The sequence below is a fragment of the Lutra lutra genome, chromosome 2 (genome assembly GCF_902655055.1).
Source record: "Lutra lutra chromosome 2, mLutLut1.2, whole genome shotgun sequence".
Classification (NCBI taxonomy): domain Eukaryota; kingdom Metazoa; phylum Chordata; class Mammalia; order Carnivora; family Mustelidae; genus Lutra; species Lutra lutra.
The window spans coordinates 42292073-42436251 of NC_062279.1; the positions used below are offsets into that span (position 1 = coordinate 42292073).

The following is a 144179-nucleotide window of genomic DNA, read 5'->3' on the forward strand; positions in this document are numbered from 1 at the left end:
GAGGTGACCTCAGCGCCGGAAGTTCGGGCCGGCCATGCCCGGAGTGCCTAACCCGAACCCTAGGGTGTTTCCTGAGATTGCTTCCCGTGTGGCCTGGCCCGAGAGTCCTCAGTTCGAAGACTCCTTCTTAAAAACGCAGGACTGTGGGTGCCACCCACGTGGAAACTGTGCCATTGGACCCTGGGCAGGACCCACGTGGCGGAAAAAACCTGCCTTTCCCGAAAAGCCACCCAAACCTTGCTCGGACCCCCACACCACAATCCCGGAGACTGATCGTCTACCAGTGCTACGCCCTCAACAGAGGCCTGTGGAGAGCGTGATTCGGCACTGACCAATCAGGTCTGCCATTCTCCTGAGCCACACCGGAGCCCCAGGGTGGGTGTTCAGGCTCTGGACCCAGGAGGCCTGACACCGAGTACCTCCCGTGGATGGTTGCATCAGACTGTCGGAAGGCCTCAGCCCCTAGGCCAGGAACCAACCCGGCTATTCAATACCCTCTGAGACAGAGAAACCGGTATGTTCCCCGGAGGCAATTCCAGCTCTCTTTGCCCTGCCTGGCCAAAAACTCAGGGCCTCAGGGACCTCCTGAATCACACCCTCCCTCAGGCCTTGGATGAACCCATATCTGTACTGCAGATCACTCCTACCTGGTCCCCAAGACATAGCCCTACCCCTAACATAACCCTCACGCGAAGCCCAGGTCGGCTGCCCAGGCTTCCGTCCTCAGAGGCCTGGTTCCCAAACTCTCCCCATGGGGGAACCCTGAGCTGCACTGCACGATTGCTCTTGGTTCCAATAGGAACGTGTCTCCTTTCGAAAAGAGGTGTACCCGGAGAGCAGGAGAAAGCTGCATGCATTCCTTGGGCCACAGCCACGTTAGGCGTCCACCAGGACCACGACGCAGGTGTCTGGGCTTCCTTCACTCAGCCCTAGGGAGAGGCCACCTCATGGCCGGCAGATCGGGCCGGCCATGCCCCGAGAGCCTCACCCTAACGTAGGGTGTTTACTGAGACTTCCTTCCCGGGTGGCCTGGCCAGAGAGTACTCCAATTCGAGGACTCCTTCGACACCACGCAGTACTGTGGGTGCCTCCCACGTGGAAAACGTGCCTTTTGACCCTGGGTAGGACCCACATGGCGGAAAAACCTGCCTTTCCCGAAGAGCCACCCAAACCTTGCTCGGACCCCCTCACCACAATCCCGGAGCCTGATGGTCTGCCAGTGCTACGCCCTCAACAGAGGCCTGTGGAGAGCCTGACTCGGCACTGACCAATCAGGTCTGCCATTCTCCCAGAGCCACACCGAAACCCTAGGGTGGGTGTTCAGGCTCTGGACCCCAGAGGCCTGACGCCCAGTATCTCCCATGGATGGGAGCATCAGAATGTCGGAAGGACTCGGCCTCTTGGCCAGGAACAAACCTTTTCATTGCGGGCGATTCAAGAGCTTCTGAGACAGAGAAACCGGCATGGTCCCCGGAGGCCATTCCCGCTCTCTTTGCCCGGCCAGGCCAAAAACTCAGGGCCTCAGGATGCTCCTGAATCCCGCCCTCCCTTAGCCCTTGGAGGAACTCATATCTGTACTGCCAGATCACTCCTACCTGGACCCCAAGACATAACGCTACCCCTAACAAAACCCTCACACGAAGCCCAGGTCGGGTGCCCAGGCTTCCAGCCTCAGAGGCCTGGTTCCCAAACTCTCCCGATGGGGGAACCCTGAGCTGCACTGCACAATTGCTCCTGGTTCCAATAGGAAAGGTTGTCCTTTCGAAATGAGCTGTACCCGGAGAGAAGGAGAAACCTGCATGCATTCCTTGCGCCACAGGCACTTTAGGCTTCCACAAGGATCACGAAATAGGCGTCTGAGGATCCTGCAGACAGAAGCCCTCCACTCAGCCCTAGGGAGAGGTGACCTCAGCGCCGGAAGTTCGGGCCGGCCATGCCCGGAGTGCCTAACCCTAACCCTAGGGTGTTTCCTGAGATTGCTTCCCGTGTGGCCTGGCCCGAGAGTCCTCAGTTCGAAGACTCCTTCTTAAAAACGCAGGACTGTGGGTGCCACCCACGTGGAAACTGTGCCATTGGACCCTGGGCAGGACCCACATGGCGGAAAAACCTGCCTTTCCCGAAGAGCCACCCAAACCTTGCTCGGACCCCCTCACCACAATCCCGGAGCCTGATGGTCTGCCAGTGCTACGCCCTCAACAGAGGCCTGTGGAGAGCCTGACTCGGCACTGACCAATCAGGTCTGCCATTCTCCCAGAGCCACACCGAAACCCTAGGGTGGGTGTTCAGGCTCTGGACCCCAGAGGCCTGACGCCCAGTATCTCCCATGGATGGGAGCATCAGAATGTCGGAAGGACTCGGCCTCTTGGCCAGGAACAAACCTTTTCATTGCGGGCGATTCAAGAGCTTCTGAGACAGAGAAACCGGCATGGTCCCCTGAGGCCATTCCCGCTCTCTTTGCCCGGCCAGGCCAAAAACTCAGGGCCTCAGGATGCTCCTGAATCCCGCCCTCCCTTAGCCCTTGGAGGAACTCATATCTGTACTGCCAGATCACTCCTACCTGGACCCCAAGACATAACGCTACCCCTAACAAAACCCTCACACGAAGCCCAGGTCGGGTGCCCAGGCTTCCAGCCTCAGAGGCCTGGTTCCCAAACTCTCCCGATGGGGGAACCCTGAGCTGCACTGCACAATTGCTCCTGGTTCCAATAGGAAAGGTTGTCCTTTCGAAATGAGCTGTACCCGGAGAGAAGGAGAAACCTGCATGCATTCCTTGCGCCACAGGCACTTTAGGCTTCCACAAGGATCACGAAATAGGCGTCTGAGGATCCTGCAGACAGAAGCCCTCCACTCAGCCCTAGGGAGAGGTGACCTCAGCGCCGGAAGTTCGGGCCGGCCATGCCCGGAGTGCCTAACCCTAACCCTAGGGTGTTTCCTGAGATTGCTTCCCGTGTGGCCTGGCCCGAGAGTCCTCAGTTCGAAGACTCCTTCTTAAAAACGCAGGACTGTGGGTGCCACCCACGTGGAAACTGTGCCATTGGACCCTGGGCAGGACCCACGTGGCGGAAAAAACCTGCCTTTCCCGAAAAGCCACCCAAACCTTGCTCGGACCCCCACACCACAATCCCGGAGACTGATCGTCTACCAGTGCTACGCCCTCAACAGAGGCCTGTGGAGAGCGTGATTCGGCACTGACCAATCAGGTCTGCCATTCTCCTGAGCCACACCGGAGCCCCAGGGTGGGTGTTCAGGCTCTGGACCCAGGAGGCCTGACACCGAGTACCTCCCGTGGATGGTTGCATCAGACTGTCGGAAGGCCTCAGCCCCTAGGCCAGGAACCAACCCGGCTATTCAATACCCTCTGAGACAGAGAAACCGGTATGTTCCCCGGAGGCAATTCCAGCTCTCTTTGCCCTGCCTGGCCAAAAACTCAGGGCCTCAGGGACCTCCTGAATCACACCCTCCCTCAGGCCTTGGATGAACCCATATCTGTACTGCAGATCACTCCTACCTGGTCCCCAAGACATAGCCCTACCCCTAACATAACCCTCACGCGAAGCCCAGGTCGGCTGCCCAGGCTTCCGTCCTCAGAGGCCTGGTTCCCAAACTCTCCCCATGGGGGAACCCTGAGCTGCACTGCACGATTGCTCTTGGTTCCAATAGGAACGTGTCTCCTTTCGAAAAGAGGTGTACCCGGAGAGCAGGAGAAAGCTGCATGCATTCCTTGGGCCACAGCCACGTTAGGCGTCCACCAGGACCACGACGCAGGTGTCTGGGCTTCCTTCACTCAGCCCTAGGGAGAGGCCACCTCATGGCCGGCAGATCGGGCCGGCCATGCCCCGAGAGCCTCACCCTAACGTAGGGTGTTTACTGAGACTTCCTTCCCGGGTGGCCTGGCCAGAGAGTACTCCAATTCGAGGACTCCTTCGACACCACGCAGTACTGTGGGTGCCTCCCACGTGGAAAACGTGCCTTTTGACCCTGGGTAGGACCCACATGGCGGAAAAACCTGCCTTTCCCGAAGAGCCACCCAAACCTTGCTCGGACCCCCTCACCACAATCCCGGAGCCTGATGGTCTGCCAGTGCTACGCCCTCAACAGAGGCCTGTGGAGAGCCTGACTCGGCACTGACCAATCAGGTCTGCCATTCTCCCAGAGCCACACCGAAACCCTAGGGTGGGTGTTCAGGCTCTGGACCCCAGAGGCCTGACGCCCAGTATCTCCCATGGATGGGAGCATCAGAATGTCGGAAGGACTCGGCCTCTTGGCCAGGAACAAACCTTTTCATTGCGGGCGATTCAAGAGCTTCTGAGACAGAGAAACCGGCATGGTCCCCGGAGGCCATTCCCGCTCTCTTTGCCCGGCCAGGCCAAAAACTCAGGGCCTCAGGATGCTCCTGAATCCCGCCCTCCCTTAGCCCTTGGAGGAACTCATATCTGTACTGCCAGATCACTCCTACCTGGACCCCAAGACATAACGCTACCCCTAACAAAACCCTCACACGAAGCCCAGGTCGGGTGCCCAGGCTTCCAGCCTCAGAGGCCTGGTTCCCAAACTCTCCCGATGGGGGAACCCTGAGCTGCACTGCACAATTGCTCCTGGTTCCAATAGGAAAGGTTGTCCTTTCGAAATGAGCTGTACCCGGAGAGAAGGAGAAACCTGCATGCATTCCTTGCGCCACAGGCACTTTAGGCTTCCACAAGGATCACGAAATAGGCGTCTGAGGATCCTGCAGACAGAAGCCCTCCACTCAGCCCTAGGGAGAGGTGACCTCAGCGCCGGAAGTTCGGGCCGGCCATGCCCGGAGTGCCTAACCCTAACCCTAGGGTGTTTCCTGAGATTGCTTCCCGTGTGGCCTGGCCCGAGAGTCCTCAGTTCGAAGACTCCTTCTTAAAAACGCAGGACTGTGGGTGCCACCCACGTGGAAACTGTGCCATTGGACCCTGGGCAGGACCCACGTGGCGGAAAAAACCTGCCTTTCCCGAAAAGCCACCCAAACCTTGCTCGGACCCCCACACCACAATCCCGGAGACTGATCGTCTACCAGTGCTACGCCCTCAACAGAGGCCTGTGGAGAGCGTGATTCGGCACTGACCAATCAGGTCTGCCATTCTCCTGAGCCACACCGGAGCCCCAGGGTGGGTGTTCAGGCTCTGGACCCAGGAGGCCTGACACCGAGTACCTCCCGTGGATGGTTGCATCAGACTGTCGGAAGGCCTCAGCCCCTAGGCCAGGAACCAACCCGGCTATTCAATACCCTCTGAGACAGAGAAACCGGTATGTTCCCCGGAGGCAATTCCAGCTCTCTTTGCCCTGCCTGGCCAAAAACTCAGGGCCTCAGGGACCTCCTGAATCACACCCTCCCTCAGGCCTTGGATGAACCCATATCTGTACTGCAGATCACTCCTACCTGGTCCCCAAGACATAGCCCTACCCCTAACATAACCCTCACGCGAAGCCCAGGTCGGCTGCCCAGGCTTCCGTCCTCAGAGGCCTGGTTCCCAAACTCTCCCCATGGGGGAACCCTGAGCTGCACTGCACGATTGCTCTTGGTTCCAATAGGAACGTGTCTCCTTTCGAAAAGAGGTGTACCCGGAGAGCAGGAGAAAGCTGCATGCATTCCTTGGGCCACAGCCACGTTAGGCGTCCACCAGGACCACGACGCAGGTGTCTGGGCTTCCTTCACTCAGCCCTAGGGAGAGGCCACCTCATGGCCGGCAGATCGGGCCGGCCATGCCCCGAGAGCCTCACCCTAACGTAGGGTGTTTACTGAGACTTCCTTCCCGGGTGGCCTGGCCAGAGAGTACTCCAATTCGAGGACTCCTTCGACACCACGCAGGACTGTGGGTGCCTCCCACGTGGAAAACGTGCCTTTTGACCCTGGGTAGGACCCACATGGCGGAAAAACCTGCCTTTCCCGAAGAGCCACCCAAACCTTGCTCGGACCCCCTCACCACAATCCCGGAGCCTGATGGTCTGCCAGTGCTACGCCCTCAACAGAGGCCTGTGGAGAGCCTGACTCGGCACTGACCAATCAGGTCTGCCATTCTCCCAGAGCCACACCGAAACCCTAGGGTGGGTGTTCAGGCTCTGGACCCCAGAGGCCTGACGCCCAGTATCTCCCATGGATGGGAGCATCAGAATGTCGGAAGGACTCGGCCTCTTGGCCAGGAACAAACCTTTTCATTGCGGGCGATTCAAGAGCTTCTGAGACAGAGAAACCGGCATGGTCCCCTGAGGCCATTCCCGCTCTCTTTGCCCGGCCAGGCCAAAAACTCAGGGCCTCAGGATGCTCCTGAATCCCGCCCTCCCTTAGCCCTTGGAGGAACTCATATCTGTACTGCCAGATCACTCCTACCTGGACCCCAAGACATAACGCTACCCCTAACAAAACCCTCACACGAAGCCCAGGTCGGGTGCCCAGGCTTCCAGCCTCAGAGGCCTGGTTCCCAAACTCTCCCGATGGGGGAACCCTGAGCTGCACTGCACAATTGCTCCTGGTTCCAATAGGAAAGGTTGTCCTTTCGAAATGAGCTGTACCCGGAGAGAAGGAGAAACCTGCATGCATTCCTTGCGCCACAGGCACTTTAGGCTTCCACAAGGATCACGAAATAGGCGTCTGAGGATCCTGCAGACAGAAGCCCTCCACTCAGCCCTAGGGAGAGGTGACCTCAGCGCCGGAAGTTCGGGCCGGCCATGCCCGGAGTGCCTAACCCTAACCCTAGGGTGTTTCCTGAGATTGCTTCCCGTGTGGCCTGGCCCGAGAGTCCTCAGTTCGAAGACTCCTTCTTAAAAACGCAGGACTGTGGGTGCCACCCACGTGGAAACTGTGCCATTGGACCCTGGGCAGGACCCACGTGGCGGAAAAAACCTGCCTTTCCCGAAAAGCCACCCAAACCTTGCTCGGACCCCCACACCACAATCCCGGAGACTGATCGTCTACCAGTGCTACGCCCTCAACAGAGGCCTGTGGAGAGCGTGATTCGGCACTGACCAATCAGGTCTGCCATTCTCCTGAGCCACACCGGAGCCCCAGGGTGGGTGTTCAGGCTCTGGACCCAGGAGGCCTGACACCGAGTACCTCCCGTGGATGGTTGCATCAGACTGTCGGAAGGCCTCAGCCCCTAGGCCAGGAACCAACCCGGCTATTCAATACCCTCTGAGACAGAGAAACCGGTATGTTCCCCGGAGGCAATTCCAGCTCTCTTTGCCCTGCCTGGCCAAAAACTCAGGGCCTCAGGGACCTCCTGAATCACACCCTCCCTCAGGCCTTGGATGAACCCATATCTGTACTGCAGATCACTCCTACCTGGTCCCCAAGACATAGCCCTACCCCTAACATAACCCTCACGCGAAGCCCAGGTCGGCTGCCCAGGCTTCCGTCCTCAGAGGCCTGGTTCCCAAACTCTCCCCATGGGGGAACCCTGAGCTGCACTGCACGATTGCTCTTGGTTCCAATAGGAACGTGTCTCCTTTCGAAAAGAGGTGTACCCGGAGAGCAGGAGAAAGCTGCATGCATTCCTTGGGCCACAGCCACGTTAGGCGTCCACCAGGACCACGACGCAGGTGTCTGGGCTTCCTTCACTCAGCCCTAGGGAGAGGCCACCTCATGGCCGGCAGATCGGGCCGGCCATGCCCCGAGAGCCTCACCCTAACGTAGGGTGTTTACTGAGACTTCCTTCCCGGGTGGCCTGGCCAGAGAGTACTCCAATTCGAGGACTCCTTCGACACCACGCAGTACTGTGGGTGCCTCCCACGTGGAAAACGTGCCTTTTGACCCTGGGTAGGACCCACATGGCGGAAAAACCTGCCTTTCCCGAAGAGCCACCCAAACCTTGCTCGGACCCCCTCACCACAATCCCGGAGCCTGATGGTCTGCCAGTGCTACGCCCTCAACAGAGGCCTGTGGAGAGCCTGACTCGGCACTGACCAATCAGGTCTGCCATTCTCCCAGAGCCACACCGAAACCCTAGGGTGGGTGTTCAGGCTCTGGACCCCAGAGGCCTGACGCCCAGTATCTCCCATGGATGGGAGCATCAGAATGTCGGAAGGACTCGGCCTCTTGGCCAGGAACAAACCTTTTCATTGTGGGCTATTCAATACCCTCTGAGACAGAGAAACTGGCATGGTCCCTGGAGTCCATTCCCACCCTCTTTGCCCGGCCAGGCCAAAACCTCAGGGCCTCAGGAGTCTCCTGAATCCCGCCCTCCCTCAGTCCTTGAATGGACTCTTATCTGTATTGCCAGGTCACTCCTACCTGGTCCCCAAGACATAACCCTACCCCTAACATATTCATTAAACTTACAGTATTGTTCTACACCATTTATATAGCATTCTTTTTTAAAAGTTGGGTTAGTGCAATAGTATAGCATAGCTCAGTGCAATGGTGACCTGCAGGCTCCAGAGTTAGACTTCCTTGGTTCAGATTTAACTATTCCTCTTAACAGATTTTATACAAGTTACCTATTCTCTGAGATTCCTTCTCCTGCTTGAGTAGGAGTAATTAATAGCATACTCTGAGAATGATATGAGATGAAATGAGTTAATATATGTTAAGTTTTTCAAACACCAATTGAGAACATAGCAAGTACTTAATGAATTCTACTTGTTGTTAGAAAACACCATCTAACATATAACATGGTATGTGGTACCTCTTAATACTCAGTGGCTCCATTTACTTATTAAAATTTGGCTATCCTAACTAATTTCATTTTTTATGTCAGAGTAATATTTCAATGTATAGATATAGCACATCTTCTTTATCCACTCAGCTACAGTGGATAGTGTTGCCATAAACATTGGTGTTTGTGTGCCCCTTTATATTTCTTTTTTCTGTATCCTTTGGTTAAATACTTAATAGTTTAATTGCTGAGACATATAAGAGACTCTTAACTACAGAGAACAAACTGAGGGTTGCTGGAGGGGCGGAGAGAGAAGGGATGGGGTAATTGGGTAATGGACATTAAGGAGGTGACATGACATAATGAGCATTGGGTGTTATATGCAACTGATGAATCACTAAATTATACTGCAGATTTAATAATACACTTTATGTTAACAAACTTGAAATTAAATAAAACAAAAATTTTTAAAGTATACAGACATTTTAACAATGTTTATTTTTCCAATCCTTGAGCATGGAATGGTCTTCCATCTTTTTGTGTCTTCTTTGATTTCTTTCATGAGTGTTCTATAGTTCCTCGAGTACAGATCCTTTACCTCTTTGGTTAGATTTATTCCCAGGTTATGGTTCTTGGTACTATAGTAAATGCAATCGATTCTTTAACTTCCCTTTCTGTGTTTTCATTGTTAGTGTATAAGAAAGCAAATGATTTCTGTACATTGACTTTGTATCCTGCCACATTACTAAATTGCTGTATGAGTTCTAGTAGTTTGGGGGTAGAGTCTTTTGGATTTTCCATATAAAGTATCCTGTCATCTGCAAAGAGAGAGAGTTTGACTTCTTCATTGCCAATTTGGATACCTTTTATTTCTCTTTGTTTTCTGATTGCTATTGCTAGGACTTTGTTGAACAAGAGTGGTGAGAGTGGACATCCTTGTCGTGTTCCTGATCTCAAGGGGAAGGCTGTCAGCTTTTTCCCATTGAGGATGATATTTGCTGTGGGTTTTTCATAGATAGATTTTATGAAGCTGAGGAATATTCCCTCTATCCCTATACTTTAAGGCGTTTTAATCGGGAATGAATACTGGATTTTGTCAAATGCTCTTTCTGCATCAATTGAGAGGACCATGTGGTTCTTCCCTCTTCTCTTATTGATTTGTTCTATCACATTGATTGATTTGTGAATGTTGAATCACCCTTGCAACCTAGGGATGAATCCCACCTGGTCAGGGTGGATAACCTTTTTAATATACTGTTGTATCATATTAGATAGGATCTTGTTGAGAACCTTAGCATCCATATTCATCAGGGATATTGGTCTGAAATTCTCCTTTTGGGTGGGTTCATTGCCTGGTTTGGGGACCAGGGTAATAATGGCTTCACAAAAAGAGTCTGGAAATTTTCCTTCTGCATCAATGTTTTGAAACAGCTTCAGGAGAATAGGTATTATTTCTTCTTTGAAAGTTTGGTAGAATTCTCCAGGGAATCTATCAGGTCCCAGGCTCTTGTTTTTTTTTTTTTTTGGGGGGATGTTTTTGATCACTGCTTCAATCTCATTACTAGATACTGGTCTAATAATGTTGTCAGTTTCTTCCTGATTGAGTTTTGGAAGTTTGTAGGTTTCCAAGAATGCATCCATTTCTTCCAGGTTGCTTAACATATTGGCATATAGCTGTTGATAATTTCTGATGACTTTTTCTATTTCTTTGGTGTTAGTCATGATCCCTCCCCTTTCATTCATAATTTATTAATTGGGATCCTCTTTCTTTTCTTTTGGATTAGTTTGGCCAGTGTTTTATAGGTCTTAAAATTCTTTTGAAGAACCAGCTTCTGGTTTCATTGATGTGTTCTACTATATCTCTAGTTTCTATCTCATTGATCTCTGCTCTAATCTTGATTATTTCCCTTCTTATGCACAAGGTTGACTTAATTTGTTGTTGATTCTCCAGTTCTTCAAAGTATAAAGAGAGCTGGTGTATTCTGGATTTTTTGAATTTTTTGATGGAGGCTAAGATAGCTATGTATTTCCCCCTTAGGACCGCCTTTGCTGAATCCAATTGGTTTTGGACCAAAGTGTCTTTATTCTCATTGATTTCCATGAATTGTTTAAGCTCTTCTTTGATTTCCTAGTTGATCCAAACATTCTTGAGCAGTATGGTCTTTAGCTTCCAAGTGTTTGAATTCCTTCCAAACTTTTTCTTGTGGTTGAATTCCACTTGCAAAGCACTGTGGTCTAAGAATATGCCAGGAATAATCTCAATGTTTTGGTGTTGGTTGAGCCCTGATTTGTGACCCAGTATGTGATCTATTCTGGAGAAAGTTCCATGCACGGTTGAGAAGAATGAATATTCTGTTGTTTTACGTGGAATGTTCTGTATATATCTATGAAGTCCATGTGGTCAAGTGTATCATTCATTGCTCTTGTTTCTTTTTTAGATTTTCTGCTTAGATGACCAGTCTATTGCTGAAAGTGGCCTATTAAGATCCCCTACAATTAATGTATTCATATCAATATGACTCTTTATTTTGATTAACAGTTGGCTTATGTAGTTGGCTGCTACCATGTTGGGGGCATAAATATTTAAAATTGTTAGATCTTCTTGGTGGATAGACCCTTTAAGAATGATGCAGTGTCCTTCTGTATCTCTCACTACAGTCTTTAGCTTAAAATCTAATTTATCTCATATGAAAATCACTACCCCAGCTTTCTTTTGAGGCCCATTGGTATGAAAGATGGTTCTCCATCACTTCACTCTAAGTCTGGATGCATCTTTAGGTTCAAAATATGTCTCTTGTAGACATCATATGGATGAATCTTATCATTTTATCCAATCTACAACCCTGTGCCAGTTTATGGGAACATTTAAGCCATTCATTTTGAGTGATTATTGAAAGATACGTTTTTATTGACATCATGTTGCTCGTGAAGTCCTTGTTTCTACACTAGAGTGTCTCTCTAAATTTCTTTTATATGTCACTCTTGGATTCTTTCTTTTTTTTTTTTTTTTTTAAATTGTAATTTTTTTATTGGAAAACAAATATACAACTTGGAATGGATTTGAGGCAAATTGTGCCATAAGCAGATTTTCTTTAAGTGGCTAAACAAAGTTTAAAAAGCAAGTAACAATAAAAGAAAATGTTTCTGGTACAGGACCAGCAGTACAAAAAAATAGTGTACGAGTACCTGGATAATACACCCGTTTTGCAATAGTGCAACTTTTAAGTACATATTGTTGACTGTCCATAGTCCACGCAGAGTTACAACTCCACACTTCACAACAACATGCTGACAGTTCCTAAAGAAAACTACTTAAAAAAAAGGCATAACCCAGATGTTCCCTCATTTGACCAACTCCATCTAAGTTTAGATGTGCAGAAGGGCTTAGATATATCCAGAGTAAGCCACATGCAACATGTTACTTGATCAATTTTCTAAAATAAGGTTTCAGGACAATGACAGTAAGATAAGGGAAGAAAACATGGAGGAATGAAGTCCTAATTACTATACATGCATATTTTTTGACAGCGGGGGGAACCTTTTACAGATAAGTTACAAACAAAGAAAAGGCAAATAAACAATTTTGTACAAGAAATTTAACACATTCTGTACAGTCTTCACTTTGCTGTCATCATTTGTACAAACTCTTCATAGTTTACTTGACCATCACCATCAATATCTGCTTCCCTGATCATTTCATCAACCTCTTCATCTGTTAACTTCTCTCCCAGGTTTGTCATCACATGGCGAAGCTCTGCTGCACTAATATAGCCATTGCCATCCTTATCAAACACACGGAATGCTTCTCTAATTTCTTCTTCACTGTCTGTGTCTTTCATTTTTCTTGCCATCATTGTCAGAAATTCCGGGAAGTCAATTGTGCCATTACCATCAGCATCTACTTCATTAATCATGTCCTGTAACTCTGCTTCTGTGGGATTCTGCCCAAGAGACCTCATTACAGTTCCCAATTCCTTTGTTGTTATAGTTCCATCACCATCCTTGTCAAATAGTGAAAAAGCTTCTTTGAATTCTGCAATCTGCTCTTCAGTCAGTTGGTCAGCCATGCTGCAAGCGCTACCGGTCTCCGGATTCTTTCTTCTTTTATAGAAACCCCGACCTTAATATTTCTTGTTGTGCAGGCCTGGTGGTTACATAGTCTTTTAAACCTTGCCAGTCTTGGAAGCTCTTTATCTCTCCATCCATTAAAATATTCTTGACTGCATGTTCTTCTCATATGGTGCCCTGAATATGTCTTGCCAGCCCTTTCTGGCTTGTCAGGTTTCTGTGTAGATGTCTGATGTTATTATTTTTTTTTTTAAAGATTATTTATTTATTTATTTATTTGACAGAGAGAGATCACAAATAGGCTGAGAGGCAGACAGAGAGAGGAAGAAGCAGGCTCCTTGCAAAAACAGAGAGCCCAATGAGGGACTCAATCCCAGGACCCTGAGATCATGATCTGAGCCGAAGGCAGAGGCTTAACCCACTGAGCATCCAGGCGCTCCTAGGTCTGATGTTATTCTGATGTCCCTCCCTTTGTACGTAAGGAATCTCTTCTCCCTAGCTGCTCTTAAGACATCTTCTCTGGATATATGACTTGTGAATTGCACAATTAAGTGTCTGAAGGTCTTTCTATCCTCGTTGAGAAAGAGAAAAAAAAAGAAAAAAAAAAAGCCAAAATGAGCCCAAAAAAGTTAAGGTTTATAAAGGACATAGAAAAAAATGAACCAATAAAAAGACTGACAAAAGTATGGGCGCTTGGGTACCTCAGTAGGTTAGGCCTCGGCCTTCAGCTCAGGTCATAGTCTCTGGGTCCTGGGATAGAGGCCTGCATAGAGCTCTCTTCTCAGTGGGGGCCTGCTCCCCCCACTTTTTGCCTGCCTCTCTGCTTACTTGTGATCTCTCTCTATGTCAAATAAATAAATAAAATCTTTTTTTAAAGAAAGACTAACAAAAGCAAAAGAAGAGAAAAAAGGAAAAGAAAAGAAAAACCCAGCCAAAATGAACTCCATGAATAAGATTTATATAGTACAAAAACAAAGACAAATACACAGTAACACTAACAGAAGAATAAGATGGAAAGGAGGTTAGAAATGCTCCATGTGGGTGAGTAAGTTTATTTCAGTTCTTCCCTTTTAAAGATTTTATTTATTTATTTGACACAGAGAGAGAGGGAACATAAGCAGGGGGAGTGGAAGAGGGAGAAGCAGGCACCTTGCTGCGTAGGCAGCCTGATGCGGGGCTCGATCCTAGGACCCTGGGATCATGACCTGAGCTGAAGGCAAACGCTTAACTACTGAGCCACCCAGGTGCCCCTCAGTTCTTCCCTTTTATACCTTGTTATCTTTGTCAAAGGACTCAACTTTCCAGAGATATAGGGAAATTAATACTGGTTTATATATAGGAGCAGTATTGAATAGGGAAAAAGGATTACTTGAAGCTTATATCTGTATATATTAAAAAGAAAAAGAAACACAAGTATATGTATGAAAAAAATTTCACGTTAAAAAGTTATTATGTAATATGTTGTATTAAACATCTATTTATAATGGGAAGTAGGATAAAAAAAGAAAAGAAGAATTATTGTGAGAACAATTTTTTAAAAAGTTGTATCTATGAAATATACAGGTTTGGGGGCAATACCGGGAGATTAATATATTGTTTTCCCCTGATGTTGGGGTTTTACAGTTTTATGGGGACCTTGTGGTTATTGTACTCTTCTTCTTTTGGCTTGCCTTCTGGGGAAGGGACCTGCCGCATTGTTTTTCAGTCCATCTTGCTTGGACTGCATTGCCCTGGCCCCTATTAAGGGGCTTGGCTCTGTGGAAATGGGTTTTTCAGGCTCTTGTTCTCTGGAGGTTTTTGTTCTTTGGTAGTTTTTGCAGCTTTTTGGAGGGTTAATGCAAAGTAAACTGTCTGCACCCAGACCTCTGCCTCAGAGAGAAACCTCAGTCTGCTCCTCTCTGGATGGTCCAGAACACACAAACTCCCCCTCTGCAAACTCCACTGAACACTGCAACCTCCCTCAGGTGGTGTGCATTCCCAGCCACAGTCTCAGTGGTCGCCCATGGACCCCACTTTTTTCCATAACCCTGTGCCACTAAAACTCTGAGTGATATTCGTTGGGGCAAGACAATCCTGGTGGCTGCCATTGCCCGGACTGCTTTCTGGAGACCACGCCCATGCCAGGTGCATTCAGTCCTGGCAGTGGCTCAGGTTGTGGAAGGCTGCAAATCTAGGGACCTTGGGCAAGAGCCTGCACTGGGCACTCTCAGGTGCAGACAGAGGTGTGTGGCCCCAGTGGTGGTGCAAGCAACAGAAAGCCGTGAGCTCAGGGACCACTGCCAGGAGCCCCCACCAGGCTCTCTCACGCATGGATGCGTGCTGAGTGTGACCACCATGGGACCGTGGGCTTAGGTCCATGCCTGTGGCCACCCAATTCCACCACTTCCCCTTAAGATCCTATATTCTTTTTGAGAACTTTTTAAAATCTTTTTTTTTAAAGATTTTATTTATTTATTTGACAGACAGAGATCACAAGCAAGCAGAAAGGCAGGCAGAGAGAGAGAGGAGGAAGCAGGCTCCCCGCGGAGCAGAGAGCCCAATGTGGGGCTTGATCCCAGAACCCTGGGGTCATGACCTGAGCTGAAGGCAGAGGCTTTAACCCACTGAGCCACCCAGGCGCTCCTCTTTTTGAGAACTTTTAACCAGACTCCAAGTTAATGCTGGTCCCCAAGCCCAGGACACCTTCATATTGGGGTATTACTTTCCAATGGGTTGCTTCTGGTGGCTCCCTCCCCTTTCTGTTTGTCCTCTGATATGGGTCTGAGTGCTCCCACTTCACTTTACCTCTTCACTGATGATCTCCTGCCCCCCCCCCAGAGGTTCAGAAGTGTATAATCTTATATCTTGGGCTGATTTCATGGGTGCTCAGAGTGTTATGGTAGATATTTAGCTCAATTCAGGGTGTAAAGTTTTGCAGGTGAGGTAAACACAACACCAGGCGAGGTAGGCACAAGGCAAGATTTATTAAAGGCACTCTCCGATGAAGTTTCAGGGCTCAGGAGAAGGGGAACCAGGAAAGTCTCACCAGGAGGGGGTGGGCACCCTCAGGGAGGTTCTGTGACTCTGGAAAGCAGACTCAGGGAAGTTGCACTGGGAGGGAGTTGGCGGGGGTCTTTTATTGGGCCAAGGTAGGGCATGGGCTCACATCCATATATGGTAGGGTGTTCGGTGATAGGAGGGTATGGGGTGGGGGGTCCTGATACTTCTGTTTCCTGCATAGGTATTGGGTTACCTATAGAGACGTGACCTGGGCATACATCCTTTTGGCAGGAGAGTCAAGGGTTAAGAAAAGGGGGGCGGAGGAGGCTGGAAGACAGCGGCCTCCAGGGGCCATTTCTATTGTTCCTCCTGCACTCCTGGAGCCTGCTGACCCAACACAGGGGACTGGTTGAAACAGGTTCTCCTTCTTCTCCATCATCTTGCCCCTCCTTTCCCATTAATGTAAATTTAAAACACAAGCAGAAAAGAAACCACATTACATATATCACATCCATACCACATATGTGGACATGTTTCAGAAAGACTATACAGTGCCTTAAGGTGCAGTGAGTAACGAGACTAAAAGATGGGGGATAAAAAAGAAATATAGAAACTGAGGGGCCTCACAGAACTTGATGAAGAAAGGTGTCATAAACTGAGGAGAGTGGTTTAAAATTTTCATCTTCTGCCTCCTCTAGGTTAATAGATCTGTTTTTCCTGGACCCCATCAAAACTCTCACCTTCCACATTACACATAGGACATCTGGTTTTGGACTCCATAAAAGCAGAAACTCTGTCAAGCACAACCTTACAGACTGTGGCTAGGGTTCATCAGATAGTACAGCTCCCCACTCTTTTTCAATAAATGGATTTGAATAAGCTGCACACAAACACAATGTAAGGCCCAAAACTACATTTCCCAGAGATCTCTAGGTGAATTTAACTCAACTCTGGGGGCGGAGCATTTTAGAAAACCGGGAAGGGCTTTCCTGACTACTTCCTGTACTGGTGCTGGAAGTGGGAAGACTGCAGTCAGCCTGGTTCCTTGTTATTAGTTCTAGCGGAGATTGGTAAGTGACTTGTTTATGCTTTGAAATTGGGGCTTAATCCTGTCTTAAATGTGAGTCTGGAGGACTAGACATGATATTCTCCTGAATTTCAGGTCCTATGGTGGTTCAGAAAGTTTGGTTAACACATACTTTGAATCCTTATGCTATACCTACTATACAGCATATAAAATAACAGACACTTGATTTAAACTGCCTTGGTTATAGGGGTTATAGTCACAGCCACATCACAAACTAGCTGTGAGGACGTGGGCAAGTCACTCTGCATCTCTAAAAGTCAGTTGGTACATCAGTAAAATAGAGGTAACAAGAGAGTTTACTTAGGATTGTTGTGTGGATTAAAGAAGTGTATAAAATCTAATATATATAGTGACTGCTTCAGGTATTTCCCTCTTGGATAATTGAAAGAGTGATTTCCACCTCCTCTGTCCCCAACTTGCTGTGTCCCAAAGAGCTCAGCCCTATAGGCAGCAAGTTCATATTTCCTGCTCCTCCTACATTAGCTGGTCAGAAATTCTCTAATAATCCCAAATGTCCAGGAAGGCTAGGTTGCCCTGTCTGCAATGTTTAAGGGGATTCCTGAAGAAAAGCCCATCTTGTTGGAAAGAAGATTAGAGGAGAGGTTCTCAGGAGCCATAATGACAGGAATAACCTCCTTCACTGTTGGCACTGAGCACAGAGGTACAGAATTTCATAGGAGAGAGGAACCTGCTGAAGCAGACAGCCCCAGGAGCAAGGGGCCCATTGAGCTATCTACTGTGGACACTGCTTCCAGACTTTGGCATGATTTCCACAACATATCTGTTGGCTTTTTAAAAATAAGCTTCTCTTTCCCTTCACAAGGCCCTCATTTTAGTTTCTCAGTCACAAAACAGGCTGGCCCTCTCTCACTCCAAAAGAAATTAACTGTCAACTATAGGCTGCATTCTATACAGAGACTTATTTTGTTTGCCCTTTATAAGTTTAAAAAGTTCAGATCCAACTTTAAAAATAGGCAGATATGGGACGCCTGGGTGGCTCAGTTGGTTAAGCAGCTGCCTTCGGCTCAGGTCATGATCCCAGCGTCCTGGGATCGAGTCCCACATCGGGCTCCTTGCTTGGCGGGGAGCCTGCTTCTCCCTCTGCCTGCCATTCTGTCTGCCTGTGCTCGCTCGCTCTCCTCTCTCTCTCTGACAAATAAATAAAATCTTAAAAAAAAAAATAAAAATAGGCAGATTTTACCTTCAAGTCTGAATTTCTCCTCCTGAGGAGGGCAAAAGCAAAAGAAAAACAAAACTCTCAGAACTTCCTACTTCCTGGGGCTCATTCCAACTGTATTTAACTGTACCAATTGTTTTTCCTGTGTGAGGATTTCCAGTGACAGATCAAGGATGGTCTGTGGGAATGGCTTGCCTGGCAACTTCTTATTTTCCATCTGGAACATTGCTGTGCTGGCCACTTGCCCCTGGGAGTGGGTTGGGCTGTAGTGTCCTTGTGGTGGTCTTCAGAGCCAAAGCAGAATGGATAGGATGGGAAAAGAAAGGAAGGAAGAGGAAAAGAAAAGAAAAGCATATAGAAAGAAAAATCATTCAAGAGCACTCCCTAAAATTCTTCTATTCAACTCAGCAATTCTATTCCTAGGTACATATTCAAAAGAATTGAAAGCAGATACTGAAAAATGTACTTGAGCACAAGTACATAGGGGAATAATCTGAGGAACAGAGTGGCAAGAGTTTTTGTCTGAGATTATGTAGCTCATATGGGAAAGAGTGAGAATTCTGTCTCTTCACAATAATTTTCAAATTCGATTGTACTTTGAATTTACCTGGAAGCTTTTTATTTAATATTTTAAATTTTCTCTTTTACTGAAGTAAATAGACATACAATTTTATATTAGTTTCAGGTGTACAACACAGTGATTCAAAATTTATATGTACATTGTGAAATGATCACCAAGATAAACCCAGCTGCTATATGTCACCATCCAAAATTGTTACATATATTATCTATATTCCCTGTCCTGTATATTGTAATATTCCACTGTATAAATTTACATTTACTTGATCCATCATCTATTAATGGAAAGTTAGATTGCTTCTATATTTTGGCTATTATAAATAACTCTGCAATTAACTTCAACAAATTTTGAATTAATGTTTTCATTTTCTTCACATAAATACCCAGAAATGGAATTGCTGGATTGCATGGCAATTCTATTATTAATTTTTTTTAGGAACTACCATACTGTACCAAAAGTGTACAAGGGTCTCTATGCTTCACATCTTAATCTACACTTGCTTTCTTTTTTTTTAAAGTAAGCTCTATGCCCAATGTGCAGCTTGAACACATGACCCCAAGATCAAGAGTCACATGTTCTACTAACTGAGACAGCCATGTGCCCCAACACTTGCTATTTCTTGCCTTTTTTTTTTTTTGATACTAGCCATTCTGACAGGTGTGAGGTGATATCTCATTGTGGTTTTGATTTGTATTTCCCTGATGATTAGTGATGTTAAGCATCTTTACATGTGTCTGTTGACCATCTGTGTGTCTTTGTAAACGTGTCTATTCAGAGCCTCTGCCTATTTTTTAATTGGGTTGTTTGTTCATTTGTTTTTGATGATGAGCTTGTGAGTTCTTTATGTATTATATATATTAACCCCTTAGTAGCTATATCATTTGCAAATATTTTCTCCTATTCAGTAGGTTGCCTTAATTTTGTTGATAGTATTCTTTGCTGTTAAAAATTTTTGGCTGGGACGCCTGGGTGCCTCAGTTGGTTAAGCTGCTGCCTTCGGCTCAGGTCATGATCCCAGGGTGCTGGGATTGAGTCTCCCATTGGGCTCCTTGCTCGGCAGGGTGCCTGCTTCTCTTGCTGCCTCTGCCTGCCACTCTGCCTGTTTGTGTGTACTCCCTGTCTCTCTGACAAATAAATAAATAAAATCTAAAAAAAAAAAATTTTTTTTGGCTGATGTAGTCTCATTTGTTTATTTTTGCTTTTGTTGCCAATGCCTGAAGAAACAGATCAAAAAAAATATTGTGCAAACCAATGACTAAGAACTGACTGTGAATGCTTTCTTATAGTAGTTTTATGGTTTGGGTTCCCACATTTAAGTCCATTTTAAGATTATTTTTATGTATATTATAAGAAAGTGGTCCAGAATCATTCTTTTGCATGTGGCTATTATAAATAATTCTGCAGTAAACATAAGCATGTATGTATCTTTTCAATTAGTGTTTTTATTTTCTTTGGGTAAATACTGAGTAGTGGAATTACTGGATCCCATCATAATTCCATTTAAAATTTTTGAGACACCTCAAAACCTCATTGTTTTCCACAGTAGCTGTTCTAGCTTACTTTCTGACCAACAGTGCAAGAGGGTTTTTTTCTCCACATCCTTGGTAACTATCATTATTTCTAACAGGTGTTAGAATGGCTAAAATAAAAAATAAAATAAAATAAAATAAAATAAAATAAATAAAATAAAATTAAAAAAATAAAATGCTGTTTTGATCTACATTTCCCTGATACTAGTGATGTTGAGTGTCTTTTCATGTGTCTGTTGGGCATCTTTATGTCTTCTTTGGAAACATGTCTATTTAGGTCCTCTGCCTACTTTTTAACTGGATTTTTTTTCATTTGTTTTTTTTTTAAACATTTTTTTAAAATTTATTTTCAGCATAACAGTATTCATTGTTTTTGTACCACACCCAGTGCTCCATGGAATCCGTGCCCTCTCTAATACCCACCACATGGTTCCCCCAACCTCCCATCCCCCCTCCTCTTCAATTTTTTTTGATAATGAGCTTGTGAGTTCTTTATATATTTTGTACACTAACCCCTATCAGTTACTGATGTCGAAGAGCTGACTGAATTGCCATAGATTTATGTATATTAATTTTGTATATTACAACCCTACTGAATTCATTTATTAATTCTAATAGGGGTTTATTTGGTGGAGTCTGTAGAGTTTTGTGTATAAATATCATGTTTTCTGCAAATAGTAACATCTTTTTTGTTATTTCCATTTAGATTCTTTTTTTCATTTATTTTTCTTCTCTGACACTATTGCTAGAACTTACAATGCTATGTTGAATTAAAGTGGCAACTGTGGGCATCCTTGTTTTACTCCTGATCTTAGAGGAAAAGCTTTCATCTTTTCCCCATGGAGTATGATGTTAGCTGTTGCTTGGTCATACATGTTCTATATTATGTTGAGATATGTTCCTTCTATACTCAGGTTGTTGAGAGTTTTTGTCATAAATGACAGTTGAATTTTATCAAATGCTTTTTTCTGTATCTATTAAGATGAAAATATGGTTTTTATCCTTTTTTGTTAATATGGCACATTACTATGATTCATTTGTGAATGTTGAACAATCCTTTCATCTCTGGAATAAATCCTAGTCGATCATGGTGATGATCCTTTTAATGTATCATTGAGTTTGTTTTGCTGATAGTTTTTGAGGATTTTTGCATTTTTGTTCATCAGGAATACTGGCCTATAGTTTTCTGGTTTTTTTGTGGTGTCTTTCCCTGGTCTTGGGATCAGGGTAATATTGGTGTCCTTTAATGATTTTGGAAGCATTCCTCTTCATTCTTTTGGAATATTTTCATCAGGATAGGTATTGACTTTTCTTTATTTTCTTATATATATTTTTGTAAGCATTGTCTATAATTGTGTGGAACAGAATTAATAAACAAAGATATTATAAATTTCCCTTGACTAAAAAAAAAGACAAAAAAATTAATCATAATTTAGGATTAGAAGATCTCATTGTATTTCATAAAAAGAAAGAAAATCAGTAAAAATTAAGCTTTCTTAGATAAAACCAATTAAAAATTTAAAAAATTGTTTTCAAGAGAAATATTTTTGTGAATGTTTTTACTCATAGAAAATTTAGGGTCTCACCTCCAATCCTACATCAAAACAAATTTCTTTTTTGACAATTTTTTTTATTAAGTTCAATTAGCCAACATATAACACATCATTAGTTTTTGTTGTAATGTTCAGTGCTTCATCAGTTCTGTATAACACTCAGTGCTCACTCTATCACATGCCTTTTTTAATACCCATCACCCTGTTATCCCATCCACCTCCCTCCCTCTGCAACCCTCTTCTTTAAGTATTTGGTAGCATTTATCTTTGAAGCCATCTGGTCCTGAGCTTCTGTTTTTTTTTTTTTTTTTTTTTTTAATTCAATTTCATCGATAGTAATATGTCTACTCAGATTTTCCATTTCAGCTGATTCAGTCCTGGAAGAGAGGAATTCATCCATTTCTTCTAGCTTGTCCCACTGGTTGGCAGGCACTTGCTCAAAGTAGTCCCTTATTACTCTTTGTTTATTTATCAGTTGTAACTCCTCTCCCATTTCTGATTTTACTTATTTGGGCACTCTCTCTCTCTCTCTCTCCTTTTGTTAAATCTGGCTAAATGTTTGTGATTTTGTTTATCTTTTCAGTAAAACAACTCCTACTTTCATTGATTTTTAAAAATTTTTTGTCTCTATTTTATTTATTTTCTTGCTAATTTTTATTTCTTTCCTTCTATTAACTTTGGACTTTGTCCTTTTTCTAGTTCCTTCAGATGTAAGGTTGATTGTTTATTTGAGTTTTTTGTTTTTTTTTTTTTTAATCTCGGGATAGGCCTGTATTGAAATAAACTTCCCTAATAGAACTGTTTTTGCTGCATCTCAGAGGTTTTGAAATATTTTGTTCCCATTTTCATTTGTCCTGAGTTTTAATATGATTTCTTCTGACTTTTTTTTTTTTTTTTTTTTGTGGACCCATATTGTTTAACCTCACATGTTTGTATTTTTTTTTTCAAGGTTTCTTCTTGTAATTGATTTCAAGTTTCAAGTTTAAAACTCTTGTGGTTAGGAAAGATAGTTGATATGACTTCAGTCTTCTTAAACTTACTGAGAGTTGTTTGCAGCCTAAAATGCAATCTGTCCTTGTGAATGTTCTTTGTGCACTTGAAAAATATGTATTCTGCTGTTTTTGATGGAATATTTTATCTGTATCTAAGTGCTCCAGCTAATATGTCATTTAAGGCCAAAGTTTCCTTATTGATTTTCTCTCTGGATGGTTGATTCATTGATGTTAGTGAAATGTTTAAAATCTCCTGTTATTATTGCATGACTGTCAGTTCCTCACTTTATGTCTGTCAGTATTGTTTTATGTTTTTAGGTGCTTCTAATCCAGTGTGTAGATATTCATTTTATAGCCTCTTGTTGTATTGATCCCTTTATCATTATGTAATGCACTTTTTTTGGTCTCATTACACTCGTTTTAAGATCTATTTTTTCTGATATAATTATTGCTAGCCCAGTTTCCTTTTTATTTCCCTTTACATGTAATATCTTTTTATGTCCCATTACTTTTAGACTTTTTTGTTCTTCTTAAAGATTTATTTATTCATTTTAGAGAGAGAGAAAGAAAGCAGGGGGGAGGGACAAGGTGTGGGGAGAGTCTTAAGCTGATTTTATGGGGAGCCAGGAGCCTAATGTGGGGCTAGATCTCACTGCCTTGAGATCATAACATAAACTGAAACTAAGAGTTGAGTGTTTAACTGGCTGTGCCACCAAGGTGCCCATTAAATTTTTTCTAAGAATTTATTCTTTTCTTTTTTTTTAATTATATTCAGTTAGCCAACATTAGCATCATTAGTTTTTGATGTAGTGTTCACTGATTCATTAGTTCCATATAACATCCAGTGCTCATCACAACACGTGCCCTCCTTAATACCCATAACCTGGTTACCTAATCCTCCCATGCCCTTCCCCTCTGAAACCCTGAGTTTGTTTCCTGGAGTCCATAGTCTCTCATGGTTTGTCTCCCTCTCTGAATCGCCCAGCCACCTTCTGTTTTCCCTCCCTTCCCCTACGGTCGAGTGAAACCATATGATAATTGTCTTTCTCTGATTGACTTATTTCACTTGGCAGAATCCCCTCCAGTTACATCCATGTCGATGGAAATGGTGGGTATTTATCCTTTCCGGTGACTGAGAAATATTCCATTGTATATGTGTAACCCATCTTCTTTATACATTCATCTGTTGAAGGGCATCTCAGCTCCTTCCACGTTTGGCTATGGTGGAATTGCTGCTATGCATATTGGGGCTCATCTCCCCCTTCTTTTTTTTTTTTTTTTTCCTTTGAGCATCTAATGTTTATTAACCTTTCTCTCTCTTTTTTTAATTTTTTATTTTTTTCAGCATAACAATATTCATTATTTTTGCACCACACCCAGTGCTCCATGCAATCCGTGCCCTCTACAATACCCACCACCTGGTGCCCCCAACCTCCCACCCCCCACCCCTTCAAAATTCTCAGATCGTTTTTCAGAGTCCATAGTCTCTCATGGTTCACCTCCCCTTCCAATTTCCCTCAACTCCCTTCTCCTCTCCATCTCCCCTTGTCCTCCATGCTATTTGTTATGCTCCACAAATAAGTGAAACCATATGATAATTGACTCTCTCTGCTTGACTTATTTTCCCCCTTCTTTTTACTACACCTGTATCTGGGATAAATACCCAGTAGTGCAATTGCTAGGTCATAGGGAACTCTATTTTTAATTTTTTTTGAGGAATCTCCATACTGTTTTCCACAGTGGCTGTATCAGCTTGGATTCCCACCTACAATGTAAGGAGGGTGTCCCTTTCTTCTCATCCAGGCCAACATTTGTTGATTCCTGACTCATTGATTTTCGCCATTCTAACTGGCATAAGGTGATATTTCATTGTGGTTTTGATTTGTATTTCCCTGGTGGCTAATGATGATGAACATTTTTTCATGTCTGTTAGTCATTTGTATGTCTTCTTTGGAGAAGTGTCTGTTCACATCTTCTGCCCATTTCTTAACTGGATTATTTGGTTTTTTTTTGGGGTGTTAAATATGAAAAGTTCTTTATAGATCTTGGATACCAACCCTTATCTGTAATGTTATTTGCAAATATCTTCTCCCATTCCGTGGGTTGCCTCTTAGTTTTGTTGACTGCTTCCTTTGCCATGCAGAAGCTTTTTAGCTTGTTGAATCCCAAAAGTTCATTGTTGCTTTTGCTTCCCTTGCCTTTGGAAACGTGTCTTGAAAGAAGTTGCTGTGGCTGATGTTGAAGAGGTTACTGTCTATGTTCTCCTCTAGGATTATGATGGAGTCCTGTCTTACTTTGAGGTCTTTAATCCATTTTGAGTTTATCTTTGTGTATGGTGTAAGAGAGTAGTCTAGTTCCATTCTTTTGCATGTGGCCGTGCAATTTTCCTATCACCATTTATTGAAGAGATTGTTTTTTTCCATTGGATGTTCTTTTCTGCTTTGTTGACAGTTGACCAGAAAGTTGAGGATCCATTTCTATGTTCTCTACTCTGTTCCATTGGTCTATGTGTCTGTTTTCATGCCAGTACCATGCTGTCTTGGTGATCATAGCTTTGTAATAAAGCTTGAAATCAAGTAACGTGATACCCCTAGCTTTGTTTTTCTTTTTCAACATTCCCCTGGCAATTAGGGTTCTTTCTGGTTCCATACACATTTTAGGATTGTTTCAGCTCATTGAAAAATATCAGTGGTATTTTAATAGGAATGGCATTGAAAGTGTAAATTGTCCTGGAGAGCATAGACATTTTAACAATGTTTATTCTTCTGACCCATGAGCATGGAATGTTTTTCCATCTTTTTGTGTCTTCCTCAATATTTTTCATAAGGGTTCTGTAGTTTCTAGATCTTTTAGCTCTTTTGTTAGTTTTATTCCTAGGGAATCTTATGGTTTTGGTGCTGTTGTAAATGGAATCGATTCCTTAATTTCTCTTTTTACAGCTTAATTCTTACTATATAGAAAAGCAGTTGTTTTCTGTGCATTAGTTTTGTATCCTGTCACATTACTGAATTGCTATGAGTTCTAGTATTTTGGGGGTGGAGTCTTTTGTGTTTTCCACATAAAGTTTCATTTCATCTGAAGAGAGAGAGTTTGACTTCTTCTTTGCCAATTTGAATACATTTTATTTCCTTTTCTTCTCTGATATCTGTTTCTAGGACTTCCAATACTATTTTGAACAATAGTGCTGAGAGTGGGCCTCCCTGTCATGTTCTTGACCTTAAGGGAAAAGCTTTCAGTTTTTCTGCATTGAGAATGAAATTCACTGTGGGCTTTTCATAGATAGTTTTTATGATATTAAGTAATGTTCCCTCTGTCTCTATACTCTGAAGAGTTTTACTCAGGAAGGGATATGGTATTTTGTCAAATGTTTTTTCTGGATCAATTGAGAGGATCATATGGTTCTTGTCTTTTATTAATGTGATCTTTCATGTTGATTGATTTGTGAATGTTGAACCATGCTTGCTTGCCAAGAATAAATCCCACCTAGTCATGTTGGATAACCCTTTTAATGTACTATTGGATTCTATTGGCTAGGGTCTTGGTGAGTATTTTGGCACCTGTGTTCCTCAGGATTATTTGTCTGTAATTCTCCTTTTTGATGGGTCTTTGTTTTGAGATCAGGGTAATGCTGGCCTCGTAGAGACTGGAAGTTTTCTTTCTGTTTCTATTTTTTGAAGCAGCTTCAGTAGAATAGATACTATTTTTTCTTTAAATGTTTGGTAAAATTCTACTGGGAAGCCATTTGGCCCCAGACTCTTGTTTTTTGGAGGTTTTTCATTACTGCTTCAATTTCATTACTGGTTATTGTTCTATATAGATTGTGTATTTCTTCCTGTTTCAGTCTTCATAGTTTCCAGGAAGGTATCCATTTCTTCCAGGCTGCTTAATTTGTTGACATATAATTGCTGGTAATAATTTCTAATAATTGTTTCTATGTACTTGGTGTTAGTTGAGATCTCAACCCTTTCATTCATGATTTTATTAATTTGGGGTTTATTTTTCTTTTCTTTTGGGTAAGTCTGGTCAGAGGTTTATTGATCTTATAAATTCTTTCGAAGAACCAGCTTCTAGTTTCTTTGAGCTGTTCTACTATTTTTCTGGTTTCTATTTCATTGATTTCTGCTCTAATCTTTGTTATTTCTCCTCTCCTGCTTGGTTAAGGCTTTATTTGCTGTTCTTCCTCTAGGTCCTTTAAATATAAGGTTAGGTTGTGCATTTCGGATTTTTCTAGTTCTAGCTTCTAGAGAGGCTTGTATGGCTAAATATTTCCCCCTTAGGACTGCCTTTGCAGTATCCTTGGGTTTTGGACTGATGTGTTTTTGTTCTCATTGGTTTCCATTAATTAAGTTCTTCTTTGATTTTCTGGTTGACCCAATCATTCTTTAGAAGGATGGTCTTTAATTTCCAATGTTTGAATTCCTTCCATTTTGTTATTCTTGTGACTGAGTTCCAGTTTCAAAGAATTGTTGTCTGATAACATGCAGGGAATAGTCTCAATCTTTTGATATCAGTTGACACCTGATTTGTGACCCCTTATGTGATCTATTCAGGAGAAAGGACTGTGTGCACTCGAGAAGAATGATTATTCTGTTGTTTTAGGGTAGAATATTTTGTACATATTTGTGATGTCCATCTGGTCCAACGTGTCATCAAAGCTCTTGTTTCTTTATTGATCTGCTTAGATGATCTGTCCATTTTTGTGAGTGGAGTGTTGAGGTCTTCTGCTCTTAATATATTATTACCAATATGATCCTTTATTTTGGTTAACAGTTGGTTTAGGTAGTTGGCTATTCCCATGTTGGGGGCACAGATATTTAAAATTGTTAGATTTTCTTGTGGGATAGACCCTATAAATATGATCTCTCTTACTGAAGTCATTGGTTTAAAATCTAATTTGTCTGATGTGAGAATTGCTACCCCAGCTTTCTTTTGAGGTCTGTCGGCATTAAAAATTGTTCTCCATCCCTTCACTTTCAGTTTGAATGTACTTTTAGGTTCAAAATGAGTTCCTAATAGACAGCATATGCGTGGGTCCTGTCTTTTTATCCAATCTGCAACCTTGTGCCATTTCATGGGAGCTCTTAGGCCATTCATATTGATGGTAACTATTAAAGATATGAATTTAGTGCCATCATATTGCCTGTAAGGTCCCTGTTTCCATAGGTGATCTCTGTAAATTTCTGGTTTATATTACTCTTGAGGTCTTTCTTCTTTTATAGAATCCCCCTTAATATTTCTTGCAGGGTTGGCCTGGTAGTCATATATTCTTTCAGTTTCTGCCCATCCTGGAAGCTCTTTGTCTCTCTGTCCATTCTGAAAGATAGCCTTGCTGAATAAAGTATTCTTGACTGCATGTTCTTCTCGTTTAGTACCCTGAAAATGTTTTGCCAGCCCTTTCTGGCTTGCCATGTCCCTATGGATAGGTCTGAGGTTATTCTGATGTTTTTCCTAGTGTATGTGAGAAACCTCTTTCCCATAGCTGCTCTCAGGGGAGCTTCCTTGGTTCCAAGATTTGCAAGTTTTATTATTATATGCTGAGATGTTGGTCTATTTTTATTGATCTTGGGAGGAGTCCTCTCTGCCTCATAGACAGGAATGCTGTTTCCTTTCCCAGATTGGGAAAGTTCTCAACTATGATTTGCTCAAATATACCCTCTAGTCCTCTCCCTCTCTCTCTTTCTCTCTCTCTCTCTTCACCCCCTTGGGATCCTAGTAATTCTGACATTGGAGTGTTTCATTGCATCATTGATCTAAGTCTGATCTCAAGGGCTTATAGCTGTTTATCCCTGTCATCCTTAGCTTTCTTCTTTTCTATCAGCTTATCTTCTAAGTAAATTCATTCTTCTGCCTCATTTACCCTTGCTGTTAGCATATCCAGTTTAGACTATATCTCATTCATAGCATTTTTAAGTTTGGCATGATTAAATCTCACATCTGCCCTTAGAGATTCTATATTGTCACTAATAGTTTTCTCAAGCCTAGTTTTTGATGTCATATCGCTACCCAGAAGTCTATCTCTGACATCTTTCTTATATCCATATCCATTAAGTCTGTGGCAGAGGCCACTGTCTCTGGTTCTTTTCTTTGTTGAGAGTTCCTCTTAGTCATTCTTTTGAGGGATGTTTGAAGGAATTGTACAGCATCCAAAATATCAACCATGACCCAAGCAAGATGCAGCCTAGGAAAATTTGGAGTGGTCTGAAGCCATCTCTGAAGAAACAAAGCAAAAATGAAACACAAGAATATAATTTATAAAATTTAAAACAATTTGAAAAAATTAAAATTTAAAAAAAGGGGGTGAGAGGAGGAGGAGCTATAATTTCTCAGTGTGGACAAAGTGGGGTGGTTCAGTTGTTTTAGGTGTCTTTTATTCTGTTTTTTTGAGGACACTATTTCCCAAAGTTACAGGGAAATGAAAACTTGTATATATATAAAGGTAATATTGAGTAGGGAAAAAAGGACTAATTGAAGCATATATCTATTAAAAAATATAGGTGTGAAGTTATAAAAGTTAAAAAGTTACAAGTACAAGTTAAAAAGTTACTATGAAATATACATTGATATATTAAAGTTCTAGTTGAAATGAGAGAAAGGTAAAAAGAAAAAAACAGAGAAGAAGCACAAGACAAAGAATAAAAAGAAAATGAGAGTTGTAGCTGAAAAATAAACAAGCTGTGAGACAACGACGTGAGCTCAATATACTATTTTCTCCTGGTGTTGGGATTTTACAGTTTTATGGGGACCATAGGGTTGTCTTCCTCTTGTTCTTCCAAACTGTTTTCTGAGGGAGGGTCCTGCCACACTGTGGCACTGTGGTACTGTGACAATGCCCAAGCAGAGTTGCCCTGCCCCCTGTGGGGGAGGGGATGGTCTCCGTGGAAACCAGTTTTTTTGAGCTTTTGTTCTCTGATGGGTTTTTGTGCCTCTTTTGAGGGTTAGAGCAAAAAATGGCTGGAACAAAATCTCTGTCCCAGAACAGAGAAATCTCAGTCTGTTCCCTTCAATAAACCCTCCAGGACACAGACTCCTTTTCTGTATGCTCTTGTAAAAACCGCCACCTCCCAAGATGTGCAGAGACTCTCTCAGAGACTCTCTCAGAGGTCATCCCAGACCCAGGCATGTCCCTGCCCTTTGTGCTTCTAAAATCACAAGAAGCCATAGCTTCTGGGTCCTGTCTGAGCACTGCTCTAAAGCTCTTTCCCAGCTGCTACTGTTCTGTGAATTTTTGCCTGGTCCCCAGTGCAGGACGCTTTTGCTCTCCAGTGTTACATCACTTTCCAGGAGCCAGCTTATGGAGGCTCCCTCTTCCTTGTTTATCTTCAGATATCTCCCTGAAGATTCACAACTCTGCCCTTTCTACCTCATGACAGCTGGTGTTTTTCTGCTTGTAAAGATCCAGATGTATATTCTTACAACTCAGGCTGATTTCATGGGTGTTCAGAATGGTTTGGTAGATATCCAGCTAAATTGAGGGGAACAATTGAAATGGGGTCCCCTACTCCTCTGCCATCTTCTTTTAAGTATGTCTTTGTGTTTTTATATCAAAGAGAGTCTCTCATATAAAGTATGTATATGTGTCTTGTTATTTTTATTCATATAGCCATCCTGTGTATTTTGTTTTTGTTTTTGTTTTTTTAAGATTTTATTTATTTATTTGACAGACAGAGATCACAAGTAGGCAGAGAAGCAGGCAGAGAGAGAGGAAGGGAAGCAGGCTCCCTGCTGAGCAGAGACCCCAATGCGGGGCTCCATCCCAGGACCCTGAGACCATGACTTGAGCAGAAGGCAGAGGCTTAACCCACTGAGCCACCCAGGCGCCCCTATCCTGTGTATTTTGATTGAGCATTTTCTTCACTTACATTTAAAGTAGTTATTGACAAGTATGTACTTGTTGCCATTTTATTTATTGTTTTCTGGTTGTTTTTGTAGTTCTTTGTTCTTTTTTTCTTCTCTTGGTCTCTTCTCTTCTAGTTGCTGGCTTTCCCCAGTACTATGTTTGCCTTTATTTCTCTTTTGTGTATCTTTTATAGATATTTGGTTTTGTGGTAACCATGAGGTTTATATGTATATATATATAACAGACTATTTAAAATTTTAAATTGATGGTTGCTTAAGTTCAACTGCATCCTAAAAGTACATTTTACTACCACCTACATTTTATGTTTTTAATATCATATTCTACATGTTATTATTTTGTTATTATTATTAATTTTGTTATTGTTTTATTTTACTAATTATTACATCTCTAGATTATTTTATTTTGTCTTTTAGATTACATGATAGCAATGTACATGGCTAGTCCATTAACTTTACTATATATTTATCTTTAGCAGGGAATTTTTTTTTCTTTTATGATCTTTTTCTTTAAATTTATGTACGACCTTTTCTTTTTTTCTTAACATTGCTTGCAAGGTTTGTTTGATATTGAACTCCTTTAGCTTTTGCTTGTCTGGGTAATCTTTCTTTCTTTTTCCTGGTTGGTAATTTCTTGTCTCTTCTTTAATTCGAAGTGATAACTTTGCCAAGGAGAGTATTATTGGTTGTAAGTTTTGTTGGTCAGTCCTTTGAATATATTGTATAGTTCCCTCTGGCCTGCATTTCCTGCTGAAAAATCAGCTAATATTCTTATGAAACTTTCCCTTGTACATAGCTAGTTATTTTTCTCTTCCTGGTTTTAAGATTCTCTCTTTAACTGTTGACACTTTGGTTATAATGTATCTTGATAAATATCCCTTTGGGTCATCTCACTTTGGACTCTCTACAATTCCTGGACTTGGAAGTCTGTTTTGTTTGCCATGTTAGGGAAGTTTATAGCCATTATTTTTTTCAAATAGGATTTCTGTCTCCCCCCACCCCCTTTTTTTCTATTCTCCTTTTGGAACTTTTGTAATGTGTATGTTCACATGCTTGGTTTTGTTCTAGAGTCCATAAAATATCCTTGTTTTTTGTTCCTTTTTCTTTTTGCTATTCCATTTGTGTGATTTCCACTAAACCACATTTTCTTTACCCATTCATCTGCCAATGGACATCTGGACTCTTTCCATAGTTTGGCTACTATGGACATTGCTGTTATAAACATGGGGGTGCATGTGCCCCTTCGAACCACTATGTTTGTATCCTTTGGAAAAATACCTATTAGTGTAATTGCTGGGTGGGGCAGATCTACTGCTAATTTTTTGAGGAATCTCCATCTTGTTTTCCAGAGTGAGAACACAAGTTTGCATTCCCACCAACAGTGTAAGAGGGTTCCCCTTTCACAAAATCCTCACCAACATGTGTTGTTTCTTGACTTGTTAATTTTAGTCATTCTTTTTTTTTTTAAAAGATTTTATTTATTTAACAGATAGAGACCACAAGTAGGCAGAGAGAGAGAGAGAGAGGAGGAAGCAGGCTCCCCACTGAGCAGAGAGCCCGATGTGGGGCTCGATCCCAGGACCCTGGGATCATGACCTGAGCCGAAGGCAGAGGCTTAACCCACTGAGCCACCCAGGTGCCCCTAATTTTAGTCATTCTTATTGGTGCAAGGTGGTATTTCATTATAGTTTTTATTTGTATTTCCCTGATGCCAAGTGATGTTGAGCAATTTTTCATGTGTCTGTATGTCTTATTTGTTCTAATATCTGTTCATGTCTTCTTCCCATTCTTGACCAGATTATTTGTTTTTTGGATGCTGAATTAGAGGAGTTCTTTATACATTTTGGACACCAGCCCTTTATATGTAATGTCATTTGCAAGTATCTTCTCCCATTCTGTAGATTGCCTTTTAGTTTTGTTGATTGTTTCCTTTGCTGTGCAAAAACTTTTTTATCTCAATGAAGTCCCAATAGTTCATTTTTGCTTTTGTTTCCCTTGTCTTTGGAGAACTTTCTAGCAAGAAGTTGTTGTGGCCAAGGTCAAAGATGTTGCTGCTTGTGTTCTCCTCTAAGTTTTGATGGTTTCCCATCTCATGTTTAGGTCTTTAAACCATTTTGAGTTTATTTATGTATATGGTGTAAGAAAGTGGTCTAGTTTCATTTTGTGCATGTGGCTTTCCAATTTTCCCAACACCATTTGTTGAAGAAATTTCCTTTTTTCCATTGGATAGTCTTTCCTGCTTTGTTGAAGATTAGTTGACCATAGAGTTGTGGGTCCATTTCTGGGGTCTCTATTCTGTCCTATTGACTTATGTGTCTGTGTTTGTACCAGTACCATACTGTTTTGATGATTACAACTTTGTAATAGAGCTTGAAATCTGGAGTTGTGATGTCACCAGTTTTGGTTTTCTTTTTCAACATTCCTTTGGCTATTCAGGTTCTTTTCTGGTTCCATAAATATTTTAGGATTGTTTGTCCCACCTCTATAAAAAATGCTGACAGTTTTCATAGGGATTACACTGAGTGTGTAGATTGCTTTGGGTAACAGATATTTTAATGATATTTTTTCCTCTTATCCGTGAGTATGGAATGTTTTTCCACTCCTTTGTGTCTTCCTTAATTTCCTTCATAAGTGTTATATAGTTTTCAGAACACAGATATCTTACCTCTTTGGCTAGGTATATTCCTAGATATCTTAAGTTTTTTGGAGCAACTGTAAATGGGATCAATTCCTTGACTTTTCTTTCTTCTACCTCATTTGTAATGAACAGAGGTACTACTGACTTCTGTGCATTGATTTTTTTTTTTTAATCCTGCAAATTTGCTATTTCCTTTATCAGTTCTAGCAATTTTTTGGTATTTTGGGAGGGGGGATTCTAAATAGAGTATTATGTCATCTAGCAAGAGTGAAAATATGACTTCTTCTTTGCCAGTTTGGATGTCTTTTTTTTTTTTTTTTTTTTTGATTGCTGAGGCTAGGACCTCTAGTACTACCTTTAACAACAATAGTGAGAGTGGACATCCCTGTCAGTTTCCTGAACTTAAGGGAAATCTTTCAATTTTTCCCTGATGAAGATAATATTCACTATGGGTTTTCATATATGGCTTTTATGATATTGAGGTATATTCCTGCTATCCCTACATTGCAGAGAGTTTTCATCAAGAAAGGATGGTGTATATTGTCAAATACTTTTTCTGCATCTATTGAGAAGACCATAAGTTTCTTGTCCTTTCTTTTATTAATGTGGTGTATCACACTGATTGATTTGCACATGTTGAACCAGACTTGCACCATGTCAAAATGGAATTTATTTTTGGTCATGGTTAATAATCCTTTTAATGCACTATTGGATACTATTAGCTAGTATCTTGGTGAGAATTTTTGCATCAATACTCACAAGGATATTGGTCTGTAATTTTCCTTTTTAGTGGGGTCTTTGTCTGGCATTGAGAGCAAGACAGTACTGGCCATATTGAATTTGGAAGTTGTCCTTTCTTAATGCTTTTTGAAGGAGTTTCAGAAGAAAAAGTATTAATTCTTCTTTAAATATTTGGGAAAATTCCCCTAGGAAGCCATCTGGCACTGGACTTTTGTTTGTTGAGAGATTTTTGATTACTGCTTCAATTTCTTTTCAGGTTATGGGTCTTTCTACATTTCTGTTTCTTCTGGTTTTAGTTTCAGTAGTTTATATATTTCTAAGAAGGCATCCAGTTCTTCCAATTGCCTAATAGGTTGGCATAAAATTGTTTATAATATACTCACAATGGTTTGTATTTCTGTAGTATTTGTTCTGATCTTTTCTCTTTCACTTATTTGGGTCCTATCTCTTTTCTTTTGATAAGTTTATTTAGGGGTTTATTGATTTTAATTGATAGTTTCAAAGAACCAGATCCTACTTTTGTTGATCTGGGTTACTGTTTTCTTTTTTTTTTAATTTCTATATCATTGATTTCTACTCTAATCTTTATTAATCTCTCTTCTCCTGCGGAGTTTAAGCTTTATTTACTGTTATTTTTCCAGCTCCTTTAAGAGTAAGGTTAGGCTATATATTTGAGAATTTTATTATTTTTGGAGAAAGCCCTATATTGTATATACTTCCCTCTTAGGATCATCTTTGCTGAATCCCAAAGGTTCTGAACTGTTGTGTTTTCATTTTCATTTGTTTCCATGAAAATTTTAAAATTCTTCTTTAATTTCCTGGTTGACCCATTCAATCTTTAGTTCCAGCTGCTCTCTCTCTCTCTTTTTTTAAATTTATTTTCAGTGTTCCAGAATTCATTGTTTATGCACCACATCCAGTGCTCCATGCAATATGTGCCCTCCATAATACCCACAACCAGGCTCACAGAACCCCCTACTGCCTCCCCACAAAAACCCTCAGTTTGTTTTTCAGAGTCCACAGTCTCTCATGGTTCATCTCCCCTTCCAGTTTCTGCCAACTCATTTCTCTCCATCTCCCCATGTCCTCTGTGTTATTCCTTATGCTCTGTAAGTAAGTGAAACCACATTATAATTAACTCAGCATAATCTCCTCTAGTCCCATCCATGTTGATACAAAAGTTGGGAATTCAACCTTTCTGATGGAGGCATAATATTCCATTGTATGTATGGACCATATCTTCTTTATCCATTCATCTGTTGAAGGGCATCTTGGCTCTCTCCACAGTTTGGCGATTTTAGCCATTGCTTCTATGAACATTGGGGTATGGTTGGCCCTTCTTTTCACTACATCGGTATCTTTGGGGTAAATAACTAGTAGTGCAACTGCAGGGTCATAGGGTAGCTCTATTTCTTAATTTCTTAAGGAATCTCCACACTGTATTCCAAAGTAGCTGCACCAACTCACATTCCCACCAACAGTGTTAGAGGGTTCCCCTTTCTCCACAATCTCTCCAACACATGTTGTTTACCATCTTGTTAATTTTGGCCATCTCACATCTCAATCTCAAATTGTTTTTGATTTGAATCTCCCTGATGGCTAATGATGATGAACATTTTTTCAGTTGTCTGTTAGCCATTTGTATGTCTTCACTAGAGAATTGTCTCTTAATATCTTCTGCCCATTTTTTTGACGTGATTATCTGTTTTGTGTGTGTTGAGTTTGAGAAGTTCTTTATAGATCTTGGATATCAGCCTTTTGTCTGTATTGTCATTTGCTAATATCTTCTCCTAATCCGTGGGTTGCTTCTTTGTTTCATTGACTTCTTCCTTTGCTGTGCAGAAGCTTTTGATCTTGATGAAGTCCCAAAAGTTCATTTTCACTTTCGTTTCATTTGCCTTTGGAGACATATCTTGAAAGAAGTTGCCGTGGCTGGCGTTGAAGAGCTTACTGCCTATGTGTTCCTCTCAGATTCTGATGCATTCTTGCCTCACGTTGAGGTCTTTCATTCATTTCGAGTTTATCTTTGTATATGGTGTAAGAGAGTGGTCAAGTTTCATTCTTCTACACATAGCTGTCCAATTTTCCCAGCACGATTTATTGAAAGACTGTCTTTTTTCCACTGCATATTTTATTACTGCTTTGTCGAAGATTATTTGACCATAGAGTTGAGGGTCCATATCTGGGCTCTCTACTCTGTTCCACTGGTCTATGTGTCTGTTTTGGTGCCAGTACCATGCTGTCTTGGTTATCACAGCTTTGTAGTAAAGCTTAAAATCAGACAATGTGATGCCCCCAGTTTTTTCTTTTTCAATATTTCCTTAGCAACTTGGGGTCTTTTCTGGTTCCATATAAATTTTTGGATTCTTTGTTCCAGCGCTTTGAAAAATGCTTGTGGAATTCTGATCAGAATGGCATTGAAAGTATAGATTGCTCTAGGCAGTATAGACATTTTAAACAATGTTTATTTTTCTGATCAATAAGCATGGAATGGTCTACCATATTTTTGTGTCTTCTTCGATTTCTTTTATGAGTGTTCTGTAGTTCCTCAAGTACAGATCCTTTACCTTTTTGGTTAGGTTTAATCCCAGGTATATTTTGGCTCTTGGAGCTATAGTAAATGGAATCAATTCTCTAATTTCCCTTTCTACTGTTTCATTGTTAGTGTATAAGAAAGCCACTGATTTCTGTGCATTGATTTTATATCCTGCCACATTACTGAATTGCTGTATGATTTCTAGTAGTTTGGGGGTGGAGTCTTTTGGTTTTTCCACATAAAGTATCATGTCATCTGTGAAGAGAGAGAGTTTGACTTCTTCTTTGTGAATTTGAATACATTTTATTTCTCTTTGTTGTCTGATTGCTTTTGCTAGGACTTCTAGTACTATGTTGAACAACAGTGGCAATAGTGGACAACCTTGTTGTGTTCCTATCTTCAAGGGGAAGGCTGTCAGCTTTTCCCCATTGAGAAAAATATTCACTGTGGGTTTTTCATAGATAGATTTTATGAAGTTGAGGCATGTTCCCTCTATCCTTATACTTTGAAGTATTTTAATCAGGAACAGATGCTGTATCTTGTCGGATGCTTTTTCTGCATCAGTTGAAAGGACTATGTGGTTCTTCTCTCTCTTCTCTTATTGATTTGTTTTGTCAGTTTGATGATTTGGGAATGTTGAACAACACTTGCATCCCAGGGATAATTCCCACCTCGTCATGATAGATACACAGTTGGATCCTATTAGCTAGGATCTTGTTGAGAATCTTAACATCCATATTCATCATGGATATTGTTCTGAAATTCTCCTTTTTGAGGGAGTCTTTGCCTGATTTGGGGATCAAGGTAATTCTGGCGTCCTAGAAAGTGTCTGGAAGTTTTTCTTCTGTTTCTATTTTTTGACACAGCTTGAGGAGAATAGATATATTTTTAAAAGATTTTATTTATTTATTTGACAGAGAGAGATCACAAGCAGACAGAGAGGCAGGCAGAGAGAGAGAGAGAGAGGGAAGCAGGCTTCCCGCTGAGCGGAGAGCCCGATGTGGGACTCGATCCCAGGACCCTGAGATCATGACCTGAGCCGAAGGCAGCGGCTTAACCCACTGAGCCACCCAGGCGCCCCAGGACAATAGATATTATTTCTTCTTTAAATGTTCGGTCTAATTCCCAAGGAATCAGTCAGGTCCTGGACTCTTGTGTTTTGGGAGGATTTTGATCACTGCTTCAGTCTCGTTACTAGATATTGGTTTATTCAGGTTGTCAGTTTCTTCCTCTTTGGAAGTTTATGGGTTTCCAGGAATGTATTCATTTCTTCCAGATTTCTTAACTTATTGACATATAACTGTTGATAGTAATTTCTGATGACTGTTTCTATTTCCCTGGTGTTAGTCATGAACTCTCCCTTTTCATTTATAACTTTATTAATTTGGGTCCCCTCTCTTTCCTTTTTGAATTAGTTTGGCCAGTGGTTTATCAATCTTATTGATTATTTCAAAATACCAGCTTCTAGTTTCTTTGACGTGTTCTACTGCATCTCTACTTTCTAATTCATTGGTCTCTGCTCTAATCATGATTATTTCCCTTCTTGTGCATGGAGTTGGCTTCATTTGTTGTTGATTTTCCAGTTTTTTTTTCTTTTTTTAAAAGATTTTATTTATTTGATGGAGAGTGATAACAAGTAGGCAGAGAGGCAAGCAGAGAGAGAGAGAGAGAGAGAGAGAGAGGAGGAAGCAGGCTCCCTGCCTAGCAGACAGCCCGATGCGGGACTCGATCCAATTGATCTGATATAAGGATTGCACCTCCTGCTTTCTTCTGATGTCCATTAGCATGGTAAATTCTTTTCCACCCCCTCACTTTAAACCTGGAGGTGTCTTTGGGTGTAAGATGAGTTTCTTGTAGGCAACATATAGATGGTTTTTGTTTTTTTATCCATTCTGATACCCTGTGTCTTTTGATTGGGGCATTTAGCCCATTAACATTCAGGGTAAGTATTGAGAGATATGAATTTAGTGCCATTGTATTGCCTGTAAGGTGACTGTTATTGTATATTGTCTCTGTTTCTTTCTGATCTACTACTTTGAGGGTCTCTCTTTGCTTAGAGGACCCCTTTCAATATTTCCTGTAGAGCTGGTTTGGTATTTGCAAATTCTTTCAGTTTTTGTTTGTCCTGGAAGCTTTTAATCTCTCCTTCTATTTTCAATGATAGCCTAGCTGGATATAGTATTCTTGGCTGCATGTTTTTCTCATTTAGTACTCTGAATATATCATGCCAGCTCTTTCTGGCCTGCCAGGTCTCTGTAGATAAGTCTGCTGCCAATTTAATATTTTTACCATTATACGTTACAGACTTCTTTTCCCGGGCTGCTTTCAGGATCTTTTCTTTGTCACTAAGACTTGTCAATTTTACTATTAGGTGACGGGGTGTGGACCTATTCTTATTGATTTTGAGGGGGTTTCTCTGAACCTCTTGAATTTTGATGCTTGTTCCCTTTGCCATATTGGGGAAATTCTCTCCAATAATTCTCTCCAATATACCTTCTGCTCCCCTCTCTGTTTCCTCTTCTTCTGGAATCCCAATTATTCTAATGTTGTTTCGTCTTATGGTGTCACTTATCTCTCGAATTCTCCCCTCATGGTCCAGTAGCTGTTTGTCCCTCTTTTGCTCAGCTTCTTTATTCTGTGTCATTTGGTCTTCTATATCGCTAATTCTTTCTTCTGCCTCATTTATCCTAGCAGTGGGAGCCTCCATTTTTGATTGCACCTCATTAATAGCTTTTTTGATTTCAACTTGGTTAGATTTTAGTTCTTTTATTTCTCCAGAAAGGGCTTTTATATCTCCCAAGAGGGTTGCTTTAATATCTTCCATGCCTTTTTCAAGCCCGGCTAGAACCTTGAGAATCGTCATTCTGAACTCTATATCTGACATGTTACCAATGTCTGTATTGATTAGGTCCCTAGCCTTTGGTACTGCTTCTTGTTCTTTTTTTTGTTGTGAATTTTTCCGCCTTGTCATTTTGTCCAGATAAGAGTATATGAAGGAGCAAGTAAAATACTAAAAGGGTGTCAATAACCCCAGGAAAATATGCTTTAGCCAAATCAGAAGAGATCCCAAATCGTGAGGGGGGAGAAAGGGGATAAAAAGGGGTTCAAAAAGAAAAAAAAAAAGAAACTATTTAAAAAAAGAAAGCCAATAAAGAAAAAATATAAAAAGAGGAAAATATATATATATATATATATATTAGATAAACTAGTTAAAAAACGTTAAAAAAGAAAACGGTAAAAGTTAAAAAAAATTTAGCAGAAGAAGAGAAAAAGAAAAAAAAATTGAAAAAGAAAAAAAAAATTAACTGCAAGGCTAAAAAATCATGGGGAGAAAGCCATGAGTTCCGTGCTTTGCTTTCTTCTCTGGAATTCTGCCGCTCTCCTTGGTATTGAAACAGCACTCCTCGGTAGGTGAACTTGGTCCTGGCTGGGTTTCCTGTTGATCATCTGGGGGAGGGGCCTGTTGTAGTGATTCTCAAGCGTCTTTGCCCCAGGCGGAGTTGCACCGCCCTTACCCGGGGCCGCGCTGAGTAGCTGAGTAATCCGCTCAGGTTTGCTTTCGGGAGCTTTTGTTCCCTGAGCGCTTTCCGTAGAGTCCTGGAGGACGGGAATGAGGATGGCGGCCTCCCGGTCTCCGGCCCGGAGGAGCCGAGAGCCCGGGGCCCCACTCCTCAGTGCGCCCCCAGAGAACAGCACCCAGTTACTCCCGTCTCCCTGGCCTCCGGCCGCGCTCCGAGCTGACCGAGCCTGCGACCGGTTCAAGGCAACCCCGAGCTGAGAGTCACTCCTCAGCTCTGTCTCTGCAGCCGGCATCCCTGTTCTAATACCGGTAAGCTCTGCGACACTCAGACACCCCCAATCCTTCTGCGACCCTGCGGGACCTGAGGCCACGCTGACCCCGCCTGGGCTTCCAGTTAAGCCTCTGGAGCGATGTCCCTCAGCGGAACAGACTTTTAAAAGTCCTGATTTTGCTCTGTTGCTCCGCCGCTCGCCGGGAGTCGGCCCCTCCCCCCGCGATCTATCTTCCCGTCGCTTTGGATTCACTTCTCCGCCAGTCCTACCTTTCAGATAGTGGTTGATTTTATGTTTCTAGAATTGCTGTTCTTCTTCTCTTCAATCTCCCGTTGGATTTGTAGGTGTTTGCAATCTTTAGATAAGCTATTTAGCTGATCTCCCACTACCCGAAGTAGTCTCAGCCTGCTACTTCTCCGCCATCTTGACTTCTCCCTTCTTGAGTGCTTTTAACCAGATTCCAAGTTAATGCTGGGGCTCCGAGCACAGGGCACTTGCACGTTGGGGTATTACTTTCCAATGGGTTGCGTCTGGTGGCTCTGTCTCCCTTCTTTTTATTCTCTGATATGAGTCCAAGTGCATCCTCTCCATTGTACCTCTCCACTGACGTTCTGCCCCCATAGAGATCCAGAGGTGTATAATCTTACATCTCAGACTGACTTCATGGCTGTTCAGAGTGTTCTGGTAGATATTTAGTTCAATTCAGGGGACTGGTAGAAAGAGAGTCTCCTACTTCTCTGCCATCTTGCCCTTCCTCCCCTAGTTTTTTTGATATAATGTTTAATGCTTCATTAGTTGTGTATAACACCCAGTGCTCATTACATTGCTTGGTGATGGGCAATAAAGAGGGCATATGATGCCTCCTGAATTTGTATGCCTGTTTCCTTCTCCAGTTTAAAGAGGTTCTCAGCTATAATTTGTTCAAATAAAACTTCTATCCATCTCTTCCTCTCTTCATCTTCTGGGTTACCTAATATTCAAACACTATTTTGCTTTAAGGAATCACTGAGTTCTATTAGTTTCCCTTAGTTAACTGGTATTTGTATTTCTCTCCTCTTATCAGCTTCCATGTCATCCATCATTTTTTTTTTTTTAATATCACTGACTCTTCTGCCTTGTTTATACTTGTTTTTAGAGCCTCCATTTGGGAATGCATCTTGATAATAACATTTTTAATTTTTGCGTAAGTAGATTTTAGTTCTTTTATTTCCATGGTAAAGGGTGCCCTAGGGACTTCTATGCTCTTTTCAAGCCCAGATTTTATCCTTATAAACTGTGTGGCCTTCCTTTGGAGTGAATTTCTCCATATCTTCATTTTTGTTTAGAAAATAGTAGAAGAAGGAGAGGTAAAGAATAACCACAATAATAACAGAAATAAAAACAAAGAAAAAAATAAAAAGAAAAGAAAATAACAAACAAGAAACAGAACAAAACAGAAAACTAGATTCTGTGTGTATGTTTGGTCTGCTTATTTAAAGAAACTGAATCCCAAAATAAGAAAGAAAGGAAAACTTAAGTATATACTATAATTAAAAATATATAATGAGTTTATCTTTGTATATGGATGAAAGACGTCAATGTGAGACCGGTATCTGTCAAAAGCTTAGAGGAGAACATAGGCAGTAACATCTTTGACATCAGCCACAGCAACTTCTTTCAAGACACATCTCAAAAGGCAAGGGAAACAAAAGCAAAAATGAACTTTTGGGACTTCATCAAGATCAAAAGCTTCTGCACAGCAAAGGAAACAGTCAACAAAACAAAGAGGCAACCCACAGAATGGGAGAAGATATTCGCGAATGACACTACAATGGGCTGATATCCAAGGTCTATAAAGAACTTCTCAAACTTAACAACCAAAAAACAAATAATCGTGTCAAAAAATGGGAAGAAGACATGAACAGACACGTCTCCCAAGCAGACATGCAAATGGCTAACAGACCCATGGAAATGTTATCCATCATTAGCCATCAGGGAAATTCAAATCAAAACCATGTTGAGATACCATCTTATGTCAGTTAGAATGGCAAAAATTGACAAAGCAAGAGACAACAAATGTTGGAGAAGATATGGAGAAAGGGACACCCTCTTACACTGTTGATGGGAATGCAAGTTGGTACAGCCACTCTGGAAAACAGTATGGAGTTTCCTCAAAAAAAAATAAAAAATAGAGGTACCTTATGACTTAGCAATTGCACTTCCTGGGTATTTACCCCAAAGATACAGATATAGTGAGAAGAATGGCTGCATGTGCCCCAGTGTTCATAGCAGCAATGTTCACAATAACCAAACTGTGGAGAGAGTTTAATGGCATTAAATAGATGAATGGATAAAGATGTGGCACATATATACAATGGGATATAACACAGCCTTCAGAAAGGGTGAATACCCAGCTTTTGCATCGACATGGATGGGACTGGAGGAGATTATGTTAAGTGAAATAAGCCAAGCAGAGAAAGTCAGTTACCATATGGTTTCACTTACTTGTGGAACATAAGGAATAGCATGGAGGACATTAGGAGAAGGAAGGGGAAAATGAAGAGGGTGAATCAGAGGGGGAGACAAACCATGAGAAACTATGGACCCTGGGAATCAAACTGAGAGTTTTAGAATGGCAGGGGTGGGGGTATAGGTTAGCTTGGTAATGGGTATTAAGGAGGGCTTGTATTGCATGGAGCACTGGGTGTTATATGCAAACAATGAATCATGCAATATTACATCAAAAACTAAGGATGTACTACTGTATGTTGACTAACATAACATAATGAAAAAATAAATAAATAAAAATAAAAACCCAAAAAATGAAAATAAAAATAAAACACAATGAAAGGAAACAAAAAAATTTAAAAATATGTGTAAAACGTATGCATAAAAATTTTTAAAAGAATTGAAAAATAAGAATAACAAAAAATAATACTAAAAGGCTTAAGAATATTAAAAAAAAAAAAAAAACAACCTCAGATGCTATATACTGTTTTTCCCAAGAGCTGAAGCTTTCAGCTCTCTATGACAATAAAGTTGGTGTGAGTCAGATGTTCCTGCTGGTCTTCTGGGTGAAAGACCTATTGCAATGATTCTCAGGTGCCCTTGCCCTTGTGGAAGTGCACCTCCCTTACCAGAGACCTGGGCTCAGTGTAAGCAGCTTCAATTCCACTATGTGGTTCTCTTTTGCTCCCTGAAAATTTCAGCACGGATGGGTGGGATGAAAATGTTAGCACCCCAATCTCTAGCCCTGGAGCTGAAAATTCACATCCTCTACTTTTCAGTGAGCTCCCATTGAATAGCAGTCAATCAGTCTTGTCTCCCTGGTTTCTGTCCAAACTCTGTGTTCTCCCAGCCTATGACCAAGCATTTTTATCTTAGACATGTAACTGAGTTTTAAAACTCCAAATTTTGCAGACTCTTTTGGTGCAGATCCATGCTGTTCCTCCCAGGGAGAGGGTGGGGGGAGGTCTTGCCAGGCTTCTACCTTTTCCTGTATCCCTGTCAGGAGAGTGGTCGCATGACCATGCAGTGATTTACAATTAATGGCAAGAGAGAGCAGAAAGTCAGAGCCTATACTGCCTGTTCTCAGCTGGCTTCCTTGCTTCTATGCCTGGGATCTCTGCTGCACTTTAGGCACTCCATTCCTCCTGTGACCCTAGGGATCCTGATACAATACTGTGCCACCTGGGATTCTGCCCCACTTTGACACCTGACCACCTTGGACCAAGCACACCCTGTACTGTTGCAGATTTCTAAAAGTTCTAATTTTGTATTCCATTGCTTATAATACTTTGTGGTAGCCTCCTTAAGCAGCGTCCCTCCCTTCCATCATGTCCTCTGATATATCACCCCATATTCAAGTCTCCGCATCTCCACCATTCCAAAAAGGGATCACTTTTCTATTTGTAGAATTGCAGAATTCTATTTGTAGAATTTCTTTTCTCAGACCTCTGACTGATTTCACAGGTGTTCAGAATGATTTGATAACTATATATATATATTTATTTGGACTAGAGAAACTTAGGGTCCCATACTCCTCTGCCATTTTAACTCTGATTTGGGTATGAGATTTTATTTCATGGCAATAATATATTTTCAAGCTAGACTGAGGTGATAGTTTCACAAAATTGTGAATGTAATAAGTGGCACTGAATTGTTCATTTTAAAATGGTTAATTTTGTTAAGTGGATGTTATAACATTAGAAAAATCTATATAGTAATGCCAGAAATCCTGGCAGTAGGAGTTGGAGATTCCACCTCAGCCCAAAAGTTTACGTGTGCCTCCTGTAGCCTTGAGTGTGATGGCAGCATTGTTTCCTTCCCCAGGACCCTCATTTTAACTCCTCAAACATAAAGTGATGGACTTAACTCCTTCCCACAAAAGAAAACTTTTAACTCTCAATTCCCTAGCTACATCTGTCCCAGAGACTTATATTGTTTGGCCTTTGCCATCTTTGGGTGAACAGATGTTTCATTTTAGATTGACTTTCTGGTACTGTTCTATGGATGCCATGTACCTGCCTGATCTCTATAGGCATTAACTTAGGGCTGTAGCTGAGATACAGGCTTATTGACCAATGGTCTGTGAACATAGCTGGCCTAGCAACTTTTTTTTTTAATCCAGAAAGTCAAGTAGCTGTCATATACTTTTGGGAGGGAAGGCTGGATTACAGTGTCAATCCAGTGAGGTGCTATGACCTTCACTAGGACAAAGAAAAGAGAATGAAAGGGATTAGGAGGCATACAAAGAAAGAAAAATAATCCACTAACACTATTAAATTCTGTTCAGTAATGACAGAAATATAGGCATTAGGTAAAGATTCCATTTTAGTCAAATAATTTATTTGTGCTGCTTGTAGTCTTGGGAGAACAGCACCCCATGTGGTCTACCTCCAAATCAATCTATTTAAATTTTTTTTAGGCTCTTGCTTATAACTTCATTTGGGGAGAGAATAAGGATTTCTGCATTCAAAAAAATGAAAATGAATTGAAGTAACACATCACTTAAAGATAAGTCCATTCAACTATTGAATACTGACCATTAAAGAAAACAAACATCCATTTGATCTGCAGAAAAAATAAATCTCTTTTATCTGATATTCAAAGCCTTCTGGAATTTGCCTCATCCCAAGTATCCTACCTTTTCTTCACACAGCTTGCCAAAATAAACATCAAAGTAACTTAAATCAGGTTCCCAGAATCAGAGAGAGACAAGGATCCATGTGCAAGTGACATATTAAGTAAGTACTCCTGGTAGAAACCAAATTTCAGCCTGGATGCAAACTATAAGTTTGTCCAGACACAAGACAAAGTGCTGGGCTTTCAAAACCTCCCACCAATAAGTCACTGACCCAGAGAAACCCTGGTAGAATATGAATTCCCTGGCACTTGCTGCTTTCTGGTGTCCTTAAGTGTAAGAGCACAAAAGACAGACCAGGCATAACAAAAGGTAAAAGAGATCTGAAGTGATATGAATGGCTTACAGAGAGCTTTCCCCCACACCACCCTTCTAAATCCTCATCAACCCCATGTACCCTCTCTAGGTACACTAAACATGCCTTCTCTGTTCTTTAATCCCTACATGTGCTGGAGTAATAGGTTTCAATTGAGTCACATTTTTAAAAATGTTTTACAATTACTTCAGCCACAATTCTCATAATCTTTCTTCTCTTTGTTCTATAAAAAAAAAAGAGTTAATTCTGTCCAGCTTTCCTTTAATTGTGGTCTCTTACTTTTTTTTTTTTTTCCTAAATTTTGATTTACATCTTCACTAACCAATGGAAGGTAACATTTATTCAGGGTATCTCATTGTTGCATTTCTCATTTTTTTTCATGTTTGAGATTGTCTTTATTTATTTTCCCTTCATGATTCAATGAAACACTAACAGAATCATGTTTGAGGGTCATACTTTTTTTCAAAACTTTGTAAGCATAATTCCATTACTGAAGTAAGGTGAACTTGTGGACATTTCTGTGGAATATTCTGATGCCAGTGTAATGTTTTATAAATTATAAATTGTTTGTTTTCTCTACCTGATGCTTGACTAGTTAATTTTTTAAAATTTATTTTATTTTTTCAGTGTACCAGAATTCATTGTTTATCCACCACACCCAATGCTCCATGCAATACGTGCCCTCCTCAGTACCACCACCAGGCTCACCTAACTTCCCACCACCCTCCCCTCCAAAACCCTCAGATTGTTTCTCAAAGTCCACAGTCTCTCATGGTTTGTCTCCCCCTCCAATTTCCCCCAACTCACTTCTCCTCTCCATCTCCCAATGTCCTCTGTGTTATTCCTTATGCTCCACAAGTAAGTGAAACCATATGATACTTGACTCTCTCTGCTTGAATTATTTCACTCAGCATAATCTCTTCCAGTCCCATCCATGTTGATACAAAAGTTGGGTATTCATCCTTTCTGATGGAGGCATAATACTCCATAGCATATGTGGACCATATCTTCTTAATCCTTTCGTCCGTTGAAGGGCATTTTGGTTCTTTCCACAGTTTGAACACTGTGGCCATTGCTGCTATGAATATTGGGGTACAGATGGCCCTTCTTTTCACTATATCTGTATCTTTGGGGTAAATACCCAGTAGTGCAATTCCAGGGTCATAGGGTAGCTCTATTTTTTAATTTCTTAAGGAATCTCCACACTGTTTTCCAAAGTAGCTGCACCAACTTGCATTCCCACCAACAGTGTTAGAGGGTTCCCCTTTCTCCACATCCTCTCCAACACATGTTGTTTACTGTCCAGTTACATTTGGCCATTCTAACTGGTGTCAGGTGGTATCTCAGTGTGGTTTTGATTTGAATCTCCCTGATGGTTAATGATGATGAACATTTTTTCATGGTTCTATTAGCCATTTGTATGTCTTCATTGGAGAAGTGTCTGTTCATATCTTCTGCCCATTTTTTTAACGGGATTATCTGTTTTGTGTCTGTTGGGTTTGAGGAGTTCTTTATAGATCTTGGATATCAGCCTTTTGTCTGTACTGTCATTTGCAAATATCTTCCCATTCAGTGGGTTGCCTCTTTGTTTTATTGACTGTTTCCTTTACTGTGCAGAAGCTTTTGATCTTGATTAAGTCCCAAAACTTCATTTTCACTTTTGCTTCCTTTAGCTTTGGAGACATATCTTGAAAGAAGTTGCTGTGGCCAATGTCGAAGAGGTTATTGCTTATGTTCTCATCTCGGATTCTGATGGATTCCTGCCTTGCGTTGAGGTCTTTCATCCATTTCAAGTTTATCTTTGTGTATGGTATAAGAGAATGGTCGAATTTCATTCTTCTACATATAGCTGTCCAGTTTTCCTAGCACCATTTATTGAAGAGACAGTCTTTTTTCTACTAGATATTTTTTCCTGCTTTGTTGAAGATTATTTGACCATATAGTTGAGGGCCCATATCTGGTCTCTCTACTCTGTTCCACTGGTCTATGTGTCTGTTTTTATGCCAGTACCATGCTGTCTTGGTGATCACAGCTTTGTAGTAAAGCTTCAAATCAGACAAAGTGATGCCCCAGCTTTGTTTTTCTTTTTCAACATTTCCTTAGCAATTCGGGGTCTCTTCTGCTTCCATACAAATTTTTGGATTCTTTGTTCCAGCGCTTTGAAAAATGCTGGTGGAAATATGATCAGAATGACACTGAAAGTATAGATTGCTTTAGGCAGTGTAGACATTTTAACAATGTTTATTTTTCTGATCCAAGAGCATGGAATAGTCTTCCATCTTTTTGTGTCTTCTTCAATTTCTTTCATGAGTGTTCTGTAGTTCCTCGAGTACAGATCCTTTACCTCTTTGGTTAGATTTATTCCCAGGTATCTTACGGTTCTTGGTGCTATAGCAAAAGGAATCGATTCTCTAATTTCACATTCTATATTTTCATTGTTAGTGTATAAGAAAGCCACTGATTTCTGTGCATTGATTTTGTATCCTGCTACATTACTGAATTCCTATATGAGTTCTTGTAGTTTGGGGGTGGAGTCCTTTGGGTTTTCCATATTAAGTATCATGTCATCTGTGAAGAGAGAGAGTGCTACTTGTTCCTTGCCAATTTGAATACATTTATTTCCTTTTGTTGTCAGATTGTGTTGCTAGGACTTCTAGTACTCTGTTTAACAAGAGTGGTGAGAGTGGGCATCCTTGTTGTGTTCCTGATCTCAAAGGGAAGGCTGTCAGCTTTCCCCATTGAGAATGATATTGACTGTGGGTTTTTCATAGATTTTATGAAGTTGAGTAATCTTCCCTCTATCCCTACAATTTGAAGCATTTTAATCAGGAATGGATGCTGTATCTTGTCAAATGCTTTTTCTGCATCAGCTGAGAGGACCATGTGGTTATTCTTCCTTCTCTTATTTATTTGTTCTATCACATTGACTGATTTGTGAATGCTGATCCACCCCTGCATCCCATGGATAAATCCCACCTGGTCATAGTGGATAATCTTTTTAATGTACTGTTGGATCCTTTTAGCTAAGATCTTGTTGAGAATCTTAGCATCCATAGTCATCAGGGATTGCCACTTCCTGACGGTGCACCGGAGAAGAATGAGGCATAAACAAGTCAGCTGCAAGAGAAAGGGAGCAGGGGCCAACAGTAGAAAAGACTGTTGCCCCGAACAACTCTTCAGTCCCGCTTTTATTAGATATAGACAGTAATCAACAGAAGAGCCAAAGAAGGCCAAACATTAATCATATACCTTGTAGATAAAAAAGTAGGAAGGCAAAATATGTCTGGTCAAGCAGTATAAAGTTTATAGTTGAGCAAGCACATTCAAAGGACTTATCTAATTAGCCATAGGTGCTCTCAGGGGGAAAGGGGAGATAACGGAAAAATGAAGCAAGTGGCATTTCACCCTGAGTGGGCTGGACATTATCAGCTGCTCACCTTCCATGAAGCAGGCGGTGTTCCACTTTGAGCTAGCCAGGCATAGCCAGCTGCTTGGCTTCAAGGCTGTATATCGTCCTCTCCCCCAGAGGACTGTTGCCAGTATGTGTTTTTCTCAAGGCTATATTTAAACGTGCTTGGTAACTAGTAAAATTTCCCATGGCTTATATTTTAAGTAATACATTGTTCTGAGGGAGAGATACAAGGGATATTGGTCTGAAATTCTCCTTTTTGGTGGGGTCCTTGCCTGGTTTGGGGATCAGGGTAATTCTGGCTTTATAAAAAGAGTCTGGAAGTTTTCCTTCTGTTTCTCTTTTTTGAGACAGCTTCAGGAGAATAGGTATTATTTCTTCTTTGAAAGTTTGGTAGAATTCCCCAGGGAATCTGTCAGGTCCTGGGCTCTTGTTTTTTGGGAGGATTTTGATCACTGCTTCAATCTCATTACTAGATATTGGTCTCTTCAGGTTGTCAATTTCTTCCTGATTCAGTTTTGGAAGTTTATAGGTTTCCAAGAATGCATCCATTTCATCTAGGTTGCTTAACTTATTGGCATATACCTATTGATAATAATTTCTGATGATTTTTTCTATTTCCTTGGTGTTAGTCATGACCTCTCCCTTTTCATTCATAATTTTTATTAATTTGGGTTCTCTCTCTTTTCTTTTCGATTCGTTTGGCCAAGGGTTTATCGATCTTCTTGATTCTATCAAAAACCCAGCTTCTGGTTTCATTGATGTATTCTACTGTATCTCTAGTTTCTATCTCATTGATTTCTGCTCTAATCTTGATTATTTCCCTTCTTGTGTGTGGGGTTGGCTTAATTTGTTGTTGATTCTCCAGCTCTTTAAGGTGTAAAGACAGTTTGTGTATTCTGTATTTTTAAATTTTTTTTGAGGGAGGCTTGGATGGCTATGTATTTCCCCCTTAGGACTGCCTTTGCTTTATCCCATAGGTTTTGGACTGAAGTGTCTTCATTCTCATTGGTTATCATGAATTGTTCAAGTTCTTCTTTGATTTCCTGGTTGATCCAAACATTCTTAAGCAAGGTGGTCTTTAGCTTTCAAGTGTTTGAATTCCTTCCAAACTTTTTCTTGTGGTTGAGTTCTAGTTGTAAAGCATTGTGGTCTGAGAATATGCAGGGAATGATCTCAATCTTTTGTTATCAGTTGAGCCCTGATTTGTGACCCAGTATGTGATCTATTCTGGAGAAGGTTCCATGAGCGCTTGAGAAGAATGAGTATTCTGTTGTTTTAAGGTGGAATGTTCTATATGTATCTATGAGGTCCATCTTGTCTAATGTGTCATTCAATGCTCATTTCTTTCTTGATTTTCTGCTTGGATGACCTATTACTGAGAGTGGCATGTTAAGACTCCCTACTGTTAATGTATTCATATCAATATGACTTCTTCTCTTGATTAACAGTTGTCTTATGTTGAATACGGGAGCATAAATATCTACAATTGTTAGATCTTCTTGGTGGATAGGCCCTTTAAGTATGATGTAGTGTCCTTCTTTATCTCTGACTGCAGTGTTTAGTTTAAAATCTAGTTTATCTGATATGAGAATCTCTACCCCAGCCTTCTTTTGAGGCCCATTGGCATGAAAGATGCTTCTCCACCCCTTCACTTTCGGTCTGGATGTATCCTTAGGTTTAAAATGGGTCTCTTGTAGACAACATATGGATGGGTCCTGTCGTTTTATCCAATCTGCTACCATGTGCCATTTTATGGGAGCACTTAGGCTCTTCATGTTGAGAGCAATTACTGAGAGATACGTTTTTATTGACATCATGTTGCTTGTGAAGCCCTTGTTTCTATAGATTGTCTCCATTAATTTTTGTTCAATGACACTCTTGAGTTCTTTCTTCTTTTATAGAATCCCCCTTAATATTTCTTGTAGTGCCAGCTTGGTGGTCACATACTGTATTAAACCTTGCCCGTCTTGGAAGCTCTTTATCTCTCCATGCATTTTGAATGTCAACCTTGCTGGATAATGTATTCTTGGCTTCATGTTCTTCTCATTTAGTGCCTTGAATATGTCTTGCCAGCTGCTTCTGGCTTGTCAGGTTTCTGTGGACAGGTCTGATGTTATTCTGATGAGCCTTCCTCTGTATGTAAAGAATCTCATCCTATAGCTTCTCTCAAGAACTCTTGTCTAAAATTATGATTCATCATTTTCACAACCATGTGTCTCGAAGTCTCTCTAGACTCTATGATCTTCAAGGGAGACCATTCTGCCTCTAGGACATGAACGCTGGTTCCATTCCCCAAATTGGCAAAATTTTCATGGAGAATTTGTTCAACTATATCTATTAGTCTTCTTTCTTTCTCCTCCCCCTCAGGGATTCCAATAACTCTGACGTTGGAATATTTCATGGGGTCATTTATTTCCCTAATTCTGTTTTCATGGCTTCTAAGCTGTTTGTTCCAGGCCTCCACCTGATCTTTTTTCCCATCAGTTTATCTTTTATTTTATTTTATTTTATTTAAAGATTTTATTTATTATTTACTTGAGAGAGAGACAGTGAGAGAGAGCATGAGCGAGGAGAAGGTCAGAGGGAGAAGCAGACCTCCCATGGAGCTGGGAGCCCGATGCGGGACTTGATCCCAGGACCCTGGGACCATGACCCAAGCCGAAGGCAGTCGTCCAACCAACTGACCCACCCAGGCGTCCCCCTATCAGTTTATCTTTTAGATCACTAATTCTATCTTCTGCCTCAGTTACCCTAGTTTTTTGAAAATTTAGATTAGATTGGAACTCATCGATAGCATTTTTAACTTCTTCCCTGATGGCTTTCACTTATGCCATATTTGATTCCATTTTGTCATTGGATAACATAGAGTTTATGTCCATATCCAATAACTCTGATGGAGAGGGCACAGTCTCTGAATTTTTTCTCTGCTGGGTATTCCTCCTCCTAGTCATTTTGGTGAAAGATGGCTGAGGGGATGTGTAGCTGAATATATCAACCATGACCCAGGCAAGGTGCCCCTAGAATGCTTCTGAGCAATCAGAAGTCCCCACCAAAAAGAAAGAAAAAAGGAAAAAAAGAGAGAGAAAGATGGAGACAGGGAAAAAAAAGACCCAGCCTGAATGGGCCCCAATGGTACGATTTATAAAGTATACAAACAAAAACGGACAAACAAAAAGACTGATAAAAACAAATGACAAGAAAAAAAAGAACCTAGTCAAAATGAATCCCAAGTATAAGATTTATATACTACCAGAACAAAAACAAATACACAGAAACACTGACAGAAGGAAAAGATGGGTGGGTGGTTATAAATCCTCAGTGTGGGCAAGGAAGGTTATTTTGATTCTTCCTGGGTTCATCTTGGTATCTTTGTTAAAAGACTCAACTTTCCTGAGATAAAGGGGGATTAAAACTGGTTTATATATAGGGGTAGTATTCATTGGGGAAAGAGGATTACCTTGAAGCTTATCTCTATATGAATATTAAAATATATAAAAGGAAAAGGAAAACACAGATATATATATCAAAAAACTCAAGTTAAAAGGTTATTATGGAATTTGTTGTACTGAACCTCTTGTTGTGATGGTAAATGGGCTACAAATTTTTTTTTTTTAATTAAAAAGGATAAGAATAGTGGGAATGAATTAAAAATAAAAGTTGGGGGCGCCTGGGTGGCTCAGTGGGTTAAGCCACAGCCTTCGGCTCAGGTCATGATCGAGTCCTGCGTTGGGCTCTCTGCTTGGCAGGGAGCCTGCTTCCCTCTCTCTCTCTCTCTCTCTGCCTGCCTCTTTATTTGTGATTTCTCTCTGTCAAATAAATAAACAAACTCTTTAAAAAAATAAAAAATAAATAAAAATAAAAGTTGTATCTATGAAATATACAGGTTTTAGAGCAATATCGGCAGCTTAATATCTTCTTATCCCCTGATATTTGGGTTTTACAGTTTTATGGGATCACTGTGGTGGTTGTCCTCTCATATTTTATGTTGGCTTTCTGGGGGAGGGGCCTGCCACATTGTTTTTCAAGAAATCTTGCTTGGGTTGAGTCTTCCTTCCCCCTATCAATAGTCTCAGCTCTGAGGAAATAGGTTTTTCAGGCTTTTGTTCTCTGGAGGGTTTTTTTTTTTTCTTTTTTTTTTTTCTCCCTTGGCTGCTTTTGGTGGTTCTTTGGAGGTTTAGAGGAAAGCAAACTGCACCCAGACCTCTTTCTCAGAGAAGCCTCAGTCTGTTCCTCTCTGGGTGGTCCAGAGCATACAGACTCCCCCTCTGCCACCCCCCACCGGCAAAGCATGTCCCTAGCCACAGTTTGAGGGGCCGCGTGAGCTCCCACCTGTCTCTGTACCCTGGTGCTACTAAAACCATGAGCAATATTGGTCCAAGAGCCCGCTTCCAGTGGCTGCCTTTGCCTTGGCTCTCAGGGCAGGTCCAGACAGCCAGAGAGATCCCAACCAGAGATAGCATACTGAGATTTTCATGCCTGCCCAGGGTGGGAGTGTTCAGACTCTCGCTGGTCCTAGAGAGCACTGGCTAGCACCTGCACGGACCTATCTCAGGGGAGGGTGAGTGGAGGGTGCAGAGCGTGGCTCAGGCACCAGTCGTACAACATGCGTGCAAAGTGCAAAAGGCTGTGATTCTAGAGAGCTCCAACTGTCACCACCCAGACACTCTCATGACTGCCTGCATCTCAAGAGCCACAGTCTGGAGGCTTCGCCGCACTCTCTCTGGCATGGGTAGTCACCAGCAGAGGCTGTCCTGGGTTGTGGGCTTAAGCCCATGCCCATGACTATTTGATTCCACCAGTTGTCCCTTAAGATATTTTGCTCTTTTTGAGTGCTTTTAACCAGACTCCAAATTAATGCTGGTCCCCATTCATAGGGCACTCTCATATTGGGTATTACTTTCCAATGGGTCACTTCTGGTGGCTCTCTCCCCATTCTGTTTATCTTCTGATGTTGGTGCCATCATTCCCACTCTGCTTTACCTGTCCACTGGAGTCTTCTGCCCATGAAGATATCCAGAAGTGTATAATCCTATATTTAAGGCTGATTTCATGAGTGTTCAGAGTGTTCTGGTAGATAATTAGCTCACTTTAGGGGACCAGTTGAAACAGTGCCTCCTACTTCTCTGCCATCTTGCCCCCCTCACCGCCATTACTAAATTCTAATTTAAAATTATATCTTTTTTTTAAATGATTTTATTTACTTATTTATTTGTAAGAGAGAGAGAGGGAGAACACCAGCAGATAGAGCAGCAGGCAGAGGCATAGAGAGAAGCAGGCTCCCCGCTGAGCAAGGAGCCTGATGTGGGACTCGATCCCAGGACCCTGGGATCATGACCTGAGCCGAAGGTAGCGGCTTAACCAACTGAGCCACCCGGGTGTCCCTAAAATTATATCTTAAAAAAAAAAAAAGAATAGAGAAAAAAATGAAAAGGAAAACAAACACTTGAAAACAAATTATGACAATTCAAAATAAGTACAAAATAATTTTCAAGTAGAAGGAATAATGATTTAACCATGAATCAAATGGCCAAGCTAGAAACCACTTGATTCCTTTTCCGTCACCCTTCACCTCTGTTCTTTCCATACACATTTACAAATTCTGGATTAGTGTCAGAGAGGATATGGGGAGATCTGACTAAATACCAGTTGTTCTCTCTGTGACTAAAGAGTAGAGTATTACAACTTCTCTAAATATTGGGAAAGATGCTGGTGAGATGAAAGGAAGTTTAATGAATCTAATAGATTTAAAGGAAACAATATTTCAGACACCATGAACAGAGAATGTTGGAAGCATTGGCAATATGGGAGTGATAGTTGGGTTAAAAAAAGAGAAATAAGAAAATCTGAAAGAAATTATATAAGGAGAAAGAAGAGAAAATCCTTAACTTATGACTGTTAAACTCAGAGCCAGTCCCTTTGTACCATGCCATCTCAGGCTGTCCCACACTGTGAAGGGGTTAGCCTTGGTGTGTAAAATGGTTGCAATTTGAGTCTCAGTAGATTAAGATTATTGACTAAAGGGGAGGAGCTAAGGTGGCAAAGCAGGAGGACCCCAAGTTTGTCTTGTCCATCAAATACACCTAGGTAGTTATCAATTCATTCTGAACATGCAAGAAAGAAGTCAGAGATCTAAGAAAACAAATGCTGCAAGCCTACAGGTAGAAAAGAGACCACTGTTTGGAAGGTAGGAGGTTAAGGAGACTTGAATCCAGTGTGATAGAGCAGAGGATATGGCAGAGGGGAGGGATCCTACTTAAGGAGGCTACCACAAAGCATTATAAGCAGTGGAATGCAAAATCGGAACTTTGAGGAGTCTGCTACAGGAGATATGCCTGACTTAAAGGTGCCTAAGTGGTGAAGTGGGACCGAATCCCAGGTGTGATAGCATGGACTGAGAATCCCCAGGGTCATAAGAAGAACAGGTGGTCCCTCAGTGTGACAGAGTTTCCAGGCATTGGAGCAGAGAAGCTGGCTGAGAACAAGAAGTCTAGATGATAGCTTTTTCTACTCTGTGTTGTCATAAACTGTGAATCACTGCACAGTCATGAAATTGCTTTCCAGGGACAAGTCTAGCAAAAAAGCAGCTTGGCGGGTCTCTACCTCCAACCCCCTTCCCTGGGAGGAACACTGTGATCTGGGCCATGGGCCTAAAATTTAGTTTTGAAACTAAGTCAAATGCCTGAGATAAGAACGATTGTTCAAAGGCTGAGTGAACACAGAGTTCTGATGAAACCAAGGAAACAAGAGTGATTGCTTTTCTGTGACAGCTCACTGAAGAGTGGGGGGTGGCGAGGTGGAGAGCATATATTTTCAGCTCCAGGGCTAGAGAGCAGGGTGCAGCTATATTCATCCAGCCCATCAGTGCTGAAAGCCTTCAAAAAGCAAAAGATTGCCACCTAAAGGACTATGGAACCGCTCACTTTGAGCCCCGCCATTCTGTGCACTGTGCATTTACCCTAGGGCAAGTCCACCTAAGAATCAGCACAACAGACCCTTCCCACAGAAGTGTCACCAAGGGTACTGTTCATAGAAAGCTGCAAACCTTCAGTTGTTGGGGGCGCCTGGGTGGCTCAGTGGGTTAAGCCGCTGCCTTCGGCTCAGGTCATGATCTCAGGGTCCTGGGATCGAGGCCCGCATCGGGCTCTCTGCTCAGCAGGGAGCCTGCTTTCCTCTCTCTCTCTCTGCCTGCCTCTCTGTCTACTTGTGATCTCTGTCTGTCGGATGAATAAATAAAATCTTAAAAAAAAAAAAAAACCTTCAGTTGTTGGGAAAAACAGTATATAGTATTCTTTGTATTTTCATTCCTTAGAATTTTAGTATTATTTTTTCAGTAATTTTCTTACTTCTTCAATTCTTTTTTACTCTTTTTTAATTTCTAATTTTATATACACTTTTTTCTGCCATTTGAACAAAGTAGGATACATTTTTTATTTAAATTCAGTTAGCCAAGGTATAGTACATTTTATTTTTTGTTTCCTTTCATTGTATTTTATTTTATTTTAAATATATATGTTTTTCTTTCTTTCTTATATTGGAACCTAGTTTCTTTTAACAAACAGACCAAAATACATGCAGGATCTAATTTTTGTTGTTGTTGTTGTTGTTGTTATTATTGTTGTTTTTGTTGTTGTTTTTCTTTTTTTCTTTGCTGGACAAAAATAAGTGACTGAGTAAAACACCCCAGAAGAAAGAACAGAAGATAGTACTCCCAGGAATTTAATCACTAGAGATATAAGTAAGATTTCTGAACTAGATTTAAAACAAGGATTATAAAGATATTAGCTTGGCTTGAAAAAAGTATAGAACACACTAGAGAATCCCTACTGTAGAGATAAAAGAACTAAAATCTAGTCAGGTTGAAATTAAAAATGCTATTACCAAGATGCAGTCACAAGTGCAGGCCATAAAAACAACAATGAACGATGCAGAAGAGCAAATCAGTGATATAGAAGATGAAATGATGGTAAAAAAGGAAGCTGAAAAGAAGAGGGAAAGAAACTATTAAATCACAAAGGTAGACTTAAGGAACTCAGCAATTTCATACAGCAAATTAATATCCATATTATAGGAATCCCAGAAGACAAAGAGTGGGGAAAAAGAAGCAGAAGATTTATTTGAATGAATTATAAGAAAGAACTTCCCTAATTTGAGGAAAGAAACGGTTAAGTCTAAGAGGCACAGAGAACTTCTGTCAAAAGCAACAAAAATAGGTTAACACCATGACCTATAACTTCCAGATTGCAAATATAAAGAGAAAAATCCTGAAAGCAACTTTGAAGAAGAGGCCTTTAAGCTACAAATGTAGAAACATAAGGTTGGCAGCAGACCTGTCCACAGAGACCTGGAAAAGCCAGAAAAGACTGGCATGATATATTCAATAAGCTAAGTGGGAAAAATACATAAAGAATAATACTTTATCCAGCAAAGTTAACATTCACATTAGAAAAAGAGATAGAGTTTCCAAGAGAACCAACATGAAAGGCATTCATGACCACTAAACCAGCCCTGCAAGAAACATTAAAGGGGACCCTATTAAAGATGAGGGGACAAGGATTACAAAGATCAGAAAGGAACAGAGACAATTTACCAGAAAAGTGAGTTTACATGTAATAAAATGGCACTAAATTCATGTCTTTCAGTTATTACTGTGAATGTAGATGGACTAAATGTTCCAAAAGAAAAAAAAAAAAGAAAGAAAAAAGAAAAGAAAGAAATAGTGTAATGGGTTTAAAAAAAAAAAAAAAGGAACCATTGATATGCTACTTACAACAAACTCATTTTAGACCCAAATACGCCTCCAGATTGAAAGTGAAGGGGTGGAGAACCATATATCATGCTAACTGATATTTTTTTAAAAAGCGGAGTAGCCATCCTTATATTAGGCAAACTAGATTTTAAACCAAAGACTGTGGTAAGAGATGAAAAGGACACTATATCATAACAAGGGGGTATATCCAACAAGAAGATCTAACAACTGTTATAAAAGACACACAGCTAATATTCTCCATGGGGAAAACCAGAAATTTTTCGTAAGGTCAGGAGAATGACAGGGATGTCCCCTTTATCATGGTTATTCAACGTAGTACTGGAAGTTCTGGCCTCAGCAATAAAACAACAAAAAGAAATGAAAGGCTTCCAAATCAGCAAAAAGGAAGGCAAACTTTCACTCTTCACAGATGACATGATAATCTATGTTGGAAATCCAAAAGACTCCACCCAAAAATTGCTAGAAGTAATACAGAAATTCAGCAAAGTCGCAGGATGTAAGATCAACACACAGAAGTCTGTTGCACTTCTATACTCTAACAATGAAACAGCAGAAAGAAATCAAGAAATCTATTCCATTTACAATTTTACAAAAATCCATAAGATACCTAGGAATAAACCTAACCAAAGAGGTAATATATCTGTTCTCTGAAAACTACAGAACACTTATGAAAGAAATTGAGAAAGACACAAAGAAATGCAAAGACATTCCATGTTCATGGACTAGAGGAGCAAATATTGTTAAATTGTCTATTCTCCCCAAAGCAAACTATTCATTTAAAGCAATCCCTATCAAAATGTCACTAGCATTTTCAAAGCTGGAACAAACAATCCTAAAATTTGTATGAAACAAGAAAAGACCTTGAAAAACAGAAGGAATGTTAAAAAAAAAAAAAAAAAAAAGAACACCAGGGGTGTCAGGTGGCTCAGTTGGTCAAACATTTGCCTTCAGCTCAGGTTATGATCTCACAGTCCTGGGATTGAGCCTCACATCAGGCTCCCTATCCCTCTGCTGCTCTCCATGCTTATACTTTCTTTCTGTCAAATAAATAAAATATTGAAAGAAAGATTGAAAGTACAAAAGAAAGAAAAGAAAAGAAAAAAAAAAACTGAAAAGAAAAGAAGGAAGGAAAGGATAATGAAAAAACCAAAGCTGGTGACATCACAATTCTAGACTTCAAGCTGTATTACAAATCTGTAACCATCAAGACAATATGATACTGGCATGAAAACAGTCACCATGGACCAGAATAGCAAACCCAGAAATAGAACTTCAACTCTATAGGCAACTAATCTTCAACAAGGCAGGAAAGAATACCCAATGGGGAAAAAACAAAACAAAACAGTCCCTTTAACAAATTGCGTTAGGAAAACTGGACAGGCACATGTAGAAGAATGAAATTGGACCATTTTGTTACCCCATACACAAAAATAAATTCAAAATGGATGAAATTCCTAAATGTGAGACAAGTAAACCATCGAAATCCTAGTGGAGAACACAAGCGTCAACCTCTTTGACCTCATTGCTGGGAACTTCTGGCCACATACATCTTCAAGGGCAAGGGAAACAAAAGCAAAAATGAACTATCAGTACTTTGCCAAAATACAAAGCTTTTGCACAGCAAAGGAAATAGTCAACAAAACTAAAAGACAACCTACAGAATGGAAGAAGATATTCATTAATGACATAACAGGTAAAAGGTTAATATCCAAAATCTATAATGAATTTACCAAGCTCAACACCAAAAAAAAAAATAAAAAAATAAATAATAATAATAATAATCTAGTCAAGAAATGGATGGAAGACATGAACAGACATTTTTCTACAGGAAGACATGCAAATGGCCAAAAGACACATGAAAAAATGTTCACTGTCACTCAATATCAAAGAAATATAAGTAAAAAAATGATACACCACCTCACATCAGTCAGTGTGGCTAAAATAACAACTCAGGAACAACAGATGTTGGCAAAGATGTGGAGAAAGAGAAAACCTCTTAAACTGTTTGTTGAAATGCAAACTGGTGCAGCCACTCTGGAAAACTGTATGGAGGTTTTTCAAAAAGTTAAAAATAGACCTACCCTATGACCCAGTAATTACACTAGATATTATCCAAAGGATATAAACATAGTGATTCAGAGAGGCACATGCACTTCAATGTTTATGCAACAATGTCCACAAGAGCCAAAATATAGAAAGAGCCCACATGTGTATGGCAGATGAATGGACAAAGGTGTGATTGATATATATATAATGGAATGTTACTCACCCACCAAAAAAATGAAATCTTGCCATTTACAATGATGTGGATGTACCCATATGGTATTATGCTAAGAGAAATAATTTCAAAGAAAGAGAAATATATAATTTTACTCATATGTGGAATTTAAGAAAAAAAAAACAGATGAAAATAGGGGAAGGGAAGGATAAACAAAGTAAAATAAAAATAGAGAGGAAGGAAAACCATAAGAGTCTTAGCTATAGGAAAGAAACTGAGGGTTGCTGGAAGGGAGGTGGGTAGGGGTGTAAGGTAATTGGGTGGGCACTTAATGTCATGAGCACTAGGTGTTTTATGTAAGTGATGAGTCACTAAATTCTACCTCTGAAACTAATAATATAATTTATGTTAACTAAAATGAAAAGGGAAAATTCTGTTAACTAAATTTTTTTAAAGTTCAAGCATGTCCAAACCATATTTCTTTTGTGCCATATCACTGTCCTCCTTACTTACTCAAGAGTGCTTCTGGGTATAGAATCAGAGAGGGTTTGGGATGGTATGGCTCAATTACAATAGTTTCTCCATATCTGAGTGGTAGTTTTAGAGCCTGTGTACATGTTGGTAAAGGACATCAATGCAAATAAGATGAGAAGAGATTAAATAAACTTAATAGATTTAGAGAAAATAATGTTGCAGACATTAAAAAGTAAAGAAAGTTAAAACCCTAGCAAAATGGGAAGAGCTCACTAAGAAAGAAAAACACAATACAAAAGAAATAAGAATAAAAAGGACAATAGAAACACATAACTTTTCACCACTAGCCTAGGGAACAGGGCCTTTTGTATCATGTCACCTCAGACTATGTTATACTAACAATGGTAGTGCACTACTGTTAAAATTAGCATCTACATGGGATTAGGACTCTTCACCAGCAGGGGCAGAATGTTTTCTACATGGGATTTAACAAAAATAAGGAATTTTTTTTCTGCTACCTCACCTTAACAGAAAGTCAAGAGATAATTTAAAATTTGGTTCAAGTCTTTCTCTTTTTTTTTTCTCCTGCTTTTCATTCCTCAACTCCGTAAATTTTTATTGATATTATTTTTCAGCAAGTTCTCCTAGTAGCTTTGAGAAAATACCCTACCAGTTCTTAGCCCTGCAGCAGAACGTATCTGTTTAGGTTTCTGAAGTTTCCCTTCAATAGAGTCTTATTGACTTGATTTGGATAACATACCATTCATGAGGAGAGTACTGGTTCTAGAACATACATGTTTTTAATTGGTCTACCTGTGTCACCATCTATTTAGCTGAATGTATACAGCTTATTCTTCATGTAATAGCCAGAAACATCAAATTTATTTTGATACATTTTGCCTAAACTGCAACTTCCTCCACTGCCCTTCTCACTATGATTCTGATCTCGGAGTTCAAGCCAAAAGGCTAGTATTTTTTATAGGGTATGTTAGTTGTCTTATCTCAATTTACATTCTCTCCCACTCACTCTGCTTCAATCACTCTGACCTCCTATAAGTTCTCTGAGCACTCTAGGCAGGTTCTACTTTGAGACTTTTTTTTTTTTTTGGCTTTGTTTCTTCTGCCTGAATGGTATTCCCCACACATGTAGACATGGCTCCTTCTTTCACATCCTTAAGGTCGCAATGATGCTTTCTTTGATCACTTTATTCTAAATTAGTTTTCTCAGTGCATAACGTGTCTACTTTCTTTGCTTTAGTCATCCACAGGACACTTATTAGAATCTAAGAAATTTAATGTTTTATTAGTTTATCCAATTTACAAGCTATGTCATCCAACTATCACTAAAGTGTAAGATTTCTGAGGACAAGCAAGGAGATCAGTAGCAAATACATAGTAGGTATTCAGAAAATACATTGAATGGATTAATAAATCAATGCACAAATGAATATAATCTTTGAGTGGGAATATTTGGTCAGATAATTTTATGTTATCTAAAGGGGAAATTGAGTGGATCAGGTACCATGAAATCAATAGATTCCTTTATATACTTATATTTATATTAGGAACTATTTGTAAACCTTATTTTGATACCAATTTGAGCCTTGTTTTGTTCATCATGAAGAAAACCACATGTAAACTGTTTTTATAGTTTCACTCCTCACTTATGATGGATTTCCAAATTCTCATGCTTAAAATATGAAAGAAGTGATAATAGTTTTCCTACAGGGTTACTAAGTCTACTAAGTGAGTTTATATGTACAAAAGCAATTTATGCAATAAAAACAGTAAACAAAAGATTTATGATTATGGACAATTATAACCACTGACTGCATTTATATATTTATAATACATTAGTTATAATTAGGCTAATCAAGGAAATCCAGTGCAAAAGTAATGTAATTTCTGTTTTGTTGTACTTCCCTCAGGGGATCATGGACATTGAAGCTTATTTTGAAAGAATTGGTTATAGGAACTCTAGGAAGAAACTGGACTTGGAAACATTAACTGACATTCTTCAGCACCAGATCCGAACCATTCCTTTTGAGAACCTTAACATTCATTGTGGGGAAGCCATGGAATTGGGCTTGGAGGCCATTTTTGATCAACTTGTGAGGAGGAACCGTGGTGGGTGGTGTCTCCAGGTCAATCATCTTCTATATTGGGCTCTGACCACAATTGGTTTTGAGACCACAATGTTGGGAGGGTATGTTTACAGTACTCCAGCCAACAAATATAGCAATGCTATGATTCACCTTCTGCTGAAGGTGACTACTGATGGCAGGAATTACATAGTGGATGCTGGGTTTGGACGCTCTTACCAGATGTGGCAGCCTCTGGAGTTAATTTCTGGAAAGGATCAGCCTCAGGTGCCTTGCATTTTCCACTTGACAGAAGACAAAGGAATCTGGTACTTGGACCAAATCAGAAGAGAACAGTACATTTCAAATCAAGAATTTCTTAATTCTGATCTTCTGGAAAAGAACAAATACCGAAAAATATACTCCTTTACTCTTGAACCTCGAACAATTGAAGATTTTGAGTCTGTGAATGCATACCTTCAGATATCTCCAACATCTGTGTTTACAAGCAAGTCATTCTGTTCCTTGCAGACCTCTGAAGGGGTTCACTGTTTAGTGGGCTGCACCCTTTCCTATAGGAAATTCAATTTTAAAGACAATATGGATTTGATAGAGTTTAAGATACTGAATGAGGAAGAAGTAGAAAAAAAGCTTAAAAATATATTTAATATTTCCTTGGAGAGAAAGCTTGTGCCCAAACATGGTGATCAGTTTTTTACCATTTAGTATAAGGAGTAAAAATGGCCTTTGGTATTACTTCATGTCCTGAAACTTTTTATTATAAAAAGTTTTAAACATATACTAGAGAAAATAAAATAATAAATGTCTGTATCACCCAATTTATCAATTACTAACTACAATATTTCTTCAATGTTCACACATTATACCAAAGAAAATTTTACCCTTAAAAATATCAGCATTTAACATTACAAATCTGTAGTCATCAAAACAGTATGGTACTGGCACAAAAACGGACACATAGATAAATGGAACAGAATAGAGAACCCAGAAATGGATCCACAACTGTACGGTCAGCTAATCTTCAATAGAGCAGGAAGGAATATCCAGTGGAAAAAAAGACAGTACCTTCAACAAATAGTGTTGGGAAAACTGGACAGCTACATGCACAAAATGAAACTGGACCATTTTCTTAAACCATACACAAAAAAAATAAATTCAAAAGACTCAGTGTGAGACAGGAAACCACCAAAATCCTAGAGAAGAACATAGGCATAAATCTCTTTGACCTGGGCTGCAGCAACTTCTTGCTAGACCCAACACCAGAGGCAAGGAAAACAAAAGCAAAAATGAACAATAGGGACTTCATCAAAATAAAAACCTTCTTCATAATGAAGGAGACAATAAGACTAAAATGCAGCCCACAGAATGGGAGAAGATATTTGCAAATGATCTTACAGATACAGGGTTAGTATCAAGATCTATAAAGAATTTATCAAACTCAATATCCCCGAAAAACAAATAATCCAATTAAGAAAAATACATGGAAGACATGAATAGACACTTCTCCAAAGAAGACATACAAATGGCTAACAGACACATCAAAAATGCTTAACATCACTCATCATCAGGGAAATAAAAATCAAAACTACAGTGGGATATCACCTCACCAATCAGAATGGTTAGTTAACAACAAAGAAAGAACAGGTGTCAACGAGGGTATGGAGAAAGGGGAACCCTCTTGCACTGTTGGTGGGAATGAAAACTGATTCACTCTGGAGAACAATTTAGAGGTTCTTCAAAAAGCTAAAAATAGAACTCCCTACAATCCAACAATTGCATTCTTAGGTACTTAACAAAAAGATACAAAAATACAGATTCAAGGGGGGTACATGCACCCCGATGTTATAGCAACATCATCAACAATAGCCAAACTATGGAGAGAGATCAAATGTCCATCAACTTATGAATGGATAAAGAAGAGGTTTTATATACATATATTTGCCACCTCTATTGCATACAATATATATAGTGGGATATTATTCAGCCATCAAAAAGAATGAAATCTTCCATTTGCAATGATGTAAACCCAACTAGAGTGTATTATGCCACATGAAATAAATCATAGAAAGACAAATACCATATGGTCTCACGCATCTGTGGAATTTAAGAAAGAAAATAGATGAACATATGGGACATGGGAAAAGAAGAAAAGGGGAGAGGGAAACAAGTCATAAGTGGACTCTTAACAATAGAGAACAAACAGGGTTGATGGAGGGACGTGGGTGGTGGATGGGCCAGATGGATGATCGGTATTAAAGAAAGCACCTTTGCCTTTAAAACCTGTGTGGTTTACTCAGTTAAGTGTCTGCCTTCAGCTCGGGTCATGATCCCAGGGTCCTGGGACCAAGTCCCACATTGGGCTCCCTGCTAAGTGGGGAGTCTCCTTCTCTCTCACCCTCTGCCCCTGCCCCTGCTCATGCTCTATCTAATTATCTATCTTTATATATATATATATATATATATATATATATATATATATATATAATCTTTAGAAGTAAAAATAAGACACTTGTGATGAGCACTGGGTGTTGTGTGTAAGTGATGAATTACTGAATTCTATTCCAGAAACCAATAATGCACTATATGTTACCTACCTAAATTAAGAAACAGGATAAAATCAGAATGTAGGGGATAAAAAACATGAAAGAGAGACAAACTGGTAGAAGAGTAGGGGACCTCATTTCATCTGGTCCCCTGAATTTAGCTAGATAACTATCAAATCACTCTGATAACCTATGAATTCAACCTGAGATACAACAAAAAAATTGCTAGAATTCTACAAATAGAAAGTGACCACTTTTTGCAAGGTAAGAGTGTGAAGTGAAATGGAGGGGATATATCAGAGGATAAACGGTGGAGGGGAGGGAGCCTCTGTAAGCCAGCTACCAGAAAGTGATAAAGCCCCAGAGCACAATATCTGAACCCTTAGAAATCTGCTCCAGTGAGAGACATCTCTGTATGAAAGGTGTTGTTTGGTGAAGTGGGGCAGAATCTTAGGTGGAACAGTGTGGTCTCCGGTTCCCTGGTGTCACAGAGAGCATGGGGATTCCTGAGCCAACAGAGTTCCCCAGCATTGGAGTGGGTAAACTGGTTACCATCTGCAATCCCAGGAGGAGGCTCTTAGCTTGGTTCACTATAAGACATGAACCCTGCAGACTCTGGCGACACCTCTAAGTGGGGGGCGGGGGGGATTGCAAAAGTCAGTTAAAGCTGTGGCCTTCTGCCTTCCCCCAGGAGGGGCAATGGGGACATGTGCACCACTGAGTGAATGCTGTCCTTGCAGGGCCCCATCAAGGATAGAGGAGGGTGACCCCCACCTTCCCCCAGTAGGGGTGGGTGAACACATGACTAGGTGAATGAGTTCTGGTTGGGGGGGGGTTGCTGAAAAAGACAGAAATGTGCTACCCTCCCTCTTCCCCCAGGAGGATCAGTGCAGGCACAAACCATAGGACGCTGTAGAGTGTGACACACACAAAGTGAAAACTGCTTATCCCTAAGGGTTTACTGAAGAAAGGGGACTACAATCTTTTGGCTTGGGGGCTATAGATCGGGGCACAGCCATTTTTACTTTCATCTAAAGAGGCCTGGAAAGCCTTTAGGGAACAAAAGCCACATAGAAAAACCAGAAACACCTTACACTGAGCCCCTCCCACACTCCACAAGTGTTGGTGCAACTCAGCCAAGACAAACACAACTGAGAATGCAGCAGGCCCCTGCCCAAGAGACCAGCTGGAAAACCAGGGAATACCAAACTTACAGAGCACACAGTGCTGCAAACTTGCAGCTCTAAGGGAAAATAGTATGTAGAATTTGAGGTTGTTCCTCATGATTCCTTTATATTTCAGTTTAAAAATTTCTTTCTTTCCTTTTTCAACGAATTTCTTATTTTATCAACTCTTTGTTTTTAAGTCTTTTTAAACTTTAATTTTTTAATATTTCATTTCTAGACATATTCTTCAGCTTTGGCTTTCTTTCACTGTATTCAATTTTATTTTTGTGTATATATAAGTTTTGCTTTCTATATGATTTTGGGATTTAGTGTCTTCTAACACAGAGACCAAAATATACCCAGGACCAAGTGGATCACCCTGTTTTGTTCACCTGGAGGATTTTATTCTATCTTCCCATTCCCCTACTTCTTTGGGGTTTCTGGCACTTCAGATTTAGCTATGCATATTTCCCTTGAGCTGGGGTTGATATTTGTGGGGTTTTTTCCCATCCATTCATCCATACCTCTTTAGGCAAAATGACTAGAAGGAGGAATTCAAAACAAAAGAAAGATCCAGAGGTAATACTCTGCCACAGATCTAATGGATGTGGATATAAGTAAAATGTCAGAGAAGGAATTTGGATAACAATTTATTAAGTTACTATCTGGGCTTTAAGAAAGCATAAAGACACTAAAGAATGTCTTATTGCAGAAATGATATCTAATCAGGCCTAAATTTAAAATGCTCTAACTGAGATGCAGTCTAAATTGGATGCTCTAATAGCCAGAAGAGGCAGAAGAGATAGAGGCAGAAGAGATGGTAAGTGACATAGAAGACAAGTTGGTGGAGAGGAAAGAAGCTGAGGAAAAGAGAAAAACAACTAATAGATGATGAAGGGAGGCTTTGAGAAATCAGTAATGCCATAAAAAAAAAAATCAGTAATATTAGGCTGCCTAAGGGAGAGAAAAGAAAGAGGGCCAGAAAGTATATTTGAGGGATCTAAGAACATCCCTAAACTGGAGAAGGAAAAAGGCATTCATGGGGAAGACACCTCCCAAAATCAATGAAAATAGATCAACACCCTGACATATACTAAGGAAGCTTGCAAATTTCAGAGATAAAGAAAAAATCCTGAAAGCACCTGGAGACAAGACGTTCTCAACCTCTGGGGTAGGAATATTAGACTGACATCAGACTTAATCCACAGAGACCTGACAGACTGGAAAAGGCTGTCATGATATACTCAGAAAAAAAAAAAAAGAGAGAGAGAGAGAGAGAGAAAAACATACAGCCAAGAATACTTTATCCAGCAAGGCTATAATTAAGAATGGAAGGAGAGATAAAGAGCTTCCAGGACAGGCAGAAATTTAAAAATATGTGACCACCAAGACAGCACCACAAGAAATATTAAGGGGATCCTGTAAGCAAAGAGAGACTAAGATTAACATAAAACAGAAGGAAACAGAGATGATCCACAGAAAAAAGAACTTAAAGATATTACAATGGCACTAAATTCATATCTTTTAATGGTTACTCTGAATGTAAATTGGCTAAATGCTCCAATCAAAAGACACAGGGTATCAGATTGGATAAAAAAGCAAAACCCATCCACATGCTGTCTACAAGACACTCACTTTTGACCCAAAGATGCATCCAGACTGAAAGGGGGAGGTGGAGAATTATTTATAATGCTAATGGACATAAAAGAAAGCTGAGGTAGCAATCCTTATATCAGACAAATTACATTTTAAGCCAAAGAGATAAAGAGGGACACTATATCATATACTTAAAGTGTCTATCTCCAAAAGATCTAATAATGGCAAATATGTATGCCTCTAATTTGGGAGCAACCAAATATATCAACCAAGTGATAACACAATTAAAGAAACACATTGATAACAATACGATAATAGTAAGGGACTTCAGCACCCCACTCACAGCAATGTATAGGTCAGCTAAGCAGAAGATCAACAAGGAAATGAGGGCTTTGAATGATGTACTGGATCAAATGGATGCAACAAATATACACAGAGTATTCCAACCTAAAGCAACAGAATACATATTCTTCTCGAGAGTATATGGAACTATCTTCAGAATAAATCACATACAGGTCACAAAGCAGGTCTCCACTAGTACCAAAAGACTGAGATGATTCCCTGCATGTTTTCAGACCACAAGGTTTGAAACTTGAATCACAAGAGGAAATTTGGAAGGGACTCAAATACTTGGAGGTTAATGAGCATCCTGCTAAAGAAGAAATGGGTAACCAGGAAAATAAAGATTTTAAAAATTCATGGAAGGAAATGAAAATGGAAGGAAATGAAAATTCATGGAAGGAAATGAAAATTTGTACAGCTGTACAAAATCTTTGGGATACAGCAAAGGTGGTCCTAAGAGGGAAGTACATTGCAATACAAGTCTTTCTCTTAAAACTCCAAAAATATTGAATACATAAATTAAGTTTATACCTAAACGACCTGGAGAAAGAACAGCAAATAAAGCCTAAGCCAAAGAAGAGAAGGGAAATAATAAAGATTAAGCAGAAATCAATGAAATAGAAGCCAGAAGAATAGGAAAACAGATCAATACTGATTCTTTAAAAGAATAAGAGCAATAAACCTCTGGAAGAATTATCAAAAAGAAAAAAATGACCCAAATTAAAATCATGAATGAAACAAGAGAGATCATGACCAACACCAAGGAAATACAAACAATTTTTAGAACATATTTTGAGCAACCATATGTCTACAAATTAGGCAATCTGGAAGAAATTGATGCATTCTTAGAAGCTTGCAAATTAAAACAAAAAACAAAAACAAAAACAAAAAAACACTGAAAAAGGAAGAAGTAGAAAATCTGAACAGGCCCATAACCAGAAAGGAAACTGAAGCAGTAATCCAAACTTTCACAAAAGAAAGACTAGAGTCCAGGGCTGGATGGTTACCCAGGGGAATTCTACCAAACAATTAAAGAAGAAATAATATCTATTCTACTGAAGCAGTTTCAAAAAATAAAAAAGGAAAGAAAACTTTCAAATTCATTCTATGATGCCACCATTACCTTGATCCCAGACAAAGACTCCATAAAAAGGAGAATTACAGACACATATCTCTGATGAACTTGGATGTCAAAATACTCACCAAGTACAAGCCATTGGATCCAACAATACATTAAAAGGATTATTCACCATGACCAAGTGGTGCTGGGCCGCAAGGGTGGTTCAACATTCACAAACCAATCAACGTGATAGATCACATTAATAAAAAGGAAGGACCAGAACTATATGATCCTATCAATTTCAGAAAAAGATTTTGACAAAATACAAGATTCTTTCTTGATTAAAAGTCTCAAGTGTAGGAATAGAAGGAACGTAGTACAGTATCATAAAAGCCATCCATGAAGAGCCCACAGCGAATATCATTTTCAATAGGAAAAACAGAAGTTTTCTCCTAAGGTCAGGAACACGATAGGGAGGACCACTGTCAGCATTATTGTTCAAAATAGTACTGGAAGTCCTAGTCTCAGCAATCAGACAACAAAAAGAAGCAAAGCTCATTCAAACTGGCAAAGAAGAATTCAAACTTTCTTTGCAGATGACATGATACTTTGTGTGGAAAACCCAAAAGATTCCACTCCCAAATTGCTAGAACTCATACAAGAATTCAGCAACATGGCAGGATATAAAATCAGTGCAGAGAAACCATTTGTGTTTCTATACACTAAAAATGAGCCAGAAGGAAGAGAAATTAGGGAATCTATTCCATTTACAATTGCACCAAAAACCATAAGATCCTTAGGAATAAACCTAACCCAAGAGGTAAAGGACCTGTACTCTAAAAATGACAGAACACGTATGAAAGAAATTGAAGAAGACATAAAGAAATGGGAAAACATTCCATACTCATGGATTGAAAGAATAAATATTGTTAAATTGTCTATGCTACCCAGAGCTATCTACACATTTAATGCAAAATACCATTGACAGTTTTCACAGAGCTGGAACAAGCAATCCTAAAATTTGTATAGAACCAGAAAAGACCCTGCATAGCCAAGGGGAGGCAAGATAGTAGCACAGTAGGAGACCTCATTTCATCTGATCCCTTGAATTTAACCACATGAAGTCAACCTGAGATGTAAAAGAAGTATATTTGGTCCTCTAAAAGCAGAGAAACAACTCCTTTTTGCACAGTAGGAGGTGCAGAGTTGTGAATCTGTGGGGAAATATCAGAAGACAAATGGAGGGGGGAGGGAACTTCCATAAGCCAGCTGCAGGAAAGTAATATAATACTGGAGCACGCAATCAGAACCCTTAGAAATCTGCCCCAGTGAGAGACATCCCTTTCTGAAAATAGCATAGGGGATGAACAGGGAAGAATTCTAGGTGGGTCATTTTGGTCTCAGGATCACAGAAGACTCAGAAAGAACTGGGGAGCTTGAACTGATAGAGTGCCCAAGCAGTGGAGTGGGGAAACTGGTTATGTTCAACAAGTCCAGAAGGGACTCTCAGCTCCAATTGCCATAAACTGTGAGCAGGGACAGTAGGAAATCACTCCTTGCCTGAGCACCATGAAAAGTTCAGAAACTCAGGCTGATTACCATCCCCTGGCAGGGACAAAACAACTGCGCCCATGACTGGGCAACAGCTCTTAGGCTGACAGTGGCCCTGGAAAAGACAGTAGGATGACACCTAGCCATGATCTGCAAACAGCAGAATGGGATGTGCACATGAGCCTGCAGCCACTCACAGTCACAAGGACACAGAGCTCAGTGATACTCATGGGCCCTGGAGAACTGAAAGGGGGCATGAATTGCATGATTCTCCAGAGTTTTCTGCAGACAAAGGCTGCGCTCATGACTGGGCATCAGCTCTTGGGGTGACAATACCATGGAGAAGACAGTAGGGCAGCAGGTAGTCAGGACCCGGATGCAGCAGTGTGGGCTGCACACAGGAGGCCACAACTGTTCACAGCCAAAAAGACACAGGGAACAGTGATCCTCAGGGACACCTGGAGAACCCCACTGGGGGAGTTCCAGTGGCAGCAAACCATACGAGTCTGAGGAGTTTAGTTCCACCAGAGGAAGAAATATGTTGATCAGGAGGGTGTATTCACAGAGATCCCAGAGTTCCATATATTCTCTGACTATCTGAAGAGGCTTGGAAATCCACCAAATTACACAAAGAATCCACACTGATGACCAGCACACTTTAAGCCCATCTCCCTACAGGAGTAGGGGCGACTCCACCCAGGAAAATACACATGAGAAGCCAAGCAACAGCCCCTGCCCTAGAAAACAGGAAGAACAAGTGGATGACAAGCTTATGCATCCCACAGGGCAAGAAAACTCCAGCACCAGGGGAAAATAATATATTGAGCTCCAGATGTTTCCTCATGACTTGTTTATCCTTCAGGCTAAATTTTACATTTTTTTCCCTTCTATCTTTCCTTTCTTTCTATCTTTCCTTCTTTCTTTTATTTCTTTCTTTCATTAACTTCTTTCCATTTCAAATAGATTCTTATTTTGAAACATGTTTTTAAGTTGCTTTTTAATTTTTATTTTTTTCACATCAACATTTTATAGATTTATGCCCCATTCTACTCCTTTTTTCACTCTATTCAATTTTATTTTGAAATATATATATATTCTTATTTCTTTGCAATTTTGGGATATGATGTCTTTTTAAAAAGATTTTATTTATTTATTTGACAAAGAATGAGACAGCAAGAGAGGGAACACAAGCAGGGGGACAGGGAAAGGGAGAAGTAGACTTCCCAGAAGATCAGGGAGCCTGACATGGGGCTCGATTGCAGGACCTGAGCAGAAGGCAGCAGTTTAACAACTTAGCCACCCAGGTGTCCCAATATACTATCTTCTAACATAGAGATCAAATTTCAATCAGGAACAAGCAGATCACCCTGCTTTGTCCACACTGAGAAATTATACTCCCTTATACTCCCTGCCCCCCCCCCCCCAATTTTTTTGTTTTGTTTTTTAATTGTTTAGGATCTCTTTGGCTTTACATGTCTATGGTAACTTCTGACCACTTCAGATTTATTCTAGGGTGTATTTTGCTTTGGCTGTCCTTTATATTTTGGGCTCTGTTGATTTGCTCACCCACCCTTCACTGGACAGAATTATTAGGAGGAGGAACTCACAACAAAGAAAAGAACCAGAGGTAATATCCTCTGCCACAGAGCTAATGGTTATGGATATAAGCATGTTGTCAGAGATAGAATTCAGGGTAGCAATTATAGGGATAAAAGCTAGACTTGAAAAAAGGATACATGACAACACAGAATCTCTAGCAGTGGAAATGAGATCAAATCAAGACAAACTCAAAAATGTTATGAATGTATCTTAAAAAAAATTTAAAAAAATGTTATGAATGAGATGCAATCTAAATTTGATACTCTAACAGCTACAATCAATGAACAGAAGAAAGAATAAATGATCTATAGGACAGGGAGATGGAAAGGAAGGAAGTTGAAGAAAAGAGAGATGAACAAATAACAGTGAATGAGGAGAGGCTGAGAGAATAAGAGAGACAGGGCTAGAAAGTATATTTGAGCAAATCATGGCTGAGAACTTCCTTAATCTTGGGAAAGAAACAAGCATTCACATCCCAAGAGATGGAGAAGACCCCTCCCAAAATCAATAAAAGTACATCAAGACTCTGACATGTAACAGTGAAGTTTGTAATCTTACAGCCAAAGAAACTATCCTGACAGCAGCTAGGGAGGGGATATTCCTTAGATATGGAGGGAGGAGCATCAGAATAACATCAGACCTAACCACAGAAATATGGCAAGCCAGGTTTGGGGTGGCAAGACATATTCACGGTACTAAGTGAGAAGAAAATGCAACTAAAAATACTTTATCTGAACCATGAGAGACTGTGGACTCTGAGAAACTGAGGGTTTTGGAGGGGAGGGATGTGGAATGTTGGGTGAGCCTGGTGGTGGATATTAATGGACGACACGTACTGCATGGAGCACTGGGTGTGGTGCATAAACAATGAATTCTGGAACACTAAAAAGAAATTTAAAAAATATATCTTTTCATATCTTCTGCCCATTTTTTGACATGATTATCTATTTTGTGTGTGTTGAGTTTGAGGACCTCTTTATAGATCCTTGATATCAATCTTTTGCCTGTACTGTCATTTGCAAATATCTTCTCCCATTCCATGGGTTGCCTCTTTGTTTTCTTTTCTTTTCTTTTAATATTTTATTTCTTTTTTTTAATCATTTTTTTTTATTTTCAGCATAACAGTATTCACTGTTTTTGTACCACACCCAGTGCTCCATGCAGTCCGTGCCCACTCTAATACCCACCACCTGGTTCCCCCAACCTCCCACCCCCCACCTCTTCAAACCCTTCAGATTGTTTTTCAGAGTCCATAGTCTCTCATTGTTCACCTCCCCTTCCAATTTCCCCCAAATGCCTTCTCCTAACTCCCCATGTCCTCCATGCTATTTGTTATGCTCCACAAATAAGTGAAACCATATAATTGACTTGCTCTGCTTGACTTATTTCACTCAGCATAATCTCTTCCAGTCCCGTCCATGTTGCTACAAAAGTTGGGTATTCATCCTTTCTGATGGAGGCATAATACTCCATAGTGTATATGGACCACATCTTCCTTATCCATTCATCCGTTGAAGGGCATCTTGGTTCTTTCCACAGTTTGGCGACCGTGGCCATTGGTGCTATAAACATTGGGGTACAGATGGCCCTTCTTTGCACTCCATCTGTATCTTTGGGGTAAATACCCAGTAGTGCAATTGCAGGGTCATAGGGAAGTTCTATTTTTAATTTCTTGAGGAATCTCCACACTGTTCTCCAAAGTGGCTGCACCAATTTTCATTCCCACCGACAGTGTAAGAGGGTTCCCCTTTCTCCACATCCCCTCCAACACATGTTGTTTCCTCTCTTGCTAATTTTGGCCATTCTAACTGGTGTAAGGTGGTATCTCAATGGGCTTTTAATTTGAATCTCCCTGATGGCAAACAATGATGAACATTGTTTCATGTGTCTGATAGCCATTTATATGTCTTCATTGGAGAAGTGTCTGTTCATCTTCTGCCCATTTTTTATATGATTGTCTGTTTTGTGTGTGTTGAGTTTGAGGAGTTCTTTATAGATCCTGGGTATCAACCTTTTGTCTGTACTGTCATTTACAAATATCTTCTCCCATTCCGTGGGTTGCCTCTTTGTTTTCTTAATTATTTCCTTTGCTGTGCAGAAGCTTTTGATTTTGATGAAGTCCCAAAAGTTTATTTTCGCTTTTGTTTCCTTTGCCTTTGGAGACATATCTTGAAAGAAGTTGCTGTGGTTGATATCGAAGAGGTTACTGCCTATGTTCTCCGCTAGGATTCTGATGGATTCCTGTCTCACGTTGAGGTCTTTTATCCATTTTGAGTTCATCTTTGTGTACCGCATAAGAGAATGGTCGACTTTCATTCTTCTACATATAGCTGTCTAGTTTTCCCAGCACAACTTATTGAAGAGACTGTCTTTCTTCCACTGTATATTTTTTCCTGTTTTGTCAAAGATTATTTGACCATAGAGTTGAGGGTCCATATCTGGGCTCTCTATTCTGTTCCACTGGTCTATGTGTCTGTTTTTATGCCAGTACCATGCTGTCTTGGTGAACACAGCTTTGTAGTAAAGCTTGAAATCAGGTAATGTAATGCCCCCAGTTTTATTCTTGTTTTTCAACATTTCCTTAGCGATTCGGGGTCTCTTCTGGTTCCATACAAATTTTTGGATTATTTGCTCAGCTCTTTGAAGAATACCGGTGGAATTTTGATCAGAATGGCATTAAAAGTATAGATTGCTCTAGACAGTATAGACATTTTAACAATGTTTATTCTTCCAACCCAAGAGCATGGAATGGTCTTCCACCTTTTTGTCTTCTTCAATTTCTTTCATGAGTGTTCTGTGTTCCTCGAGTACAGATCTTTTACCTCTTTGGTTAGGTTGATTCCCAGGTATCTTATAGTTCTTGGCGCTATAGTAAAGGAATCGATTCTCTAATTTCCTTTTCTGTATTTTCATTGTTAGTGTATAAGAAAGCCACTGATTTCTGTACATTGACTTTGTATCCTGCCATGTTACTGAATTGCTGTATGAGTTCTAGTACTTTGGGGGTGGAGTCTTTTGGGTTTTCCACATAAAGAATCATGTCATCTGTGAAGAGAGAGAGTTTGACGTCTTCATTGACAATTTGGATACCTTTTATTTCTCTTTGTTGTCTGATTGCTGCTGCTAGGACTTCTAATACTATGTTGAACAAGAATGGTGAGAATGGGCATCCTTGTCGTGTTCCTGATCTCAACAGGAAGGCTGCAAGCTTTTTCCCATTGAGGATGATATTTGCTGTGGGTCTTTCATAGAGAGATTTTATGAGGTTCAGGAATGTTCATACAGACATTCTTTTGTGGCAGTGTCTTACCAGGTTAGGAAAGAAGATAGAACAAGGACGGATGCAGGGCACGTTGGATACTCTGAATTAAGTGGAGGCTACGACTCTTAGGCTTCCAAAACTTATACTGGAAGAGCATGATCTGTGGTCATCTTATCCCTCTACCTCTGTCAAAAACGCTAAAACGATGTGAGGGAAGTGTGCTTTAGGACAGAATCACGAGTTTTGAGACTGTCAAAACATGGAAGCTGTAGGAACTGACTGTGTTGAAAACATGAAGAGTTGGATTCAGGGCCCTCGTCTCAGTTTATTCTGGCTGCCATAGGAAGGTCTGTGCTCACTGAAACTCCTTCAGGCAGACACCCATTCGTGGCAGTGTCTTCCCGGGTAAGGAAAGAAGATAGAACAAGGATGGCCTCAGGGCAGGATGGATACTGTGTGTTAAGTTCAGGCTACTGCTCTTAGGCTTCCAGAATGTATACTGGGAGATCATGAGCAGTGGTAATCCCAACTCTCTATTTCTATCGAAAATGCTTCAAATGTCATGACAGATATGTGCTTTAGGACAGAGTCATGACATTTTTTAGACTGTCAAAATATTGCAGCTGTGGGAAATGACTGTGTTGAAAACATGACTTGTCAAGTACAAGGCTCTCCGTAGTCTTGAATGTCCATGCTTGTGAAAATAGGAAACACAGTTTTCAGGGAAACTCCTTCAGACGGACTCCCATTCATGGAAGTGTCTTCCCAGGTGAGGAAAGAAAATAGATCAAAGACGGATTCAGGGCAGGTTGGATACTGAGTTAAGTGGAGGCTACAGCCTTAGGCTTCCAAAATGAATACTGGGAGAGCATGACGTGTGGTCATCCCAACTCACTACCTCTGTTGTAAATGCTTCAAACTTCGTGAGGATCGTTTGCCTTAGGACGGACTCGTGAGAGTTTTGAGACTGTCAAAACATGGAAGCTGTGGGAACTCAATGTGTTGAAAACATGAAGAGTCGCCTACAGGGCCAAAATCTCGGAAGTCTAGACGGTGACCATAGGAAGGTCTGTGTTCGGTGAAACTCCTTCAGGTGAACTACCATTCATGGCAGTGTCTTCCCAGGAGAGAAAATAATGTAGAACAAGGACGGACTCAGGTCTGGTTGGATTCTGTCTTTTAAGTACAGGCACTTAGGCTTCCAAAACTTATACTTGGAGAGCATGCCCAGTGTTCATGCCAACTCTTTACCTCTGTTGAAAACATGTCCAACGCTGTGAGGGAAGAGTGCTTTAGTACAGACTCGAGACAGTTTTGAGACTGTCAAAACATACAAGCCGTGGGAACTGACTATGTTGAAAACATGAAGAGGTGGGTTCAGGGCCCTAGTCTCAGAAGTCCATTCCGGTTGCCATTGTCTGTGTTCAGTGAAACTCCCTCAGGCGGACACCCATTCATGGCAGTGTCTTCCCAGGTAAAGAAAGTAGATAGAACAAGGACGTAGTCTGGGCACGTTGGATACTATGAGTATGTGGAGGCTACAGCCATTAGGTTTCCAAACCGTATACTGGGAGAGCATCAGCAGTGGTCATCCCAACTCACTACCTCTGTCAGAAAGGCTTCAAACGTTGTGAGGGACATGTGCCTTAGGACAGCCTCATGACAGTTTTGAGACTGTCAAAACATGGAAGCCGTGGGAACTGACTGTGTTGAAAACATGAAGAGTCGCCTACAGGGCCCAAATCTCGGAAGTCTATACCGGTGATAATAGGAAGTTCTGTGTTCAGTGAAACTTCTTCAGGATATCAGCCATTTGTTGCAGTGTGTTCTCAGGTGAGAAAAGAAGATAGAACAAGGACGGACTCAGGGAAGGTTGGATACTCTGTGTTAAGTACAGGGTATGGCTCGTAGGCTTCCAAAACCAATAGTGGGAGAGCATGCCCAGTGGTCATCCCAATTCTCTACCTGTGTCAAAAACACTTCAAACATCGTGAGAGAAGTGTGCTTTAGGACAGAGTCATGACAGTTTTGAGACTGTCAAAATATGGCAGCTGTGAGAACTGACTGTGTTGAAAACATGAAGTGTCACATACAGGGCCCTCCCTAGCCTCGGATGTCCATGCTTGTGACAATAGGAAACACTGTGTTCAGTAAAACTCTTTCAGATGGACAGCAATTCGTGGCAGTGTCTTCCAAGGTGTGGAAAGAAGATAGAACAAGGATGAACTCAGGGCACGTTGTGAGCTACATTCAGGCTACGGCTCTTAGACTTCCAAAAAGTGTACTGGGACAGCATGATCAGTGGTCTTCCCAACTCTCTAACTCTGTCAAAAACGCTTATAACGACGTGAGTGAAATGTGCTTTAGGACAGACTCACAGTAGTTTTGAGATTGTCAAAACATGGAAGCTGTGGGAATTAAATGCGTTGAAAACATCAAGAGTCCTCTACAGGTCCCAAGTCTCGGAAGTCTATACCGGTGACCATAGGAAGGTCTGTGTTCAGTGAAACTCCTTCAGACAGACACCCATTCATGGCAGTGTCTTCCCAGGTAAGGAAAGAAGTTAGACCAAGGTCAGACTCAGTGAAGGTTGGATACTGTGAGTTAAATACAGGCTATAGCTCTTAGGTTTCCAAAACGTATACTGGCAGAGCATGACCACTAGTCATCCCAATTCTCTACCTCTGTCGAAAACGCTTCAAACCTCGTGAGGAAAGTGTGCTTTAGGACAGACTTGCAACAGTTTGAGACTGTCAAAACATGAAAGCTGTGGGTACTGGCTGTGTTGAATACATGAAGAATCGTGTACATGGGCCTAGTCTCGGAATCCCATACCGGTGACAATAGGAAGATCTGTGTTCAGTGAAACTCCTTAAGATGGACACACATTCGTGTATGTGTCTTCCCGGGTAAGGAAAAATGATAGAACAAGGACGGACTCAGGGCAGGTTAGATACTGTGTGTTAAGTGCAGGCTACGGCTCTTAGGCTTCCAAAACATATACTGGGAAAGCATGAAGAGAGGTTATGCCAACTCTCTACCTCTGCCGAAAATGCTTCAAACGTCGAGAGAGAATTGTGCATTAGGACAGACTCGCAACTGTTTTGAGACTGTCAAAACATGGAAGCTGTGGGAACTGACAGTGTCACGTACAGGGTCCTCCCTAGTCTCGTATGTCCATGCTTGTGACCATAGGAAGGACAGTGTTCAGGGAAACTCCTTCAGATGGACACCCATTCGTTGCAGTGTCCTCCCAGGTAAGGAACGAAGATAGAAGAATGATGGAATCAAGGCAGGTTGGATACTGTTAGTTACTTGCAGGCTACGGCTCTGAGGCTTCCATAACGTGTACTGGGACAGCATGACCAGTGGTCATCGCAACTCTCTACCCCAGTCAAAAACGCTTAAATAGACGTGATTGAAGTGTGCTTTAGGACTGACTCGTGAATGTCTTGAGCCTGCAAAACATGGAAGCTGTGAGAACTGACTGAAAACATGAAGAGTCCCCTACAGGGCCCAAATCTCAGAAGTCTATACCAGTGACCATAGGAAGTTCTGTGTTCAGTGAAACTCATTCAGGCGGTCAGCCATTTGTGGCAGTGTCTTCCTGGGTAAGGAAAGAAGATAGAACAAGGACAGACGCAGGGCAGGATGGATACTCTGTGTTAAGTTCAGGCTACGGCTCTTAGGCTTCCAAAACTTATACTGGGAGAGCATGAGCAGTGATCATCCCAACTCTCTACTTCTACTGAAAACGCTTCAAAAGTACTGAGAGAAATGTTCTTTAGGACAGACTCATGAGAGATTTGAGACTGTGAAAATATGGCAGCTGAGGGAACTGCCCATGTTGAAAACATGAAGTGTCACATAGAGGGCCCTCCCTATTCTCGGATGTCCATGCTTGTGACAATAGGAAACACAGTGTTCAGTGAAACTCCTTCAGACGGACACTCATTCGTGGCAGTGTATTCCTAGGTGAAAAAAGAAGATAGAACAAAGGACTCAAGGCATGTTGGATATTGTGAGCTATGTGCAGGCTATGGCTCTTAGGCTTCCAAAACATATACTGGGACAGTATGACCAGTGGTCATCCCAACTCTCTACCTCTGTCAAAAACACTTAAATAGATGTGAGGGAAGTGTGCTTTTAGGACAGACTCACAACAGTTTTGGGACTGTCAGAACAAGGAAGCTGTGGGAAGTGAATGTGTTGAAAACATGAAGAGTCACCTACAGGGCCCAAATCTCCGAAGTCTACACCGGTGGCCATAGGAAGGTCTGTGTTCAGTGAAACTCCACCAGACGGACACCATTCATGGCAGTGTCTTCCCAGGTGAGAAAAGAAGATAGAACAAGGACGGTCTCAGGGCATGATGGATAGTGTGTGTTAAGTTCAGGCTACGGCTCCTAGGTTTCCAAAACTTAAATTGGGAGAGCATAAGCAGTGGTCATCCCAACTTTCTACTTCTATCGAAAACACTTCAAACGTTGTGAGAGAAGTGTGCTGTAGGACAGACTTGCGACAGTTTTGAGAGTGTAAAAACATGGCTGCTGTGGGGACTGACTGTGTTGAAAAAATGAAGTGTCACGTACAGGGCTCTCCCTTGTCTCGGATGTCCATGCTTGTGACAGTAGGAAACAATGTGCTCAGTGAAACTTTTTCAGACGGACTCACATACCTGGCAGTGTCTTCCCAGGTGAGGAAAGAAGTTAGAACAAGGACGGACTCAGGGTACGTTGGATACTGTGAGCTACGAGCAGGCTGCAGCTCTTAGGCTTCCAAAACATGTACTGGGACAGCATGACCAGTGATCATCCCAAATCTCTACCTCTGTCGAAAATGCTTAAGTTGACGTGAATGATATGTGCTTTAGGACGGGCTCACAACAGCTTTCAAACTGTCAAAATATGGAAGCTGTGGGAAGTGAATGTGTTGAAAACATAAAGAGTTGCATTCAGAACCCTAGTCTCGGGAGTCCATACTGGTGACCAAAGGAAGGTCTGTGTTCAGTGAAACTCCTTCATACGGACATTCTTTTGTGGCAGTGTCTTATCATGTGAGGAAGACAGATAGAACAAGGACGGAATCAGGGCAAGATGGACACTGTAAGTTAAGTGGAGGCTACGACACATAGGCTTCCAAAACGTATAATGGGAGAGCATGAGCAATGGCCATCCCAACTCACTACCTCTGTTGAAAAGCCTTCAGACGTCGTGAGGTACGTGTTCCTTAGGACAGACTTGCGACACTTTTGAGATGGTCAAAACATGGAAGCTGTGAGAACTGACTGTGTTGAAAACATTAAGAGTCGTCTACAGATCGCAAGTCTCAGAAGTCTATACCTGTGACCATAGGAAGGTCTGTGTTCAGTGAAATTCCTTCAGATGGACACCACTCGTGTCAGTGTCTTCCCAGGTAAGGAAAGAAGTTAGGCCAAGGTCAGACACACTGAAGGTTGGATACTGTGAGTTAAATACAGGCTATAGCACTTAGGCTTCCAAAACGTATACTGGCAGAGCATGCCCAGTGGTCATCCCAATTCTCTACCTCTGTCAAAATTGCTTCAAACGTCGTGAGGGAAGTGTGCTTTACCACAGACTTGCAACAGTTTTGAGAATGTCAAAACAAGGAAGCTGTGGGTACTGATTGTGTTGAACACATGAAGAATCATGTTCAGGGGCCTAGTCTCATAATTCCATACCAGTGACAATAGGACGATCTGTGTTTACTGAAACTCCTTCAGGCTGACACCCATTCATGACAGTGTCTTCCCAGGTGAGAAAAGAAGATAGAACAAGGACAGACTCAGGCTTGGGTGGATACTGTGTTTTAAGTTCAGGCTACATCTTGTAGGCTTCCAAAATTTATACTGGAAGAGCATGAGCAGTGGTCATCCAAACTCTCTACCTCTGTCAAAAACCCTTCAAACGTCGTGAGGGAAGTGTGCTTTCGGACAGACTCGCGACAATTTTGAGACTGTCAAAACATGGTTGCTGTGGGAAATGACTCAGTTGAAAACATGAAGAGTCACCTAGAAGGCTCAAAACTTGGAAATCTATACCAGTGACCATAGGAAGGTCTGTGTTACTGAAAATCCTTCAGGCGGACACCCATTCATAGCAGTGTCTTCCCAGATGAAGAAAGAAGATAGAACAAGGACGGACTCAGGGCAAGTTGGATACTGTGTGTTAAATTCAGACTATGGATCTTAGGATTCCAATACATTTACTGGGATTAGCAAGACCAGTGATCATCCCAACTGTCTACCTCTGTCAAAAATGCTTCAAACATCATGAGAAAAGTGTACTTTAGGACGGAATCATTAGAGTTTTGGGACTGTCAAAACAAGGAAGCTGTGGTACCTGACTGTGTTGAGAACAGGAAGAGTTGTGTTCAGGGCCCTAGTCTTGGAAGTCCATTCCGGTTGCCATCAGAACGTCTGTGTTCAGTGAAACTCATTCAGGCAGACACCCATTCATGGCAGTGTCTTCCTAGGTAAGGAAAGAAGATAGAACAAGGACGGACTCAGGGCAGGTTGGATACTGTGTGTTAAGTGCTGGCTACTGCTCTTAGGCTTCCTAAACGTATACTGGGGATAGCATAACCAGTGGTCATTCCAACTCTCTACCTCTCTCGAAAACGCTTCAAACCTTGTGAGAGAAGTGTGCTTTAGGACAGACTCATGACAGTTTTGAGACTATCAACATATGGAGGCTGTGGGAAATGACTGTGTTGAAAACATGATGCGTCATGAACAGGGCCCTGACTAGTCTAAGACGTCCATGCTTGTGACCATAGGAAGGACAGTGTTCAGTGAAACACCTACAGGCAGTCACCCATTTGTGGAATTGTCTTCCCAGGTGAAGCAAGAAGATAGAACAAGGACGGACTCAGTGCAGGTTGGATACTGTGAGTGCATACATGCTACGGCTGGTAGGCTTCCAAAACGTATATTGGGACAGCATGACCTGTGGTCATCCCAATCATCTACCTCTGTCAAAAACGCTTAAAACGATGTGAGGGAAGTGTGCTTTAGGACAGACTTGCAACATTTTTGAGACTGTCAAAATATGGAAGCTGTGGGAACTGACTGTATTGAAATCATGAACAGTCGCTTTCATAACCCTAGTCTCAGAAGTCCATACTGGTGACCATAGGAAAGTCTGTGTCAGTGAAACTCCTTCTGTCGGACATCCAATCATTGCAGTGTCTTCCCAGGTGAGGAAAGAAGATAGAAAAAATACAGACTCAGGGCAGGTTGGATACTGTGAGATAAGCGCAGGCTATGGCTCTTAGGCTTCCATTGCTTATACTGGTAGAGCATGATCTTTGAGCATCCCAACTCTCTACCTCTTTCATAAACGCTTAAAGGGACATGAGAAAAGCATGCTTTAGGATGGACTCACAACAGTTTTGAGACTATAAAAACATGGAAGTTGTGGGAACTGACTGTGTCGGAAAAGTGAAGTATTGCACTCATGGCCCTAGTCTCGGAATACCGTACCAGTGACCATAGGAAGGTCTGTGTTCAGTGAAACTCCTTCAGGGGAACACCCATTCCTAGCAGTGTCTTCCCAGGTAAGGAAAGAAGATAGAACAGGATGAACTCAGGGAAGGTTGGATACTGTGTGTTAAGTGCAGGCGATGGCTCTTAGGCCTCCAAAATGTATACTGGGATAGCATGACCAGTGGTCTTCCCAACTCTCTACCTCTCTCGAAAACGCCTCAAACCTCATGAGAGAAGTGTGCTTTAGGACAGACTCACGACAGTTTTGAGACTATCAACATATGGAAGTTGTGGGAAATGACTGTGTTGAAAACATGATATGTCACGAACAGGGCCCTGAGTAGTCTCAGACGTCCATGCTTGTGACCATAGGAAGGGCAGTTTCCTGTGAAACACCTTCAGGTGGTCACCCATTCTTTGCAGTGTCTTCCCAGGTCAAGAAAGAAGATAGAACAAGGACGGACTCAGGGAAGGTTGGATACTGCATGTTAAGTGCAGGCTATGGCTCTTAGTCTTCCAAAACGCATTCTGGGATAGCATTACCAGTAGTCATCCCAACTCTCTACCTCTGTCAAAAACCCTTCAAACGTCGTGAAGGAAGTGTGCTTTGGGATGGACTCGCTAGAGCTTTGGGACTGTCAAAACTTAATAGCAGTGGGACCTGACTGTGTTGACAACAGGAAGAGTTTTGTTCTGGACCCTAGTCTCGGAAGTCCATTCCGGTTGCCATCAGAAGGTCTGTGTTCAGTGAAAGTCATTCAGGTAGACACGCATTTGTGGCAGTGTCTTCCCAGGTAAGGAAAGAAGATAGAACAAGGATGGACTCAGGGCAGGTTGGATACTGTGTGTTAAGTGCAGGCGATGGCTCTTAGGCCTCCAAAATGTACACTGGGAGAGCATGACAGGTGATCTTCCCAACAAAATACCTCTGTCAAAAACGCTACAAAGGTCTTGAGGGAAGTGTGCTATAGGACGGACTTGCGACTAGTTTGAGACTGTCAAAACATGGAAGCTGGGCGCCTGGGTGGCTCAGTGGGTTAAGCCGCTGCCTTCGGCTCAGGTCATGGTCTCAGAGTCCTGGGATCGAGTCCCGCATCGGGCTCTCTGCTCCAAAGAGGAGCCTGCTTCCTCCTGTCTCTCTGCCTGCCTCTCTGCCTACTTGTGTTCACTCTCTCTCTGTCAAATAAATAAATAAAATATTAAAAAAAAAAAACATGGAAGCTGTGGGAACTTACTGTTTTGAAAACATGAAGTGTCACCTACAGGCCCCACCCTAGTCTCGGATGTCCATGCTTGTGACATTAGGAAGGACAGTGTTCAGGGAAACTCCTTCAGACGGACACCATTTTATGGCAATGTCTTCCCAGGTGAGGAAGGAAGATACAACAAGGACGGACTCAGGGGACGTTGGATATGGTGAGCTAATTGCAGGCTATGGCAATTGGCTTCCAAATCATGTACTGGAAGAGCATGACCATTGGTCATCCCAACTCTCTACCTCTGTCGAAAATGCTTAAAATGACGTTAGGGAAGTGTGCTTTAGGACGGACTCATGAAAGGTTTGAAACTGTCAAAACATGGAAGCTGTGGGAACAGATTGTTGAAAACATGAAGTGTCTTGTTCAGGGCCCTCATCTTGGATGTCCATACCAGTGACCATAGGACGGTCTGAGGAAACTGACTCTGTTGAAACATGAAGAATCGCGTTCAGGGCCCTAGTCTCGGAATTCCATACCAGTGACCATAGGAAGGTCTGTGTTCAGTGAAACTCCTTTAGGTGGACACCCATTCATGGCATTGTCCTTCCAGGTAAGGAAAGAATAAAGAACAAGGTGGACTCAGGGCATGTTGGATACCGTGAGTTAAGTTCAGGCTAAGGCTCTTAGGCTTCCATAACGTGTACTGGGAGAGCATAACCAGTGGTCATCCCAACTCTCTACCTCTGTCAAAAACGCTTAAAAGGACATGAGGGAAATGTGCTTTAGGATGGACTCACAACAGTTTTGAGACTGTCAAAACATGGAAACTGTGGGAACTGTGTTGAAAACATGAAGAATCGCATACAGGGCCCTAGTCTCGGAAGTTCAGAAGTCCATACTGACTGTGTTAAAAACATGAAGAGTCACAATCAGAGCTCTTGTCCCTGAAGTCCATACCAGTGGCCATAGGAAGGTCTGTGTCCATTGAAACTCCTTCAGACGGTCACCCATTCGTGTCACTGTCTTCCCATGTGAGGAGATAAGATGGAACAGGGACGGACTCACGTCAGGTTGGATACTGTGATTAAGTAGAGGTTACAGCTCTTAGGCTTCCAAAACGTATACTGGAAGAGCATGACCAGTGGTCATCCCAACTCTCTACCTCTGTCAAAAAGGCTTAAAACAACGTGAGAGAAGTGTGCTTTAAGACAGACTTGTGACACTTTTGAGACTGTCAAAACATGGAGGCTATGGGAACTGACTGTGTTGAAACCATGAAGTGTCACATACAGGGCCCTCCCTAGTCACGGACGTCCATGCTTGTGAGCATAGGAAGGAGAGTGTTTAGTGAAACTCCTTCAGGTAGACACCCATTTGTGGCAGTGTATTCCCAGGTGAGAAAGCAGATAGAACAAGGATGGACTCAGGGCAGTTTGGATACTGTGAGCCAAGTGCAGGCTACGGCTCTTAGGATTCCAAAACTTATAAGGGAGAGCATGAACAAAGGTCATCTTAACACTCTATCTCAGTCGAAAGTCTTAAAACGACTTAAGGAAGTGTGCTTTAGGATGGACTCACGACAGTTTTGAGACTCTCAAAACACAGAAGCTGTGGAAACTGAGTGTGTTAAAAACATGAGAGTGGCATTCACAACCCTATTCTCGGAAGTCCCTACCGGTGACCACAGGAAAGTCTGTACTCACTGAAACTCCCTCAGACATACACCCATTCATGGTAGTGTTTTCCGAGGTGAAGAAAGATGATAGAACAAGGACGGACTCAGGACAGGTTGGATACTGTGAGCTAAGTGGAGGATATGGCTCTTACACTTCCAAAACTTATACTGGAAGAGCATGATCTGTGGTTATCCCAACTCTCTATCTCTGTCAAAAACGCTTAAAACGACGTGACAGAAGAGTGCCACAGGGCGACACATATAGCAGTTAGGACTTTTAGGAAGACAGTTTAGAGACTGTCAAAACATGGAAGGTGTAGGAACTGAATGTGTTGAAAACCTAAAGAGTCGTGTTCAGGGCCCAATCTCGGAAGTCCATACAGGTGGCCATAGGATGGTCTCTTAAGTGAAACTCCTTCAGGCAGACACACATTCAGGCAGTGTCTTCCCAGATGGGGTTAGAAGATAGAACAAAGACGGACTCAGGGCAGGTTTGATACTGTGAGTCAAGTGCAGGCTACGGCTCTTAGGCTTCCAAAACTTATACTCAGAGAGCATGACCATTGGTCATCCCAACTCACTACCTCTTTGGGAAACCGCTTCAAACGTCATGAGGTTAATATGCTATAGGACGGACTCAAGACATTTTAGAGATTGTCAACACATGGAATCTGTGGGAACTGTGTTGAAATTATGAAGAACCATGTACAGGACCCTAGTCTCGGACGTCCAAGCCGGGGACCATAAAAAGGTCTGTGTTCATTGAAACATCTTCAGACAGACACCCATTCGTGGCAGTGCCTTCCCAAGTGATGAAAGAAGATAGAACTAGGATGGACTCAGGGCAGGTTGGATACTGTGAGTTAAGTGCAGGCCACTGCTCTTAGGCTTCCGAACTGTATACTGGGAGAGCATGACCAGTGGTCAACCCAACTCACTACCTCTGTCAAAAACACTTCAAACGTCATGAGGGAAGTGTGCTTTAAAACGGACTTGTGACAGTTTTGAGAAGGGTAAAATATGGAAGCTGCGGGAACTGAACGTGTTGAAAACAAAGAGTCACGTTCAGGGCCCTTGTCTATGAAGTTCTTACCGGTGGCCATAGGAATGTATGTGTTCAGAGAAACAATTTCAGGCAGATACCCATTCGTGGCAGTGTCTTCCAAGGTGAGAATTAAGATAGAACAAGGACGGATCAGGACAGGTTGGATACTGTGAGCTAAGTGCAGGCTACTGCTCTTAGGCTTCGAAACCATGTACTGGGAGAGCATGACCAGTAGTCATCCCAACTCTCTACCTCTGTCGAAAACCCTTCAGAAAACCTGAGAAAATTGTGCTTTAGGGCATACTCACGACAGTTTTGAGGCTGCCAAAATATGGAAGCACTGAGAACTGACTCTGTTGAAAACATGAAGTGTCACGTACAGGGCCCTCCTAGTCTCAGATGTCCATGCTTGTGACCACAGGAAGGATAGTGTTCAGTGAAATTACTTCAGGCGGACACCCATTCATGCCAGTGTCTTCCCAGGTGATGAAAGAAGATACAAGAATGACGGACACAGGGCAGTTTGGATACTATGAGATAAGTGGAGGTGACAGTTCTTAGGCTTCCAAAACGTATTACTTGGAGCATGACCAGTGGTCATCCCAACTCACAACCTCTGTCGAAAACGCTTCAAACGTCGTGAGGAAGTGTGCTTTAGGTCCGACTTGTGACAGTTTTGAGACCGTCAAAATATGGAAGCTGTGGGAACATACTGTGTTGGAAACATGAAGTGTCACGTACAGGGACCTCTCTAGTCTCAGAATTCCATGCTTGTGACCATAGGAAGGACAGTGTTCAGTAAAACACCTTCAGGCTGACACCCATTCGTGACAGTGCTTTCCCAAGTGATGAAAGAAGATAGAACAAGGACGGACTCAGGGCTGGTTGGATACTGTGAGCTAAGTGGAGCCTACACCTGATAGGCTTCCGAAACGTGTAATTGGGGAGCATCACCAATGGTCATCCCTACTCTCTACCTCTGTCGTAAATGCTTCAAATGACTTGAGGGAAGTGTGCTTTAGGACAGACTCGTGACAGTTCTGAGACTGTCAAAACATTGAAGCTGTGGGAACATAGTGTGTTGAAAACATGAAGAGTGGCGTTCAGAACCCTATTTTCAGAAGTCCATACCAGTGACCATAGGAAAGTCTGTGTTCAATGAAAATCCTTCAGACAGACATCCTTTCGTGGCAGTGTCTTCCCAGGTGAGGAAAGGAAATAGAATACGGATGGACTCAGGGCAGGTTGGATATTGTGATTTAAGTGCAGGCTACATCTCTTAGGGTTCCAAAACGTATACTGGAAGAACATGACCTGTGGTAATCCCAACTCTCTATCTCTGACAAAAATGCTCAAAACGACATGAGGGAAGTGTGCTTTAGGACAGACTCCTACAGTTTTGAGACTCAAAACATGGAATCTGAGGGAACTGATTCTGTTGAAAACAGCAAGAGTCGCGTTCAGGGCCCTTGTCTCGGAAGTCTATACCAGTGACCATAGGAAGGTCTGTGTTCTGTGAAACTTCTTCAGGCGGACACCCATTCATGGCAGTGTCTTCCCAGGTTAGGAAAGAAGATAGACCAAGGACGGACTTAGTGCGGGTTGCATACTGTGAGCTCAGTGCTGGCTACAGTACTTAGGCTTCCCCAACCTATACTGGAGAGCATGAACAGTGGTCATCCCAAATCTCTACCTCTGTCAAATCGCTTCAAATGTCATGAAAGAAATGTGTTTTAGTACAGACTAGCGACAGTTTTGAGGCTGTCAAAACATGGAAGCTTTAGGAACTGACTGTGTTAAAAACAAGAAGTGTCACATACAGGGCCCTCCCTAGTCTCGTACATCCATGCTTGTTGTCATAGTAAGGACACTGTTCAGTGAAACTCCTTCAGGTGGACACCCATTCGTGGCAGTGTGTACCCATGTGAGGAAGGAAGAAAGAACATGGACAGACTCAGGGCAGGATGGAATCTGTGAGCTAAGTGCAGGTTAAGGCTCTTAGGCTTCCAAAAGGTGTACTGGGAGAGCATGACCAGTGGTCTTCCCAATTCATACCTCTGTCAAAAATGCTTAAAATGTCCTTAGAGAAGTATGCTTTAGGACAGACTTGCAACAGTTTTGAGAATGTCAAAATATGGAAGATGTGGGAACTGATTCTTTGAATACCCAAAGTGTCATGTACAGGGCCGTCCCTAGTCTCGGGTCAATGCTTGTACCATAGGAATGACAGTGTTCAGTGAAACAACTTCAGGTGGACACCCATTAATGGCAGTGTCTTCCCTGGTGATGAAGGAAGATAGAACAAGGACTGACTCAGGGCTGTGAGTTAAGTACATGCTATGGCTCTAAGGCTTCCAAAACATATACTGGGAGAGCATGACCAGTGGTCATCCCATCCACTACCTCTGTCGAAAACGCTTCAAATATCGTGAGGGAAGTGTGCTTTAGGACGGGCTCACAACAGTTTTGGGTCTGTCAGACATGGAAGCTGTGTGAACTGACTGTGCTGAAACATGAAGAGTCGCGTTCAGGGCCATAGTCTCTGAAGTCCATACCATTGGCCATTGGAAAGTGTGTGTTCAGTGAAACTACTTCAGGCAGACAAACAATCGTGGCAGTGTCTTCTATAGTGAGGAAAGAAGATAGAACAAGGATGGACTCAGGGCAGGTTGAATACTGTGAACTTAGTAAGGCTATGTGTCTTAGGCTTCTAAAATGTATACTGGGAGAGCATGGCTGGCTACAGTACTTAGGCTTCCCCAACCTATACTGGAGAGCATGAACAGTGGTTATCCCAACTCTCTACCTCTGTCGAAAATGCTCCAAACGTCATGAGAGAAGTGTGCTTTGGACGGATTCGTGACAGTTTTGAGACTGTCAAAATATGGAAGCTGGGGAAGTGACTGTGTTGAAAACATGAACTGTCACATACAGGGCCCTCCATAGTCTTGGATGTCTATGCTTGTGACCAAGGAAGGACAGTGTTCAGTTAAACACCTTCTGGTGGACACTCATTCGTGGCAGTGTCTTCCCAGGTAAGGAAAGAAGATAGAACAAGGACGGACTCAGGGCGGGTTGTGTACTGGAGTTAAGTGCAGGCTACAGTTCTAAGGCTTCCAAAAGGTGTACAGGGAGAGCATGAGTTTCTGAAGTCCATACCGGTGGCCATTGGATAGTGTGTGTTCAGTGAAACTCCTTCAGGTGGACACCCATTTGTGGAAGTGTCTTCCCAGGAGAGGAAAGAAGATAGTAGAAGGACAGACTCAGGGCAGGTTGGATACTTTGAGTTAAGTGCAGGCTACAGTTCTTTGGCTTCCAAAACGTTTACTGGGAGAATTGATCAGTGGTCATCCCAACTCTCTACCTCTGTCGAAAACGTTTCAAATGTTGTGAGGGATGTGTGCTTTGGACGGACTCACGACAGTTTTGAGCTTGTCAAAATATGGAAGCTGTGGGAACGGACTGTGTTGAAAACTTGAAGTGTCACCTACAGGGCCTTCTCTAGTCTCAAACGTCTATGCTTGTGACCACAGGAAGGACAGTGTTCAGTGAAACTCCTTCATAAGGACACCCATTAAAGGCACTCTCTTCCCAGGTGAGGAAAGAAGATAAAAGAAGGACGGACTCAGTGCAGTTTGGATACTATGAGCTAAGTGCAGGCTTCTACTCTTAGGCTATCAAATGTGTACTGGAAGAGCATGAGCAGTGGTCATCCCAACTCTCTACCTCTGTTGAAAACTCTTAAAACGACATGAGGGAACTGTGCTTTAGGATGGTCTCGCATCAGTTTTGAGACTGTCAAACATGGAAGCTGTGGGAACTGACTGTGTTGAAAACATGAAGAGTCGCGTTCAGAACCCTAGCCTCGGAAGTCCATACCGGTACAATATGAAAGTTTGTGTTCAGTGAAACTCCTTCAGATGGACACCCATTCATGGCAGTGTCTTCCCAGGTGAGAAAAGAAGATTGAACAATGATTGATTCAGGGCAGGTTGCATACTGTGAGCTACGTTTAGGATATGGCTTTTAGGCTTCCAAAATGTGTACTGGGAGAGCATGATGAGTGGTCATCCAAACAATCTACTTGTGTTGAAGATGCTTAAAAAGACGTGAGGGAAGTGTGCTTTAGGACAGACTCGCAACAGTTTTGAGACTGTCAAAAATGGAAGCTGTTGGAACTGACTGTGTTGAAAACATGAAGAGTGTCGTTCAGAATCGTAGTCTCGGAAATCAATCTGGTGACCATAGGAAAGTCTTTGTTCAATGAAAGTACTTCAGACGGACATCCTTTCATGGTAGTGTCTTCTCAGGTGAGGAAAGAAGATAGAACAAGGACAGACTCAGGGCAGTTTGGATACTGTGAGTTAAGTGCAGGCTAAGGCTCTTAGGCTTCCAAAACTTATACTGGAAGAGCATGATCTGTGGTCATCTCAACTCTCTACCTCTGTCTGAAACGCTTAAAATGATGTGAGGGAAGTGTGCTCTAGGACGTACTTGGACAGGGAAATTGGAAGGGGAGGTTAACCATGAGAGACTATGGACTCTGCAAAACAAACTGAGGGTTTTTAAGGGGAGGGAGGGGAGGTTGAGGGAACCAGATGGTGGGTATTAGAGAGGGCACGGATTGAATGGAGCACTGGGTGTGGTGCAAAAACAATGAATACTGTTAAGCTGAAAAGAAAGAAAAAAAAAGACGTACTCATGACAGTTTTGACACTGTCAAAACATGGATGCTCTGGGAACAGACTGTGTTGAAAAAATGAAGAGTTGCGTTCATGGCCCTTGTCTCAGAAGTTCATACTGGTGGCCATAGGAGATTCACTGAACACAGACCTTCTTATGTTGTCTGGTATAGACTTCCAAGACTTGGGCCCTGTAGGCGAATCTTCATGTTTTGAAAACAGTGAGTTCCCACAGCTTCCATGTTTTGACAGTCTCAAAACTGTAACGAGTCCGTCCTAAAGCATATTTCCCTCATGTTGTTTTAAGCCTTTTGACAGAGGTAGAGAGTTGGGATGGATACTGGTCCTGCTCTCCCAGTATACATTTTGGAAGCTTAAGAGCCATAGCCTGCACTTTGCTCACAGTATCCAACCTGCCCTGAGTCCGTCCTTGTTCTGTCTTCTTTCCTCACTTGGGAAGACACAGCCACGAAAGGGTGTTCACCTGAGGGAGTTTCACTGAACATAGTCCTTACTATGGTCACAATAATGGACGTCCTAGACTAGGGAGGGCCCTGTACTTGACACTTCATGTTTTCCACACAGTCAGTTCCCACAGCTTCCATGTTTTGAGAGTCTCAAAATTGTCGGGAGTCCGTCCTAAAGCACACTTCCCTCATGATGTTTGAAGCATTTTTGATAGAGGTAGAGAGTTGGGATAACTACTGGTCATGTTGTCCCAGTACACGTTATGGAAGCCTAAGAGCCATAGTCTGTACTTAACACACAATATCCAACCTGCCCTGAGCCCATCTTTGTTCTATCTTCTGTCCTCACCTGGGAAGGCACTGACACGAATGGGTGTCCGCCTGAAGTTGTTTCACTGAACACAGACCTTCCTTTGGCCACCGGTTATGGACTTCAGAGACTAGGGTTCTGAAAGCGACTCTTCATGTTTTCAACAGAGTCAGTTCCCACAGATTCCATCGTTTAAGAGTCTTAAAACTGTCATGAGTACGTCCTAAAGCACACTTCTCTCACGAAGTTTGAAGCTTTTTCGACAGAGGTGGTGAGTTTGGATGACCACTGTTTGCTCTCCCACTATAATATTTGGATGCCTAAGAGTCGTAGCCTGCTCTTAACTCACAATATCCAACCTGCCCTGAGTCCATCCTTGTTCTATCTACTGTCATCACCTGGGAAGACACTGCCACAAAATCCTGTTCATCTGAAGGAGTTTCACTGAACACAGACCTTCCTATGGCCACCTGTATGGACTTCAGAGACTAGGGCCCTGAATGAGACTCTTCATGTTTTTACATGGACAGTTACCATAGCATCCATGTTTTGACAGTCTCAAAACTGTCATGAGTCTGTTCCCTCACGACATGTGAAGCATTATCAACATAGGTAGTGAGTTGGGATGACCACTAGTCATGCTCTCCCAGTATACGTTTTGGAAGCCTAAGACCATAGCCTTCACTTAACTCACAGTATCCAACCTTCACTGAGTCCGACATTGCTCTATCTTCTTTCCTTACTGGGGAGGACACAGCCACGGATAGGTGTTTGCCTGAAGGAGTATCATTGAACACAAACCTTCCTACGGCCACCTGTATGGACTTCCGAGACTAGGGCCCTGAACATGACTCTTCATGTTTTCAACACATGTTGAATGAGTTTCACATAACACTTGCCTTCCTATGGTCACAAGCGTGGAAGTCCGAGACAAGGGAGGGCCCTGTACATTACAATTCATGTTTTTAACACAGTCAGTTCCCACAGTTTCCATATTTTGACAGTCTGAAAACTGTAGCGAGTCTGTCCTATAGCACAGTTCTCTCACGAGGTTTGAAGCATTTTTGACAGAGGAAGAGAGTTGGGGTGACCACTGATCATTCTCTCCCTGTTTACAATTGGAAGCTTAAGAACCATAGACTTTACTTAACTCAGTGTATCCAACTTCCCTGAGTCCGTCCTTTTTCTATCTTCTTTCCTCTCCTGGGAAAACACTACCACGAATGGGTGTCCACCAGAGGGAGTTTCACTGAACACAGACTTTCCTATTGCCACCGGTATGGACTTCAGAGACTAAGGCCCTGAAAGCCACCCTTCATGTTTTCAACACACTCAGTTCCCACAGCTTCCATTTTTGACAGTCTCAAAACTGTCGTGAGTCCTAAAGCTCAATTTCCTCACAACGTTTGAAGCATTCTCAACAGATGTACTGAGTTGGGATGACCACTGGTCATGCTGTCCCAATACACGTTTTGGAAGCCTAAGAGCCATAGCCTGAACTGAACACACAGTACCCAACCTGCCCTGAGTCCGTCCTTGTTCTATTTTCTTTCCGTACCTGGGAAGACACTGCCAAGCATGGGTGTCCGCCTGAAGGAGTTTCACTGAACACAGAACTTTCTATGGTCATTAATATGGAAATCCGAGACAAGGGCCCTGAATGCGATTCTTCATGTTTTCAACACAGTTCCCACACCTTCCATGTTTTGACAGTCTCAAAACTGTCACAAGTCATCCTAAAGCCCACTTCCCTCACGACATTTGAAGCATTTTTGACAGAGTTAATGATATGGATGATCACGGGTCATGCTCTCCCAGTATACGTTTTGGAAACCTAAGAGCTGTAGCCAGCACTTACCTCACAGTAACCAACCTTCCCTGAGTCCGTCCTTGTTCTATCTTGTTTCCTCACCTGGGAAGACACTGACACGATCGGGTGTCTGTCTGAAGGAGTTTCACTGAAAAGATACCTTCCTATGGTCACCGGTATAGATTTCCGAGACTAAGGCCCTGTACACAACTATTCATGTTTTCACACATTCAGTTCCCACAGCTTCCATTTTTGACAGTTCAAAACTGTCATGAGTCTGTCCTAAAGCACACATCCATCACTACTTTTGAACCGTTTTCGACAGAGGTAATGAGTTGGGATGACCACGGGTCATGCTCTTTCAGTATACGTTTTGGAAGCCTAAGAGCCATAGCCTGCACTTAGCTGACCATATCCAACCTGACCTGAGTCAGTCTATCTTCTATCTTCTTTCCTCACCTGGGAAGACACTGCAATGAATGGGTATTCGCCTGAAAGAGTATCACTGAACACAGACCTACTTATGGCCACCGATATGGACTTCTGAGACTAGGACCCTGAAATCGACTCTTCATGTTTTCAACACTATCAGTTCCCACAGCTTCCATGTTTTGACAGTCTCAAAACTGTCGTGAGTCCATCCTAAAGCACACTTCCTTCATGTTTTTTAAGTGTTTTTGACAAAGGTAGAGAGTTGGGATGACAAAGATCCTGTACTTCCAGTATACGGTTTCAAAGCCTAAGAGCCGTATCCTGCGCTTAACTCACAGCATCCAACCTGCCCGGATCCGCCCTTGTTCTATCTTCTTTCCTCACCTGGGAAGACACTGCTATGAATGGGTGTCCATCTGAAGGCGTTTCACTGAACCCTGTCCTTCCTATGGTCACAAGCATGGACATCCAAGACTAGTGAAGGCCCTGTACGCAACACATCATGATTTCAACACACTCATTTCCCACAGCTTCCATGTTTTCACAGTCTCAAAACTGTCGCGAGTCCATCCTAAAGCAAATTCCCTCAAGACGTTTGAAGCGTTTTTGCAGAGGTAGAGAGTTGGGATGGCCCTTGGTCATGCTCACCCAGGACACTTTTTGGAAGCCTACGAGCCGTATCCTGCACGTAGCTCACAGTATTCAACCTGCCCTAAGTCCGTCCTTGTTCTATCTTGTTTCCTCACCTGGGAAGACACTGACACGATTGGGTGTCCGTCTGAAGGAGTTTCACTGAACAAAGTCCTTCCTATGGTCACCGGTATAGACTTCCAAGACTAGTGCCCTGTACCCTACTCTTCATGTTTTCAACATATTCAGTTCCCACAGCTTCCATGTTTTGACAGTCTCAAAACTTGAGAGTCCTTCCCAAAGCACTCTTCCCTCACGACATTTGAAGCAATTTCGACAGAGGTAGAGAGTGGGATGACCACTGGTTATGCTCTTCCAGTACACGTTTTGGAAGTCTAAGAGCTGTAGCCGGCACTTAGCTCACAGGATCCAACCTGCCCTGAGTCCATCCTTCTATCTTGTTTCCTCACCTGGGAAGACACTGCGAAGAAATGCTGTCCTTCTGAAGGAGTTTCACTGAACACTGTCCTTCCTATGGTCACAAGCATGGATATTAGAGACTAGGGAGGGCACTCTACATAGACACTTCAAGTTTTCAACACAGTCAGTTCCCACAGCTTCCATGTATTGACAGTCTCAAAATTGTCATGAGTATGTCCTAAAGCACTCTTCTCTCACGACTTTTTTTAAATTTTTTAAATTATTTTTTATTATCTTTAATTTTTTTTTTATTTTTAGCATAACAGTATTCCTTGTTTTTGCACCACAACCAGTGCTCCATGCAATCCATGCCCTCTCTAATACCCACCACCCGGTTCCCTCAACCTCCCACCCCCCGCCGCTTCAAACCCCTCAGATTGTTTTTCAGAGTCCATAGTCTCTCATGGTTTACCTCCCCTTCCAATTTTCCTCAACTCCCTTCTCCTTTCTAACTCCCCTTGTCCTCCATGTTATTTGTTATGCTCCACAAATAAGTGAAACCATATGATAATTGACTCTCTCTGCTTGACTTATTTCACTCAGCATAATCTCTTCCAGTCCACGACTTTTGAAGAATTTTCAACAGAGGTAGAGACTTGAGATGGCCATTGGTCATGCTGTCCCAGTACACGTTTTGGAAGCCTAAGAACTGTAGCCTGAACTTAACACACAGTACACAAACTGACCTGAGTCCGTCCTTGTTCTATCTTCTTTCCTTACCTAGGAAGACACTGCCACGAATGGGTGTCCACCTGAAGGAGTTTCACTGAACACAGAACTTCATATGGTAACCAATATGGAATTCTGAGACTAGGGCCCTGAATGCAATTCTTCATGTTTTCAACACAGTCATTTCCCACAGCTTCCATGTATTGACAGTATCAAAACTGTCATGAGTCCCTCCTAAAGCACACTTCCCTCAAGTCGTTTTAAGCGTTTTTGATAGAGGTAGAAAGTTGGAATGACCACTGGTCATACTGTCCCAGTACACGTTTTAGAAGCCTAAGAGCCGTAGCCTCCAGTTAACACACAGAATCAAACCTGACCTGAGTCCACCCTTGTTCTATCTTCTTTCCTAACCTGGGAAGACAATGACACAATTGGGTGTTCGTCAGAAGGAGTTTCACTGAACACAGACCTTCCTATGGTCACCGGTATAGACTTCCAAGACTAGGGCCCTGAAAGGGACTCTTCATGTTTTCAAAACTGTCAGTTCCCACAGCTTCCATGTAGTGACAGTCTCAAACCTGTTGCAGTTCTGCCCTAAAGCACACTTCTCTCACGACTTTTGAAGCATTTTTGACAGAGGTAGAAAGTTGAGATGACCACTGGTTATGCTGTTGCAGTACACGTTTTGGAAGTCTAAGAGCAGTAGCCTGAACTTAACACTCAGTACCCAACCTGTCCTGAGTCCGTCCTTGTTCTATCTTCTTTCCTTACCTGGGAAGACACTGAAATGAATGGGTGTCCGTCTGAAGGAGTTTCACTGAACCCTGTCCTTCCTATGGTCACAAGCATGGACATCCAAGACTACGTAAGGCCCTGTATGTGACACTTCATGTTTTCAACACTGAGTTCCCACAACTTTCCCTTTTTGACACTCTCAAAAATATTGTGAGTCCGTCCTAAAGCACACTTCCCTCATGACATTTGAAGCGTTTTTGACAGAGGTAGAGAGTTGGGATGACCACTGGTCATGCTCTCCCATATACGTTTTGGAAGCCCAAGAGCCGTAGCCTGCAGTTAACACACAGAATCAAACCTGCCATGAGTTCATCCTTGTTCTATCTTCTGTCCTCACCAGGGAAGACACTGACACGATTGGCGGTCCGTCTGAAGGAGTTTCACTGAACACAGAAGTTCCTATGATCAATGGTATAGACTTTGGAGACTAGGTCCCTGTACGTGACTCTTCCTGTTTTCAACACATTCAGTTCCCACAGCTTCCATGTTTTGACAGTCTCATAACTGTTGTGAGTCCGTCCTAAGGACGGACTTCTTCCGTGTTTTTAAAGTGTTTTCAACAGAGGTAGAGAGTTTGGATGACCAAGATCATGTACTTCCAGTAAAAGCTTTGGAAACCTAAGAGGCATAGCAAGCACTTAACTCACTGTATCCAAGATGCCCTTATCCACCCTAGTTCTATCTACTTCCTCACCTGGGAAAACACTGCTACAAATGGGTGTCCGTCTGAAGGAGTTTCTCTGAACCCTGTCCTTCCTATGGTCACAAGCATGGACATCCGAGACTATGTAGGGCCCTGTACATGACACTTCATGTTTTCAACACACTCAGTTCCCACAGCTTCCATGTTTTGACAGTCTCAAAACTGTCACAAGTCCGTCCTAAAGCACACTTCCTTCACAACATTGAAGCGTTTTCGACAGAGATAGTGAGTTCCGATGTCCACTGGTCATGTTCACCCAGTATACGATTTGGAAGCATAAGAGCCGTAGCCTCCACTTAACTCACAGTATACAACCTGCCCTGAGTCCGGCCTTGTTGTATATTCTTTTTTCACCTGGGAAGACACACCCACTATGGGTGTCCGCCTGATGGATATTCACTGAACACAGACTTTTCAATGAACACCAGTATGGACATCCCAGACTAGGGTTCTGAACGTGACTCTTCATGTATTTAACACAGTCAGTTCCCACAGCTTCCATGTTTTGACAGTCTCAAAACTCTCATGTGTCCTTCCTAAAGCACACTTCCCTCACATTGTTTTAAGAGTTTTCGACAGAGGTAAAGAGTTGGGATGACCACTGGTTATGCTCTTCCAGTACATGTTTTGGAAGCCTAAGAGCAGTAGCTGACACTTAGCTGACAGATCCAACCTGCCCTGAATCCGTCCTTGTTCTGTCTTCTTTCCTTACCTGGGAAGACAAAGCCACGATTGGGTGTCCGCCTGAAGGAGTATCACTGAACACAGACCTTCCTATGGTAACTGGTATGTATTCTGAGATTACGGCCATGAATGGGACTATTCATTTCTAAACACAGTAGTTCTCACAGCTTCCATGTTTTAACAATCTTAAAACTGTTGCAAGTCCTTCCTAAAGCACACTTCTTCACTTCGTTTTAAGTGTTTTCGACAGAGGTAGAGAGTGGGAAGACCACAGATCATGCTCTTCCCGTATAAGTTTTGGAAGCATAAGATCTGTAGCCGGCACATAACTCACAGTATCCAACCTAACCTGAGTCCATCCTTGTTCTATCTTCTTTCCTCACCTGGGATGACACTGCCATGAAAGGGTGTCCATCTGAAGAAGTTTCACTGAACACAGACTTTCCTATGATCACTGGTATGGACTTCCAAGACTAGGGTCCTGACCGTGACTTTTCATGTTTTCAACACAGTCAGTTCCCACAGCTTCCATGTTTTGAGAGTCTCAAAACAGTCGTGAGTCCTTCCTAAAGCTGACTTCCCTCACGTCGTTTTAAGCATTTTCGACATAGGTAGCAGAGTTGGGGTGAACACTGCTCATGCTCTTCCAGTACACGTTTTGGAAGACTAAGAGCCGTTGCCTGCACATAACACACAGTATCCAACCTGCCCTGAGTCCACTCTTCTTGTATCTTCTTTCCTCACCTGAGAAGACACAGCCACAATTGGGTGTCCTCCTGAAGGAGTTTCACTGAACACAGACCTTCCTATGGTAACTGGTATGGATTCCTAGACTAGGGTCCTGAAAGGGACTCCTTCAGGTTTTAAAACCGTCAGTTCCCACAGCTTCCATGTTTTGAGTGTCTCCAAAATATCATGAGGTCATTCTAAAGCATGCTTCCCTCACTTCATTTTAAGTGCTTTCGACAGAGGTAGAGAGTTTGGATGATCACAGTTCATGCTCTTCCAATATATGTTTTGGAACCCTAAGTTCTGTAGCCTGCACTTAACTCACAGTATCACCCTGACCTTAGTCTATCCTTGTTCTACCTTCTTTCCTCACCTGGGAAGACACTGCCATGAAAGGATGTACGTCTGAAGGAGTTTCGCTGAACACAGACTTTCCTATGATCACTGGTATGGACTTCCATGACTAGGGTTCTAAATGTGACTCTTCATGTTTTCAACACAGTCAGTTCAGAGCTTCCATGTTATGACAGTCTCAAAACTGTCACGAGTCTGTCCTAAAGCACACTTCAGTCACGACGTTTGATGCGTTTTTGACAGAGGTAGAGAGTTGGGATGACCACTGGTCAGCCTCTCCCTATATACGTTTTGGAAGACTAAAAGCCCTAGCCTGTACATAATGCACAGTATCCAACCATCCCTGAGTCCATCCTTGTTCTATCTATTTTTCCACATCTGGGAAGACACTCCACAAAAAGATGTCCGTCTGTACGAGTTTTGATGAACATAGATTTTCCTATAGTCACTGGGATGGATGTCTGAGCCTAGGGATCTGAATGCGACTCTTCATGTTTCCAACACAATCAGTTCCAACAGCTTCCATGTTTTAAAAGTCTCAAAACTGTCGTGAGTCCGTCCTAAAGCACACTTCCCTCGCATCGTTTTAAGCGTTTTCGACAGAGGTAGAGAGTTGGGATGACCACAGATCATGTTCTTCCAGTATAAGTTTTGGAAGCCTGAGATCTGTAGCCTGCACTTAACACACAGTATCCAACCTGCCCTGAGTCCATCCTTGTTCTATCTTCTTTCCTCTCCTGGGAAGACACTGCCACAAAAGGGTGTCCATCTGAAGGAGTTTCACTGAACACAGTCTTTCCTATGATCACCAGTATGGACTTCTGAGACTAGGGTTCTGAATGCGACTCTTCATGTTTTCAACACAGTGAGTTCCCACAGCTTCCATGTTTTGACAGTCTCAAAACTGTCACGAGTCCTTCCTAAAGCACCCTTCCCTAACGTCTTTTTAAGCATTTTCGACAGAGGTACAGAGTTGGTATGACCACTGCTCATGCTGTCCCAGTACATGTTTTGGAAGCCTAAGAGCCGTAGCCTGAATTTAACACAAAGTATGCAACCTGCCCTGAGTACGTCCTTGTTCTGTCTTCTTTCCTTACCTGGGAAGACCCTGCCACGAATGGGTGTCTGCCTGAAGGAGTTTCACTGAACACAGACCTTCCTATAAGCCTGAGATCTGTAGCCTGCACTTAACACACAGTATCCAACCTGCCCTGAGTCCATCCTTGTTCTATCTTCTTTCCTCTCCTGGGAAGACACTGCCACAAAAGGGTGTCCATCTGAAGGAGTTTCACTGAACACAGTCTTTCCTATGATCACCAGTATGGACTTCTGAGACTAGGGCCCTGTATGCGACACTTCATGTTTTCATCACAATCAGTTCCAACAGCTTCCATGTTTAGACAGTCTGAAAACTGTCATGACTCCATCCTAAAGCACTCTTCCCTGATGACAGTTGAAGTGTTTTCGACAGAGTGAGACAGTAGGGATGACCAGAGGTCGTGCTTAGCCAATATACGATTTGGAAACCTAAGAGTTGTAGCCTATACTTAATTCACAGTATCCAAACTGCCCAGTGTCCATCCCACTGCTATCTTCTTTCCTCAACTGGGAAGAAACTGACGTGAATGGGTGTCCACCTAAAGAAGTTTCACTGAACACACACCTTCCTGTGGTCACCAGTATGGACGTCTGTGATAGGCCCCTCCAATCGACTCTTCATGTTTTCAACACAGTCAGTTCCAACAGATTCCATATTTCAACAGTCTTAAAAATGTCATGAGTACTCCTAAAGCACACTTCTCTCACGACGTGTGAAGCACGCATGTTGAAAACGCTTGTGTCTTTCCAAAAGCAAATGTGTCTGGAAAAACAGTTTCTCTGCTGCATAATTGCTGAGTGTTGTTTCAACGTGTGGATCCTAGGTTTGCCTCCCTCGTCTACCTTGTGACATGCACCTCCTGTCCTGCATCTAGATGTTAGTCAGAAGACGCTTGGTGCACTGCCTTGTTTCTCAGAGTTTCATTCTTTGCACTGCCACATGTTTATCTGAAGTGTCCTCCATCATCAGGACATAGGCCCTTAGTTGCGAGCTCCATTCTGAACCAACAGATGTCTCTGAGTGCCTAGCCTTTGCCTTACGCTTTCCCATACACTGTGGAAAGGGAGTTTTGTTTCTGTTTCTGTTCCCCCACCGTCGTGCTTCTGATGGCACTTCTTTCTCAGTCCGCACCCACTTTGGGGGATGCACTGCCATCGTGCAGCGGAGGTGGTACAAGGTCTGTGTTCTGTCTCAGAATCCTGGGTATCACACATCACAGTAGAGCGTGCTGTACTCAGAACGGCAGAATGCGAGCTACTTCTGTAGCACTCTGCTCTCAGTGCTCTTCTCAGTTTCAAGGCTTTTGCACCCAGCAGGTGCGGGCAGTAACCTGCAGGATGTGGGATTCTGTAGGTCTCTTCAATGGAACCCTTCCAGGTGCGTGAAAGGAGAACTTAGTGGAAAGTATCTTGGTTCCCAGAGTTGAGCAGAGAGCAGTTCCCTAACACTTCCACACCGCCATTGGAGGAGGTGGATTTGCCTCTATCAAGATGTTCCTTGAAAGGTGCATTTGGGGAGACAAGATGTCGGGGAAGTAGGAGGAGGAGCCGTTTCAACTTGGACCCTAAAGTGAGCTGATTACCTACCAAAGAACTCTGATCACCCATGAAATCAGCCTGAGATCAGAATTATACACGTCTGGATCTCTATGGGGCAGAAGACACCAGTGGGCAGGTAAAGTGGAGTGGGAACGTTGGACTGATATCAGAATATAAACAAAAGGGGGAGGGAGCCACCAGAGGTGACCCATTGTAAAGTAATATCCCAATACAAGAGTGCCCTGCCTCTGGGACCAGCATTAACTTGGAGTCTGGTAGAAAGCACTCAAAAAGAGCAAAGGATCACGGGGGGGAAATTGTGGGAATCAGGGCAGCTAGGGACAGGGGCTTAAGTCCCCCGACCCAGGACAGCCACCCCTGGTGCAGAGCCAGAGAGAGTGCGGTGGAGAAACCAGGTCTTGGTCCCTGAGCCACCAGCGCGCCTGAGAGCAGGTGGGGACTGGTTCCGTGAGGGGCTGGGAGCCTCGCCAGCCAGCAGAAGCACAGCCTTTTTGCAGTCCCCACGCGAGTGCCATGCCTTGCTATCAGAGTCCGAGTGGCGCCCCGCACCCTCCCGAGAGAAGTGCGCATAGTCCCCAGCCTGGTGCTCTCGGACCCGGAAAGACCAGGACTCCCATCCCGGGACAGCGGAAAAATCTGTGTGCAACCACTGCTTGGAACCTCTCTGGCGTTCTGGAGCTGCCCAGACAGCCACCGCTGCCCTGGTTTTGGGTACAAGCAAAAAATCCTGTGTCCCCAGGGACACACTCTGCCAGCAGCCAAGGGGGAATTTATTGGGCTCTGCATCCAGACTGAGGCTTCTCTCTGAGAGGGAGGTCAGGTTGCAGTTTGCTTTCCTCTAAACCTACAAAAAACGTCAAAAGTGGTCAAGGCCAGAGAGAAAAAAAAGTGAACAAACATAAAAACCTCCAGAGAACAAAAGCCTGAAAAAAACAGCTTCTTCAGTGCCCACCCCCTTGAGGGGGGCGGGAGGACTTAACTCAGAGAACATCACTGACTGAAAACCCACATGCCAGGCCCCTCCCCCAGAAAACCAACCAGGAAAGAAAAAGAAAAAAAAAAAGACTACAAGAGAACAACGACCACTACTTCATAGGACTTTTATTTTTAATTCATTCCCACTATTCTGGCTCATTTTAAAAAAATATATAGATAATCTTTTAACCTATTTACCATCACAGTGAGATATCAAGTACATCAAATTCCATAATAACCTTCTAACCTGAACTTTTTGATACATACACCTGTGTTTTTCTTTTGCATTTCTATTTTTTTAAAGATTTTATTTATTTATTTGACAGAGAGAAATCACAAGTAAGCAGAGAGGCAGGCAGAGAGAGAGGAGGAAGCAGGCTCCCCGCTGAGCAGAAAGCCCGATGTGGGGCTCGAACCCAGGACCTGGGATCATGACCTGAGCTGAAGGCAGCGGCTTAACCCACTGAGCCACCCAGGCGCCCCTGCATTTCTATTTTTTACATTTCTTTTTTATTTTAATTTTAGTTTAGTTTAGTCTAGTGTATTCCTTTTTTATTTTTATTTTCTAATATTCATATAGAGTTAAACTTCAAGGTAATCTCCTTTCCCCAATCAATGCTACCCCTATAGGTAAACCAATTTCCCCTTTATCTTAGGAAAGTTGAGTCCTTTAACAAAGATATCAAGATACACCCAGGAAGGTTCAAAACAACCTTCCTCGCCCACACTGAGAATTTATAACCACTCTCCCATCTTTTTCTTCCACCAGTGTTTCTGTGTTTTTGTGTTTGTCCTGATAGTATATAAATCTTATACTTGGGGATATTTTGACAAGGTTCTTCCTTTATTTGCTCATATATATATATATATATATATATATATATATATATATATATTTTATGTATATATATTATATACATATAATTTTATTTTCTCTTGTCATATACTTTTATCAGTCTTTTTGTTTGTCTGTTTTTTGTTTGTATACTTCATAAATCTTACCTTGGGGCCCATTAGGGCTGAAACTTCTCTTTTATCTTCCTTTTCTTTCTTGTCTCTCTCTCTCTTTTTCTTTTTCTTTTCTTTTTTCTCTCATTTGGGTGGGGAATCCTGATTGCTCAGAAGCGTTTCAGGGTGCACCTTGACTGCAACACGGTCAATACATCCAGCTACATCCGTTCAGCCATCTCTCAACAAAATAACTAGGAGGAGGAATGCCCAACAGAAGAAAAATACAGAGCATGGGCCTTCTGCAACAGAGCTAATGACTATCAACACAGACAATATGTCAGAAAGAGAATTCAGGCTAACAATTATCCAGGCAATAGCTAGGTTGGAGAAAGCCATGGATGACCAAATGGAATAGATTAGGGCTGAACTGAAAGCGACCAGAGATGATGTTCACAATGTTAGGGCAGAGATGAAAGCTACCAGGGATGAGGTTCACAATGGTCTCAATGAGTTCCAATCTAATCTAAATTCTCTCAAAGCTAGGGTAACTGAGACAGAAGATAGAATTAGTGATCTGGAGGACAAACAGATAGAGAGAAAGGATCAGGAGGAAGCCTGGAACAAACAGCTTAGAAGCAATGAAAGAATCAGGGAAATAAATGATGCCATGAAACATTCCAACGTCAGAATTATTGGAATCCCTGAAGGGGAGGAGAAAGAAAGAAGTCTAGAAGATATAGTGGAACAAGTTCTTCATGAAAATTTTCCCAATCTCGCGAATGGAACCAGTGTTCATGTACTAGAGGCCGAACGGTCTCCACCCAAGATTATAGATTCCAGAAAAACATCAAGGCACCTGATAGTCAAATTGAGAAATCATAATTGTAGATATAATCTCTTGAAAGCTGCTAGTACAAAGAGGCTCCTTACTTACAGAGGAAAGCCCATCAGAATAATGTCAGACCTGTCCACAGAGACCTGGCAATCCAGAAAGGGCTGGCACGATATATTCAGGGCACTAAATGAGAAGAAGATGCAGCCAAGAATACTTTATCCAACAAGACTGCCATTCAAAATGGATGGAGAGATAAAGAGTTTCCAAGACTGGCAAGGCTTAAAAGACTATGCAACCATCAAGCTGACACTGCAGGAAATATTAAGGGGGGTTCTATAAAAATGGAAAAATCCTAAGAATAGCATTGAACAGAAATATAGAGACAATCTACAGAAAGAAAGACTTCAAAGGTAACATGATGTCAATAAAAGCGTATCTATCAATAATCACTCTCAATGTGAATGGCCTAAATGGGCCCATAAATGGCACAGGGTTGCAGATTGGAAAAAATGACAGGACCCATCCATATGTTGTTGATAAGAGACCCATTTTGAACCTAAAAATACATGCAGACTGAAAGTGAAGTGATGGAGAAGCATCTTTCATGCCAATGGGCCTCAAAAAAAGGCTGGGGTAGCGATTCTCATATCAGAAATATTAGATTTTAAACTAAAGACTGTAGTCAGAGATACAGAAGGACACTACATAATTCTTAATGGGACGATCCGCCAAGATGATCTAACAATTGTAAATATCTATGCCCCCAATATGGGAGCAGCCAATTACATAAGAAAACTGTTAATCAAGATAAAGAGTCATATTGATATGAATACATTAATAGTAGGAGATCTTAACATGCATCTCTCAGAAATAGATCATCGAAGCAGAAAATCAATAAATAAACAAGAGCATTGGATGACACATTGGACCAGACGGACCTCATAGATATATACAGAACATTCCACCCTAAAACAACAGAATACTCATTCTCCTCAAGTGCACATGGAAGCTTCTCAAGAATAGACCACATACTAGGTCACAAATCAGGACTCAACTGATACCAAAAGACTGAGATTATTCCCTGCATATTCTCAGATCACAATGCTTTGAAACTGGAGCTCAATCACAAGGAAAAGCTCAGAAGGAACTCAAACCCCTGGAAGCTATAGACCACTTGCTTAAGAATGCTTGGATCAACCAGGAAATCAAAAAAAGAACTGAAACAATTCATGGAAAACAATGAGAATGAAGACACTTCGGCCCAAAACCTATGCGATACAGTAAAGGTGGTCCTAAGGAGGAAATACATAGCCATCCAAGACTCCCTCAAAAAAATTGAAAAATCCAGAACACACCAGCTGTCTCTACACCTTAAAGAACTGGAGAATCAATAACAAATCAAACCAACTCCACACATAAGAAGGGAAATAATCCATATTAGAGCAGAGATCAATGAGGTAGAAACCAGAGATACAGTGGAACGTATCAATGAAAGTAGAAGCTGGTTTTTTGAAAGAATCAAAAGATAGATAAACCATTGGCCACACTGATCCAAAAGAAAAGAGAGAAAGCCCAAATTAATAAAATTATGAATGAAAAAGGAGAGATCACAACTAACACCAAGGCAGTAGAAACAACAGAAGTTATTATCAACAGTTAAATGCCAATAAGCTAAGCAACCTAGATGAAATGGATGCATTCCTGAAAAGCTATAAACTCCCCAAATTGAACTAGGAAGAAATCGACAACCTGAATAGACCGATATCTAGTAACAAGATTGAAGCAGTGATCAAAAACCTCCCAAAAAACAAGAGCCCAGGACCTGATGGATTCCCTGGGGAATTCTACCAAACTTTCAAAGAAGAAATAACACCTATTCTCCTGAAGCTGTTTCAAAGAAATCGAAGCAGAAGGAAAACCTCCAGACTCTTTCTATGAAGCCAGCATTACCCTGATCCCCAAACCAGGCAAAGACCCTACCAGAAAGGAGAATTTCAGACCAATATCACTGATGAATGTGGATGCTAAGATTCTCAACAAGATCCTAGCAAACAGGATCCAACAGCACATTAAAAAGATTATCCACCATGACCAGGTGGGATTCATCCCTGGGCTACAAGGATGGTTCAACCTTCACAAATCAATCAATGTGATAGAACAAATTAAAAGGAGAAGAGAGAAGAACCACATGGTCCTCTCAATTGATGCAGAAAAAGCGTTTGACTAAATCAAGCATCCGTTCCTGATTAAAATGCTTCAAAGTATAGGAATAGAGGGAACATTCCTGAACTTCATAACATCTCTCTATGAAAGACCCACAACAAATATTATCCTCAATGGGAAAAAGCTTGCAGCCTTCCTCTTGAGATCAGGAACACGACAAAGATGCCCACTCTCACCACGCTTGTTCAAAATAGTATTAGAAGTCCTAGCCACAGCAATGGGACAGCAAATAGAAATAAAAGGTATCCAAACTGGCAAGGAAGTAGTCAAACTCTCTCTCTTCACAGATGACATGATTCTTTATATGGAAAACCCAAAAGACTCCACCCCCAAACTACTAGAACTCATACAGCAATTAAGCAACGTGGCAGTATACAAAGTCAAGGTGCAGAAATCAGTGGCTTTCTTATACACTAACAATGAAAATACAGAAAGGGAAATTAGAGAATCGATTCCATTTACTATAGCACCAAGAACCATAAGATACCTGGGAATCAACTTAACCAAAGATGTAAAGGATCTGTACTCGAGGAACTACAGAACACTCATGAAAGAAATTGAAGAAGACACGAAAAGATGGAAGACCATTCCATGCTCTTGGGTTGGAAGAATAAACATTGTTAAAATGTCTCTACTGCCTAGAGCAATCAATACTTTTAATGCCATTCCGATCAAAATCCCACCGGTATTTTTCAAAGAGCTGGAGCAAATAATCCAGAAATTTGTATGGAATCAGAAGTGATCCCGAATCGCTAAGGAAGTATTGAAAAACAAAAATAAAACTGGGGGCATCATGTTACCTGATTTCAAGCTTTACTACAAAGATGTGATCACCAAGACAGCATGGTACTGGCATAAAAGCAGACACATGGACCAGTGAAACAGAGTAGAGAGGCCAGATATGGACCCTCAACTCTATGGGCAAATAATCTTCGACAAAACAGGAAAAAATATACAGTGGAAAAAAGACAGTCTCTTCAATAAATGGTGCTGGGAGAACTGGACAGCTATATGTAGAAGAATGAAACTCAACCATTCTCTTACACCGTACACAAAGATAAACTCAAAATGGATAAAAGACCTCAACGTGAGACAGGAATCCATCAGAATCCTAATGGAGAACATAGGCAGTAACCTCTTCGATATCAGCCACAGCAACTTCTTTCAAGATATGTCTCCAAAGGCAAAGGAAACAAAAGCGAAAATAAACTTTTGGGACTTCATCAAAATCAAAAGCTTCTGCACAGCAAAGGAAATAATTAAGAAAACAAAGAGGCAACCCACGGAATGGGAGAAGATATTTGCAAATGACAGTACAGACAAAAGGTTGATACCCAGGATCTATAAAGAACTCCTCAAACTCAACACACACAAAACAGACAATCATATAAAAAATGGGCAGATGAACAGACACTTCTCCAATGAAGACATATAAATGGCTATCAGACACATGAAACAATGTTCATCATTGTTTGCCATCAGGGAGATTCAAATTAAAAGCCCATTGAGATACCACCTTACACCAGTTAGAATGGCCAAAATTAGCAAGAGAGGAAACAACATGTGTTGGAGGGGATGTGGAGAAAGGGGAACCCTCTTACACTGTCGGTGGGAATGCAAGTTGGTGCAGCCACTTTGGAGAACAGTGTGGAGATTCCTCAAGAAATTAAAAATAGAGCTTCCCTATGACCCTGCAATTACACTCCTGGGTATTTACCCCAAAGATACAGATGGAGTGAAATGAAGGGCCATCTGTACCACAATATTTATAGCAGCAATTGCCATGTTCGCCAAACTGTGGAAAGAACCAAGATTCCCTTCAACAGATGAATGGATAAGGAAGATGTGGTCCATATACACTATGGAGTATTATGCCTCAATCAGAAAGGATGAATACCCAACTTTTGTAGCAACATGGATGGGACTGGAAGAAATTATGCTGAGTGAAATAAGTCACGCAGAGAGAGACAATTATCATATGGTTTCACTTATTTGTGGAGCATAACAAATAGCATGGAGGATTAGGGGAGTTAGAGAGGAGAAGGGAGTTGGGGGAAATTGGAAGGGGAGGTGAACCATGAGAGACTATGGACTCTGAAAAACAATCTGAGGTGTTTGAAACAGCGTGGGTTGGGAGGTTGGGGGAACAAGGTGGTGGGTATTAGAGAGAGCACGGATTGCATGGAGCACTGGTTGTGGTGCAAAAACAATGAATACTGTTATGCTGAAAATAAATAAATTAATTAATTTAAAGAAAAAAAAAAAAAAAAAGGAAGGTGCATTCGACTCAGAGTTGCCTGATCTGGGTTTCGTGCAGAGGCGTTTCCGTCTGTTTTGGCACATGGCCGGAAAAGTGCCTATGGCCCAGAGAGCACCCGTTCATTGAGTGACATTTTTCTCTGCATTGTGCTGTGACTCTAGAACGAGCTTAGTTTAGGGAATGTTCTTCAGGTGTGTGCATCTTAGTTGCAATGGCTTTTCACTTCAGGAAAGAAGATAGAACAAAGACGGTCTCTGGACCTTTTTGAACCTGTGAGTGAAGTACGTGGCACTGCTCTTAGGCATCTGAATTGTACCTGGGCAGAGACAGTCCTGGGGCTGACCCAACTCTACATATGCTAAAATGCTCCAAACGGCAGGAAGGGAGTATGCATAAGGACCGACTCTTGGCAAGATTAAGTCTTTAAAAACATTGAAGTTGTTGGACCTGACAGTGCTGAAACCTGAAGCACAGGGCCCTTCCTTTAGTTCTCTCAAACACACCTTTTAAAAAATGCTCTACATCACACTCCACTAACACCTTGTGTCCTGTTGGCAGAACGTGGAGGATCCAAGACATCTGTTAAAGTTGGCAGCCTGAACACCTCCTTCCTTCTCTGGGCAAGCCAAAGGAAGCTCTTCTTCTGCGCTGACCAGGTACACCCCTTGGGAAACGCTTCCATCTTCAAAGAAGTAGGGGTCACTGAAAGGCGTTTGCTCAGCCTTGTGCTGCCTCCTAGGTATGGCCATGCAGCACCATCCTTCGTCTCTGTGCTGATATTGGAAACCCGCATCTAGGCTCAGGACACACGACAGCAGTTGAGCAATGTGGCCCACATATTCGTTTCTCAGAGTCCAAGAGAGGGGGCATCTTGGTGCTCACCCACACTTTCCCTGCAGCCATTCTTCGAGCGGGAAGGGGGTAGCTGAAGGACTGTTCCACTAAAGCTATTTGCTTTCTGAGAGTTATACTAGGAAGCCTGAGTACCTTCACCAAACGTTCATGGAACATGGCATTCGACTCACAGCCTTGTGCTCTCCAAAATCGGTCCATGGTTCCTTCCTCAGGCATGGGCACACACGTTGAAAACGCTTGCGTCTTCCCAATAGCAAATGTGTCTTGAAAGCAGGATCTGTGCCGTGTTCCTGCTGAGTGCTGTTTCAACGTGTGGGTCTTAGGTTTGGCTCCCTCACTTACCTTGTGACATGCCCCTCTTGTCCCACATCAAGACGTTAGTCAGAAGACGCTTGGTGCACTGCCTTGTTTCTCAGAATTCCAACCATGGAGCTTTATTTGGGACTGCCACACGTTTATTTGAAGCATCCTCCATCACCAGGACATAGGGCCTTGGTTGCAAGTTCCATTCTGAACCAACAGATTTCTCTGAGTGCCTATCCTTTGCCTTACACTTTCTCATACACTGTGGAAAGGGAGTTTTGTTTCTGTTTCTGTTCCCCCACCGTCGTGCTTCTGACGGCACTTCTTTCTAGGTCCTCACCCACTTTGGGGGATGCACTGCCATCGTGCAGCGAAGGTGGTATGAGGTCTGTGTTCTGTCTCAGAATCTGGGGTATCACACATCACAGTAGAGCATGCTGTACTCAGAACGGCAGAATGCGAGCTACTTCTGTAGCACTCTGCTCTCAGTGCTCTTCTTGGTGTCAAGGCTCTTGCATCCAGCAGGTTTGGGCAGTAACCTGTGGGATTTGGGATTCTGTAGGTCTCTTCACTGGAACCCTTCCAGGTGCGTGAAAGGAGATCTTGGTCGAAAGCATCTTGGTTCCCAGAGTGGAGCAGAGGGCAGTTCCCTACCACTTCCACACAGTCGTTGGAGGAGGTGGATAGAGGAACTCTATCAAGATGTTCTTTGAAAGGTGCATTAGACTCAGTTGCCTGATCTGGGTTTCGTGGAGAGGCATTTCCGTCTGTTTTGGCACATGGCTGGAAAGGCCCCTGTGGCCTAGAGAGCACGCCTTCATTGAGTGACATTTTCTGTGCAATGTGCTGTGACTCCAGAACAAGCTTGGTTTAGGGACTATCCTTTAGGTGTGAACACCTTAGTTGTAATGGCTTTTCACTTCAGGAAAGAAAATAGAAGAAAGACATTTTCTGGACTGTTTTGAAACTGTGAGTGAAGTGCGTGGCACTGTTCTTAGGTTTTTGAATCATCCCTTGGCAGAGCCAGACCTGGGGCCGACCCAACTCTCTACATTTGCCGAAAATGCTTCAAACGACAGGAAGGGAGTATACATAAGGGCAGACTCTCGGCAAGTTTGATCTTTAAAAACATTGATGCTGTTGGACCTGACAGTGCTGAAACCTAAAGCACAGGGCCCTTCCATTAGTCCTCTCCAACACACCTTTTCAAAAATGCTCTACAGCACACTCCACTAACACCTTGTGTCATGTTGGCAGAATGTGGAGGACCCAAGACGTCTGTTAAAGTTGGCAGCCTGAACACCTCCTTCTTTCTCTGTGCAAGCCAAAGGAAGCTCTCCTGCTTTGACCATGTACACCCCTTGGGAAATGCTTCCATCTTTGAGGAAGTATAGGTTGCTGAAAGTCATTTGCTCAGCCTTGTGCTGTCTCCGAGCTATGGGCACACAGCACTGTCCTTCAACTCCATGCCTCTATTGGAAATCGCATCTAGGCTCAGGACATGTGATGGTAGTTGTGCGATGTGGCCTACACATTCATTTCTCAGAGTCCAAGAGAGGGGCCATCTTTCTTGGTGCTCACTCACACTTTCTCTGCTGCCTCATTCTTCAAGCGGGAAGGGGGTAGCTGAAGGACCCTTCCAGGAAAACTGTTTGCTTTCTGAGAGTTATACTAGGAAGCCTGTGTACCTTCCCCAGATGTTCATGGAATGTGGCATTCAACTCACAGCCTCGTGCTCTCCAAGATCGGTCCATGGCTCCTTCCCCAGGCATGGGCACACATGTTAAAATCGCTTGTGTCTACCCAAAAGCAAACGTGGCTTGAAAGCAAGATCTGTGCTGTGTTCTTGCTGAGTGCTGTTTCAATGTGTGGGTCTTAGGTTTGGCTCCCTCGCCTACCTTGTGACATGCCCCTCTCATCCCACATGAAGATGTTAGTCAGAAGACACTTGGTGCCCTGCCTTATTTCTCAGAGTTCCATCTGTGGAGCTTTCTTTGGGAGTGCCACACATTTATCTGAAACGTCCTCCGTCACCATGACATTTGCCCAAGGTTGAGAGTTCCATTCTGAACCAACAGATGTCTCTGAGTGCCTAGCCTTTGCCTTACGCTTTAACATATATTGTGGAAAGGGAGTTTCTGTTTCTGTTCCCCCACCGTCGTGCTTCTGACAGCACTTCTTTCTCAGTCTGCACCCATGTTGGGGGTTGTGCTTCCATCATGCAGTGAAGGTGCTTCAAGTTCTGCATTCTGTCTTGGAATCCAGGGTATCACAAATCACAGCAAAAGGCATTCTACTCAGAGTGGCATATTCCAGGTTACATCTGTAGCATTCTGCTCTCAGTGCTTTTTCTTGGTGTCAAGGCTTTCGCACCCAACAGGTCCGGGCGAGAACCTGCGGGATGTGGGACTCTGTAGGTCTCTTCGATGGAACCCTTCCAGGTTCGTGAAAGATCTTAATCAAAAGAGTCTTGGTTCCCAGAGTTGAGCATAGGGCAGTTCCCAAACACTTCTGCACAGTCATTGGTGGCGGCAGATTCGCTGCATCAAGTTGTTTATTGAGAGGTGTATTCGACTCAGAGTTGCCCATCCAGGTTTCGTGGAGAGACGGTTCCGTCTGTTTGGCACATGGCCAGAAACACCCCCAAGGGCCCAGAGAGTGCGCCTTCATTGAGTGACATTTTCTCTGCACTATGCTGTGACTCTAGAATAAGCTTGGTTTAGGCAATGTCCTTCAGGCGTGTGCACATTAGTTGCAATGTATATTCACTTCAGGAAAGAGGATAGAACAAAGATGGTCTCTGGACAATTTTGAAACTGTGAGTGAAGTGCATGGCACTGTTCTTAGGCTTTTGAATTGTACCTGGGCAGAGCCAGACCTCTGGCCGACCCAACTCTCTGCATTTGCTGAAAGTGCTCCAAATGACAGGAAGGGAGTATGCATAAGGACAGACTCAGTATGTTTGAGTCCGTAGAAACACTGAACCTGTTGGACCTGACAACACTGAAACGTAAAGCCTAGAGCCCTATGTTTAGTCTCCTCCAACACACCTTTTCAAAACTTTTCTACAGCACACTCCACAAACACCTTGTGTCCTGTTGGCAGAACGTGGTGGACCCAAGACGTTTGTTGAAGTTGACAAGCTGAACACCTTCTTTCTCTGCAAGCAAAAATAAGCTCTCCTTCCACTTTCACAAGTTTCACCCCTCAGAAACTCTTCTATCCTCATTAAGTAGAGGTCCCTGAAATTCGTTTGCTCGGCCATGTGTTGTCTTTGAGCTATGGGCATATAACACAGTCTTTTGTCTCTGTGAATATATTTGAAACCGCTTCTAGCCTCAGAAAATAAGACGGTAGTTAAGCAATGCGGCCCACCCATTCATTTCTCAGAGACAAATAGAAGGGTTGTCTTCCTTCGTGCTCACCAACAGTTTCCCAGCTGCTTCATTCTTTGAGCAAGAATTGGCCAACTGAAGGACCGTTCCACAAAAGTTGTTTGCTTTCTGAGAAGTTATCCTAGGTAGCCTTTGTACCTTCACCAAACGTTCTTGGAAGTTGGCATTTGACTTACATCCTTTTTCTCTCCAAAATTGGTCCATGGCTCCTTCCTCGGGCATAGGCACATGCATTGAAAACGCTTGGGTCTTCCCAAAAGTAAACATTGCTTGAAAGAAGATTCACAGCCATGTTCTTTTGGAGTGCTCTCTAATCATGCTCCCTCACCTAACTTGAGAAATTCCATATCATCCTATATCCAGATATTAGTCAGAAGATGGTTTGGGCACTGCCTTGTGTCTCAGAGTTCCATGTGTGGGGCTTTCTTTAGAACTGCCACATGTTTATCTGAAACGTCCTCTGTCACCATGACATATGCTCCTGGTTGCAATTTACTTTCTGAACCAACAGGTTTCTCTGAGTGCATAGCACTTGCCTCATGCTTTAGCATACACTTTGGAAAGGTAGTTTCGTTTCTGTTTCTGTTTCCCTGAGATCATGTTCCGTATAGCACTCCCTTCTGTTTCTGCAACGTGTTTGAGGTGTGCTTCTATGGTCCAGTGAAGGAGGTTCCAATTCTGTGTTCTGTCTCAGAATCAAGGGTATCACCCATCACAGTAGAATGCCTTCTTCTCAGAGTGGCAGGATGCGGGTGTCATATATAGCACTCTCCTCTCAGTGCTCTTTCTCAGAGTCAGGGCATTCACACCAAACAGGTACATGCAGAAACATACAGGATGTGTGACTCTGCTCATCTCATCACTTGAGCACTTCCAGGTTCGTGAAAGATCTTCTTCAAAAAATTCTTGTGTTTCAGAGTTGAGCATAGGGCAATTCCCTAATACTCCCACAGACACGTTTGAAGAGGCTGTTTCCTGACTTCCAGAAGCTCATTGAAAGGTGCATTCTACTCAGAGGTGCACAATCAGGGTTACATGTATCAGAGTTTAATTGCATTTTTACACATAGCCTCAAGTACCCCTATAGCCCAAAGAGCATAGATTCATTGAAAGACATTTCCTCTGCACTGTGTTGTGTCAACAGGAAGGGCTTCATTTTGTTAATGTCCTCCAGGCTTGCACACATTAGTTGAAATGCTTGTCACTTGAGGAAAGAAGATAGTACAAAGTCAGTCTCTGAACAGTTTTGATACTGTGAATTAAGTGCATGGTACTATTCTCAGGCTACTAACACTTACACTGGGAGAGCATGATCTCTTTCCTTCTAAACTGCCTACATCTTTTTAAAATGCTTCAAACGTCAGGGAGGAAGTTTGCATAAGGACAGACTCTTGACACAGTTGAAACTGTAGAAGAAATAACATCTATTCTCCTGAAGCTGTTTCAAAAAAATTGAAGCAGAAGGAAAACTTGCAGACTCTTTTTTTTTTAGTTTTTTTTTTTATTTTTTCAGCATAACAGTATTCATTATTTTTGCACCACACCCAGTGCTCCATGCAATCCATGCCCTCTACAATACCCACCACCTGGTGCCCCCAACCTCCCACCCCCCACCATTTCAAAATTCTCAGATCGTTTTTCAGAGTCCATAGTCTCTCATGGTTCACCTTCCAGACTCTTTTTATGAAGCTAGCATTACCCTGATCCTGAAACCAGGCAAAGACCCTACCAAAAAGGAGAATTTCAGACCAATATCACTGATGAATATGGATGCTAAGATTCCCAACAAGTTCCTAGCAAATGGGATCCAGCAGCATATTAAAAAGATTATCCACCATGACCAAGTTGGATTCATCCCTGGGTTATAAGGATGGTTCAACATTCACAAATCAATCAATGTGATAGAACAAATCAATAAGAGAAGAGAGAAGAACCACATGGTCCTCACAATTGATGCAGAAAAAGTGTTTGACAAAATCCAGCATCTGTTCCTGATTAAAACACTTCAAAGTATAGGGATAGAGGGAACATTCCTGATCTTCATCAAATCTAACTATGAAAAACCCATAGCAAATATCATCCTCAGTGGGAAAAAGCTGACAGCCTTCCCATTGAGATCAGGAACACAACAAGGATGCCCACTCTCATCACTCTTGTTCAACATAGTATTAGTAGTCCTAGCAACAGCAATCAGACTAAAAAGAGAAATAAAAGGTATCCAAACTGGCAAGGAAGAAGTCAAACTCTCCCTCTTCACAAAAGACATGATACTTTATATAGAAAATCCAAAAGACTCTACCCCCAAACTACTAGAACGCATGCAGCAATTCAGCAACGTGGCAAGATACAAAGTCAATGTACAGAAATCAGTGGCTTTTTTATACACTAACAATAAAAATACAGAAAGGGAATTTAGAGAATCGATTCCATTTACTATAGCACCAAGAACCATAAGATACCTGGGAATCAACCTAACCAAATAGGTAAAGGATCTATACTTGAAAAACTACAGAACACTCATGAAAGAAACAGAAGAAGACACAAAAAGATGGAAGACCATTCCATGCCCTTGGGTCGGAAGAATAAATATTGTTAAAATGTCTCTACTGCCTAGAGCAATCTATACTTTTAATGCCATTCTGATCAAAATTCCACCAGTATTTTTCTTTTTCTTTTTCTTTTTTTAAAGATTTTATTTATTTATTTCACAGAGAGAGATCACAAGTAGGCAGAGAGGCAGGCAGAGAGAGAGAGAGAGAGAGAGAGAGAGGAGGAGGAGGAAGCAGGTTCTCCGCTGAGCAGAGAGCCCGATGCGGGACTTGATCCCAGGACCCTGAGATCATGACCTGAGCCAAAGGCTGCGGCTTAACCCACTGAGCCACCCAGGTGCCCTCCACCGGTATTTTTCAAAGAGCTGGAGCAAACAATCCTAAAATTTGTATGGAATCAGAAGAGACCTCGAATTGCTAAGGAAATGTTGAAAAGGAAAAACAAAATTGGGGCATCATGTTACCTGATTTCAAGCTTTACTACAAAGCTGTGATCACCAAGACAGCATGGTACCGGCATAAAAACAAACACATAGATCAGTGGAACAGAGTAGAGAGCCCAGATATGGACCCTCAACTCTATGGGCAAATCATCTGCGACAAAACAGGAAAAAATATACAGTGGAAAAATGTCTCTTCAATAAATGGTGCTGGGAAAACTGGACAGCTATATCTAGAACAATGAAACTCGATCATTCTCCTACACCGTACACAAGGATAAACTCGAAATGGATAAAAGACCTCAATGTGAGACAGGAATCCATCAGAATCCTAGAGGAGAACATAGGCAGTAACATCTTCGATATCAACCACAGCAACTTCTTTCAAGATATGTCTCCAAAGGCAAAGGAAACAAAAGTGAAAATGAACTTTTGGGACTTCATCAAGATCAGAAGCTTCTGCACAGCAAAGGAAACAGTCAACAAAACAAAGAGGCTATCCACGGAATGGGGGAAGCTATTTGCAAATGACAGTACAGATAAAAAGGCTGATATCCAGAATCTATAAAGGACTTCTCAAACTCAACACACAGAAAACAGATAATCATATCAAAAAATGGGCAGATGACATGAACAGACACTTCTCCAACGAAGACATACAAATGGCTATCAGACACATGAAACAATGTTCATCATCACTCGCCATCAGGGAGATTCAAATCAAAACCACATTGAGATACTACCTTATACCAGTTAGAATGGCCAATATTAGCAAGACAGGAAACAAAGTCTGTTGGAGGGGATGTGGAGAAAGGGGAACCCTCTTACACTGTTGGTGGGAATGCAAGTTCGTTCAGCCACGTTGGAGAACAGTGTGGAGATTCCTTAAGAAATTTAAAAAAAGCTTCCCTATGAACCTGCAATTGGACTCCTGGGTATTTATCCCAAAGATACAGATGTAGTGAAAAGAAGGGCCATCTGTACCCCAATGTTTATAGCAGCAATGGCCATGGTTACCAAACTGTGGAAAGAACCAAGATGCCCTTCAACGGACGAATGGATAAGGAAGATGTTTCCATATACACTATGGAGCATTATGCCTCCATCGAAAGAATGGATAACCAACTGTTGTATCAACATGGACGGGACTGGAAGAGATTATGCTGAGTGAAATAAGTCAAGCAGAAAGAGACAATTATCATATGGTTTCACTTGTTGTGGAGCATAACAAATAACATGGAGGACATAGGGAGATGGAGAGGAGAAGGGTGCTGAGGGAATTGGAGGGGGAGATGAACCATGGGAGACTATTGACTCTGAAAAACAATGTGAGGGGTGTAGAAGGGGTGGGGGATGGGAGTTTGGGGGAGCCAGGTGGTGGGTATTATGGAGGGCACATATAGCATGGAGCACTGGGTGTGGTGCATAAACAATGAATTCTGTTATGCTGAAAAGAAATTTTAAAAAAAAGTTGAAACTGGAGAAACATGGAAACTGTTGCTACTGTCAGTGGTGAAACATAATGTGAATGGCCCTTCTTTTAGTCTTCTCAAACACATCTTTTCAAAATTGTCCTACACCACTCTCCACTCAAACCTTGTGTCCTGTTGGCAGAACATTTAGTTCACAAGGCGTTTTTTAAAATTTATTTTATTTTTATTTTTTTAAATTTTTTATAAATATATAATACATTTTTCTCCCCATGGGTACAGGTCTGTGAATCGCCAGGTTTACACACTTCACAGCACTCACCATAGCACATACCCTCCCTAATGTCCATAATTCCACCCCCCTCTCCCAACCCTCCTCCCCCCAGCAGCCCTCAGTTTCTTTTGTGAAATTAAGAGTCACTTATGGTTTGTCTCCCTCCCACTCCCATCTTGATTCATTTATTCTTCTCCTACCCCCTTAACCCCCCATGTTGCATCTCCACTTCCTCATATCAGGGAGATCATATGATAGTTGTCTTTCTCCGATTGACTTATTTCGTTAAGCATGATACCCTCTAGTTCCATCCACGTCGTCGCAAATGGCAAGATTTCATTTCTTTTGATGGCTGCATAGTATTCAATTGTGTATATATACCACATCTTCTTTATCCATTCATCTATTGATGGACATCTAGGTTCTTTCCATAGTTTGGCTATTGTAGACATTGCTGCTATAAACATTCGGGTGCACGTGACCCTTTGGATCACTACGTTTGTATCTTTAGGGTAAATACCCAGTGGTGCAATTGCTGGGTCATAGGGTAGCTCTATTTTCAACATTTTAAGGAACCTCCATGCTGTTTTCCAGAGTGGTTGCACCAGCTTGCATTCCCACCAACAGTGTTGGAGGGTTCCCCTTTCTCCGCATCCTCGCCAGCATCTGTCATTTCCTGACTTGTTAATTTTAGCCATTCTGACTGGTGTGAGGTGGTATCTCATTGTGGTTTTGATTTGTATTTCCCTGATGCCGAGTGATATGGAGCACTTTTTCATGTGTCTGTTGACCATCTGGATGTCTTCTTTTCTGAAATGTCTGTTCATGTCTTCTGCCCATTTCTTGATTGGATTATTTGTTCTTTGGGTGTTGAGTTTGCTAAGGTCTTTATAGATTTTGGACACTAGCCCCTTATCTGATATGTCGTTTGCAAATATCTTCTCCCATTCTGTCAGTTGTATTTTGGTTTTGTTAACTGTTTCCTTTGCTGTGCAAAAGCTTTTGATCTTGATGAAATCCCAATAGTTCATTTTTGCCCTTGCTTCCCTTGCCTTTGGCGATGTTCCTAGGAAGATGTTGCTGCAGCTGAGGTCGAAGAGGTTGCTGCCTGTGTTCTTCTCAAGGATTTTGATGGATTCCTTTCTCACATTAAGGTCCTTCATCTATTTTTAGTCTATTTTCATGTGTGGTGTAAGGAAATGGTCCAATTTCATTTTCATGCATGTGGCTGTCCAATTTTCCCAACACCATTTATTGAAGAGGCTGTATTTTTTCCATTAGATATTCTTTCCTGCTTTGTCGAAGATTAGTTGACCATAGAGTTGAGGGTCTATTACTGGGCTCTCTATTCTGTTCCATTGATCTATGTGTCTGTTATTGTACCAGTACCATGCTGTCTTGATGATGATAGCTTTGTAATAGAGCTTGAAGTCCGGAATTGTGATGCCACCAACTTTGGTTTTCCTTTTCAATATTCATTTAGCTATTCGAGGTCTTCTCTGGTTCCTTATAAATTTTAGGATTATTTGTTCCATTTCTTTGAAAAAAAAATGGATGGTTTTTTGATAGGAAATGCATTAAATGTGTAGATTGCTTTAGGTAGCATAGACATTTTCACAATATTTATTCTTCCAATCCAGGAGCATAGAACATTTTTCCGTTTCTTTGTGTCTTCCTCAATTTCTTTCATGAGTACTTTATAGTTTTCTGAGTATAGATTCTTAACCACTTTGGGTTGGTTTATTCCTAGCTATCTTATAGTTTTGGGTGCAATTGTAAATGGGATGGACTCCTTAATTTCTCTTTCTTCTGTCTTGTTGTTGGTGTAGAGAAATGCAACTGATTTCTGTGCATTGATTTTATATCCTGACACTTTACTGAATTCTTGTACAAGTTCTAGCAGTTTTGGAGTGGAGTCTTTTGGGTTTTCCACATATAGTATCATATCATCTGCGAAGAGTGGTAGTTTGACTTCTTCTTTGCTGATTTGGATGCCTTTAATTTCCTTTTGTTGTCTGATTGCTGAGGCTAGGACTTCCAGTATTATGTTGAATAGCAGTGGTAATAATGGATATCCCTGCCGTGTTCTTAACCTTAGCGGAAAAGCTTTCAGTTTTTCTCCATTGAGAATGATATTTGCAGTGGGTTTTTCATGGATGGCTTTGATCATATTGAGGTATGTGCCCTCTATCCCTACACTTTGAAGAGTTTTGATCAGGAAGGGATGATGTACTTTGTCAAATGCTTTTTCAGCATTAATTGAGAGTATCATATGGTTCTTGTTCTTTCTTTTATTAATGTGTTGTATCACATTGATTGATTTGCAGGTGTTGGACCAACCTGGCAGCCGTGGAATAAATCCCACTTGGTCATGGTGAATATTCCTTTTAATGTACTGTTGAATCTTATTGGTTAGTATTTTGGTGAGAATTTTCGCATCTGTGTTCATCAAGGATATTGGTCTCTATTTCTTTTTTTTTAATCATTTTTTAAAATTTGTTTTCAGCATAACAGTATTCATTGTTTTTGTACCACACCCAGTGCTCCATGCAATCCGTCCCCTCTCTAATACCCATCACCTGGTTCCCCCAACCTCCCACCCCCCCACCTCTTCAAACCCTTCAGATTGTTTTTCAGAGTCCATAGTCTCTCATTGTTCACCTCCCCTTCCAATTTCCCCCAAATGCCTTCTCCTAACTCCCCATGTCCTCCGTGCTATTTGTTATGCTCCACAAATAAGTGAAACCATATGATAATTAACTCTCTCTGCTTGACTTATTTCACTCAGCATAATCTCTTCCAGTCCCGTCCACTGGAAACAATCATCAGAAGTTATTATCAACAGCTATATGCAATAAGCTAAGCAACCTAGATGAAATGGATGCATTCCTGGAATACTATAAACTCCCAAAATTGAACCAGGAAGAAATCAACAACCTAAATAGACCAATATCTAGTAACGAGATTGAAGCAGTGATCAAAAACCTCCCAAAAAACAAGAGCCCAGGACCTGACGGATTCCCTGCTGAATTCTACCAAACTTTCAAAGAAGAAATAACACCTATTCTCCTGAAGCTGTTTCAAAAAATTGAAGCAGAAGGAAAACTTCCAGACTCTTTCTATGAAGCCAGCATTACCCTGATCCCCAAACCAGGCAAAGACCCTACCAAAAAGGAGAATTTCAGACCAATATCACTGATGAATATGGATGCTAAGATTCTCAACAAGATCCTAGCAAACAGGATCCAACTGCACATTAAAAAAATTATCCACCCGGGCACCTGGGTGGCACAGTGTGTTAAACCTCTGCCTTCAGCCCAGGTCATGATCTCAGGGTCCTGGGATAGAGTCCCGCATCAGGCTCTCTGCTTGGCAGGGAGTCTGCTTCTGCCTCTCTCTCACTCTCTGCCTTCATCGCTGCCTGCTTGGGATCTCTCTCTCTCAAAAAAAAAAAAAAAAATCTTAAAAAAAAAAAAAAAGATTATCCACCATGACCAGGTGGGATTCATTTCTGGGCTGCAAGAATGGTTCAACATTCGCAAATCAATCAATGTGATTGAACAAATTAATAAAAAAAGGGAGAAGAACCACATGGTCCCCTCAATTGATGCAGAAAAAGCATTTGACAAAATCTAGCATCCGTTCTTGATTAAAATGCTTCAAAGTATAGGGATAGAGGGAACATTCCTGATCTTCATCAAATCTATCTATGAAATACCCACAGCAAATATCATCCTCAATGGAAAAAAGCTTGCAGCCTTCCCATTGAGATCAGGAACATGACAAGGATGCCCACTCTCACCACGCTTGTTCAACATAGTATTAGAAGTCCTAGCAACAGCAATCGGACAACAAAGAGAAATAAAAGGTATCCAAATTGGCAATGAAGTAGTCAAACTCTCTCTCTTCACAGATGACATGATTCTTTATATGGTAAATCCAAAAGACTCCACCCCAAAAGTACTAGAACTCATACAGCAATTCAGGAACGTGGCAGGATACAAAGTCAATGTACAGAAATCATTGGTTTTCTTATACACTAAAAATGAAAATACAGAAAAGGAAATTAGAGAATCGATTCCATTTACTATAGCACCAAGAACCATAGGATACCTGGGAATCAACCTAACCAAAGAGGTAAAGGATCTGTACTAGAGGAACTACAGAACACTCATGAAAGAAATTGAAGAAGACACAAAAAGATGGAAGACCATTCCATGCTCTTGGGTTGGAAGAATAAACATTGTTAAAATGTCTCTACTGCCTAGAGCAATCTATACTTTTAATGCCATTCCGATCAAAATTCCACCTGTATTCTTCAAAGAGCTGGAGCAAATAATCAAAAAATTGGTATGGAACCAGAAGAGACCCCGAATCACTAAGGAAATGTTGAAAAACAAAAACAAAACTGGGGGCATCACGTTACCTGATTTCAAGCTTTACTACAAAGCTGTAGTTCTCTTTTTTGATGGGATCCTTGTCTGGTTTTGGGATCAAGGTGATGCTCGCCTCATAAAATGACTTTGGAAGTTTTCCTTCCATTTCTATTTTTTGGAACAGTTTCAGGAGAATAGGAATTAGTTCTTCTTTAAATGTTTGGTAGAATTCCCCTGGGAAGCCATCTGGCCCTGGGCTTTTGTTTGTTTGGAGATTTTTGATGACTGTTTCAATCTCCTTACTGGTTATGAGTCTGTTCAGGTTTTCTATTTCTTCTTGGTTCAGTTGTGGTAGTTTATATGTCTCTAGGAATGCATCCATTTCTTCCAGATTGTCAAATTTGTTGGCATAGAGTTGCTCATAGTATGTTCTTATAATTGTCTGTATTTCTTTGGTGTTCGTTGTGATCTCTCCTCTTTCATTCATGATTTTATTTATTTGGGTCCTTTGTCTTTTCTTTTTGATATAAGCCTGGCCAGGGGTTTATCAATCTTATTAATTCTTTCAAAGAACCAGCTCCTAGTTTCGTTGATTTGTTCTACTGTTTTATTTGGTTTCTATTTCATTGATTTCTGCTCTGATCTTTATGATTTCTCTTCTCTTTCTGTGTTTAGGGTTTCTTTCTTGTTCTTTCTCCAGGTCCTGTAGGTGTAGGATTAAGTTGTGTACTTGAGACCTTTCTTGAGAAAATCTTGTACTGCTATATATTTTCCTCTCAGGACTGCCTTTGCTGTGTCCCACAGGTTTTTTAACTGTTGTATTTTCATCATCATTTGTTTCCAGGAATTCTTTCAATTCTTCTTTAATTTCCTGGTTGACCCATTCATTCTTTAGAATGATGCTGTTTAGTCTCCATGTATTTGGATTCTTTCCAAATTTCCTCCTGTGATTGAGTTCTAGCTTCTGAGCACTGTGGTCTGAAAATATGCAGGGAATGATCCCAGTCTTTTGCTACCGGTTGAGACCTGATTTAGGACCGAGGATGTGATCTATTCTGGAGAATGTTCCATGTGCACTAGAGACGAATGTGTATTCTGTTGCTTTGGGATGGAATGTTCTGAATATATTTGTGATGTCCATCTGGTCTGGTGTGTCATTTGAGGCCTTTATTTCCTTGTTGATCTTTTGCTTGGATGATCTGTCCATTTCAGTGAGGGGAGTGTTAAAGTCCCCTACTATTATTGTATTATTGTTGATGTGTTTCTTTGATTTTGTTATTAATTGGTTTATATAGTTGGCTGCTCCCATGTTAGGGGCATAGATATTTAAAATTGTTAGATCTTCTTGTCGGACAGATCCCTTGAGTATGATATAGTGTCCTTCCTCATCTCTTATTATAGTCTTGGGTTAAAATCTAATTGATCTGATATAAGGATTGCCACCTCTGCTTTCTTCTGATGTCCAAAAGGATGGTAAATTGTTCTCCACCCCCTCACTTTAAATCTGAAGGTGTCTTCGGGTCTAAAATGAGTTTCTTGTAGGCAACATATAGATGGGTTTTGTTTTTTTATCCATTCTGATACCCTGTGTCTTTTGATTGGGACATTTAGCCCATTAACATTCAGGGTAACTATTGAGAGATATGAATTTAGTGTCATTGTATTGCCTGTAAGGTGACTGTTACTGTATATTGTCTCTGTTCATTTCTGATCTACTACTTTTAGGCTCTCTCTTTACTTAGAGGACCACTTTCAATATTTCCTGTAGAGCTGGTTTGGTGTTTGTAAATTCTTTCAGTTTTTATTTGTCCTGGAAGCTTTTTATCTCTCCTTCTATTTTCAATGATAGCCTAGCTGGATATAGTATTCTTGGCTGCATGTTTTTCTCATTTAGTACTCTGAATATATCATGCCAGCTCTTTCTGGCCTGCCAGGTCTCTGTGGATAAGTCTGCTGACAATCTAATATTTTTACCATTGTATGTTACAGACTTCTTTTCCTGGGCTGCTTTCAGGATTTTCTCTTTGTCACTAAGAGTTGTAAATTTTACTATTAAGTGACAGGGTGTGGACCTATTCTTGTTGATTTTGATGGGGGTTCTCTGCACCTCTTGGGTTTTGATGCTTGTTCCCTTTGCCATATTAGGGAAATTCCAATATTTCTCTCCAACATACCTTGTGCTCCCCTCTCTCTTTCTTCTTCTTCTTCTTCTGGAATGCCAATTATTCTAATGTTGTTTTGTCTTATGGTGTCACTCATCTCTCGAAATCTCCCCTCATGGTCCAGTAGCTGTTTGTCCCTCTTTTGCTCAGCTTCTTTATTCTCTGTCATTTGGTCTTCTATATTGCTAATTCTTTCTTCTGCTTCATTTACCCTAGCAGTGAGAGGCTCCATTTTTTATTGCATCTCGTTAATAGCTTTTTTTATTTCAACTTGGTTAGATTTTAGTTCTTTTATTTCTCCAGAGAGGGTTTTTATATCTCCCGAGAGGGTTTCTCTAATATCTTCCATGCCTTTTTCGAGCCCGGCTAGAACCTTGAGAATCGTCATTCTGAACTCTATATTTGACATATTACCAATGTCTGTATTGATTAGGTCCCTAGCCTTTGGTACTGCCTCTTGTTCTTTTTTTTTGTGGTGAATTTTTCTGCCTTGTCATTTTGTCCAGATAAGATTATATGAAGGAGCAAGTAAAATACTAAAAGGGTGGCAAAGACCCCAGGAAAATACACTTTAACCAAATCAGAAGAGATCCCAAATCGTGTGTGTGTGGGGGGGGATAAAAAGAGGCTCAGAAGAAAAAAAAGAAACAATTAAAAAAAGAAAATGAATGAAGAAAAAATATAAGAAAGAAAAAAATATATATATTAGATAAACTAGTTATAAATCGTTAAAAAAGAAAAGGGTAAAAGTTGAAAAATAATTTAGCAGCAGAAGAAAAAAATTGAAAAAGAAAAAATAAATAAATTAACTGCAAGACTAAAGAATCATGGGGAGAAAGCCATGAGTTCCGTGCTTTGCTTTCTCCTCCTCTGGAATTCCGCTGCTCTCCTTGGTATTGAACCTGCACTCCTTGGTAGGTGAACTTGGTCCTGGCTGGATTTCTTGATGATCTTCTGGGGGAGGGGCCTGTTGTAGTGATTCTCAAGTGTCTTTGCCTCAGGCGGAATTGCACTGCCCTTACCAGGGGCCGGGCTGAGTAATCAGCTCGGGTTTGCTTTCAGGAGCTTTTGTTCCCTGACTGCTTTCCATAGAGTTCTGGAGGACGGGAATGAAAATGGCGGCCTCCCAGTGTCCGGCCCGGATGAGTCGAGAGCTCGGGGCCCCACTCCTCTGTGTGCCCTCAGAGAATAGCGCCCAATTACTCCTGTCTCCCTGGCCTCTGGCTGCGCTCCAAGCTCACCAAGCCTGCGACCAGTTCAAGGTAACCCCGAGCTGAGAGCTCACTCCTTGACTTTGTCTCTGTAGCCAGCTTCCCCGTTCTATACCTGCAAGCTCTGCGACACTCAGACACCCCCGATCCTTCTGTGACCCTGCATGACCTTAGGCACGCTGACCCTGCGTGGGCTTCACCCCGGTTTAGCCTCTGGAGCGATGTCCCTCAGTGAAACAGACTTTTAAAAGTCCTGATTTTGTGCTCCATTGCTCCACTGCTTGCTGGGAGCCGGCCCCTCTCCTCACGGTCTATCTTCCTGTCACTTTGGATTCACTTCTTCGCCAGTCCTATCTTTCAGAAAGTGGTTGATTTTCTGTTTCTAGAATTGCTGTTCTTCTCTTCCATCTCCCGTTGGATTTGTAGGTGTTTGCAATCTTTAGATAAGCTATCTACCTGATCTCCTTCTACCTGAAGTAGTCTCAGCCAGCTACTTCTCCGCCATCTTGACTCCTCTCTCCCACAAGGCATTTTTTAAAGGTGGAGGCCTAAATACCTCCTTCTTTCTCTGTGAAAGCAATAGGAAGCTTTCCTTCAGGTCTTACAAGGTACACACCTAGGGAAACTCTTCCATCTTTAAGGACGTTGAGATCACTGAAAGGCATTTGCCCTGCTGTGTGCTGTCTTATAGCTATGCTCACATAGCCCAGTCCTTTGTCTCCACGCATATATTTGAAAGTGCTTCTAGGCTCACGAAAGGAGACAGTAGTTCAAAGGTGTGGCTCTGCACACTCATTTCTCAGGGTCAAAAAGAGGGGCGTCTTCCCTGCGCTTTCACTAACAATTTCCCAAGTGCTTAATTCTCTGAGGGACAAGTGGTTAGCTGGAGGACAGTTCCACAAAAGCTGTTTTCTTTCAGAGAGTTATAGGAGGAAACAATTGTACCAGCATCACACATTCGTGGAAAGAGGCATTCCATGCACAGCCTTTTTCTCTTCAAGATCAGTCCATGGCTCCTTCCTCAGACATGGGCACACACTTTGAAAATGCTTGTGTCTTCACAAAAGCAAATGTGGATGAAAGCAGGTTCTTGGCTGTGTTCTTTCAGAGTGCTGTCTAATCGTGCTCCCTCACCTACCTTGCAACATGCCCCTATCGTCCTACATCCCGACGTTTCTAAGAAGATGCTTTGTGAACTGCCTTGTTTCTCAGAGTTACCTATGTGGAGCTTTCTTTTGGACTGCCACATGTTTATCGGAAATGTCCTCTGTAACTATGACATATACTCCTGGTTGCAAGTTGCATTCTGAACCATAAGATTTCTCCATGTGCATAGCACTTTCCTCATCCTTTAGCATAAATTCTGGAAAGGGAGTTTAATTTCTATTTCTCTTTCCCCGCCATCATGTTTCTTATGGCAGTTCCTTCTGAGTCCATAACCTTTTGAGGGATGTGCTTCCATCGTCCAGTGAAGGAGGTTCCAATTCTGTGTTCTGTCTCAGAATCAAGGGTATCGCCCATCACAGTAGAATGCCTTCTACTCAGAGCAGCAGGATGAGGGTCATGTATATAGCACTTTGCTCTCAGTGCTTTTTCTCAGAGTCAGGGCTTTCACACCAAACAGGTACATGCAGAAACATACAGGATGTGTGACTCTGCACATCTCATCACTGGAACACTTCCAGATTCGTGAAAGAAGATCTTCCTCGAAAAATTCTTGTGACTTTGATTTGAGCATAGGGCATTTCCCAAACACTCCCTTGCACACATTTGAGGAGGCTATTTCCCTGCATCCAGATGTTCCTTGAAAGGTGCATTCTACTCAGAATTGCCTCATCAGGGTTATGTGTCTAAGAGTTTCCTAGCATTTTTGCACATGTCATCAAATGCCCTTATAGCCCAAGGAGCACACATTCATTTAATTACATTTTCTCCGCAGTGTGCTCTGACTCTAGAATGATCTTCCTTTAGGGAATGTCCTTCAGACATGCACACATTAGTTGAAATGGCTTTTCACTTCAGGAAAGAAGATAGAACAAAGATAGTCTCTGGACCATTTTGAAATTGTGAAATAAGTGCATGGCACTGTTCTGGGGCTACAAACACATATACTGGGAGACCATGATCTGTGGCTGTCCAATCTGTCCACATCTGTTGAAGGACTTCAAACATCAGGAAGGAAGTTTGCATAAAGATGGACTTTTGAGGGGCGCCTGGGTGGCTCAGCGGGTTAAAGCCTCTGCCTTCGGCTCAGGTCATGATCCCAGGGTCCTGGGATCGAGCCCCACATCGGGCTCTCTGCTCAGCAGGGAGCCTGCTTCCTCTCTCTCTCTCTCTCTCTCTGCCTGCCTCTCTGCCTACTTGTAATCTCTGTCAAATAAATAAATAAAATCTTAAAAAAAAAAGATGGACTTTTGACAAGTTTGAAAGTATAGAAACATGGAAACAGTTGGAACTGACAGTGGTGAAACATAACGTGTACGGCCCTTCATTTAGCCTTCTCAAACACACATTTTCATAACCATTCTACACCACTCTCCATTCACACCTTGTGTCCTGTCAGCAGAACACTGAGATCACAAGGTGTTTGTTTAAGGTGGTGGCCTAAATACCTTCTTTTTTCTCTGTGCAAGTAATAGGAAGCTCTCCTTCAGGTCTTACAAAGTACACACCTTGGATAACGCTTCCATCTTCAAGGACATTGAGATCGATGAAAGGCTTTTGCTCTGCCTTGTGGAGTTAGAGCTATGCTCACACAGCAGTCATTTGTCTCCACGTATATATTGGAAAACGCTTCTAGGCTCAGGAAATGAGACAGTAGTTGAAAGGTGCGGCCCTGAACACTCGTTTCTCAGAGTCAAAGAGAGGGGTCGTCTTCCCTGCACTATCACAAACAATTTCCCAACTGCTTCATTCTTCAAGGGAAAATGGGTAGCTGAAGGATGATTCCACAAAAGCTGTTTTCTTTTTGAGAGTTATAGGAGGAAACCATTGTACCGTCATCACACGCTCATGGAAAGTGGCATTCAACTCACAGACTTTTTCTCTCCAAGATCAATCCGTGGCTCCTTCCTCAGGCATGGGCACACACTTTGTAAACGCTTGTGTCTTCCCAAAAGCAAACGTTGCTTGAAAGCAGGTTCTCGGAAATGTTCTTTCAGAGTCCTGTTAAACGTGCTCCTTCATCTACCTTGCAACATGCCCATATCTTCCTACATCGAGATGTTAGTTAGAAGATGCTTTGTGCACCACCTTGTTTCTCAGAGTTCCGTGCTCGGAGCTCTCTTTAGGACTGCCTCAGGGTTATCTGAAATGTCCTCTGTCACCATGACATATGCTCTTGGTTGCAAGTTACATTCAGAATCAACAGGTTTGACTGATTGCACAGCATATAATTTATGCTTTAGCATACACTCTGGAAAGGGAGTTAAGTTTCTGTTTCTGTTTCACCACCATCATGTTTCTTATGGCACTTCCTTCTGAGTCCACAACCACTTGGGGTTGTGCTTCCATCGTCCAGTGAAGGTAGTTCAACTTCTGTGTTCTGTCTCAGAATCAAGGGTATCACACGTCACAGTAGAATGCACTCTACTCAGACGTCAGGATGACTTTCATGTCTATAGCACTTTGCTCTCAGTGCTCTTTCTCAGAGTCAAGGCTTTCACACCAAACAAGTATGTGCAGAAGCATACAGGATGTTTGACTCCACATGTCTCATCACTGGGACACTTCCAGGTTCGTGAAAGATCTTCATCGAAAAAATCTTGTGTCTCAGAGTTCAGCAGAGGGCAGTTCCCTAATGCTCCCACACACACATTTAAGGAAGCTGTTTCCCTGCATCCAGATGTTCATTGAAAAGTGCATTCTACTCAGAGTTGCCTGATCAAGGTTACATGTATAGGAGTTTAATTCCATTTTTGCACATAGCCTCAAACTCTCCTATAGCCCAGAGAGCACACATTCATTGAATGACATTTCCTCAGTAGTGGGCTGTGACAATTGGAAGGGCTTTGTTAGGTGAATGTCCTCCAGGTGTGCACACATTCGTTGAAGTGGCTTATTACTTCAGGAAAGAGGACAGTACAACGACAGTCTCTGGACAGTTTTGAAACTGTGAATTAAGTGCATGGCACTCATCTTAGGCTACTAACACATACACTGGAAGAGCACAACCTGTGACCATCCCAAAAGCAAACATTGCTTGAAAGCAGGTTCTCGGCCGTGTTCTTTTGGAGTGCTGTCTAAACGTGCTCCCTCACCTACCTTGCGACCTTACACTTTGAACTTGATCCTCCTTCACTGGACGATGGAAGCACATCCCCAAAGTGGTTGTTGACACAGAAGGAAGTGCCATAAGAATCACTATGGTGGGGAAACAGAAACAGAAACTAAACGCCCCTTCCAGAGTGTTTGCTAAATCATAAGCCTAATACTATGCACTCAGAGAAACCTGTTAGTTCAGAATGTAACTTGCAACCAAGAGCATATGACATGGTGACAGAGGACGTTTCCGATAAACATGTGGCAGTCCAAAAGAAAGCTCCACTTATGGAACTCTGAGAAACAAGGCAGTGCACAAAGCATCTTCTGACTAACATCTTGATGTTGGACGATAGGGGCATGTCTCAAAGTAGGTGAGGGAGAACATTTAGACAGGACTCTGAAAGAACATAATTGAGAACCTGCTTTCAAGCAACGTTTGCTTCTGGGAAGACACAAGCGTTTTCAACCTTTATGCCCATGCCTGAGGAAGGAGCCATGGACCAACCTTGGAAGGAAAAAGGCTGTTCCTCAAATGCTACTTTCCAGGAACGTGTGATGAAGGTACAGTGGTTTCCTCATATAACTCCCACAAAGAATACAACTTTTGTGGAATTATCCTTCAGCTACCCACTTGTCCTTTGTAGAATGAAGCGATTGGGAAATTGTTAGTGTAAACCAAGGAAGACGCCCCTTCTATTGACTCAGAGAAATGAATGTGCAGGGCCGATCCTTTCAACTACTGTCTCCTTTCCTGAGCCTAGAAATGTTTTCCGATATAGTGTATAGACAAAGGACTGTGCTGTGTGAGCATAGCTCTAAGACGCTGCTCAGCCGAGCAAACGCCTTTCAGTGATCTCGATGTCGCTGATGATGGAAGCATTTTCCAAGGTGTTTACCTTGTAAGAGCTGAGGGAGTGCTTCCTATTGCTTGCACAGATAAAGAAGGTTTTTAGGCCACCACCTTCAACAAACACCTTGTGATCTTAATGTTCTGCCCACAGGACACAAGGTGTAAGTGGAGAGTGGTGTAGGACAGTTTTGAAAATGTGTGTTTGAGATGATAAAAGAAGGGTTGTACACTTTATGTTTCTACACTGTCAGTTCCAACAGTTTCCATGTTTGTACAGTTTCAAACTTGTAGAGAGTCCATTCTTATGCAAACTTTTCTCTTGGCGTTTGAAGCATTTTCAACAGATATAGACAGTTTGGATGGCCACAGATCATTCTCTCCCAATGTGTGTTTTAGTAGCCTAAGAAGACTGCCATTCACTTGATTCACAGTTTCAATACTGTCCAGAGATCGTCTTTGTACTATCTTCTTTCCTGAAGTGATAAGCCATTTCAACTAACCTGTGCATGTCTGAAGGACATTCACTAAAGGAAGCCCTTCCTATTGTCAGAGCACACTGTAGAGAAAATACCATTGAATGTGTGCTCTCTGGGCAACAGGAGCATTTGAGGCCATGTGCAAAAATGCAAGAAATCTCATATACACATAACCCTGATCAGGCAACTCTGAGTAGAATGCACCTTTCAACGAACATCTGGATGCAGGGAAACAGCCTACTCAAACGTGTGTGTGTTAGCGGTGGGGATCTGCCCTATGCTCAACTCTGAAACCAAAACTTTTTTGATGTTGATCTTCTTTCACACACCTGAAAGTGTTCCAATGAAGAGACGTGCAGAGTCACACATCCTGTTTATGTCTCTGCATGTACCAGTTTTGTGTGAAAGCCTTGACTCTGAGAAAGAGCACTGAGAGCAAAGTGCTATATACGTGGCCCTCTGCCTCCACTCTGAGTAGAATACATTCTCCTTTGATGGGGGATATCGTTGATTCTGAGACAGAACACAGAACTTGAGCTTACTTTACTGGACGATGGAAGCACAGCCCCAATGTGGTTTGGACTCAGAAGGAAGTGCGATAGGAAACATGACAGTGGGGAAACAGAAACAGAAACTAAAGTCACTTTCTGGAATGTATGCTAAAGCCTAATAAAAATGCTATGCACTCAGAGAAACCTACTGGTTCAGAATGTAACTTGCAACCAAGAGCATATGTCATGGTGACAGAGGACATTTCATAATAACTTTTGGCAGTCCAAAGAAAGCTCCATGTATAGAACTCCGAGAAATGAGGCAGTACACAAAGCATCTTCTCACTAATGTCTTGATGTAGGAAGATAGGGGCATGTCACAAGGCAGCTGATGGAGCATGTTTAGACAGCACTCTGAAAGAATAGGAATGAGCACCTGCTTTCAAGCAATGTTTGCTTTTGGGAAGACACAGCATTTTCAACATGTGTGCCCATGCCTGAGGAAGGAGCCACAGACTGATCTTGAAGAGGAAAATGGCTGTCCATTGAATGCCACTTTCCATGAATTTGTGATGAAGGTACAACGGTTTCCTCATATAACTCTCAGAAAGAAAACAGCTTTTGTGGAACCGTCCTTCAGCTACCCACTTGTCTCTTGAAGAATAAAGTAGTTGGGAAATTGTTTGTGAAAGTGTAAGGAAGATGCCCCCTCTATTTGACTCTGAGAAATGAGTGTGCATGTCCACACCTTTCTAGTACTGTCTCCTTACCTGAGCCTATAAGTGTATTCCAATATACGAGTCGAGACAAAGGACTGTGCTGTGTGAACACTGCTCTAAGACACCACACGGTGGAGCAAATGCCTTTCAGTGATCTCGACATCCTTGAAGATGGAAGTGTTTTCCAAGGTGTGTATGTTGTAAGAGCTGAAGGAGAGCTTCCTATTGCTTGCACAAAGAAAGAAGGAGGTGTTTAGGCTGCCACCTTCAACAAACACCCTGCCGACAGGACACACAGTGTGAATGGAGAGTGGTGTAGGACGATTTTTAAAATGTGTGTTTGAGAAGACTAAACAAAGGGCCTTACACGTTATGTTTCAACACTATCAGGTCCAGAAGTTTCCATGTTTCTACAGTTTCAAACTTGTCGAGGGTCCGTCCTTATGCAAACTTCCTTCCTGACATTTGAAGCATTTTCAACAGATGTCGACAGCTGGGATGGCCACAGTTCATGCTCTCCCAGTGTATGTGTTAGTAGCCTAAGATGAGTGCTATGCACTTAATTCACAGTTTCAAAAATGTCCAGAGACCGTCTTTGCACTATCCTCTTTCCTGAAGTGATAAGTAATTTCAAATAACATGTTCATGCCTAAAGGACATTCACTAAATGAAGGCCTTCCTATTGTCACAGCATACTGCAGAGAAAATGTCATTCAATGAATATGCACTCTCTGGGCTATTTGGGCGTTTTCGGCCATGTGCAAAAATGCAAGGAAAGTCCTATACTCATAACCCTTATTAGGCAACTCTGAGTAGAATGCACCTTTCAATGAATATCTGGATGCAGGGAAACAGCCTCCTCGAATGTGTGTGTGGGAGCGGTAGGGAACTGCTTTATGCTCAATTCTGAGACACAAGTCTTTTTCAATGAAGAACTTTCTCAAACCTTTATGTGTTCAATGAAGAGATGTGCAGAGTCACACATCCCATATGTTTCTGCTTGTACCTGTTTGGCATGAAAGCCTTGACTCTGAGAAAGAGCACTGAGAGGTAGTGCTATATTCATGACCCTCATCTTGCCACTGAGTAGAATGCATTTTACTGTGATGGGTGATACCCTTGATTCTGAGACAGAACACAGAACTTGAACCTCCTTCACTGGATGATGGAAGCACATCCCTCAAAAGGTTATGGACTCAGAAGGAAGTGCCATAAGAAACATGATGGTGGGGAAACAGAAACAGACACTAAACTCCCTTTCCAACATGTACACTAAAGCATAAGGCAAATGCTGTGCCCTCAGAGACAGCTGTTGTCCAAAGAGGACGTCCAGATGGCCAAGGGACCCAAGAAATGATGGTCAATATCAGTCATCAGGAAAATACAAATCAAAAGTACAAGGGGACAACATCTCTCTCCACTCAGAATGGCTAATATTAACAACACAGGAAACAACAGGTGTTGGTGAGAGTGTGGAGAATGGGGAACCCACTTACGCTGCTGATGGGAATGCAACCTGGGGCAGCCACACTGGAAAACAGAGAGGAAATTTCTCAGATGGTTAAAAGGGAAGCCACCCTATGCTTCAGCATGTGCACCTCTAGATTCTTACCCAATGGTTACAAAAATAGAGACTCAAGGGAGGCACATGCACACTGATATTTACAGCAGGCTTATCAATTATAGCCAAACTATAGGACACGCTCCAAATTCCATCCATTGAGGACTGCATTAAGGAGTTGGGACATATATAGGCATGCAAATATAGTTGTGACATATGGAGCTAGAGTACTGTGCTAAGGAAATGAGTCGGTCCGAGAAAGACAAATATTGTATGACTTCACACAGATGTGGAGCTTAGGAGATGAAACAGATGAACAGGGAAGAGAGAGTGAAGGAAACCACGAGACCCTCAACAACAGAAAACAAACAGGGTAGATGGAGGGAGACTGGGGGTGGTGGGCTAAATAGGTGATGGGTGGGCACTTGTTACGAGGAGCTATAAGGTTGTTATAAGTAAGAGAAAAATCACTAAATTATGCTCCTGAAATGAAGAAAACACCAAATGTTAACTAACTAGGATTTAAATAGAAATTGAAATAAACAACAAAAAGGAAACCTGAGAGCCTTGTCATGTTTTTGTGAGCATGGGAGAGGTGAGGTCACCAGACTACTCCTAAGTTCGCTTTGGTACTATCTGGACATTGTGAGGTCTAGGGCATTCAACACTGCCCAGCAGAGAATGTTTGAGGGTAGGGGGGGGCATTTCTTTTTGGGAAAAGAGCTGTCCTCATCTCTGGGAAATGACATGAGGGCATCTCACCAATATTTCCCCTTCCTCTTAGAAATGAACTTTACTCTTTTGGTAGCCATCCCCATATTCTTGCATGATTTCTAACAAGGCCTCTTTCCCATCAAGGGGGTGAGGGGGTTCCCATGCAGTCAGCACCCAAGGATTGGTGTGAATTCCCAATCTGATCCAGTGGTAAGGGAGAGCAATCAGTGTCAGATATCCCAAAAGAACAAAGACATTTGTGATCCTGAGGACTTGCTTGGCCAGCTGGTGTGATCATCGTACCCAATAACCAGGTTGCTTCCCTCCCTCTGGCTGATCCAAATGCCTTCTTTATAAAGAGCAGATAAGCCATGCACATGCAGTATGCCCCAGGACATGGTGAGTGCAGAAAGTGCCCTTTCGAGGCATACTGCACCAAGGTCCCATTCTCAACGTTTGAGCAGCAGTGGCAAGCACCCGCATGGCACAGTGGAACCTCTGCTGTCTCTGTCCACTGGTGAGACTGGTAGGGAAAATAGCCAAGTCCAGAATCTGTCCCTGTTTTCCTGAGGGGATAATGTTGGCCTTTTGCCAACAGGGGTGCCAAATGTAAACAATGGAGATTTCTCTTTGCTCAAGTTCACAGGCATTAGCTCTTCTGGAGGTGGCCCAGTTGCTAGGGGATGGTGCAACCCCATTCACGACATAAGGCCATTCTCAACTCTTCTCATGAACTTTAATTTTCCGTGTGTCCAGGTTGACCCTTTCATCCTTTTCTCAGTGTTTATTTACTTATTTATCTGCGTGCGAGGGAGGAGAGTACACATGACTTGGGGTAGGGGCAGGATGAGAGGAGATTCCAGAAGACCCCCTGCTGAGCACAGAGCTGGATGTGGGGTCCCATCTCACAACCCATTAGGTCATGACCTCAGCTGCAACCAAGAGTCAGATGCTTAGATCCTGCAGCCAGCCAGGTGGCCCTACCCTTTTCTTTTTATCCAAAACTAGATGAACCCAAGAGATCACTCTGAGCCAGTGTCTCAGTGCAATAGCCTTGCTCTAACGACTCACACAGAGATCTTAGGACTGTAGTGATGTTTTTCCACAGGGCCCCTCAGAAGTTGGTTTCAGAACAATTGGGACATCAGGAACCTTCGGGGGTTTGAAGAGGCTCAGCATTAAAATCTTGTGTGTAGGCCAACCTATAGTATTTGGGTGGGAGTTGGCCTCATTCCTGGGGCAAAGGGAAACAAAGATCTCTCCCTCACAGGTTTTTCTGTTCCCCCTCTCCTGTGTGAAGTGTGGAATGTGGTTCCTCTCAGTAGGCCTTCCTATAACCTTCAATATTTCTGACTAGGTAAAGACCTAGCTCACATTCAGGGGGGATGGAGCTCTCACTCATACTGCCATCACCCGAAGATTTTGTTTCTGTGTAACTGACCATAATCGTCATCTGCTATCTCCCCAGGATGATAACCTTCCTGTCCCTGTACAGTTGCTGCAGAAAGGACTATGGCCAGTGCACTCATGATTAGCCGTCCAATCACCACACCCACGCTACTTTTACACCCGCATGTACCACGTGCAATTGCACACCCCACAGACAGAACACAAAGAGCAGGCCTGGGCACACTTCCATCACATGCCCACAGCACAAACTACACAGGCCCAGCGCACACAACACAGAGCCTGGAGACACAGTACCAATACCTAACACACACACCACAGCCATACACCAAACACCTACATGCTTCAGATAGAGCACACCCATGCGACACATACACCATACATACACCACTTCTACACAGAACACATACATTTACAGTGCACTCACACTTCACACATCGAACACAGACAATATGCACACAGCACACACACCATACCTATGCCACAAACACATAAACACATATTACCACACAATCACCACACATACCATGCACATATGCAACATACACCAACATACACACAATCTCTCACCCAACACATTTAGCACTCACTTAGACATACATAAAACACACCAAGCTCACTACACACACACACGCACACCTACAACACCACAATGTGGACCACACACCTACTATACACACATGACCCAAAAAACATACACACCACACACACACCACACGCACAGGTTTAATTTACCTCCTATACAGCCAGTCACACCTAGAGCACCCAGTATATTTAACGCAAATATATCACAAAAATGGAATATTGTGAGTACACACACACACACACACACACACGCACGTGCGCGCACTTGCAGCCCCTACCCTACAGAAACTCACACGCACCAGAGATAACACACTCACATCTCCTAGATGACATACTCACCACTCCACTACCACCAAATACTTCACACGTACACCTCACACACACACTGCCAAACACACACACAACAGCTACATACATGCACACCACAAATACTAAATACACATGACACATACTGCATACACCAAACACACACAGACATCACACATACACCACACATTTGCATGTATATTGCACACACACAAACGCCGTGAATGCCACACAAATGCCAAATACCCACACCACAAGAAGACCCCAGAAGCTGAACACACAGCATCTACTATAGTCGCACCACCCATACAACACCAGCACTTGTCAATTACACACAGACTGGCACCTGACACATACTGCACTCACACATGCACCATGAAAACACATGAATACCATGCACAACACTCATAGTACACACACCCCAAAGGCCACCAAACAAGCACAACAACTCCAACACAGACACATCACACCTACAACACATGCCACCCACAGAACAAACACACACCACACACCATACAAACAGTGCACAACAATAGACACTCCATGAACATCCCATGTTGAAACAACAAGTATAACACACAGGCAACAAATTCATACCCACACATAGTTGACTCATTTACCACATTTAAGTCACAAACAACAGACACATGACATGTACAACACAGAGACCACATATACACACGCAGAGACACACACACTTACCACATCATATAGACCACACACATTACCCACTGCAACACACAAACTACATGCATTCCACACAAAACACACATCTCAAACACATGACACACACACCAAACACAAACACACCACAAAGACACTGGACACCCCTATACAAAAACATGGCACATATTTCCCTCACGCACACTACAGCTGCACCAAGAGTCACCACACATACAGCACCTACCCACACCGCATACACCATCCACATGCCACAACTCTATCACTCACGCCTCACATCACCACACACTTACTGCAGAATAGCAACACACTAGCCTCACACATACACCAGACATAGGCCAAATGCATACACAGAAACCACACAAACACCAACATACACATAAATACTTTACTCAGTATAATGCAAACCACACATGCAACATAAATTACAGGCAGGTACTCTGTACACACAGGTCACCTATCTACACATACCATATATATACCAAAAACTCACACTTCAACCACAGAAAAGCAGGTTACACAGCAAGCATACCATATGCAAACCACAGTACATGACACACACCACAGATCTCCCACCAACAGACCACATGGACCCATGGAAAGTCACCAGGCTCTCTCTCTCTCTCTCTCTTTCTCTCTCTCTCTCACACACACACACACACACACACACACACACACACAGCATGCACACACCATTAATACACTACACTCAACCACACATACCACCCAAACCCATACCATTGGGCAGGGCGCAGAGATAACACATGCACAACACATGCACCACAAACACACTGCATGTATATCATACATACACACCACAGATACCCCCACCCATACACACTACACAAACACAAAACATACACCACACAAAACACATCTCCAACACACACAAACCACAAACATAGCACACAAAAGAGACCACATACAGAGCACTCAAGAACTGCACACACACACCACACATCGACCATACAGCTACACCCACATATTCAACACACCACCATAGACCACGCACACACCACCCAAGGAGAGCACCTATCCCACTCACATCATACACAAACCACATTGTCTACACACGCACCCATACAGCACACCACACATTACTCAGAAAATGAGCACAGACACAATCACACACACACACACACACAGGTGCGCACACACACACACACACACACACACACACACACATGCCTGCTTAGTTCTTGGATGGCTGGTGTCGGCCTGCTGATCTGTATCCAGCTTGTTTCCCTCTCCCAGATGGTAGACTTGCCTTCATTAGGAAGAGAAATGAGTTCACCCATGCACAGAACACTTCACGGCATGTCCTGCCCAGAGAGGACCCTTGCATTTAATACTGCACTGAGTCCCAGTTCAAAACAGTTGAGATCGTGCCCCCAAAGCAACCTTGCTATCCCTGAGGCACTCCAACCTGTATTCACTGGTGGGAAGGACAGGAAAAAGAGCCCAGGCCAGAAGCTTTCACTTTCTTTCAGGAGGAAGAACTGAGGCTTTGTGCTGACAGGGCTCCCAGGTGTAGACAGTGGAGGTTCCCTTTGCTCCAGCCCGCAGGTGTTTCTTATTCCTGATCTGGTTGGCTCACCAGATACCTGTACTTTTCACTTCATTTTCAACATTATCACATTCTCATTTCTCTTGAAGAACTCTGATCCTCTTTATCTCTGTCCATCCACTGATTCATCCATGCATCCATGCATCCATTCATCCATCCTAGGTTCAGCCTTGAGGCCCTTCAGATCCTGTGTCTCAGAGCAATAGTCTCTCCTTTAAACTGGGAGTCTGGCTGAGTCCCTGGACCTGTGCATTAGATTGGGCCACAGGATCCCTTGCAATTTGTTCTCAGAAATATATGGACATTGAGAGGGGTAGGGGATTTTAATATGCCAGCATAGGATGTTTGTGTGTAGGCTGGGCCAGAGGATTGGAGAGGCAAAAAAGGTTTTGTTTGGTCACATCGCCATAGCACAGGGAAAAAGAGTTTACCATCTTGCCAGATTTATTCATTCCCATTGGAATGGAGAACTTTGGTCCTCCTGGTAGCCATTCTCATAAGCTTGCTGTATTTCCAACTGGACCTTGGTTCACATTCATGGGCCATGTAGCTGTCACTCACAGAGGCACCACTCAGTGGTTGGTGACAAGCTTCCATTCTGGGCCTGTCCTAAATGAGAGCAATCAGTATCTGGCAGCCCCAAGGAAACTAGTAGCTCTTTCGCCTGTTTGCATGCTGCTTTGCTGGCTGTAGGAAGGACTGTAATGGGTGGTCAGCATGCTCTTCTGTGACTCCCTGGAATTTCTCAGTTCTGAAGACCAGATGGCAAGGGCAGGTAGAGTCCTTTCCAGGTCCTGGTGAGAGCAGACAGAGTATATTCAATGGAGATTGACAGAGGACCCAGTTCAGTTCCAAACACATGAGCATCAGCAGAGAGGACTCACCTGCATCCCCTGAACTCCTGCTGTCTCTATTCACTGACCTGAACTGCAGGAGAAATATCCAAGGCCAGAAGCTCTCCATCAATTTCTGAAAGGACACTGGAAGCCTCTTGCTGATTAACTCTCTGCTGTAGCCAGTGGAGGTTTCCCTTTGTCAGAACCCAAGAGGTGTTTCTAATGCCTGAGAAGGCCAGCTCATTAGAGGACTGTGCTAGTACCTCTCTTCTGAACATGATCCCATTTTTACCCACCAAAAAGATCTGGGCCATATTGTGTAGCCCTTTCCATCCAGTTGCTCCTTTCACAACTACCCTCACCCTTTGAGCCATTCTGGGCCAGTGTCACAGAGCAATTTTTCCTAATTGTCAACTAGGGAGCCTGTCAGAGTCCTTGGGAATGTGGGATAGGTATGGCCACAGGGCCCCTCAGAGACTGGTTTTAGAATAGTCTGGATGGTGAGAGGCCTGGGACATCTGAAGGGGCCCAGCAAAGCATGTTTATGTGTAGGCTGGGCAGGAGGTTTGGGAGGGTTGGTGGCCTCATGTCTGGGGCAATACAAACCAACTGAGCCATCTCATTCTTTGAAGTATCTGGTTCCTGTCCCAAATGTAGATGTTTGGTCTTCTTGTGGCCATTCCCACCACCTTGCTACATTTCTAACAAGTTCTTGGTTTATATTCCGTGGGAATGACACTCTGACTCACACAGCCAGCTCTCAGGGATTGCTGGTGAGTTCACACTCTAGTCCTGTGTTATGGAAGTAAATCTGTGTCTGCTCTGTCCCCCACCCCAGAATACAAAACAAAGCAAAACCAAACCAAACCAAAACCAAAACCAAAACACCACTGGCTTGTGGTTGCTGAATGCTTGCTCTTCAGCCAGCTGTGGCAAAGGTGGTTATGGGCAGCCAGGTTCCCGGCCACGCTTAACCAACCTGGATGTCTGCGTTCTGAAAAGAAGGTGGTTCACCCATCTGAAGTGTGCTCTGGGAACCGCAGAGTACAGAAAAAGCCCTTCAAAAATACCGCCCAAACCCCAGTTCCAAATATTTGACCATTGGTCAAAATATCATGAGATCTCACACACATCTCATGATATTTCTAGCCAAATCTTGTCGGATCATATTCCAAATTTCAAGAGAGCTCATACAAACCTCACCATATCTCCGTCCAGATCTCGTGAGCTCTCATGCACATCTTTTGAGACATCTTGCCAAATCTCATGAGTTCTTACCCCAACCTTATGATCTCTGTCCATATCTCAAGAGAACTCATCACACATAGTGGGATTTTATCCAAATTTCAACTGATTTGATTCCAGATATTGTGAGATCTCACAAGCATCTCGAGAGGTTGCTAGCCAGGTCTCCTGCAACGTTAGTCTAAATTTCATTAGCTCTCAACCCAGTATCCTATGATCTCATTCAAATCTCACTGAAGTTCCCCCAACCCAGGAAGGGCAACAATCTGCCCCTGAATGATCCAAAGGATCTCCTCTCTTCAGCTTATTGTGTGGTCATAACCCTCTGCACTCTTTCCCACCTGCTCCCTCTCCCAGACTTTGTTCTGTGAGCCGGCTGTCCTCCCTTCTGGGCTACATGACTTCCCAGTCCCCCAACTCAGGGCTCTTAACCTCGTCTCTGCCTTCAAGGATGCAGACTGTTTCGTTCCCTCCCTCCAGCAATGCAGAATCTTTCATTACTCCTCCAATCCTCTTCCTAGTTTTTTTTTTTAAAGTTGAATGTTGATCTAGTTGTATCCAAAGGACACTGCAAGTTCTGGATCCCCTGACTATTCTCCCATGTTGGAAACATAACACACACAAATCTTGTGTCCTAGGGAAAGTACAGGTCAGGGACAATTTAAAAACAATATAGTTTCAAGGAGTTTCCCTATTTGTATACATGCATACCATGTATACACCTACACACATCTGGGTGAAAACCCTGTTACTTGGTGGGCGATTTAAGTCGTGTAGTTTCAGGTAGATAAGCACATGCCTTTTCCTAATGCTTGACACATAATTCAAAAACAAACAAACACTATATATTCATGAAATAAAGACATTCCTTGACAAGTTGTTGAAACACTGTGCCTCTATGAGGAGTTCTACAAATGGCTTTTATCAGTCTTATCCACATAAGATGAAACACTCCTGTTCTAAGGAAAATAAGCTATTGCTTAAAGTATGAATTTTTAAAAAAGTGTGTATTTGGGAATGTGCACACAATGCCATTTCATTGTTTTAAAACTACAGGTGTGAAAACACTCCTGAACTTTACAAAACTCTGATGTTTTTTGAAGATTCTCTAAAGACCAAATAGATTCAAGGAAGGAAGGACAAGGCTCGTTTCTAGACACTCTACACATAAGTAGATGAGCATAGATGTGAAAAAGGAAAGTTGGTACTTCACCAATGCTTTAATCACTCAGTCATTTCAAGAAGTTAACACATTTCTTGTTTTTGCTAATGTGTCCTCACTTAAGATGCAAATGAAAAGAAGTTGTTGGACATTTCTTCTGCCTTTGGCTTGGGTCATGATCCCAGGGTCCTGGGATCCAACCCTGTTTTGGGCTTCCTGCTCGGGTGAGAAGCCTTCTTCTTCCAATCTAGCTCCCCTGCTTGTGTTCTTGCTCTCCCTGTGTTTCTCTCTGTCTAGAAGATAAATAAAATCTTGAAGGAAAAAGAGGAAAAAAGAAAGGAAGATGTTAATTCATGGACACTTTAAGCAGACTGTGGTTTAAAGGAGGCAAACTCATGGATTTTTTTCCTACTTATTCTACACATGCTATCATCTCTCTCACATTGTGACGCTCCTGTCTTCCTGAAGGGAACAGGTCACTGGACACATGTTTTGAAGCACAGTGCAATTTCAACTAGACCCCAAGGCTAGGACTTCCAGGATTGTGTTAACTAACAGAAAAAATAATGACACT

The 144179-nt window shown here is 42.2% G+C and overlaps 2 protein-coding genes across 2 annotated transcripts; one reads left to right on the forward strand and one right to left on the reverse strand.

Annotated features, from left to right (window-relative positions):
• Nucleotides 1-11799: 11799 nt before the first annotated feature.
• LOC125092830 (calmodulin-1) lies at nt 11800-12705 on the reverse strand. Its single transcript, XM_047717275.1, has one exon. The coding sequence runs from the start codon at nt 12683-12685 to the stop codon at nt 12236-12238; it is 450 nt and encodes a 149-aa protein (XP_047573231.1). The 5' UTR covers nt 12686-12705; the 3' UTR covers nt 11800-12235.
• Nucleotides 12706-16678: 3973 nt separating this feature from the next.
• Nucleotides 16679-63290, forward strand: LOC125092831 (arylamine N-acetyltransferase 1). The gene is made up of 2 exons (XM_047717276.1): nt 16679-16735; nt 62382-63290. Exon 2 carries the CDS (start codon nt 62388-62390, stop codon nt 63258-63260), a length of 873 nt encoding a protein of 290 aa, XP_047573232.1. The 5' UTR covers nt 16679-16735; nt 62382-62387; the 3' UTR covers nt 63261-63290.
• Nucleotides 63291-144179: the final 80889 nt, after the last annotated feature.

What these genes read in the sequence shown, in the direction of transcription:
- LOC125092830 (XM_047717275.1), bottom strand. Translation starts at nt 12,685, where the DNA reads ATGGCTGACCAACTGACTGAAGAGCAGATTGCAGAATTCAAAGAAGCT.
- LOC125092831 (XM_047717276.1), top strand. Translation starts at nt 62,388, where the DNA reads ATGGACATTGAAGCTTATTTTGAAAGAATTGGTTATAGGAACTCTAGG.